Below are 122,826 nucleotides of genomic sequence, written 5' to 3'. Positions count from 1 at the left end.
TGTGAAATTCCCAAAATGTTCATCTTGCTAAGCGCTTTTTCTTGGAATGCTATTCAATCACAGTTCAGGGGCACTGAATGTCTGGGGGGAAATGTGTAAGTGTAAAAACATATCTGTGGGAATTTAAAGATGAAAAAAAAAATGCTTTTATGTCAAAGATATTCTTGAACTGGTGGTCTATAGAGTATAATTGTTATCTTTTCTGCCTGGTCTCTTCATTTAGGTCATTATTTGGACAGGAAGTCCATTTATCCTGTCAAACTGGATCCGAGTGGAAAGGTGGAGGTCCCTTTCTCTGTCCACTTAACTTGTGATGACCTTGGCTGCTGAATGTACTGTAATTGTAATATCGATTACATGTATTTTCCTTGCAGAAATTTCATGATCTTAATGTGCTTGGTGGGAATCTTACATGATCTTACAGTGAGGGAGAATACATAGAATCTCAATCAGCACAGTGGAGTGATGACTATCAGCCATCTTTTGACTGAGTACCTCCAGAGATCAGGTGAGGTGAAGAGAGAGGGGATTCATGAGCCACCTGTACCGGGGGAGGATTAGCTGGACAGAAGGAAAGAGCCAAGCTGGGAATTTGGCAATCAGACCAGAGAAGCTATCTTTGCAATAAGTGGCCACGGGATCTTTCGATATCACACAGACCTCAGTTTGGCATCTCATTTGAAAGACATCTGTTTTAGTACAGTGTCTTGTCATTGCAATGAGCATTGGTTGTTCCACAGGGAAAAGCACATCCTGTTGGCCGCCAACACAAATCTCTGCAGTGTCTCAGTTTTTCCCAGGGAGGGAGGGCTACCATACAAGTGCAAATCCAGCCCTTAACAGCAGCCATCCAGAAAGATAGTCACACCACTGACAGCTGACAGCTGAGAATTTGTTTATCAAAAAACCTAACTCTTAACTCTTACACTTATTTCAGTCAGACAACTCAGGATGAATTAAGCGCTATTTACTGAGGTTTAATGTACTGTAAATGCAAGGCATCAACGCTCTGCCTCTCATCACTCCTTGTTGTCGCCAGCCAAAAGAACAGGGAGTGACTACAAACACCCCCATGGGGATCTTGAGAAGCAGAGCCCACAGGTGGATACTGGGTTTGTGGTGGGAGCACAAAAAAACATCCTGTTTTTGCAGAGAACTAGTGGTTTGCATCTTGCAGTGAAGTACTGCTATGTACTTCTGCAGCCCCAGTGCAATTACTGAGCCACTAGTGCTCTCTTTCTTCTTAATGATGTTCCAATTTGTGTTTATTTTGCTAAGCCTATTGTTTGGCCTAATTTATTTTGGTAAGCCTATTGCCTATGTCTCTGGCAGTTTTTATTTTATTTCTCAGCCTCATAATAGCTTCCTTGGCTGTCATTGGCACAACTCTGGTACTCAATTTGTACCACTGTCCAAATAGGGACTGCACTCTAGGTTGATAAAATGTTCACTAAATCTGAAATAACATAAAATCCCACAAAGTGGATGGACATTTTAGAATCGGTTGTTCCTCTACACTATTGTAAAACCGAATTCTACGTGTGCATACGTTTATCTGGCAAGTGCAGAAGGGCCTCTCTTTCTAAAAAAAAAAAACGTTTTCAGCACATGCATGCAATATGCTGTTATCAATCACTCCTCCAACTAATCAGTCAGCCAATCCACATTGCATGTAGCATGTGTGCATTGAAATGATGACAACCTGTTTCCCGTTTAAAAAAAGTAAGAATACCTGGAGACCAAGAAACAAAAAATGGTTGTAGCTTGGATCGGAAAAAATATAAGAGAAGCTTTGCAATCTTCTTGCTGTGCCTCTCCCTGTTAGCACAGAGGCTCAAAGTACTGTTTTGCTTCCTCAGCTGTCTTTTATCCCTCTTTCTCCCTGTCTATTCTTCTCTTTTCTGCACATGGGCTCAAGGTGTTCCTCTGATCTCCCCCTCCTCTGGATCTCCAAGTCTGCCGCCTGCGTTTTAAACTCCGTTGATAATCCCTCTGATCTGGCTTTTTGCCCTCAGCTCACATTGCACTCCTAAGGTGTGCTCAGGTTATATTCAGTGTCATCATATGCCTGTCTCTCAGTCATCTTCTACTGGTCATCCATCAGCTGGCCTGACTGCAGCGAAACAAGGTGTTCACAAGCATTAGCCTAGAAGCCTCAACATGTTCTACCTGTGTTCAGTGTGCTCAGCCTGTGTTCAGGTCAGGAAAGGACTACAGTCAGTGTGAGGCTAGCTGTTTTCTGGCAGTTAAGTCTATTTGACTTATTTGATGTTTAATGTGGTATGTATGTTTGTAGCATCTGTACGGTAATCATTTACATGACCCATGGTCCTAGCAGTTCCCCCGATTGCAGGATGTAGTGGACATGGTTTTAGGCAAGACATCTGTTTTTCTGTTTCCCAGTAATTTACTGCAGTCACATCTGACATGGCTCCCTGCTTCTGAGCAAGATGGAATCCACTAACTGGATATTTTAAGGACTAAGCTTTGGAAAAATTAAAAGGCATTTGGTGGTATTCTTGCACGTTATTTAAAAAAATGTTTAGGGTTCAAATCCAGTGCCGATAGTTAAGGTAGACAAGGTCATACTGGTGTTATTCCTTCACCCTGTCCCCAGCCCCCTCAGTGGCATGTTCCTAAGGGACTTCACAGACCTCCTCTGTCATCACAGCCTCACAATGTTTCCATAACATCCAGCTGGTCCAGAATGCTGCAGCCCGCCTGATCATCAGTCAGCCCAGGTCGGCTCATGTCACCCCACTTCTCATTGGCCTCCACTGGCTTCCTATTGCCGCACGCATCCGATTCAAGGCCCTAGTGTTGGCATTTCAGGCTGCTAAGGGGACTGCCTCACCTTACATACAATCCTTGATCACTCCCTACTCCCCAGCTAGACCATTCCGGTCTGCCAGCTCTGGTCACCTTATGGTTCCCTCTCTACGTGCACCTAGCGGTCGAGCTGCACGTTCACGCCTGTTTTCCGTTCTGGTTCCTCAGTGGTGGAATGACTTGCCTACTACTGTCAGGACAGCAGAATCACTCGCCCTATTTCGACGCAGACTCAAAACGCACCTTTTCAAACTCTACCTTAGTCCTCCCTCCTGATTTCCCCCGCCCCCCCTTTCTGATATCCCTATCCTCCTTGTCTAACCCAAAAAAAAAAAAAAAAAAATTGCACTTATGATGACGACTATATGTTTACAACAGCATTCCATGTGTATTTTCCTAGTTATGGATGTGATGCTTTGACTTGTGGTAGAGTTGCACTTGTAAGTCGCTTTGGATTAAAAGCGTCTGCCAAATGACAAAAATGTAAATGTAATGTAAACATAATGGGCAGGAACCTCTCATTCACGGTTCATTACAGGAACTGACCAATGGCTCATGTTACCACCAGCCACAAACCCCAAACCCCTCTCCGGTGCCAATAGGCCGACTCTACCCCCTCCCACCCCAACACCCCTTACTCGGCTTCAGTATTTTATAGCACCCTTAACCTCCCCCTCATCCATTTAAACCCAGAGCGGGCTTAACAGGGTGGTACTCCAAGGTTGTAGGTTCAATTCCCAGGTAGTGCACTGCAGTTGTACCCTTGAGCAAGGTTATACAGTAATCTGAATAGCTTCAGTGCATATCCAGCTGTATGAATGGATTCTATGCAAAGAATGTAATCTCTGTAAGTCATTCTGGATAAGAGCATCTGCTAAATGACTAAAATGTCAAATGTAAATGTAAACCAGAGAAATTATGCACAGGCTTTCCCCCCAGCCCAGCCAAAGGCCTCTGTATGGCCTCTGTGTGTTCATATCTATGCAGAGCCGTGCTTCCAGGTTGGCCCTGGCGAGGTCGTTGGTCAGGCTTCTGGCTTTCGTCATTTTCTACATAGTCTTCACAGTCACCTGAGGAAGGCTTACCACCGATTTCCTGTGCAGGGAGCTTCTTTGTCTATAACCATTCTTATTTGTACCTACCCTGATGCACGCAAAGTGACCTCATCTTCAACGGACAGGGTTGCACACCTTGCAGCCATGCTGACGTGTTACCACTGTACATGGTTCTGGTGTGGTGTGCTGGAGACACAAGTGCAACACATGTTAAAAGGGACTGGACTGCAGGTTTATCACCCTCCCCCATCCAGAGCGCATGTGTTCATATTTGTGGGACAGATGGAATGAAGACGGGATGGCAGGGGTGGGGGTTGAATTTTTGGCAGCAGTTCAGGTGTAGTTCCATTAGAGTTCCCTGAGAAGAACACTTGAGGAAAAGCGGTTTGTTTTTTGTGAAGAATCAAGTACACACTCCTGTCTGTAAACTCAGATAAGAGCCCTTTTGGCTGTAAACACACCGCACCTAAAGGAAGCTGCTAGATAAATGCTGTGTAACGACTGTATACCAGGCCAAATTTTTTCATTCTTTGTTCATTTATGTTTCATCCCTTTTGGGAATCAGTTCATCGTTGACCTTAAAACAATGTGGCTGGTGTTAGCCTGGCATGGAACACCATTAAATGGATTGTGTTCATTGTTGTTCATTGTTGTCTGCCACCAATGTAGTGTGCCTCTGTAGCTCCATCTTCACCATCTGCATAGACCTCTGGCAGTCTGATCAGGAGGCAGGTGTAATATAAACAGACTTGAGAACTCTTTTGTCTGGGCTTTATTGCCTCACTATACACAAAACATTTGTCCTTATAGTGAGATTGAGTGTTCATTTGTTGGTGTAATTCAGACCTAGTATTATGCTTGGAAGAGGACAAAGAGTCAAAACACAAAGTAGTCTGCAGCAGAATGTGTTACAGGTTCTAGATGAGCGGTGTAGTAACAATTTTTTAAGTCTTTTTTTTGGTAAGTAGTCATGTGTTACTGATGCAAAGAAACAAAGAAATGTTGAAATGTTGTGTCTGGAATGGGTTTGAAGGGAACTGCTGTACCTAAGCTAATGGCTAATCCTATAGGACTGATTATATCATAATGAAAGAACCCACCAAGTGGACCCTGAGGGCCCACTTCCTTGCAGGTTATGCACTGTACAAACATCTCATACCTGCTTGACCTGGCAGCAAACTACTAAAGAAACCAAATGAACATCTGGCCTTTTAAGAAGGCAATTCAAATAATTTATCCCCTGATGGTTACTAAATGGCACTTACTAATTACCATGTACCATAAACCATTTGGGTTGATTTCCAACAAGATTACTATAAAAGGTTTCCCTTATTGGGGGAAAAAATGGATAGACTGCATTGGGGTAAAAATCATTACCTTTGTTTTTAAATGAGCTCAGTTTTGCATTTCTTTTTTAAATGCCATTTCCTTCAGAGCCATTAAAGCAGCTGGACCATAATAATTTACCACCATGCGGAACAGAGGAAAAGAAATGTGTGAAATCTTCTGGGAAAGTTTAACCATTCCTGATTGAGAATGTAGAGGAATGAGAAGGTAACCGAGGCCAACCGCGTTAAATTGCTGTTCTTCTCTGGAGATCTGTGGGGCGGGGGGGTGAAATGAATCCTGCCACAAAAATCCCTGCGGCTCACCCCAGTGCTGTATTTAGAGTTCCTATGAGGCCAGGGTGGCCTAAGGGTCAGGGATGGCCTCAAAATCACATGCTTTTCTACCAGTTTCCTCTATTGTTTGTTGTTGTTTTTATTGGCTGTTGTTGTATTCTAGCTGCCAACAGTGGTATGCTAGTTTGAATGTTGATTGTACTCTTCAAGGGTTCTGAATTTCTGCATGTTTACACTAGGACTCGGAACTGTACTGTCCTCTCAGGTCTACTTTTGCACTTGTTTTTGTGATTGATTTGCACTTTGTTGTACGTCGCTCTGGATAAGAGCGTCTGCTAAATGCCACGTAATGTAATGTAATGTAATGTACCTGTACATACTACCACTACCTGTGGACCCCATACATACCCGTGAGGCCAGATCGTACCCTGCACACACTTATGGAGCCGATACACCCCATGCTCATATATTACCCTAGACACATGATATGCCTGTCTGTCAAACATCTTTACATACATCTTCTCCTACCGGTCGTGCATCAGCTGGCCTGTCCGCAGCGAAACAAGCTGTTCACAAGCATTAGCCTAGAAGCCTCTATAGCCTGCCCCGCTCCAATCCTATGGGACTGCACATGCTTAGTAGTGCAGGCCTCCAGGTGACCTCACTGCTCTCATCGCCTATTATTGGAAAGAAAATACAGAACGATCCCAGAGTGATCAAATCAGAATCTGCCTCGTAGTGGCTCATGGACGAGGGGGAGAAGAGGGCCTTAGGGTGATGGCTGTCTGTGTTTCTCTCCCTGCAGAGGAGGTTGATCTGCTGGAGAGGCTTTCCTCGCTGGCCCTGAACAGCAGTAACGTCTCTCTGTCTGTTTCTGAGGGGGCTCAGAGGTGCCCCACCCTGCACATCGGCCAGTACTCCACTCTCACCTTGCCCATGGAGGAGACATTTGGACCCAGGTATGCCCACCTCAGCAGGAAACATTAAGAACACTAAGAACTAAGAATAGTTATTCCATGGATCCTTCAAAACTTAAATGACACTTGTTAAATGTGGAATAATTTAGCACAGTTTAAGTATGCAAGGATATTTAATGGGGTTTGTACTACTACTGGTTCAAAGGTTGTATAAAGCTATTTTAATCCATAACTATGCATCTCATATACTAACAAAACTATTCTGAATACAGTTACATTAACTTTGTATGTCCACATCTGTGCCTGTGTCTGTAAATGTATAGTGTGTTCCTTGACCTACTCTAACACTACACTGTGGGACTACCCCCAATCTTGTAACTTGATCTTCTACCACTTCTAGCACTTGCATTACTTTCTAAGGCAATGCTTACTGTGTGAAGTAAACTTGATGTTTGGCTATGAATAACTGGTACTTTATTAGAATTGTACCTTATCTGACCTGCGTTCTGCAGTTGTTCCAACGACCTTTGATATGCACTTATTGGACATCACTTTGGATAAAAGCATGTTGTGTAATATGTACACAATGTAATGTAATGTTGTGTAGATCTCTTAACACATTTAGAGAGTGTGTTCAGGGACAACACATGTTGTGTTGATTTTGACACAGAAAATGTGTTGGCCATTCGTTTGAATTTGTTCAACGACTGTGATTGGGCAACACAAAGGTCTGTCGTTTTTTAAAAGAAAATTATTTTAATTGGAAAATATATTTTTCACGGCGATGGACTGCCCTTCGGCCAATGTATGCTGGGATAGGCTCCAGCCCCCATGCGACCCTGTTCAGGATTAGCAGGTTAGGATTATGAATGAATGAATTAATGAATTAATTAATATATGTTTCATCCACTCAAAGTACACACTAAATGCAAATGCACTTTACTCGCATACTCGCATAGATTTATTTTTAAAAAAAGGATTTTGAGTGGCCAACACGGAAACGTGTCAACTGATTCTAGAGTATTCTTGTTTAACTAAAGTGTTCAGAATTAACATAACCTGTGTCAAACACTCTTGAAACAGGATAAAAAATGACAAGCTCTTCTTAGTGTGCCAAATTGTAATATCAGGTATGGCATTACTTAGTATGTGATGTTTTTTATTCCAACTTGAGATCTAGGCTTTCAGATTAATATGCAGTGGCTTCAGAAAGTATTCAGACCCCTTCACTTTTTGCACACATCAAAAACTGAAATATCTCATTTACATAAGTATTGATGTGGCACTCCAAATTGTGGTCAGGTGCATCCTGTTTCCTTTAGCTATCCTTGAGATATATAAGGTCCCACAATTCACACTGCATGTCAAAACAAAAAATAAGCCAAGAAGTCCAAGGAACTCCAGGATAAAACTGTGAGGCATAGATCAGGACAAGGGTACAAAACCATTTCTAAAGCTTTGGGTTTTCCCAGGAGCACAATTGTCTCAATAATAGTTAAATGCAGCACTCCATCAATCAGGCCTTTATGGTAGAGTGGCTAGAAGGAAACCTCTCTTGAGTAAAAGGCATATGACATGACAGCACGCTTGGAGCTTGGAGCTGCCACATTTAAAGGACTCTTAGAGCATGAGGAGAAAGATTATCTGATCTGACAAGGCAAAAATTTTACTCTTTGAACTCCAAGGACTATGTCTGGCGAACACCAGCCACTGCTCATCACCTGGCTAATACCATCCCTACAGTGAAACATGGTGCTGGCAGCATCATGCTATGGGGGTGCTTCTCAGCAGCAGGGACTGAGTGGACTGGTCAGAATTGAGGGAAGGATGAATGCAGTCAAATACAGAGAGGGCCTTGAAGAAAACCTGCTCCAGAGTCCTGAGTCTGAGTACACGCAACCTCAGACTGGGGCGATGGTTCAACTTTCAGCGTGACAATGACCCGAAGAATACAGCCTTTGGGACAAGTCTCTGACTGCCCTTGAGTGGCCCAGGCAAAGTCAGACTTAAACCTCATCGAACATCTGTGGAGAGACCTGAAGATGGCAGTTCACAGATGCTTCCCATCCAATCTGACAGAGCTTCAGACGATCTGCCAGGAAGAACGGGATAAAGTGCCCAAATCCAGGTGTGCAAAGCTTGTAGAGACCTACCGAAGAAGACTCGGAGCTGTAATTGCTGCCAAAGGGGCTTCTACGAAGTACGGATGTAAATCAGAGATTTCAGGTTTTGATTTTTAATACATCTGCAAAAATTTCTAAAAACATGTTTCCACTTTGTCATGATGGGTTATTGAGTGTAGATTGATGATCGAAAATGGCAATTAAATATACAACACAATAAAGTGTGCAAAAAGTGAAGGGGTCTGAATACTTTTTGAAGCCATTCTATATCCATGTGCACACACACTCACAGTGCCCTCTGAAATTGTAGTCACCCTTGATAAAGATTAAAAAAGTTATGCAAAAAGTAATAACTGTTTATCCATTTGTTTTTGCAATTTAAGAGAAACCTTAATTGAGGTAAATTGCTAAAAGAAATGAATATCACCAAGACATTATCTGTGGTTGGATCTTTCTGCAGGCCAATGATCTGAAGCATTCCTAAAAATTCACAAAGCAGTGGTTTACTGACCACAGAATCAAGCTTTCACCATTTCCACCCTAGTCCCCTGATCTAAACACCATTGAAAACCTGTGGAGAATGGTAGAAGAGGAATGGCCTCAGATCCCTGGCTATGTAATCTCCCTAACCACATTAAACAATATAACAGAAGGCTCAAAACCGTTATCTTAATGTGCTTAGGATGCAGAAATATATATTGTGGCGTTCTAGCTAAAACAAATGCAGCTTTAATAAAACAGCTGGTTGTCAAAAGTAAGGAAATTTTACTTGTTTTCCCTCACAAAACAATCTAGAACAGGAGTGGTACATGCATGCATGAACATCAAAGTAAACCTAGCTCAACTAGCTAACTCTTGCTGATTGTTAAGTCCTCTCTCCTCCCCCATTATTCTTTCATTCCCTTTCACCTCCCTCCTCCACCAAACTCATATTGGTGCGACAACCCCAAAACTTTAAACATTAGTTAACCCCCCCCCCCCAAAGTTCAGCAGCTATTCGTGTGAAATGAGTTCGCTCCACATTGGCCGCTACAATGTTTAATCTCCGGTGGACCCCGTTGCATCTGCGCAGGTTTCCAGACGAGTTCACCCTGCTGATGCAGCTGCGCACCTCTCAGCCAGAGGACTGCAGCCTGCTCACCCTGCAGAACCCCTACAGCCACCTCATGCTGCAGATCCGCGTCAGCCCCTACACCTTCACCTTCATCTCCACCCGCCAGCGGCATTACGAGTGAGTCTGCTGCAGTCCGCCAGCCACGTGTTACAGGTGTAGAGATGCACAGCATTTTCAGCCATTCCAGGTCTTATTAGAAGCAGGTTAGTGCACTCATCAGAATCCACCAGCAGGAAGCTCCAGCAAGGATGCTCTGTATTTCTAGAACCTACTGAACCTCCAGAACTCTGGAATGCCATGCACCCTGTATCATGCACACTTTCAGTGACACAGTACATTTAAAAATATGTTATACTTTTATATGTTCTCTCTACTTTTATTCTGTCAGCCTAGTACATTTGGACATTATTCAGCATTAATGACCTTTGTGATTGTCCACTGTAATAGAATTTATAAATGCAATGGTTATTGATGTCCCAATTTACTTTTCCATTGTGGCTGTGATTGCACACACATGTCTCTCAGCTGAAGTGGAGAGAAGTATTTACACATTCTGAACATTGAACGTTGCCTTTTGTGTGGTTATAACACTCAATCCCAGTCTGACTGAATTTTTTACTTAAAATATTTTTTCTGGCTTTTCCTGTGATGATTGATGAGAAGCAACTATTTCGAAGATTTCTTTCATTGTAAAAAAAAGTTTTGATGCCAATATTAAGTAAAACAATGCAGACCAAATGAAAGCAGTTAATCTGCTTACACTTTCTTATAAAGCAGTCTTTGAAAGCTGAGATTGCCTGAGCAAACCTAAGAGCAGCTAAGTCTGTGCATGAACAAAAAAAAAAAACTCCCCCAAGGTTCACCACCATTACAGATACAAGGCAGACACTGTTTTAAATTCCTCTGTAAATCTACCTTTTTAAAGATAGCAGAAGCACAGGTGAGTGCATGAATGAGTGTGATATGTTCCTCTTCTAAGCAACCTTGTCTTTATCTGTAAGCAGGTCTTTCCCGTTGTATAGTGTTACCTTTTCCAGTCAAAAAGATGAACCCTAACCCTTATCCACAATTATGTTCAGGTTCCCTGTGGGGGTGTTGTCAGACGGGGAGTGGCACAGAGTTTCGGTGGGCGTTTCAGCACACCGGCTGGCCCTGTATGTGGACTGCCGGTTGGTGGAGAGTGTGAACTGGGATAGTCCCAGCTTGGACATCACCACCGACGGGCTGCTGATGGTTGGAGGCATTGTGGAGGGATTTGAGATGCCATTTCAGGTGAGCGTCACCACAGTAGGCTGTTTACCTCAGCCTCAGACAAATTAATTGTATCTGAATGTTTTGTGCTTACATCCACTTTAAAACATGCGCTGTTACAGTTACAGTACTTTTAAACATTTATTTTGTTTCATCCTGACCTGCCCAGGATCTACAAATGAAAATGGTCCTTCAAATTAATGTTTACAAAGCCATAGCTCTATAAATCAATATAATGTAAGTCTATATTGTTAATTGTACAGTACCTGTCAATTTACAAGCTAGTACGAAAGGGCCCTCCTACCTCGAGAATTGTTAGCACCTTAGAGCATGAATGCTCAAATCCGGCCCTCAATTCCAAATCCATTTGGTTTTCTGTTATTTAAGTAACCAAATAATTAATGCTACCCATTGGCCAGACAGTTCACATCTGACTGACATCTTAGGTAAAGAGAGGATGGAAAACCAGCAGTTCTCAGCCCTTGATTAACAGGGCCTTAGAATATGTGCTACCAAGTCTTAGTGGTTCAGTCTAGTGGCTAATATGTCAGCTTCTCCCATTTTTTTCTGGTTTAAATTATTAAACACATTTTTATATCAAAATTTAATTGTTTTTAAGTACTGTCACACCTGTGTTCATATTGTAACAGGTGCAAAAACGTATGGACTAAGCCAAGAATGAGCAGTTCTTTAGCAGAGTTCTGATTAAATTTGGTATCCAAGTGGGATATATTTTAGTGTTTTTAACATGTTTTTTTAAAAGTCTGTTTTTTCATTTGCCCTTTGTTTTCAAAATAGACATAAGAATTTTTTGTGGCAACATATGACTCAAATTTCAGCTCTCAAAATCACTGCCACGAACCGCCAGCTACCTAAATTGACATGACATGATCGATGGCAAGCACATGTTTTCTTTGAAAAATATCATAGCCCTGAGCAAAGGCATGGTATGGAAATCTGTGTGAAAGTACAGGTCAAGTTCAATGCTGCTGTGGCACATTGCCGTTATTTTTTGTTGCATAATCTTTTTTTTCTTTTTTTTTGTGGGGGGGAGGGTCATTTGTTTTCTTTTGATTAACACATGGATATTTTGGGTCTAATTATTGATTTATCATTGAATAACTAATTGTGTGGGAACACTTTGCATTTTAGGGCCATCTCAAATTCCCCACATTCCAGAATAATTCTTTTGAAATGTTTTTTGAATTTGCTCTCAACCTGGTAGAAATGCTTCTGTCAAATCAGACTGGTCAAAGCTGACAGGAAGGTTACAGTAATGCAAATAACCACACATTACAACAGTGGTATGCAGAAGAGCATCTCATGCAGTGCATCATATCTCTAAGTAGATGGGCTACAGCAGTAGAAGTCTAAAAACACAAGAATAAAAATACCTAATAAAGTGCTCAGTGAGTGTATTTCCTATTGAACTGGTTGTCAAACTCTGCAGACAGGTCAGTGGCACATTTACCAAAAGTTTGTCTTTCTCCTTTCACATTGCTTTGGCAGTTCAGTGTATAAATGAAATGAAGGTATGTTTCTACTTACCTGGCCGGAGTAGCATCCGTGTGTGGGAAATGTGATGGATTTTCTAAATATTGCAGCTCATGCTGGTAAAACAGACCTTTGGATCCGTCGCTTTCTAGCTTGAAAGTGGCAAACATTTACATTTAAAAAAATTCAACAGCAAATATAATCCCATGGTTACTCATGAACATCCACAGAGCTTTATGTGTGTGGATGGTTTCATCTCAAACTAATTATTCGAGTGAAGTACACACAAAGTTTCAACCAAACTATGAGTTTTGCCATTTGTAGTCCCAATACCCAGAAGTGAGTTAGGATTTTTTAGCCATGGGTTCCCTCTACGGATTTCCAATGTTTTATTCCCAGAGGGATTTCAATTCATGCAGAAAAATACAGTCTGTATTTTACATAAGACTAAGTAACTTTTATGTTTTCATACAACATAACTTGCACCCATTGTCATATTGAAACTACAGTATGAGGAACATTTTATTTCTGCAACATCACATCCCCAAAACTGGTTTCATATTAATCCACTTGCACCAGAATTTTGTGCGTATATTACAGTTAGCATTGTTTGGGTAGAAGTAGTCAAACAATGAAAAAGTGCACAAATGAAGTTCTGTGAGTGTTTGTGAGTAATCACAGGATTGTCACAGAGAGGTTGTTACGGAATGTTTCGAATATACATTTTTGGTGCTTTGAGGTGAGAAAGTGATGGACAGAAAAGGTTTGTTTTACCCGGGTAAGCTGCAGCAAATATTTGGAAAACGTGTCACGTTTCAGCAAACTATCAGGATGAACTAATACTACTCCGGGTAAGTGGAAACATACATGAATTTAATTTATGGGTTAACTGCCTCCTTATAAAGTGTCTGCATGGGCTGCATTGTTCAGGAAGATCAGCACACAAGGCCAAGGAAAGCCTCTGAAATAAATGCATTCTATTTGACACAAAACCTTAAGACGTCATTCGACTGCCACAGGGGTTTTAGCCAAGACAAGCATACATTCATATGTGGGGAGAATGTGTGGCCTTGGAATGCATCCTAACTCCCATAAACTGTGGGAATGAAGACCTTCTGACCTGGGCTAAGCTAATGATGATGAAACGGGTGCAGGTCTTCCACTGTGCCCTTATCATGACGGCTGAGGCATGCAAACGTCTCCTTACTCATTATGCTATGGTCTGTTAAGACTGCCGAATATAAACACAAAAATTGCTTTTATACCAAATATGTGTTTCTGGTGATGTAGGCCGATGTTCATGTCCATGTACATTACATTATATTATTACATGTAAAATTCTATATGGAGGATGTACTAATGTGGCTTACCACTGGGTGGCAGCAGAGGGAGGAGCATCTTCCATTGATCACCGACTAGAATTGCCAGCGCCAAGAAGTTAAGAACAGTAGCACATTATCTATGCAGTCTGTCAGTGGAAGTACAACATTACGTATAGGTATTATACTATAGAGCGTGCATATTACGTGCATTGAAGATGATGCCATTTATTGCGATCAGTTTAGAATAAAATAAATATAAACATGTAAATCAGTAATACATCTAACTGAATGTGTTAGCCATGTATATCTTGGTTGCTCATAGGTGAATGCACTTCTGTTTCTCATACATTGCAAGTCACTCTAAATCTGTCACTCTGTCACTCCATCTGCTAAATGAATATCACATATTATAGCATAATGTAATGCCTGGAAACAATTTAAAGGAGTAAAGCAGACGTAAACTGAGGTCTGCTGTCTTTTAGCATCATTAAATTTTTGGGGAATTATTTTGTCTTGGAAGCAGAAGAACCTCTACAGCGCAATTGATTTGTAAATTACAGCGTTCTACAGAGTGTGTATTGGATTGTTCTTAATTTTCTGCCAGTGCATTTGTCTGTATTTGTCCTGGGTCTCCCTTACAATCGACAGAGGGTTTAAACCAAGTCCACCGGCACAATTTAAAAGAGAAAAATGGTGTGTTTTAAAGTGGACAGCCTTCTGTCTGGGGTCATAAATCTGGGTCCAGGGCCTTTTCAACTCAGTGTGTGCGACTCGGCCTCTCTAGACCAGGAAAGTAATGGATTCCAGAGCCCCTTGTTCTGAAGAGGGGCATGATGGGTTTGGAGCTGGACAGAGGGATTTCTGTCTGGTTTTCCATCTTGAGCAGGCCCCGCCCCTTACATTCCGCATTGCATGCAGGGAAGGGAAACATGCTGGAATCGTTCCAGTACAGGGTCTACCAATAACACACAGGAATGCCTTTGACAGCATGGCATTCTGGGTGGCTTTTTCCTCTTTTTCTCTTGATTAGAGATTGATGATCAATGTTAATGGAGGACAGTGGACAGGCCTGCCTATGGAAAAGAGGGAGAAAATCCCAGAGCCCATGGGAGACAGCTGCATTGAGCACACCTGAAGGCGCAGTGGGGATTAGCACTATCCCATGATGCTGCTGGAGAGTTGAGCCTGATTGAGGGACGTCTGATTAGCCCTGTGTGCTGACAGCTACGATGTCTGGCTCGGCATGAAATGAAATGTACTCAGTGGCCAGGGACCGTAGAAGGGCTTTGGGAGGGCTGTACAGCTAAAAGCAGGTTGCTTGTTGTACTGTGGGAGGTGGGGGTGAGAGAGAGAGATCATGTGACCTCACAGGTGGGTACTTTCCTCCCTAGGGGGACCTGAGACAGATGACCTTTCTGATGGGCAACCCGGATGCAGCCACAGACCACTGCACCCTCCATATGCCCATGTGTAATGGGATGCCAGTGCCCCCGAAAGCCCCTCGCTCCCCTGGGACATCCCCAACCATGGAGGTACGCAACACGCTCTCTCCAGAGAGAGAAAATAACTAGCACTTTGTTCTCTTCTGAGTATTCTACACAAAGAACATGATGTAAACAAACCTTTGGTACCTCCTTTGATCCTCATGAACAGCTTCTTCCCCCATGGCAGTGGGGCTCACAAACAAAGCCCCCTGACCCCCACCTGGACTCTACACACACGCACACACACACACACACACACACACACACACATACGCACCAGATACACACCCACCATTACTATGTGCAATAAGTTGGGACGTGAATTTATGTACACAGCTCTATTTATTTATGATGTTGTTATTTAATGCGACCAAGACTCAGCTTCCAAGCAGAGGCAACCAAATTTTCTGCCAGGATTCCCTGGTACTTTGTGTTTGCTCTGACTCAGCCCGGTTACATTAATTTTGTGCACAAATGGAGGTGAGATAAATTTTATGTATGTACTGGATCAGTGCGATTTGTCCATGTTGTTTCTGTGAGATTAGGTTCAGTCGATGCATGTCTTGCTTCAGTGTGGTCCTCTATACCCCCCTCAATTTACTTCTGTCTATTCTAGGACCTTCTATCCTCAAACGACTTGGAGAACCTCATGGAAAGCTCCACTGATATGGACGTACCACTAATTGTGAGTATGAGTCAATGTGGAACTAAGTGCAGACCGGGAATTGGTCCACAACCAAATTGGTGCAGGCCAGAACAGCCTGTACAGTACGTACCATGTCTACCAGTTTCTGGCATTTGACACCACTTCCTGTGAGTAAGTCTATCCACTCCCACTCAGCTGATGTAAATGTGAAGCAAGCTAGTGTCTTTCCAGAATTTCCCATAAATGCTTGACTGAGTTCTGAATTTCTCTTAGAGAAGACCATGCATTAAAACACACGCTGTAGGAAGAAATGCTTTCAGACAGGGAAAATGGTCACTGAATACCATTAATTTACCAGTGCAGGGGCGATATTGGCTCAGGCGGTAAGAGCATTAGGAGGGTTGCCAGTTCGATCTGGCCCTGGGTGTGTCAAAGTGTCCCTGAGCAAGATACCCAACCCCCAAATGCTCCTGACGAACTGGTTGGTGCTTTGCATAGCAGCCAATCACCGTTGGTGTGTGAGTGTGTGTATGAATGGGTGAACCAGAAGTGTCAATTGTACAGCCCTTTGGATAAAGGAGCTATATAAACCAACCATTTACCATTTACTATTTAGTTGGTATCAGTAGAAATTGATGCTGATCTTGCCTTCTAAGCTGGCATGTCTGAAGGTGAGTGCAAGTGTGATTACAAATGTGAAACAAATGGGCATTATTGTGAACAGTGCCATTTTGGACGGTGCTGATTCAAAATGTGAACACACTTCACACACATTTATCCTCATGGAGCAGATAATTTGTCTTCAAGACAACAGCGGCCCAAAGCACAGGGGGTTTGAGATGAAAGCAGAGGTCTTTGACAAATTTCTCATCAGGGAGGGGGGTAATCATCCGGTGTGGAAGGTTGAAGACATCTGGCTCAAAAAGTCACTGCCTGCCATTAAAGCATGCTCCAAACTGCCAGATTTACAGGAGTACATGTACAAATGCAAAACATTCTAGAATGCATAACACAACTCCTTCTCTTGTAGGGTCTCACTTAGGTGCTGCTCAGTCGGAGTGTTGAGTGCATGGTGCATGATCAATGTTAAAAGGTGGTCATGTTTAACTAGAGTAATGGGCCACTTCTCTGTGAGGAAATACAAGACATTCCTCTAAGTTTTTCTGAGGAATGTGGATAATACTCTTTCATCCCAGATCTGTCAGGAAAGCACAGCAGGACTTATGCAGTCAGTGTCAGAGAACAAAATTTGATTGATTGGCTTTTAGAAAGTCTGTCACCAGCTCCCAGAAGAGAAACTTGCAAAGTTTTCAATATCTCCACACATCTATAGTGTAGAGAATGGAAAGAGGAATAGAGGATAGAGGAAGCAGAATCCTATTTCAGCTGAAGGATGGCCAAAAAGACACAATGAAAATTGAAATGCAGTTTCTGAAATGCACAGTGGGGCTCAGGTACACAATATGCATTATAAAACAGTTTGGCACTTTGCGGGTGCAGTAAATTGCATGAAATCCCAGTGTGCAGTGATTATACAGTGAAACAGTAAGGTATCGCGAACTGTATCAGTATCACTCTGGCCTTGAGCCGAAGACAAAAAGACACTATTGACCAATCTGTAGCATGAGTCCAAATTGAATTGATTGGAACATAGTTCAGTCACACTACTATATGAGGTCCCACAAATCAGAGTGAATGTCAGGACAATAACCAAGCCATGAAGTCCAAGGAATTCTCTGCAGACTCTCTCATAATTGTGGCGAGGCATAGATCAGGGCATGGGTAAAATACATTTCTAAAGCTTTGAGTATTCCTAGGAGTACTGTGGCTTCAATAATTGTGAAATGGAAGAAGTTTGGAACCACCAGCAGCCTGTTGCACCAGTATAACGTAGGTTTGATCAGTTATGGTGTAAAGTCCACGCTAAATCTCACATTGGAATCCGTTAGTTTAAAACTTAAGTTGTGTCTATGTTTGGTTGCACAATTCATATTTACTCTATATCCTAGCTAAGTTGACCATAAGACAAAACATTGCAGCATACAGTGATGTTTTTTTTTTCAGACCAATCATGCACGTTTAAAAAACAAATCACTATTCACGTCTCGTGCCCTTCTAACGTCAAGTAATATTTAATGTGATGGCTAAATTATTCTACCTCAACGGCTCCCTACAGCATATTGGCTAACTAATCTATTATGGCTGGTGACTCGTTATGGGCTTTTAGTGGATGTATTTGGACTGCCTTAACAGTGTTTTTTTCTTTGATATGTGTTGCTCTCCAACAAATTACTTGGTATGAAATAAAGTATATTTTATTATAACCTCTACGGAGTAATTTATTCCTCTATTCAGAGATAAGGTCGGTTATTTTCTGTATGACTTGCGGAAAAAAAAAGCAGAAGTGCACATCAATCTCATCATAAAAATGTATCTATTGCAGAGAATGTGCTGCTAGCTTATACCACGCTGAATTTCTCCTCTAACAAGTTTCCCAATTTTTCAAATTGATGCGCTATGTCAACGGCTGTTTTAAGAATTTCACTTTTACCAAATTGCATTTAAGGGACTCATACAACATATAATCTGGTCTGATGGCTGCTCTGTGTGAACAAGCCGTATAGGCTGGCAAGATTTCAGAGATCTTTGTAGCATGACACAGTGTATACACTCTGCAAGATTGACTGAGCAGATGAAGAATTTATAGTGAACAGTTGCAGAGGTTTTTGACATATCCCAGAAGCCCTGTCCAGTGAAACTATCCTCTTGAATGGGTGGATCTTTCTGTGGATCTATCAAAGCCACAGTCTCCAGTCTGAGTGCAATCCAGTGAGGTTTTGCATAAGGCTGACCCAGCCTCTGAACAGACCGCAGTTGGGCAGGGCTCCGTCCCTGCTCCCCTCCTCCCTCCTCCTCAATGTGATCCACTCCACAGGAGGCTTTCAACCCGAACTCTGCCTGGCACAGTATGAGATCAGATATCTCCCTAGCGCGTTGTTTGATCAAAACTTATTCCCAAGCAATATTAGATCTGTCTCTCGTCCCCTCACAGTATAAGATTGCAATCTCTCCCCATCCAGGATTAGATCACAATCTCTTGTTGCACAGTCTTACTGTACATCCTCTGCCGATGTTGTCGGAGGAACTGAAAGACGAGTTTCTTCTCCTAAGTAGAAGCAGGTGGGGCAGCGGTGACCTCCCACTCCATTTTAAACATAATATGTATTACAGATTTGGGGGAGGCGTGTCAGGGTTACATATGTGGCGGAAAGCACACATATGTAGAGGGCGACATGTGTGGGGGTTACAGGCAGGAGTCCTGCGGGGTTATGGGTAGGAGGCATGTGGAGGGTACACACTGGAGTCTTTTGGGGGGCATGCAAAGGTTACAGACAGAAAGCGTATCACGATTGGGGGGGGGTTACAGACGAGAGATGTGTAGGAGTTCCCTGTTCCTGTCCCTTTCCCCCTGCAAGTCCTCTGCTAAGATCAATGCTTTTGGTCCCTGAGCACTTGAACTTACAGTATAATCATCCACTCCAGGGCTGTAATTGACTGCAACCGGTTTGAGCTGAATCGTCCGAGACACCGGAATATGCGAAGAGGGGTGGCTTGTGAGTTGTGCAATTGGAGAGGGCAGTGAAAACATAGCTTTCTGTGTCCGCCTTCCATCCTTCAATAAGCTCACTTTCACAGAACCGAAAGGAGGGAATGTTAGTTTTACATGGAAACCACGCTCGATCTGTCAGGGGTATCAAAAGCTGCAGTGCTATTAGAACAAGAGAACAAGGGCTCTGGAAACGATTAGTCAGTGTGAATGACTGAGAGTAACGTTGGGAGTTTATTTGGAAAGGTTTCTTTTATCTCCCTCCTGTTAATTGAAAACCGGAGAAAACCTTTGACTTTTCAAAGGTATCCCTGGTGTTTCATTTTCATGCAGATCAGATTATTTCCATTCAGAACCTGTTTGAAAACTTTGAGCCCTTTCGATTGCCTCATATGCCCATCTGAGCCGTTTTAGGATTCATAAATCCTTTGCGGGTAAATCTGTGCGGTTACTTTGTGTCACTTCATTTGAGGCTGCGGTGGCAGTTCCTTTCTGTAACTCTATTTTAGGCTTGGTGTTTGTTCCATCCACAATATACTGGGGCATTTGCAGCCCCCTTTAGCCCATTTATCCTAAGCCCAGATCAACTCAGGCTGAATGAAATATGCCACTGCTTGTCTTTATATCAGGTGCTTCAGTCATGCTAAAGATCCAGAGGTGGGAGAGCACTTTTACTGGGTGGCGAGCAGTTTTACACTTTTTCTTTGCATGCAGTGATGTTTCATCTGTCCACAGTTATTCAGAATTGGCAGTGGCAGGAGGAACGTTGAACGCTGATGATACAAGAAAGCTTTCTGACCTCAATGCTTCTATGATGTGTAGATGTCGGATTGATGTTTCTTTGGTATTTGTACACATACACATTCTGAGTCAGAAGCTGACTGCCCGGACCTGAAGTGGAGGGGGTACCAGGAGTTGTAAGTACAGTAGCACTGGCCTGGGTGTGAGGAAAGTGGGCTGGGCCACAGGAGTGGGCGAGTCTGTGTGCCTGCTCAATGCGATACAGTGAGGGTGAGCAGATTCTCTGTGTGTGGACTATTGTCACTAAGCAAGGAACGGTAGTGCATGTACGCTTCAGCCATGCACGGCTCTATGTGGGTGTTCACCTTTCTATTAGTGAATGCGCTGGGTCCATGTGTGGAAAGTCAAAGGACAGGCAGATGGAAGGTAGGGTGACATCCAACTCATGGGGGTGTGTGTGGGGGGTGGGGGGGTGGGTTTCAGTTTGCTGGTCTCATATTGACTTATGGATAGGTAGTGGATAGTAGATAGATTCATATTTTTAGAATTGCTGCTTGTATTGTAGCTGTCATTATACCATAATTTGTACTATGTTGTATCATATTATATTGCATCATACTATATTCAGTGATATTTTATATTTGTGAAGTATATGTCCGAATTACTGTCATCACTGACTGGTTACCTTGAAGGGGGTAGGCTAATATCAGGGTATTTGAAAGTTAATCATTTATAGCATGAATATACACATCAAGGAACTCCAAAGCAGCTTGCACAGTGATTTTTTGCCACCAGAAATTGTACTTACCCACAAGACTGAACTCTATATGCTATATGGTGTACATGGGTTGGAAGAGTTTCCTATAGCACATGCTATGCTTCCTATTGCACCTCCGTACTCGAGGAAAGTACTAACACAATATTGAACTATAAAATATGTTTGTTATGGTGTTTTAAAACTCCAGAAAATGAATTATCCCTCTAACTTCACTACACACTTTTACTTTGGAATTTCTAATAAATCGGACTACTGCTGCAGGAGTGTCATCATGTTTGATGATGCATGGTTGCCACTTTAATATAATAAAATTGCTTCATGTTGCATTTCATAATACAGTGAACCTTCATGTATTCAATAAAGCCATATGTTAGCTTGCGGTGCCAAGCCACATTCTGATAGTGTACTTAACCACCTCTCATTTTGTTGACCAGAATAATTTAGGGTGTCTTCCATCCAGAAAGTCACTGTCAATGTAACTTAACAGAAAAAGCAAGCAAGATGCTTTATTGTATATTAAATTAGGTTGTCTTGACCTGGCTGTCTTCATGTCTTAATTTGTGATGGAACAGGTGGAATGGTTGCAATTTACATTTTCTTTTGCACGCTACACAATAATATTTCGTGATTCTGATTTAAGGGACTAACTCTAGTTTGTCAGTTTTGGTTTTGGACGTGTTGATGTCTCTGCTTTGCCAGAGGGATTAGGTTTCTACAGAGGCCTTGTTGACCTTTCCAGCTGGTACTCCATCCTCTCTGCATTCTCACCCTCTGTCACTGCTGCTGAGGCTAACATTTACCAGGCTAGAATTAAGAATCCATCATCTGTCCTTCAAAAGTGTGAACTACTTCCTCCTCAGTTGTCAGCACTCACTGCTAATGACTAATTACCACCTTCTTCAATAGGAGGGCTGCCAACATCCACAACTCCAAGATGGCATCCAGTCCTCCAGTCTAGTCAGTTAATCCTCTCCTGACCCAACCCTCCTAATTTTCCCACTCAGCCTTTCTGAGAATGATCAGTTCCCCAACCCCCACACAGGTCACAGCATGCACCTGAGCTTGCCCTCATGAAATTTTAAGCTTAATGGCAAACCATCCAGCTCAACTGGGAAAAAACTGAGATTTTATACTTCCCAGCCCAGTCCTGCCCCCTCATGGCTGATTGTGAGGAGTGCAGATTCTTCCTGCAAAATGCAGAGAAATTTACCGTTCTTCACCACCTACACAACCAAGGCTTTAGTCCAGACACTGGTCATCTCCTATCTGTACTGCTGTAATTCCCTCCTTGCTAAGTCTCCCTGCCTCTACCATCAGGCCTATGAAGCTCACCTGGAGTGCTGCTGTTCACCTGGTCCTCAACCTCTCCAGGCTAAGCCTGGTCAACCTGCTTCTTACCTAGAGTACCTAGAGTTAGAACCAAACAGGCTGAAGCAGCATTTAACTATTATGTTACTCACAACTCCCAGAAGATATTACATCTGGCCAAGCTTGGCCGCTTTTAAATCTAAGTGAATGAGTGTCCTTTTTTGCCATGCCTTCAATTGATTTCTTTGTCTGCATTATTTGTTTAAAACAAAACATGCATAAAGTAGCATGCTGATTCATTATTATTTTGATTTAATGGAATCAACCAAAGTCTCTTAACATTTTCAAATAAACCATTTATTTCCCCAAGAAACAGGTTCCAAAATGACCCAATACTTTGTGAAAATTCCCCTTTTCCTATATTTGTGATAAGGTTAGAGAACACATTTGGTGGGATTCCTCCATGCACAATCCTTGGAATATTCCCCTCTTGAGTTCAGACCACAGGTCTTTCATGGGATTTAAGAGGCTGAGATGGCCATTGCAGAACATGGTTGTTTTTTGTGTGTGGATTTTCATGTATACTGTCCTGCTGGACAATCTACATATGACCAAGACTCAGTTTCCTAGCTGAGACAACCAGATTTTCTGCCTATATGTCCTTGTAATTTGTTGAATTAATTTTGCCATTGATCTTAAATAGTGCCCCTGGACCAATGGCAGCAAAATATCTCCAAAAACTCAATGACCCACTGCCATTAGGTGTGAGTTGCTCCTCCTTGTATGCATTCCATTTTGCCGCCAAACATGTCAATGGTATGTAAGGCCAAAGCATTAAATTTGATGTCTCATCTCACCATAGCACTCTCTTCCAGTCATAATTCCAACGAGGCTTGGCAAACTCAAGATGCTTGGTTTTGTTTATTGTGCTCAGTAAGGGCTGTCTTCATGCCTCCCTTCCAAAGAGTTGGTCTGGAGGTACTATTGTATTTTTTTTTTAGACTAGGTGACCCCAAGACACAAGCAATCTCTGCAATTATTAAACTGCAATCTTTCGGTGACTCATGGCCTCCCTCACCATCTTCCTTACTGTCCGTGGGGGAAAAAATGCACTTCCCATACTTGTATTATTGCACTTACAGTGCTAAGTGGTATGTTTAACCATGTATGTATCTTTTTCTACCCTTTACCTGACCTGAATCTGAATTGACAGTTGTATTGCCAATTTCAGTTTGTTTGGTTTTATTTTCAATAATTGTTACGGGTGCCAATAATTTTGGTACCAGTGGTTTTCAGAAAAAATGAGATTACTAAATTTTAAAAAACATTGAAACATGAGAGTGAATGTATTGAAATGCAGATAATATAGATCATTATCAATTTTGTTTATTATATGCAGCCTTTTTTCTCCATTTTTATTGGCCCAGTGTTATTAAAGAGAAAAAGTTTAAAAGACAATGCACCACACGGTAGCATTCGATAATTATCTTTGTTACAATGACCAGCACTACATTAGACTGCATTAATATCAGTATGGTTTTATAAACGCAAATTAGTTGTATTTACTTTCGTTTATGATACCAAGTGTGTGTCATTCAGTCGTTGTTTAGTATCTGTAACGTGGGTCATTCAGTCCGAGGTTCATCTCTGGTTTTCACGAGGTCTTGGCTTGTGGAATCATCACTGGTTCATGTGTAGACATGGGAAATGCTCTCCTCAAAGGGACTGTCCAACACTCATAAACTCAGAAAATTGCCATCTGCTATTTTGACAATCCACCCTCTGTTTTCCCCAGAGCCAAAAATATAGATGTTATGATTATGTGCATTATGACTCACGGTCATAGAGCAGACTGTGAACCTAATAACATAATATTATGTTTGTGTTGGCAGTGAGAGGATCAAGCATTTACTGGCTCTGTGACTGTCCATAATAGAACATGAATCCAGTGTTATGTTACTCATGTGAAAAGGAGGTTTCACTCTCCACTGACCAATAGACAATATATTGCCATTTACAATATCGGAGTCACAGCAGAAATGAAACAATAGCCTCCTGTTCTGTACATTATTTCATACACTTATGTCTTGGAAAGAAATGTCCAAAAAAATAATTAAAATAAACTAAATGGAACTGATTAACTGCATTACTTCAGCTTCTCTCCCATTGAGAGACTGGGCCAACTTGTGTTACCTGCCCCTCCACTGTGATTTACAGCCCTGTCCTCACCATCACCCGCGGTCCGGCCGGCCAGCTTTGTGCTGCATATTCCACCCAGAGGGCCCATACCAGCGCTTTTGACACCACGCTTAATTATATCTGAGCTGGTGTGACAGGGCTTAGTTTACACATTCGTCTCAGTATAATGAAGCAGTTTTCTCCAGAAGTTCAATCGTCTGGTCAAGAAAAATTTTATATGTTCCTTAACACAACAGGACAGCTTTCACTTGAAGCATCAACCGGCATTGAAAAGTTTATTTTGGGCTTTCCCAAACACTGAAATTGTGGGCAAATAAAAAACATTTTTTCGAATCGGGTGGTGGCTGTTTTGGTGTAGTTTCCATTTTCCTGCTGGGAGGTTTGATGTGGAGTGGGTCATAATTACTTCAGTCAGATTTATTCAATTCCCAATTTTTAATGCATACATTGTGAGATGCATGTAAAATTTCCAGGAAACCTTTATTTGAGGCTGGCTAAAATACATTTACCACACTTCCTTGTTGTCATGCTAAATATAATTGGTGATAGGTTATCAAATAACACTCCATTGGGCATGCATGGTACCAATTGTGTAGTTACGGTACATTAGCACCTTTAAGTCAAAAACAAAGTCACAGGCAAATACCCCATCCCAGCCCATGCTCGATTATACCGGGTGTGTAGATAGTCTTGCTGTTTCAGACGACGGCATCATCTGGCACCATTTAAAAAGTTGGCGACTGTGTGTGTTGGCTAGCTTCCGAGTGCCAGCCCCATTTCAGTCACCTCAGAGAGGAGTAGATTTCAGATCTATTTATTTTGAACAGAAATAGATAAACACATGGCTAGTTTTTTATACTGTGCTCTTTCCCTGTGTCCCAGTCTTATCATAGCAATGTTAAACATACAGTTTGAATTAATTGAAATAGTTTTTTAAAAATCGCGGTGGAGATGAACAAAGAGACTTGCGTTTCTCTTCAGCAGAGCTCTGTGACTGACCCTTGGTGCACTTGACCCATTGTAAACGTTCATAGCCCTCCCAGCAGGACTGCAGTGCAGGCACTTGCCTTGGTCCATGACTGATTTAGGCACATTGTGTAGTTGCTGATGTACTGATGAATGTTTTGGAACACTGTGTTCCTTATCCGAACGTATAGAGCTGTGATTACGTACTTCTCTGGAGTGAAACAGATGTTTTATTTTCTTCAGGACTCCTTTCCTGGTGTGGGCCACCTTGGGCAGGAGGACATGATCGTGGTAGAGGAAGCCATCCCAGTTCTCCGAATCGGCCACTATGGCAGCCTACCCGCCATCCACACCCGGCCGGCTGGGATCCATGACGACAAGCCTAACTCTGGGACCAAGGCCCTGGATGAAAACTTCACCACAGAGAAAAGAGCGGATGGGAGCCTGCATACAGCCCAACGCAATTTTCCTGGAAAGCCCTCTGACAACATCATTGACTTGGACTCCGCCTCTTCCCTTACTCTGAAGAAATCCTCCATTGGCTTCTCAGGTGGAAAAATCCCAGCAGAGATGCCCCATGACCCCCATGACCTCGCCTTACTGGCTGAACAGGGCCTGCTGCCTTCCATAGAGTCCTCCACCACCTCAGTGTCCCACCGGGATGTTCAACAGGGGCTGAGCACCAGTGCTGTGCACACAGAACATGGTCAAGGTTGGTCCAAAGATGTGAAAGCAGCCAGAGGCAGCCATGCGAGTAACAGTGTGGCCCAGGAAGGAGACGTGATCCCAGGGCTTGACGGCAGGCTGTACCGCCTGAAAAAAGGTCCGCCTGGAGCAATGGGACGCCCAGGAAAGAGAGTGAGTCATTGCTGCCTTTTTGCCTGCCAACTAACAACTAATGTTCCACTTTTGGGAAAGACCTGTTGTCTTTCCATTTTTATCCCCTTTCACAGTTTCACCGTATAAAATAAGAGACTGTTTTTGCTAAAGCACTGGCATCTTAAAATAGGTTGCACAGTTGGAACTGTGAGTTTTAACACTTTCAAAAGGTGTATCCTGTTACCTGTTAGTGATTGAAAATTGCACAGTGAAAAAAAGGAATGGATGAAAAAACCCACACCAACCCAACTCGAGACTGAAGGGGTTAACTATGCCCACCATTTCAATTAAGTGCATCGCATTAGCCGGAAAGTGCATACTCCTTAATTTCACTACTACCCCCCTCTAGTCCGTGCACATAAAACAAGCATGACTCGGCAGCTACCATTATTTCAGTAGCCTATATAAACATGCATAGATGAATTTATTCAACCAACCATTTCAAAATGACATATTTATTACCAATGAATTTGTTACTCATGTTACAGTGTGAACACACTGAATAATGGAAAATGTCACTCACATATGAAGCGCCATATAGGTTAGGCTGCGTTTCACTAATCTACAAAAATGTTTCTGAATTAGCGTATGTGACATGTAACTGACAATAGCCAAGAACATAAACTGTTACAGTACAAGGGATTCAGATCCGACACATTGGGATTCTGGGATTACAGTAAATAGTTATGTTTGTTTTGATTTTCACTTTGGTCCAATGTTGCTGGTTACATATATTAATTAGTGTCTCGAGGCGAACCGCAATGTTAAGTTTGTGTCTTCACAGGCTACTGTATCCTACTTTGGAACTTGTGCTTGAAACTTACAATTTTGTAGCTTTAAATGGCCTGACCATGTGTAAGATCTGTAATTGGCTATGAGCATTTGTGTGGGCTCCGGAAAAAAAATTACAATGACAATAGGGCTATTTCTTTAACACAGTACGTTGACTTTGTTGATGGCGAAGCCGAAAAGCTTGTCCCGAATTTCTTCACTTCCCCTGGTTCGTTCCTTTCTCCATTCGTTAACTCCACTCCTTTGCTCCACATACTTCTGCTGGAGTGGGGGAGTGGTAGTGGGAAAGTGGAGTAAAGGAGGATGGAGTAAAAGATAATGGGAGGCAGCTAGGTTTGTCACAGAGCATCCGCCATTACACCTACCAAATTAGCCACCATTTTCTCAACCCATGAAATACTATAAACTGCGTGAACCGTCTCTTTAAGACATAAAAACGACTTGTCACAGTCACTTATTTGTTATTTGACGTAGAAAAAAATATCAAGGTCTTAGAACAAATAACAGAACAGGTTGGATAAGGTACAATTCACATCTGATCTATTGTAAAGCCATGAACATGAGACTAGTACACAAGGTCGATAGGCCAAATTTGTAACTACCATACCGAGATGTCTACAACTTCAGAAATACAAAATACAAATTCAAAAGTCCTAGTTCAGGTAGGCTACAAATCCCAGGTGGAGAGCTGTATGCTGTTGTACACCTTGGACAAAGCATTTGATTTGAATGATGTCTGATGCACATGCACACCAGCTGTGTATATTGATAAAATGTCAGCTGCATATTGCTCTTTAACTGCTACCACTAAACTAGTACATGACACCTGTTTCAGTCATTTTATTTAGTTTAACAGTGTAGGTGATTAGTGATCAGCTAACGCCATTTTGTAGCTTTGAAAAATGAATGTTTACCATCAGAGTTTTTCATTCAGATTGTCATCGGCCAGGAAGGGCATGTCATCTGACTTGTCTGAGTATATTAGATTGAATGCTGAGTTGGCTCCAAAGATATACCTTTATCTACATCCTTTACTCACAAATTGTGTTCCAAGTGGCAATTAACTATTAAATTGACCTCTCTGCAAAAAAATAATGATAAATAATACTAGCATGGTTGACACTGCCTTTTACTGAGAAACACGTTTTGACGCCTATATTTAACTTCAGGTGAAACAGGCAAGCTAGACAATTGTTGCCCTGTGCATTCTCTTCTGTCATGTCTCCAACAAGTGGCCATTCATAGGGGTTGTTCTGTGTGTTATGTGAAGAATTTGTGCTGTCTTTGTGCAATAAATTGCTATGATTTCCATGTCAATCACTAGATTGTATGCATTACATTTTCAGGTAGAGTGGATCTGCTGCAGTCAGTCTCGTAGCGTGTTTGTTAAACATGCAGACATCTGTTGTGGGCCTTGGCCATTTCTTACTGCAATCCTGTAATTACATAAAATTTTGATATTATATATAATATATAATTTAGTATATTTTTATTCCCTTATAAATTATTCATTATTTTTATCACAGGAATAGTTTTAAATATCCTTGACAACATATTTTGGTTATCTATTTTAATGCCTAAAACCCAAATGTTATTTGGACAGTCTCATTATTTTGATTATTTTTTTGGACCAGAGCTTACAAATGTGGGTTTCAAATGTATCAACTTCATGTTTTGTCCTGAGGTTGAATGAAACCAAGATGAAGATAAATATACACATGTTCTATAAAAATTAAAGACCAGAAGGCCTTTAAGAAGCTGTAGCATTTATGAGATCCCAGTGCAGAAGAGACTGACATTTGTGGTGACAGTGGCATGTTTGTCAGACCAACGCATTTTAGACTTACACTGTGATGCATTGAGAGTCCTACTGCGGTGGTCCCAGCCTTCAGCTCATACTACACTGATTGGACTCTAGCCTGTTGGGTAGACCACAGTGTTGAAATAAAGAGAGAATGTCTTCAGGCCCTTGGTGTTGAACTTCTTCCATCTATGAGCTATGAGTCAGAGTTTGCCTAGTTTGTTCTAAATTCAGTGAGTATGCTCAAGCTACATGTGTTTGAGTCTTTGGCAACCATCCTTTTTATTGAATTTGTTTCACTGAGTATCTTTTTGTCCACTGCTTGTGCTCCATACCGTCAGCTTTATGGTAGATGATCATGTTGTTTACTGATGTTGGGACATGGTCTTGACCTATTCTGCTCCTTCTTTCACCATCTCTCTTAATCCCACGCAGCAGGTGCATATTTCTTTGAGAAAGGACGTACAAGGATGAATAGAGGTCAAATCAAGATTATATGAAGCATTGAATCAACAGCTCAGGCAAAAAAGATGGGCTTTGTGAATATAATTTTTGCCTTCTGTCTCCTCAGGGCTGTGCTGGTAGAAGAGGATATGCTGGTTTTAAGGGCAACAAGGTGAGAGAATCTTTATCTGAGGGTGTGTGTGTGTGGTGTGTGCTCACACTTAGTATAGGTTATGCATTCATTCCAAAACGGATGGTGATGAAGACCATATTAAAGCAGTACTCGCCTTCTGGCTGTAGCTCATCGCATAGGTCTTGCTGTAGAAAATTATCAGATGGTCTGCTCGAAATAGCCGAAGCGGAAGTGTCTTCATAGAAGGTGTTCAGACACTGTGCAAATGGGGAAATACTGTTTGCTGTGCTGGACTGCATTGGAGAAATGTGATTCACAGGGAGTGATGGGACCAGAGGGGCGCGAGGGGCGTAAAGGCGAGCAGGGATTGCCAGGTCCACCGGGACTGCCTGCCCTATACCTCTGGAGGAACACAGAGGAGGACTGGGAAGCTTTCAGAGTGAGTCCAAATGTCTGTGAGCCAAAGCAATAAATCACTGAAATCTGTTTATCATCTATATGCTTTAAATAATGATGTCATGTCATGAATTATGTAATTCTGCAATAGTGAGAATGAAGCTGTAGGATTCGCCACATTGGGTGGATCTACTATGTGCATGAGAAACCCTGACGTGTGTCACCCAACCAAAAGACACGCTACCCTAAGACGAAGTATGGATTCAATTCCAACAGTAATTAATCGCACATGATAGTGCCTCTCATTTTGGTGGCGGCGTTCATGGCGCCTCACTCTCCTTACAACTCAGTTGGGGATCATTACGTCACAGTTTCTACAGATCACAGTTTGGCTCATTTTATCTGGTCTTAGGCAAACTTGACCATGAGAATCTGCACTGATATAAATGGCTGTTTATTGCCACAGTAATTAAGTAACCTGGCAGCTCCAGCACTGTCATTTGTCTTTTTTGGGGGGTAAAACTTGTGAAATGGACGGTCTCAATTACTAAACAGCGAAGCTCTTCCCGGTGAATTGTGGGAACACTGGCCAGAACCGCCTCTTGGATCAGAGCCCGGAAAGGGCTGCAAAGGGACACAACCGTTTATAGCTCCCGAGGGACACAGGCAGACCCTGGACAACATGCCTCATGGGTAGCCGACACCCACCGCTCTGGCCAGCGGTGCGGCTCGGTTATCTCTGTGTCCTCATCGCACTGGGCCTGCTTCTATTTCTGACTGCAAATTTCAGCTTTCTTTAAGACCGCAGTCTCATGAACTCCAGCTGCTGCGGCCGCTTCTGCTGCAGGGTCTGGAAGCAGTTGCAGAGATGAATCAGTGATTGATCTGTGCAGCTTATATGTTGTGAGACAACTGTTTTATCGGCTGAATTGAAGTCTGCTGAGTCCGATATTTTTATAATGGGAGCAGAGTACTGCGGGGTGATGAGTGGCCACAGTATCTCATTGCAGGATATTGTCTGAATAATGTTTGTAAAAGCAGATCAACACCGTAATCATTTTCATGGGTGCCCTCCTTCCCTTCTAGTTTTATTGGCCAGAGAGTCTTGGTGATTGAACTTGCCCATAGCTGGGAACTAGGAGGCAAGCTATAGTTCAGAGGAACTTGCCTTTTTCTTGCAATTGTTATTTCCTTTAATTTTGTACACAGTCCACCACTGGCTGGATTTAATCTGGTCCTCAGCAGTCTTGCTGAGTGCAGATGGATAGCAACCTGTGATAGCAGTTTCAAAGCTGAACTACTGTACCTTTCTACTACCCACCAACAAAGCACAACCTAAATTGCTTTGCCACAAAGTAACATCCAGCTGTAGAAATGGATGCTAAATAATCAAATCAACAGGTTCTTGATTTGGATTTCTTCAACAAAAATGTGTGAAATAGTATGTAAAAAGGATAGTTAATTGTAGCACAAACCAACAAGACTGGTAGCAGTCCTCCAATTTTGTTTCACACAGATTTTCAGCTTGATTTGCCATCGCCTACCATGACATGTTCTGTTCAGTATGAAACAATGCTTTGTCCATAGATCCTCTGTATCATGTGCTGTAAATGTGCTGAGGAAGGGATTCTGAAATATGAGGACAAGTTTGGGTTTAAGAGGGAATGTGGTATTACTCAGGCAACTGGAAGTGTTCAAGCCCAAAGCATTGCTGCACATTACAACCTGACACAGGGAAGGAGCGTGAGGCATCTGGACACGGTTTATCAGTTCGATCTTATCTCCTCTTCCTTAACCGCACAGCATTACAGGCAAAGGCATTGTATATCTTTTATACATCAAGCATTTTCTGTGATTGCTGCAGTCAAGTTTTCACGTGGCAGAAAACACAGAAACAGCTGTCACATCTCGAGAGCACTAGTGTGTGTATATTTGTGTGTCTCTCTTACTTACATTTGTGTCCCTTTATGCATCTGTATGAAAGTGCTTGTGTACGTATACATATGTATCTGTGTGCTTGTGCCAGTGTGTATGCCCAAGATGTACAAGATACTTTACAATAATGGTAGGCTATACCGAAATATAACATAAGTGTGTGGACAGTGGTACAATGTCTGTTCTTTTGACTCTGTGCTCCAGCAAATTGGATTTGAAATGAATGATGAGCTTAAATTACAGGCTGTGATCTTTAATTTGAGGGTATTTACATCCATATAAAGTCTATTGTTTGGCCTATGTTTTCAGCCTCATAATGGCTTCCTTGATTTTAATTCAACTCTGGTTCTCATGTTGACAAACGGCAGTAACAATCAAACAGAGCAATCAAAAGCCTAGAATCAAGACTGGATACTGAAAGCTTTATTATACCTTCACTAAGGAAGCGATTCAATCGCTCTAGTCAGCAATGCGTCAATGCGGAGCCTTCCGAGGGGGAAGGCAAACCAGCATCTGCCGTTGTTCTGAATAGGGAGCCATCATAGGTAATTGCTATTTTAGTATCTTGACAAATAATTATATCAGCAAATGGCAATCAATCATTATATTTAAAGACCAGAGGTATTTTGGAAAAAATAAATCAAAGGACTCAAGTGCTGTTCTTATGCAGTTACAGAGTGAACAGATGATCCAACTCAATCGCCTGAGGCTTTCACTCCCTGACGTCTTTTCTATCTCATTAAATCCCATGTCAGCTGCATTTATGATCCATAACCACCAGACTACCTAGCTGATCGTAATCGTTCGGGTTCACATTTAACATCATGTTGCAGAAGCAGTGTACACAATTTAATTTCATAGGCTATAATGTGGTGTTAGTTGTTAGCCACGGGCTTCTTGGCAATTATATAAAAGTGCAAATGCAGGATTTAAAGGGTTGTTTTCTGTGCGGTAAGCCACACAGCCGCTTTCTTTAGCTCAATATATGACTACATTTTGTGCTCATTTAAAGACTTGTAACTGAGCACTTTGTTCATTTCCTATGGAAACTCCGCCAAACTTTCCCCCTCGGTAGTTGGGCCCGGAGAGATTGTGACGTTTTTGTGGGCGTGTCCACTCTTGCCAACTGGATCTATACACATGACTAATCAAAAACAACTAAGAAGCCATAGTCCCTTAAAATGGGGGGAAATGGGATGTCATTCATTACATTACTGGTATTTGGCAGACGCTCTTAACCAAAGTGACATACAGTTGATTAGACTAAGCAGGAGACAATCCTCCCCTGGAGCAATGCAGGGTTAAGGGCCTTGCTCAAGGGCCCAATGACTGTGCGGATCTTATTGTGGCTACACTTCGATTCGAACCACTGACCTTGCCTGTCCCAGTCATTTACCTTAACCACTACGCTACAGGCCACCTCAATTCCTGCACTTGAGAGTCTGCACTTTAACCTCATATACATTGCTTAATTTCCAATCCAATGACCTGGAGTACAGAGGCAAAAGAACAGAATTTATACTGTACCACTATCCAAATACTTATTGACTGCAAGTGGTTGCTGTGGATTGGTTTTAGGCATACTGCACATTTGTTTATGCAAATAATTTGTAGGCCTGCTGCATTTCTGATGCAAATATATGTACATGGTTAGTTGCATTTGAAGCAGAGCATCAGTATAAGTGATACATTTTAAGGGCTTTACTGAAGTTAGTGACATCTTGACATCCATATATGCTGTATGTTTGTGTGTGCAACATTTCAAGTCCTCCACGGGTCAAGTCCTCTCTCAACTCAGAAATTACAAGTGTAATTAAGGGTGATTTAGCACCCAGATATGGTAAACATACTTGCACAGATTAGAACAAGAGGCGAATCCATTCCATTACATTACATTACAGGCATTTAGCAGACCCTCTTATCCAGAGCGATGATCAACGAGTCCTGGTGTGACCATATAGACACAATTTGAACCCTTGAAGAATACATCAACTTACCGACTAGCATACCACGGTTGTTGACACAATGAACACCCAGGGTATGGAGCAAGCACAGTAAGACTAGTTCAGTAAGTCCTGGAACAGCTCAACCTACTATGCACTGAGAATGTGACTTCGGTCTTTGATGCATGTTGCTGATGCATTTTGCCTCAGCAGACCTTTGTTTCCAGAAATCTTTTGCAGTACTGTAGCTCTGTGAGCCTGATTCTGCCTTTTCTGCTTTCATTTCCAGCAATCCTCCTACTTCCAGCTGTTGTGGGTAGGCTGGCCTGTAAGTATAGCTCACATGTGGGCACTAGTGGTCATAGTAAATCACACTTTATTGCCCTTTTTACTTTAAGAAAACCTTTTTCCTTTCTTTTTTTTTCACCTGCAAAATTATTTTGACCTTTGCCTACAGATTTGTCACACTTATAGGCCAAAGTCCTGTGATGTGTTTCAAATGTTTTTTTGTTTTGTTGCTACAGGCCCAAGATCCTATGGTCAACATGGCTGTTGAATGTGTCCTTTACATGTTTAAGAGAATTCATTCATCTGACAATTTGCTGATATATATGTATGCATGCTGTTTGACACTCAATATACATTTTGGATTGCATTAATGTATACAAACACTATGGCCTTGTGATGGACACCCTTTCACCCCTGTTTCTGTGTGATTGTGGGAGGGGGGGCTGATGAATGGAACTGCCCCCCCTCTCTAATGGAAGTCTCCTCTTTCTGAGTTTGCAGAGGGAACAGGGTCTTCCTGGATTCATGGGGGAGATGGGAAAGCCAGGCCGACCAGTAAGTACAACTCCAATACTGTGCCAGGCCCAGCAAACTAAGCGTTAAAAGTATACATTTTAGGTAGCATAGTGATCTAGGAGTGCTGCCATTAGAGCTCATTGACCTACTGACTCTTTTATGTCTTTCTATTCATTGTGAAATATTTAATACAATTTCTGATGTTACATTTTTCTTTTCTTTTTTTGTCTTACTTGCTTTCTTTTGGCTGCTCAGTGGACTGTAGTCTCTGAGTCAAGTGTCTTCTTATCATAGCCAATTGCTTTTACATAAACACAGCAGTTTTCAACTGGTTCTTTTATATGGTTTTCCTGTCGACCATGAGTGTGTGTTCACAAAAAGCAAGGTGTTCAGGCTCCTGTAGCCATGCAAACCACTATGGGTGTTTGCATATTGTCATAAAGTTTGGGTTTTCAAACTGGGTTCCCACGAAGGTACTGTAGGGGGTCCGCAATACTGTCATATAGTATTATGACCACAAAGATTAATTTAAATTGAGTGCAAACTGACCACAGCATACTGTATGCTCAATTGTGTATCCTATGTACAGCTCATGATTGTTTTTTTGTTCCTCAGTATGGTCAATGTGCATTATGTTAGGTATCTATAATTACTTTCATGTTATGGTGATCTGTTCTAATTTTCCGATTGATTAACCTGTGAGGAGGTGATATTGTGGGCTTGTGGCAGACTGACAGGCAGTACTCTTCTCTGTCTCGTTGTGTAGGGGATACCTGGAGATCCTGGAGAGAGAGGACTCCCAGGGTACAGGGGGGACATGGTAACGCCCTAACCCATTCACAGCACTTCACACCCAGTTCACTTAGGAAGGGATTCACAAAACTGCACCACAAAACAAATGCAGCGCTTTATAATTTAAGAGGAAATGTCATCAAATTGATTTGTGAACAAATTTAAGTTAGTGTGTGAACCACTCTTTCAGTCATGGTTTCAATCACAGGTTTTACATACATTTTACTACTAATGAACTAGTACAACTAGAATGGTATTGAGTGTTGTGACTTACAGTATACATATGAGGAAGACATTGTGCATTTGGAAATGATTCATGGGAAACATCTGGAAAGCACAGGGAAAATTGAATCAGCTTCAAATTAATTTGTGAAGAAAGTCAAATGTGTTGTTTAGCCCTCTTTGACGTTGCATGCAGACAGAAAATTCCATTGGTCTCAGGCTTCAGCTTTGATTCATTTATGCGTAGAGACACAGACTGGCCACATGTTGTTCTCTTGCATCTCCTGTAGTGTTTGTGATTTCTGCTGGAGCTTTGTGGTCTTACCGTGTCTGTGAGTGACATTTGTGAGTGTCTCCATTTTCAGACAATTTACATTTTAAAATGAGACTACTGAAGGTGAGTGCACTGGTATGGTTTCTGCCTGTACCTGAATGTGATTTGTTTAATTCATCAAAAGTATTTTTGTGGAGGACAAAAACGTGATTGTTCACAGGCCACGGGACACCACTCCTCCCTACTGGCGTTGGTTTGACTCATTGCCATCCTTGTTGCAAATTGATGTGCTTTCAGTGTTTTCCCCACATATCCAAATGAACCAAGAACTTCTGTTATAACAAAATGGGCAAGTCTTTGCCCTGCCCTGAATGGCAAGAGAGCTTGCTTCCTGGTTTACGGCTGCAGATACATAATCAGTTAGAACCAATTAAATTAATTTCAGGTCATTTATTTAGGGGAAAAAAGATTTTAATCGATACGTGCACCATAAAAAAGGGTATTTTATGCTAAAATACAGGCAGTCTTTGTGAAAACTTAAATAACGGTAAAACATAAATAATGGTAACAAAATGTTGTGTACAGTGACAGGCTGTATATTTAACCAAATGTATTATTCTGTTTCACTGTAAATAATTCAATTATTTACATTGCAGATGATTACAATTTCATACCTACACTATTTTATAGTGTCATAAACTTCACAGACATTTTTTACAATGTGGCATTCTCTTCTTTTTATGGGGTTGTGATTTATATGGTACAGTAGAAATGCCGTACTATACAGTTTTCTTTTTTCTTTTAATCTGCTGAACTGTTTTTGGTCCACGTCTATAATTATGCTTCTATCATCTTTTCCGAAGATGAAAGACACAGAATCTCCAGTTCCACATTAAATCAGAAACTTTTAATTAGCGAAATCCTCGCTAAACCTCACGATTCAAAACTATGCGTCTATCCTCAAAGGTTTTTTTGTTCAGCTCGTTCTTGTATCACAAACCTGGTCTTTGAACCGTATTTAGAGTGTGGGTTTTGACAGCTCCACAGATATGTCACTCACACATTTTCTCCCCCTGCACTTCAGAGCCGCAATCAAATGATATTAGCTGTAATTATGCCCTCAGAATCCAATGCCTTTCAAGCCTCCGCTGCACATAAACCCATGCTGACTCTGCAGAAAAACAAAGAATCAGTCAATCTTCTCCAGCATTTTAGTCTTATACATGCCTCATCTGAGCGTGTGTTCGCTCTGTGCCCTACAGGCTGCATTTCCTCCCATGATGCAGTGGGAAATATATGCAGTTTTGAGGGCTGGCGTGGCATTGGGAGCTATGTTTGTGACCTGCTGAGTGGTTTGATTAGGAATATTTGCTGTTTTTCTGCCAAACTAGTGAAAACCAAGGAGAGAAACGTTAGAAGCAGTGAAATTCAGTCTGTACTGAGGAATTGCTCTGGACTAAACTGAATTTATTGTGTTTGTGGCTTGCAGGGCTATCCTGGGCCTAAGGGGATGCCTGGCAAGCCAGGGCACAAGGGAAGGGATGGACACAATGGTGCAGATGGACAGCCAGGCCCATCAGGAAGACCTGGGATGCATGTGAGGGCAAAGGGCACCACTGACTTCCTGCTACTGCGTGTGTGTGTGTGTGTGTGTGTGTGTGTGTGTGTGTGTGTGTCTGTGTATGCGTGCACATTATATATTTATGTATACACTTAGATCATGGAAATAATGTGTTAAGAGTGTGAGTTTTGCATGTGATATTTATGAGGTACGTAATGGCAGTAGCATGTTTCTGTAAATATTGTTTCTGTGTTTTGGTTCCAGGGTCCACGAGGGTACAACGGGGAGCCAGCGCCCCGAGGGGAGAAAGGAGATGAGGTGAGGAGGGCGTTCTGTCTGTCAAATATGGGCAGAATTAATATCAACATGCACATACTATTTGAATATTAGAACAGTCCAACAGCAGCTACATTATATGTGAGTGTGTGTGTGTGTGTGTGTGTGGAGGGGGGGGGGGGGTCAAGTATGTTTTGGGGGTTGTAAGTACAGACATCTGTGGAAATATATTTAAAATAAATGTGCTGATGTGATCAATATTTGCTAGATTTAGTAAGCAAAGCAGCAATACCAGTTTGTATATTTGTGTGAGAGGTGCAATAGAATGAACTAGACATTTTGTAATCAGAGTCTTTGTAGAGCAAAATTCTGCTTGAATGTGCCATCACTTGGCATTTCAAGGGTTTGAAATCCAATTTCAAACCCGGGTCAGCACTCATTTTTGGTAAGGCTTCATTTTAGAGCCCGTTAATTACCTAGTATTGAGTGGGTAAGCGCACAGTTACTTATAATTATTAGGTAACTACTTTGACTTCAGTGGTAGGTACTATGAAACAGTCAGTAAGTACCATATGTAAGTACTATGTAAATACATTCTGCAGCCTGTTTCATACCTGAAATCAAAATTATTTCCTAATAAGTACCCAGTATTTACACATTAAATATTAGGTAATGAACAGCTTGTAAAATACCTAATTTTCTTGTATTTTACCAAGAATATTGTTAGAATCTTACAGTACACAGAGCTGGTGCTGTGGAGAGCTGTCTTTGTGAGGTCAATTGGTATTTCTCATTTAAGTGTATACATGCCTGCATCATCTTAATCTTAAACTGATGCCATGGAAGAAGGCTAGTTAGGATTGTCACATTGACTTGAAGTCAGAACTTGAATTAAGCCTAAATGTATCAAATTTATCATATAGTTTAAAGAATAGTCTACCTCCCTATTCTTTACCAGACACTCTTCATTTGCACACTGAACAGGCTTGTTCAGTAAAGGTTATGAAGTCTGATAACTTCCTTCTGTACAGAGCTGGCAACACTAGTCAGGAGTATACAGTGCATAGCTGAGCCACCAACTGCTGTCAGAAATCCAGAAATCAGCAGTACTGCAGGGGTCTGCTGACAGAACGAATATATGTAAAATATGGCATATGCCAAATCCTGGCTTCCCTTAAGTTTATCCAAACCTTCAATGCCTTGCCTTGCCTGTGCAGTTGTGGGCCACTGTGGTGCCAAAATATCTCCAGAATACTGGCAGACTAATGGTGGGTCACTAGTGTGCTTCTGTTATACTTTCTAGATTGGTAACTACTGTATCTTCCAGGTCTCATGTGTTTGTGTGAATTTACTCTCAATTTGGAACAAAAATCCAAACAGGCTTTATTTGTTAGATGTCAGTGGAGCATTAATGTTCAGTTGGTTATTTAGCCAGTCTGTGTTGGAAAGAAATGCACAGACTTAAAACCATAGTGTTTGTAGTTGTTTTTTTTCGGTTTGGTGCCAGGCAAATATGTGAAACAAGTGACAAGCTTTTCTATGTTGCTGGTGCATAACTGGCTTGCTTTGGGCCTATGAAATTTAGAAATGAAATGGAACAGATGGTATTAGTCGAGACAGGAAGTGACATGCCAAAAGATCCAGATCTTTGGTGTAAAACCCATTCTTCTGGAAGTAGTATCTGAATGTTTGAGCCCTGCAATATGACTTGTGAACTGTTATGCAACAGAAGGTGTGTGTGTGTGTGTGTGTGTGAGTGCGTGTGTAACATAGTTGAAAATCACACAGAATGAACACATAAGGCTACTTCTGCCTTGTCTTTCCATTACAGGGTTTTGGTGGAGAAACTGGCCTTTGTGGGGAGAGGGGAGGGAAAGGAGCGAAGGTAAGGCCAAGCTTTTCACAGCAGATTACTTACAGCATGCCTCAATTACAGGCTTCCATTTAATTAATTTGTTCTTTCAAACGTTTGTTATTGCTGCACAATTGTAGGTTTGTGTTTGTGTTCTTTTGTCCTCTTGGGCATGTTGCGTGGTGGTTGAGGTCACCTGCTTTACAGTGTTCTCGGGATTCCCACATCTAGATTTAATTGCGGTGGACTAAGACAAAAACGCATATTATCCCATTTCCAGCTGAGTAAAGGATACTTGTTCTCTAGAGAAGGGCTGTGTTGAGTTTTGAGTTTTCTTTTTCTTTTGGACACAGGGAAAAAAGTTTTTACAGTTATTTAAAAGTTATTGGATGTTGTTGCCCTCTAGTGGTAGAATAGGCACTATGTAATGAGGTTTGTTGTGTAGTTTTTGCTTTAGCCTTGATTTCACTTTAAGGGCCTGATTTACTGAGACCTTTAGCACATGCAAAACCATTTACTACAAGCAAAACATGGTATTTATTTTGCACCAATCATTGGCTGTGCTATTAATTTTGCACGTGCTGAAAGGTACCATCTGTTTTTTGTCAACATGCTTCGTTAAAAATTCTTCGTTTGCAGGAGTCTTTCCACATTTGAATGGCATGTAAAGAGTTATGAGTTTAATCTTTGTGCCTGGCCTCCAGGGCTCCACCGGAGAACCAGGGCTCTCAGGCCCCATCGGCCCCTCTGTGAGTGTCCACTGACTGGGGACTGTCAGCATGTGTGCTCCCTCAACATTCACTACCCTTCTGTGTGCTTCAGCCCAAAATCTCAGACATTTCTCATACATAGTGCTATACCTATGAGACAATACTGGTTTTATGTCAGTGCTGAACCGGATCTGAAAAATGTGCTAATTGTTTCTGCTAACATACTTTTACACTTTCTGTCATTACAATATTACATTACATGGCATTTAGCAGACGCTCTTATCCAGAGTGGCGTACAACGAAGTGCAGATCAAACACAAGTATAAGTGCGAAGAGGACCTGAGAGGACAGTACAGTTCCGAGAACCATACAGATAAAATCGGAACCCTTGGAGAATACATCAACTTCCATACTAGCATACCACAGTTGGCAGCTAGAATACCCCGAGAACAGCAATACAATAACTAATACAAAAAACAACATCGATACAACTATATAAGTGCCATTCCAGTCTATGGCATATATAAGGCTAATCATGGTGGTGAGTTAGGGAGGGAAAGGTGTAGCCTGAAGAGATGAGTCTTCAGTCTGCGCTTGAAAGCTGTCAACTGACTTCACAGTAATTTCAACATACAGTAATGTGCAAAAAAAAAAAAGCTGGCTGGTTGTTCCAAACTCATTGCCTCTGGCTCTCCAGGTATTCCCAGACAGCCTCAATCAAGTTATCATGTGAAAATGGTCTATTACTTAAATTATTTTATTTAACAAAATGTCTAATTTGCTCCTTCAAATCAAATCCTTCAAATCTACCGTCCTGCAAGGTTCAGCCCAAATTTGGTACACCTGACTCTACTAATTAGCAGCTCAAGGAGTTCTCTCTGTTGAATGAGGTGTGAATTGTGAGGGTTGGAGTGAAAACCTATAGGATGGTACTAATCCTGTGATACAGAAATAAACTGAGAACATGTCTATAATTTGTAGTTTGAAATGTTTGATGAAGACACCATTCTATTTGGTCCATCTACCGAAGTCTTAGTTTTGCCAATTTCACACACAGTAAATACACTTTTTTTAAGTGCAATTTATGTACCGCTTAATTTTTATTGTGAACTGACAATTTCCCCTTCTGCACTGATCCCAGGGGCCACCAGGTATCCGAGGGGTCCAAGGCCTGCCGGGGCTTCCAGGGGGGCAGGTAAGGCATCACAATAGGGTGGTAAGGGCTATAAGAGCTGCTGGTCTAACTGGTCTAGCTGTTTCAAAACCTAGCTAGAGCTTTTTTCAGCAGGATAGATATGGTATTTTCATGACAGTGCTATGGTTTGTTTTCCAAGGGGGAAGATGGCCCCAGTGGAGAACCTGGACCAACAGGGCCATTGGTGAGTATATTTAGACTTAAATTATTACTTCTATTCCTTTTTTGCTGAATAAGACAAAAAAATGTCCAATGTGGTGAGTGGGTTTTACTCATTGCCAATGGGATGAGAAAATATCACTCGTCAAGCAAACAGTAAATTAAAAGAAGAAAATATTTCATACATTAGAAAAAAAAAGGTTTTTACTCTTGTTGCTAGACTAAAGCACTTGAAATGTTGTCGCGTTGTATCTGTGTGTTGGACATCAGTGATGTTGTGAGTGATCACAGGGCTACTTCCTCAATAGTCAAATTTGATGTTGGAGAAGCAAATAAGCTGTTTCAGTTGTCTTCACACTTCATTGTTCTCTCCTTTCCTGAGGAGTGAAAAGAATTGAGATGCACTCACTGTGTAATGGAATGGTGTGCAATACCTAATTATCCACTGGAGGTCACTAGAGAACAAGAAGGCACATTTCCGTTATTATCATTATTGTACCAAAGACGGCAAAAAGTTTGGTAATACTTTGGAACACCTCGCCATAAGGCTGACACAGTAACACTGTCATACACATCTGTCACAAGATGGCAGATAATAGATGATGTCAGGCTATGACAGTAACATCAGTCATAACATTTACCGATAAAAGTATGACTGTTTTATGTCATTTGACAAAACCTGACATCATCGTGTGACAGATGTTATGTAATGTATATACCAGTGTTACATTAGCCTTATGGCAATAAGTTCAAGTAAGGTGTTACCAAAATATGATTTCTTTGGTGATGTGCACGCGCAACCATAGATTGTATGCATGTGTTTGTGTGTATGTTTGTTGTTGTATAGGGAGCTGCAGGTTTAACAGGCCAGGTCGGAGTTCAGGGGGTGAATGGCTCGGAGGTAATATCACATCTTGTATTTTTTTTGGGGGGGGAAATGCATCACCTGTGGTCTCCCATGGTCTAAGCTACAAGTGTGCACCCTGCAGGATGGTCACCACAGCGCTGAACTGAGTTACTGCACGGAGGGAATTTTTGGTTACACTGCAAAATTGGCTAGTATTTGGCCTTTAACCGGAATTTACTAGTTCAAGCTGCAGATTTCAAATCCCAACATGAGCAAGGTGCTATTTCACACAGCTATTATCCAGCTGCCTTAAGCAGTACATTTTTAGGATGTGCAACATTTAAATCACCAAGGATCATGGTATATTACATGAATGCTATGTGCAGTATATAATACGACAGTGTGCTAGGCTAACTGTCTGCTTCCTCTGGTCCCTGCAGGGAGATGTAGGACCAGCTGGTCCAGCAGGTCGAAGAGGCCCCCAGGTTTGTGCTGTCTGTGCATGACTTGACAATTTGACCTGCGTTCGTGTTTGGTTATCACTGTTCGTCTTTACGGCATGTTTGTCTGTTCCAGGGGCCTCAAGGGCTTGTGGGTGCAAGGGGGTCTCCAGGGCCACCGGGGCCTCAGGTGAGCCTGCAAAGCACCAATTAGCAGAAACAGAAAGGTCAAATGAATAGGTATTAAACCCAACACAGCATAAGTAGTTAGTCCAAACAGTATCCTCAAGATTGCTGATGCAAACAAGTCCAGTTATCCATTGATAAGAATAAATACTATCAAAATAAGACACAGTGATGCCTGTGTCCTGTTGTGGCAATGTTGTGGTTGTGAACAGAGCAGAACTATGTTGCAACGTCATCAGAGGCTAAAGATAGCAGCGTCACTGAAAAGCAGACATCATTTGCATAGCTGACAAAATAATGAATGTTCTCGCAAGCTCCTGAGCACTACTGAATTGATCATTGGTAATCAATATATGCTAAGGATTACAGTTTCAAAATGAGAGTGGCTTATTAAATACACTAGGAACTCAGTGTGCATAGTGAAAAGAGCTAGAAACATGGGCTTCAGAGGACTAGACAGAGAGGACATTGCAATAATGAGACAAACCAATCAATACAATCATACTGCATATTCCAAAACTGGACAAATAACTGTGCATAATGTGAATTCAGTATGAGGTGTTGTTTGCAGTGTTTGGGGTGTTTTCATTCCTTGTTATTGGAAATACAGGGGTTCAAATGCTGTATGTACAGTAACACACAAGTCTGTGTCTTGCTGTGTTTTGCCAGGGACCCCAAGGGAAGGACGGCGCACCGGGCTGTAAAGGCGACACTGTGAGTCTCCCTTTCCTCTGTCTGGAAAGGAGTGGCGTCCATTATATAACACAGATGAGGCTGGCATCAGTCCTGTCCATATATAAAAACACAATCTAACATGACTTGTCAGTATACACTAGGGGCCAGATTTCCTAAAGGACTGTGACTGCTTTTCAGATGTAAATACAGCCACAATAAGGTTGTAATATCTACATGGGATTTAGTAAATGGTCACAATGTAGAATTAGGATGTCATTTGTGTGTAATCCATGCATATGTATAACTGGAGCATAGGTGCGAAAAAACTGGGTGGATATTATTTCAATGATGCAAATTAATTTGTATTGTATTAGTATTCTGTCTGATTTACTAAAGCATGCATTCACTGCGACTCGCTTCTTTTAACAACTGTTCTGCATGCACGTTCGTTAGGGTACAACAATAATGAATTGGGAATACAGTAAGGATTTAAGTTAGTTCTCCTTTGAATCCAGAAGTTTGTTGAATTATGCTGTGCTGACCGCTCTCTCTCTCTCAATTCAATTCAAAATGCTTATCATTGGCATGAAATACATACAGTAAATATCTCTCTCTCCCTCTCTCTTCTTCTCTCTCCCTCTCCCTCACTCTCTCTGTCTCTCCCTCTATATATCGCTGTCTCTTATTGATTTGCTCTGCAGGGTACCATGGGGGTGATGGGGGTCAAGGGAGAGCAAGGCTTTGAAGGGTCAAAGGTCAGTGCAAGGTGGCCTGTGCTGAACCACAATTTCACCCTCATCTCTCAAACATTATCAGACCAGTAAACCTGCTCTATTTGTATGTAACTCCATTTTCCACTGTTGAAATGGCCATGAGAAAATTTGAATGTGTACGGCATGCATTTGGTATACCACATGAATACTTTTCCAGTTATTTGAGACCTAGTTCACTACACCCAGACCCTGCTCTGACAGCCTGTTCAACAAATAGAACACAGCATATGTATTTATGTATTATCTTTTGTTGAGGAGCATTAGGTCATGACAATGAAAGGGTAATCTTCATAGTTTGACAGACGGCTGCATTGCAGGTCAAATGTTTTAATAATGCTTAAAAATGCAACAAACAACCAGATTATAAAAATCCATGAGGTTTGAATATGAGCACCATTCACATCACTCAGAGAAGGATTCAAAGCATATTTTGGAAAATGGCTACTTGATGGCAGTCTTGTGACATTCATGTGCCAGCCCTGAAGTACTGGCTTTATTGGTCTTTGCTGACTGCACACAATTGATGATGTTCTGAAGAGAGAAGGAGAAGGAGAGTCACCTAGGCTTACCCTTTGTGATTTTTGCAGTAGTTATGCTGTGAATGAGCTCTCCTGTAGTAATAAGTAGGTGGGAATGTCTAGCAGTGGAGGTCTCATATGGAATATACAGCATTTTAGTCAAAGCTAGGTTGGACTTAAGATGAAAGGCTACACTCCAGCTTGATCCAGGGAAGCTGAGATTTGTAATGAGACCTGATTATCAGATGGAGGAAAAGAGAGGAAAAGCCATGTATCCATATGGAAAGGGTGTGAGAATACATGGGTAGAGATGACAGACGCAAGAGATCACATGGAAGATGAAATGAGGATGAGGCCAATGCAGAGTCTTGGGGGACACCTGTAGGAAGGTCATGGAGATGATACAAGCCACCATTCCAGCAAAACCCTGAAGGACCATCCACACATGTACATAGGACTTGGGGAGGAATGATGGTACAGAAGCAGGCTGATCAGTATGAATGGCAGAAGGATCTTGGGCTGATGTCAAATTGTGCTCTAGACATTTTTGGGTTTTCTACACCCATCAAGTAGTTATTTATTTGCAGAACAAGTACAAATGGTTTTAAATGAACGTGATACCTGAAAATAACTGAATAACTTTTCTGATATGACAGCCTTGTATTTCTCTATTTTTTTTCTCCCAGGGTATCGTGGGAGGTCCTGGTCTGCCCGGGATCCCAGGTAGCAGAGTAAGATCTGTACTCTTCTCTTTTCCCTGCTATGTGTTGAGTTTCGACTGATTGTTGTATCAGAGGGCCTGGTGTCGGTCTGTCCCTGGATTTTCTGACCACTGCTTCCCCTACAGGGCAGTACAGGGATGGATGGAGACAAGGGGGACATGGGGTTAAAGGGCAACAAGGTGAGTACCTCAGCTGTTAAATTCAACCCCATTTGGCCATCATGCTTTTCTTCTCCTCATTGGTCTTCCATTTTGGCTCCATCTTTTACATTGTCACCTTCTTCTGGTCTGTTAGGGTGTCCAAGGTCATCTAGGAATCATCGGCCCACAGGGTGAGAGGGGTCCAAGTGGATTACTAGGCTTCCCTGGGGTCAAAGGTCAACCTGGCCCTCAAGGAATCCAGGTACATGACAACCTGTCATTCCTTTCCTCCTGGTAATCCTTTCTTATTTGCATCTTGCTTTTCCCAGCCACACTATCTCTATTCTCTGTCTTCATAACATGCCATGAAAATGGGTAGGGAGAAGCATCAGCCTGTCAAGTCAAATATATTTTGTTTGTAATATCATTCACCCTCTCCACTGTTCTGATGTACTTTCCCATGAGTGAGTGGCTTATTTTCATTCTACATGCCACACAGTTACACAAACCACTGTATTCAAGAACAGGGCAGAGAGGTAACTCTGGTACATTAATCAGAAGAGCTAAACTGACCCCTTCCATATCTGCATGTAGGTAATATTCCAGTCATTATCAGCTGATGATATATTGGCTCAGCTAGGGGGAGCCATATAATGACCATTGATAAACTTTAAATAGTGCAGTATTTATTTATGTATTTATGCATTGTCTATTGACAATACTTGTTTAATTATTATGGTGCTAATTTACAGCATGCTGTGTTACTTGAGTTATTGTGGGGAATGTGTGCTGTTAATTATACTTCACGGCATATAATAAACCACATTAATCTTTCAATGACGGATGATAAAGACTATAATTTGAAAGTAACCAAACCCTAATCCCCTCATAAAGAGTGCCTTCACCGGATGAGCCAACTGAGATCCCAAGCATTTTGTTATTAGGTACCCGATGGGATGTAGCTACAAAACTGCATGGGGCTTTGACCCTGAGCAGAAGGTCAGTGTTCAGCCTCTTTTCATTTTGCAGGGGAGAGGAGGAGAGGATGGCGTCCAGGGAAATGGCGGCATTGAGGGGCCAAAGGTCAGATAAATATTTTGTGATCTTAGGGAAGATTTACGGTAAACCTGACAGAGGTCACATTGCACTACATCCATTTTGTGTACTGTTGTGATCAACCAAAAAATGTATATGAGCTAATGCAGAGTGGACCATATTCAAACGATAGTGATTACATTTCATGAATCTTAGCCTAGTGGCTAAGGTACATGACTGGGACCTGGAAGGTTGGTGGTTCAAGCCCTGGTGTAGCCATGATATGATCTGCACAGCTGTTGCCCTCGAACAAGGCCCTTAACCCCACATTGCTCCGGGGGGGATTGTCCTGTGCTTAGTTTAAGTCGCTTTGGATAAAAGTGTCAGCTAAATAACTATTATTACTGTATATGGCAAAATAATTACAGAAGCATTTAAAGTTAAGCACCGGGAATAAAAGTATTGATCTGGAAACTTGGAAACCTGGCAACAGTTAAGCTACACTACTGCTGAAAGTGTTTGGGCTTGATGTGCAGTAATAATATCACCATATCTAAATGTTGCAACATACTTTCTTCAATTTATTTGTACCTTTTTTGTGTGATTGCATCAACCTGAAAGAGATGCATGCAGATGTTGACATCTGAGTTGTTTTGTATATTAGCCACAGCCATTCTCCTAATACCAGCCTCAGCGTTACTGTTTTTCTATATGTATCTGGCATATTCATGTAGCATTGTAGAGCATAATATCACATCCACTGTGTTTTGAGGAGTTGTCGTGATTGTATTTGTTTCTCTGTTGTGCTGAAGGGGAACAAAGGGCCTCTCGGTCGCATCGGGAAGGCTGGACTCAAAGGAACCAGGGTGAGAAAATCGCTTTGTCTCTGTTTCTCTCTCTGTCATTCTCAATCAATCTTTCCAGCTATATCCCTTTGTCATGTGTATCTCTTTCTATCGCTCTTGTTCATGCCATCTCTCTCTATCTCTCTCTCTCTGTTCCTTCATTCGTGTTCTGGTAAATCCTTTGTTTTTCCCATGCTTCAAATAAGTTACATTCTTACATTTCGATTGGAATTTACTTGCTAAATAATTAACCTTATGCATAAGCCGGTGCTTTCCGGTTATCTCATTTAAACCCATACTCAACATATTTGTGCTTGTTAGTGTTCTTATGATTCTCTCTCCTCATCTCAGTCGCTTTGCCATAGCCTCTGAGAGTTGTTTTCTTTGTTTCATTGTGTTTTTTTCATCTTTGCCTGTAAATGTCCAGATTTGGAAACTAACAGTGGTTGTGATTGCAGTCATTGTGTTGCAGTACTCATGTGTCTTGCTCCTTGTATTCAGGGTCTTCCAGGACAGGAGGGTCTTGTTGGTATACCTGGAGTACCGGTAAGAAGGAAAAACGGGACTTTATCAGATCAGTTGCATTTCACTTAAGAAACACTGAATGAATGCATGCAAATGCTGAATTCCTGTATATGTGTGTATGTCTGTGTGTGTGTGTGTGTGTGTGTGTGTGTGTGTGTGTGTTTGTGTGCTTGTGTGTGTGTGTGCTTTTGTTGCAGGGTTTGAAAGGGCCACCTGGAACAGAAGGGGCAGAAGGAAAGCCTGGTACACAGGTTCCCATTCTACACCTTTTCATCTCATTGGTTCTTTTACTGTCACATGACCACATCTGACCCAGTCACATCGCAAGGGGGTGTATCACTCCACCTTGCCGTGTTTAGAAAGTGGATGTCGAAAATAATGTAAAATTAGGAATATGAAGGTAGCCCTCTTGTCCACTAGTATTCATATGTGTGTTTTAAGGTGGCATTAAATTCAAACTGGGGGTATTGTTGTAAATGAAGAATACCTCATCACCACCATTGTAAACATAGGCATGTGATTTATGTCTGTGTTTTTGTACATATTCCTTGATGAAAATAGCATTTTAAGTAACTTTATCCCTACCTTGTCTCCCAATTTGGAATGCCCAGGTGTATTAGTCTGCTTGTCCCATCAATACCAATTCTGGGGAGCTAAACTAGTATTCAATGAAATGCATATAGCCAGCCTGAGCTCTCTCACTGAATGTAGTTTGCTGCTTAATGTGCAGTTGGACTGCAATTTTTGTACAGCTGGTGTAGGCAAAAGCTTGGTCAACCACAACAGTCACTCCTGCACAATGAGGTGGGGAAAGGTGACATTGTAGTCAGTTTTTCTTGCTTTGCTATGTTGCTAGCCACCATTAACAGTGGAATATGTGTCTGATTGTGTGTGTGCATGCATGTGTGTGTGCATTGCTGACACCTGATCTGTTGTAACAGGGCACCGAAGGTTCAATCGGAAGCCTTGGCAATAAAGGTCCCAGAGTGGGTATCAACTTTATTTTATGCCGAATACCCTTTTTTTCCTGTCTCTTTTCATGAAATGCCCTGTCAACACAAGATCACAAAAGTATTTCACGGGCTTCACAGACTCAGTCTATCCAATCCAGCACTGATTTTGGTTAACCCTCATAAATCTGAATATTATATGGCCACCTTTATGCCATTAAATTAAATTGACCCCAACAGTTTGAATTGACACAATTATTATAATAGAAGCATTTTGACACTTTGTGTCCCCTTCTTATTTTCTCCCAAATTACTAGCCTTTTATCCATGAAATAAAAATTAAAATGGTTGTATATTTTATTTTATTTCATACAGCTACACTGAATAATCTCCTCCCCTCTCTCTCCAGGGATTACCAGGGCTTGTGGGAGAGCCAGGTGTTGGTGGAGCCCCAGGCACTTTGGTATGTTCTCTTTGTCGCGGTCCTTACCCGTTTCATTTCCTGTTTATCTTTCTCTGATTCTACTGATCATTCGTGGTGTGTGCACAGGGTCCCTCAGGACGAGTAGGGCAAGACGGCAGCCCTGGGCCAACTGGGAAAAGGGTGAGTCATCGATATTTTGTTCGTACACATACTTGTTTGTGCATGTGCCCCCTCGCATGTGTTTACTGTTTGCCACATGTGGCCATGTACTTATTACCTCAACGAAAATATATTCAGTATGAAAAAGCCAAGTTACTCGTACACAAACTGTATACTCTCTACAGGATCTGTACTGTATCTGTTAAAACAACTATGATGCCACTGATGGTGGCTAGTTGAAAAAACACAGGATCACATTACTTGAACAACAATTAGCGTTGTTTTGGGGTATAGTCTAGTTTCTGTGGAACATATTGATGAAAGCTTAGTTGTAACCCAGAATCATTTTGATATCAATAATTTGGTGTGCATTCAAATCTTAAGGAATAATTCATTTTAAACAGGCATCGGGAGTGTATGCTTTGTGTATGTGAGTAACTTATTTTCATTTCATCTCTCAATTCCCAGGGGTTCATGGGAAAGCCAGGCATGGTGGGCCCACAGGGCCCAGTAGGCATGTATGTAAGTGTTACCTGTACAGGTTTTACAGCCTGATCTCTCTCTAGCACACACACTTACACTGAAAAACATACACACGAACAGCATTAAGAAACTGGGAGTATCAAATTAAAACAGTTTGGAACGTCTTGAAAAAGAACAGAACCACTGGTGGACTCTGTACAGGTCAGCCAAGGGAGACAATCATGAGCTGTTAAAAAAAAACATAAAACAATGGCCAGCAGTCTCCCGAGAGCAGGGGTGAAAATAACACAAGCCACCATGCGCATAACACTTTGAGAACAGAATAATAGAGGTTACGCTGCAACATGCAAACCTCTGCAAGAATCAAAAGGCCAAATTAAAAATACAAGCAAACCAGAAGAGTTCTGGAACAAAGTTTTTGGGCATATGAGAGCAAAATAAACCTTTTTTACAGATACTATGGAAATTTGTATATGCGTGACATACACATGTGTGTATGTGTGTGGCTGTGTGTATGTATGTTCACACTCATTGAGACCAGCATATACATGCATACACACAATCACCTGTGTGTGCAAGCGTGAGTGTGTTTGTTCCCTGGTCTGATGTGTGTTTTGTCTTCCCAGGGCTATCCAGGAGCAGTGGGTATGCGTGGGAAGCCAGGGCACATGGGGCAAATGGTGAGGTGATTCTTTCATTCATCCTCTCTCATTCAATATTCATCTTTAATACCCTCTGCTGTCACTGAACATTCCATAGCTATTTCATAATTTAAAGGCCCACATGCATATTTTTTGTGTTTTTGAGCTTTTCGTATCATCCTGGAGCTTTCAATTTCTTTTCTATACTGATTCAAGTAAAACTATTTCTGTAGAAGTATTATTATAGTAAAACATCCCCTCCCCCACATGACATGATGGATGTTTTTGCATAATTATTGGATGGTGTTGCTAAATGTTCACACAGGGAGCTGACCACCTGAGGCAGAGGCAGAGGGGGAAGGAGTATTGGGCTCTGGGGGCAGGGTTCAGGACTTTTCATAAAGCTTACATCCTTGCTCTTTGTGAACGTTTTGTGGTCATTTCAGATACTAAAACCTGGAAGAGAACACTGATACATGTGGGCCTTTAATAGCAGACATGTTGGCTCTTGCCTGGGAGTGAGTTATCATATGGAGGTGGGTGGTGTCTATTAATGCAGTGTGATGCTCTGCCTGTAGGGAGAGCCAGGTGTGAGGGGCCTGCCTGGGCCCACAGGGAAATCTGGGGTACCAGTAAGTAACGTCACTGTTTTGCTTGTGTGCTCATATTCTCTTTACCAGTAATTTTCTTTAGTTGCAAATATTTTTCAAGGCTGCGTGTGTGTGTGTGTGTGTGTGTGTGTGTGGCATGTGTGAAATGTGCTTGTGTGTCCGTGTATGTGCATGTGTTATGTATTGCAATTAACCGTGTGCATGGAATTTTGGCTGTCACCATCTTTACAGTATGAGTAAGGGCTGTGTAATGTTTAAGTAGTGAACTTTCAGTTGTGTTGCAGGGTGCACAGGGGCCTCCAGGGGAAGGAGGCTTGTCTGGACCTCAGGTGAGAAGAGCAATTGCCCTCTGTGCAGTCAGACATACAGTAGCTCCATATTTTTCATGTACATCAAATATAAATTGTGTGATTTGAATGCCGGCTGAGTGCTGTTTACAAGACAAGTGACAGATGCAAAAGGACTGTAAATAGACTGTAGTGTTATGCTGTAACCTTGACAGAAATAGTGATCTAGCTAGCTAATTAAAATCCTTGCTGTTACCTTCAGTAATACATTCTTGGCAGAAGTTATTACTGTACATTGTGTACGGTGGGACAGAGTAATGAGGTGTCCCAGATTTCCTCTGTGCTCCAGCCCTTATTTAGCTCGCCTGCACTATTGACCTTCATGCCTTCTCTCCGCTAAAACCAACAAATAAGTTGGCCTCAACAAGTATTTTAGTCTTATATTCAGACTTAAAATCTTATTTCTATTACTTTTTTTAGCAAAAAAAAAATTTAATCGATCCTCATATAGCCACGATAAGGGCCGTACAGCTGTTTTGCCCTTGAGCAAGGCCCTTAACCCCACATTACTCCAGGGGGATTGTCTCCTGCTTAGTCTAATCAACTGTAAGTCACTTTGGATAAAACTGTCAGCTAAATAACTGTAATGTAATAATGTTCCATTTTAGGGTCGACAGGGACCACCAGGGGATAAAGGGATGCAAGGACCCAATGTGAGTATCAGAAATATACCCCCACGTAAGGCTGGTCAATAAAACAATCTCAGTATCGATCGTGAAAAAATGTGGCCCCCACATTGCATACGGTCATTATCTTGTGTCCAATTGTATCAATGCTTTCACGCAGAGAAGAACAATATCGGCCGCCAATCATGCTGCAGAATTAAGCCAGCATACACATACACAACCACACTTGTTGAGCAAGAAAATACACCTAGATGGAGGACAGTGTAGCCTCCATGGGTGAGGGAATTGTTGAAGCAGGTGCTGCATGATGAAGTAGAAATCACCCTACACAGTTGTGCACAATAAAGCTTTTTAATTGGTTTCTCAGCACATCGACAGAGACATGAATTTAAAATTGTTAGTTTTAAGACGATATTTTGTGTCAGATTTTAAATCTCCTGGCCTGATTCCTTCCACACTGTACCCAATTAGTTTCTTGTTCAGCTCCTCCGCGACATTAATCCAACTTTGAATTCAAAGTTGTCTACCCAATCACATGGTAATCAACTACGTGGTAGATGTCCATTGTTCTCGTTAATCTCATTGGCCATCTATCCTACAGAACCCAACTACAGTTCCATATATACGTATGAGTAAGATACATTTATGCTAAGAATGGACTGCCGATCTGCCCAGGGTGTATTCTTGCATTTTTGCCCAATGTATGCTGGGATAGGCTCCAGCCCCCCTGCGACCCTGTTAAGCGGGTTATGATAATGGATGGATGGATCTGAAAATGTTCTTGCATTAGGCCCAATGCTTTTTTGGGGCAACGCTTCATTGCAGGGTTCCCCAGGTCTCCCAGGTCCAATCGGTGGGATGGGGAAGCCGGGCCCTCCAGGCAGTCACGGGCCCCCAGGGCCACAGGGTCCAGACGGGACCCCAGGATTTCCAGTGAGTGTCTGTTTATTTTAATCTGCTGTACTCCCACTGCTTGTTCTGCCCTGCCTGTGAGACAAGCCCAGGAATACAACTGACACAGTGCAGGTGATGTATTTTTAGCTGAGGCACTTTACGCACTGAGCTTTCTTTGGCTCTCATTTTTAGCTGATTGTGAACGGTTTCCATGGTGATTCATCTCCAGACATGTAGTCAAAACGGCAGGCAGAGAGCTTAAAAAGAGAGCAAAAAAGATCATTTTAAACTATGTGCTAAAAATGTACCTCTCTTTAATCAAGAATTGTCTGGATTTCATGATTATGGGTGAGCACAAGGAATGGAAGCAACACTGTCAACACTGAGAAAGCCAAGTTGCTTATGCAAAGCAAACACTCTAATATTAACATCACAATTCCTTCTAAATCTGCCAAATTATTGAGATTGAAATGATGCCAGGCTACAACTAAACTTTAAAATTTCCAACTATAGTTTCTCAAAAAGTAAACAAGTCACATTCCAAAGCATTCCTGAATTAATTCAAGTAGCTTGCAGATCTGGGTTGAAATAGAATTGTTTTGGATTAGGCTTGCCTGGTGGATTTGAACAAATCACATGGTGATTTCATGTGGCTGTTATAAATAGGTCTGCATCCAGGGATTTGTACATCGCTTTTTATACATTTGTGAACTGTTGCCTAAAATGGGAGCCATCAGTGGAATTGACAGCTAGATAAAGTGACTGTCACTGGTAATTACCTAATGTGTTTTTTCTTACATAATCTTAATTTGCATTCACTGGCCATCTGAAGCAAGGACACAGAGGATGTATTATGCACTGTACTATCTGGATAGGTATGACAGCTACAGACATCAATTAGTCCAGATCATATAGCTTTAATGTGTTGTAGCACTATTACAGAAGGTGTTCTTTACTTACTGAGAATGTATTTGGTGATTCTATACCATGTCTTATAGTATATTTGCATTGTATATGAGGTTAATTCAGTCAATGACATTTGCTATTTCATAAACTATTGTAGGAAGAGGAAGGCATCCTTCCTTCTCCAGCTCACAATGTCTGTACCAAGCTAACTGTCATGATGAGTTAGGCAAATATCTTTGTGAAATGTCATATATTTTGCAGGGCAAACTGGGGATGGATGGATCCATGGGCCCAACTGGTGAGAAGGGTGACAAGGTGAGAGTGTGCAGGGTTGCCACAGGCGCAAGTTATGGGGATTTTAAAGTAAGCACAAACCTGAACGTAGTTGGTAAGATGCTGTGTATGTCAGATGTGGGTACATTCATATGTATTAATAAGAGTATGTTAAGTGTCATTAATTGTCTCTTATGTACTAATGTTCTCCAGGGAATGCTTGGACCTCCAGGAGATCACGGCCCCCCTGGGCTGGATGGTGAGCAGGTCAGTTGGGTTTCTTAAAGGGCACTCAAGAAACAATCCTCTGCATTCACGGTGTTCATAGAAAGTAGAACCTAATGTCTCTCATGACACTAGGTTCTACTTTCTATGAACAACTTCTACCATATCTTTAAATTATGAGCATACTGTGGGGTTGAATGGTCTTATTCCCTTGTCTGCCACCAGGAACACCATTAATTGAATGACATTTTTATTTTGTCCTCATAATTAATCTCCTTCACACCATTATATTTCTTAAGGCAAGTGATACCTTTTGATTGGTGATGTCACATGACCGACAACAATGGTATGCTGTTCAGAGTGGAACCGTCCACTCCAGAGTGTTTGAATTCCCCTGGATCATTTGTCGGCTAGTGATGGTAGTCAGCGTGGGTGTGTCTCGCCCTCTCCTCACGCTTCAGTGACTTCATCTGGCAGCTAGATGCCTGTGGTAGCTGGCTTTGCTAGCATTGGAGGAAGCTAGTGCTTAGTCTTCACCGTCAGGAATTGCTATGCTGTTTGGAGATGAGAAGGAGTCAGATTAGGATTGGCGATTGTCAGTGACAGCGCAGTAAGCTGCCACTCATAGGCTTTTGTTCTGGTAGTTTTCCAGCTGCTCTTTTGAATTGAATGTGTCGTACCTTCATGTCTTTGTGAAAAGCACAGACTGAAGTTCCTGGTAAAATGTAAATACACAATTTAAAATCTTATATGTGACATTGTTTGATATATTGTCCTTTTGTTTTTCCAGGGTCTTCCAGGTCTAGCTGGCATTGAGGGGCCAGCAGGGGATAAGGGAGAACTGGTAGGTTTAGGGGACAATGTGGGAATGATGGTATTCCATTTGATTATGTGAAGTCTAGTGGAGTGAACTCAGTCAGTTTGCTTGTGGTGTGTGAAAAAGTGAAAGTTTATGTTCCAGCAATGCGTATTCTGGTGGAATTAAACTAAGTTTATGGCCTGGATTCAGTTTCTTCACAAACATATTTTCAATCAGGACAGCAATCATGATAATTCTATTAACTCACCAAAGTGTGTTTGTGAAGAAAATGAAAATATTTGCATTGAATGTTAACTTAAGGACCCCGACTCTCTGTATTGCATGGCAGGGAGCCACAGGCCTCAGAGGCGACCTGGGACCCCAGGGGCCACCAGGAGAATTGGGGCCAGTGGGTGCCAAAGGGCTGCAGGGTGACCAAGGGCAGCAGGGCAAGGAGGTGAGAACTCCAACTCTTCCCATCAACTGGGCCACTGCTTTTGTGTCCTTGATCTTGATACTTAACCATGAATTACTTCAGTAATTATGTTCAGCTGAATAAATGGATTGCATAAACTGTTTAGTTTATTTATTTTATTTATATCTTTCTTTCCAGTATGTATATGCTGCTAAAAACTAAAATATCTCTGCAAGTCGCTCTGGATAAGTCTTTGCTAAATGGAGTAATGTAGTTTAATACTGAGAACCAACATGGATCTGTGGGTAACTGCATTCATCCTGTTTGACAAACAATATTTTTGTTGTAGGGTGACATAGGAGTTATTGGTGAAACTGGTGACCCAGGGCCAAAGGGGCAAAAGGTAAAAGACAAAGAGTTGCATGTATTAAGTATCTTAGCTTTACTCTAATGTGGGACCACCTCAGTTACAGACTTACTGTTCAACTGTTCAACTGAATGGCTATGAAATCGGTATCTGATGCAGGCACACTATCAAAGTTTTGAAAACCTTTTGTTTCAAACTACTACTGTGCAGACTTCTTCTCATTTTACACACTCCCAATTCTGTGCGTTCAACAACCATTTGATTGGGGGACATTTCAGGAACAAAGTTTGAATTCCAAATGAGGTATGACCCTATATGGCTATGGTTACTACACTTCTGCTCTGACTATAGACAAATATCTGTCTTGTCATGGAAATACATGTGGTGGTTGTGCATTGGGGTTGTTCGCAGGGGAATGTTGGCCCTCGTGGATTTCAGGGGCCTCCAGGGCCTTCGGGGGCCCTTGGGGAGAATGGCGGGAGAGGACCCAAAGGAGAGAACGGATATCTGGGAATGCTAGTGAGTATCTTATCTGTGTCACAACTGTGTCTTGTATGACATCATATTGTTAAGTAATTCAGTCATTTTGATCCATTTATGAGTGTAGTGCACTTACAGTGAGATAATGCATTTGGTTGGAATTTTGAAATTTGAAATATTGTTATTTTTGTAAATAACTGCTTTGACAAAACACACTGAAAATATTGTTCTCAATTCTCTACTGTACATTGTTGTGAGATATTAATGTTACTTTATAGAGCTGCATGAATGTTGGCTTGACTTTGTGGTACTAACGCAGGGGCTGTGAATGAAATGCCTCTGAATATCTGTGTTATGGTTATTTTTTGCCAGGGGCAGGTGGGATTATTGGGGAGAACTGGACCATCAGGCCTGCCAGGACTGGAGGTGGGTGTGCTTACATTTAGGCTAAGAGTACCCATAGTTTTCATAATGCATAAACTGGATTTTAGAGAGGAAGGGAATGGCATAAAAGAGAAGATGTGTGACTATGAAGGGGGAGGGAGAAAGTGACTATTAATAACAAATAATGAAGTCATTTTATTCTACTCCATTACCTCTGCCATTAAAGGAGATCTCACTGCAAACATGCATATCAATGATAAACTAATTTCGAGCTTATGTAAGACAGGGAAATCGTGGAAGAGATAGACATGATCATTTTCGCCCCGACATACAATATTTTATTATTTTTGATGTGCAGACTAGCTTATCAGGATTCATAATTGCAAATTAATTCCCTTTGGATTTGCAAGATCACACTTGACAGAGCACACAGGCAGAATGACGGGAGAGAGCCTTGAAGTCATTTTTGGAGCTCAAGGGCACAGGCAAGAACCCTTTTCACTCATGCATTTTTAGTCATTTATTAATTCATTCATTTATTGTTTTTCATTCAGGGTCTTCCTGGCCCCCCAGGACCACCTGGGCAAGATGGACCTCAGGGACAGAAGGTACAATACTAACTGAGAGACAGCCATCTCTGTCTGCCTTTCTTTTAAGGGCTGTTCTTTTTCTGTCTTATGAAAGAATATAATGCACAAAAGTTAGCCCTGATTCTGCTCAAGAAGTGAGTCATTTACAATGTCAAAAAGCCTTCATGGCAGCATCACAGAGTAATTGGTTCAAAACCAATGTAAACATTGTGCATGCCATCTTTTGTGCTTGTCCACAAAACAGATGACCCTTTGTGAAAATTGAACATGGTTCAAAATAGAAATCTTTCATTTGATATATTATTACATCATTGAGTCTGACACCACAAATAGCGTGACAATTCATCTATGTAACCAAAACATTAAGCTATTTGTTGTGTCAGACCCTATTATTTAATAATATATCAAATAAATGTTTTTCAAAGATTATTTTGGAGCACATCCAGCAGTCTTCTTATTCAGGAAATAAATCATCAGTTTAGGAAAACTATCAGTCCAGCATACAGATTTGTGTATCCAAGCACAATTTATTGGTTGTGCACGGCTGAAAGAGTAAACACTTTGTCTTCTTCAGGTTTGGTCAGCTGTCAAAGACCTTTAAAGGTTATTTTTTCTGTGCTATCAATGAATGCACTTTGGAGTAGTACTGAACTAAATAAATAAACAGGGTGATATTATTTGTTCCAGTTTGTTCTAATGGACTCATATTGAAAGTAAATACATTACTGGCCATTAGTTAGTTACAAAAACTCACAAACTGAGTTTTTTTATTTATTTTTTATGTAGGTTGTAAATGGATTACAAGATTTCTATTTCATTAATTTGTGCACCAAGAATTATCTGTACAGTAGTACATTACCAAAGTAAAATATTATTATTGTGTATGGCATTACAAAGCAAGCTCTTTTGCAGGGCATAGTTAATCATTAATAATAGTGTGGCTTGAACCTCCCGTTCTTCCTTGAACTCCAGTCATCGCTTCTGAGTGTTACCGTGGTACTGAGACATGCTGTTCTGTGTCCTAGGGGGAGGGAGGGCCCAGTGGTATGATTGGACAGTCTGGATCTCCAGGGCCTAAGGTATTGGTTCTCTCCAAGCCTGTCCCTGTCAGTCATTATACTGTTACTGGGGTAAAAATTATTATTGATCCATCACAATTAAGAAGAAATAGAACTGAACTGTCAAGCTGTAAACCATTTCATACTGAATGTGAAACTGTAAATGTTTGTCTGTAATTATGCTTGACACTAAAATGCAATCACTAAAATTAACCAAGTTATTGTCCTGAAACCATTTTTGAATGATCAGATAAATATTAGTCCATTTTTGTACATGTGTGAACTGTATTTATTGGCGTTATGTAAAGAATAAATATGTTCTGGGTTTTCATTATTCAGAGTTGATTAACCATCTGGTTAGGTAAGGACAGTGGATTATGTTCCATTGATGATTTACAGTCAATCCTCCCTCAGTAGGGTGCAGTACTTTAGGCTTAAAGGTCTACAAACACTGCTATTTTTGGCAAATTTAGGGAGCGGTTTTCTTGGCTCACTTTAAGTTCTGCTGTTATTTGTATATGACAGGGAGAGGCCGGGAAACAGGGACTCAAAGGCGACTCTGGGATATCAGGATCTTCTGTGAGTGCTTGTCCTGCTGTGTTACTGTGATCTGATTTATTTGTCCCACCAGTGGCTCTTCAGACCCCTTAGCCTACATCACTAATGGGATTCAGAGCACAATGAACCCCATGTACTGAATACATAAAGGACACTTAATTCACATGTAGAATACCAACTCACTTACATAAATAGTTGATTATTACTTGTATTATTACAGTGTTACTGTAGGTTCATGAAGTAATATGAAAATGTGTAGGCTACTTGTACCACCCAAACAAATGTGCTTAACTGCTGCTGTTACCATGCAGTATCTGTGTAACTTGTAATTTGTTATTACACACTCATGCATTTCGTTAATACAATATTGTAGAGCTGATGTAAGGCCAGCTTAATATAAAGTTTCATACATACCTGTTTTTAAATATGTAATAAAGATATTATAGGTGTTGGGAGTTTTTAAGAGTATGTACCGTCCTGCTCCAGGGCTCAGTTGGGCAAGATGGGCGCCAGGGAGTTGATGGCCCCAAGGGGTTCCGAGGGCTGGAGGGGTCAAAGGGTGACCCAGGAGAGAGTGGGGAGCCAGGAGTGGAGGTAGGTCTCTGTAGAACATCAGCATTGGCATCCCCACAGATGCAGGATACTCTGAATGGGCATATTCATCTCCAGTCCTGGAGGGCTACATTCTCTGCTGGTTTTTGGCATTCAGAACATAGGCTTGCTAAGTCATTTTGTTAAGGTTACATATTATTTTTTCACTTTGTGTTAAATAGGCTCGGCTTATGTGTTCTTGACAATATTGTGATAACTGTAATTATTAAATATCCTCGTCGTACGAAATAGGTACATGCCAGCATGTAATGACTGCATATACATACTTCTTCTATGTTAGCTGAGTCAGTTGGTAGTTGGTTTTGGACAACCATTTTACAGAGATGGGAGCTCTCAGTAACAGATCAGTCATTTTCGGGGCCTGGAGGTGAACATTTTTGGAAATCCCTCCTATAACCGTGGTGTCTCCTCCAGGGGCTAGATGGTCTGCCAGGAATCAAGGGGCCTCCAGGAATACCTGGATTAGAGGTAACTTCACCACACCTTCACCTGGCCAATCGCAACAACTGTGGCAAGGATTTGTACCACCAAACCACTATACCCCCAGAGCAGCTGTTCCTAATATCCAATGTTCCCTTCTTCTCCTGAGAGACCTTGGTGATCTTGGGCTCTGAAGTGGACACCTGCAGAAATCACATAAACTTTGCCATCTGTATTCCACATCCTTGTGCAGTAGTCTGTTGGCCTTGGCATGAGTTCTACAGGGCTTTCCAATTTGTTAAACAAGCAAGCACATTCATTGTTTTCCCAAGGGGAAATAAAAAAACATTTGTCTACTTGTCAGATGCACCCTTGGAGACTGTTTGTGTGGGCTAAACCAGCAGCAGGGGACTGATCACTGTTCTCTCTCCTTCATCAGCGCCCTGTGTGTTAGTTTAAATGCAGACACATCACATTTTCACCTTTTTGCCAGTCAAGCCCCTGTGTAAAAGCACCCTTGGGAGTCTGCCAATAAAATCTGTTCTACAAGCTCAAGCAGGAGCAGCTAATCATTATGCATTAGAGTGTTGTTAATGGGTGCAAAACAAAAACCTGATGATGGAAGTTCATAAAGGAAGGGGATAGAGCGAGGCCCTGAACTGTGAGCAGTTCAGTTGGAAACTTATGAGACACTCCCTGAGCAGAACATGTGTGGGCACATCTGAAATATTAACATTTTTATCATATATTAGTCAATGGCAGACTTGAGGTTTGCTTTACGGTTACATTAAAATTGCTCAATATAGTGATGTTAACTAAAGATAGTTGGCCAGCAGTATAATACTGGTTGTATTTTAACCAATTAGGTATTGGTTATTTTCCAGCAATCTATTCATCTAGCGAGCTTGACTAGCTATTTAGCTAACAGATGTTAAAAGCAAGCGAACAGATAGCCAGCAAAACTATGACTGAACAGGATTTACAATGTACTACTTATCTATCATGAACGTTCACCTATATATTTTTTATAATATTTGAACTACAATTTAGCCACTATATACAGCCACTATATTAAACTAGTAAGGAAATAATAATGTACCATGTCATACAAAAATCCCACAGTACATACTAAAGGAAGACACAACCCAAGTTGCCGGGCTAGCTTTAGCTAATGTTATCCAGCCACACATTTGTCAATGAAAAAACATCATACCTTACTATGCACATTCATACCTTTCCCCACAATTCACAGGGACCCCCAGGCGAGATAGGAGTGCAGGGCACTTCAGGACCACCAGGACCCCAGGTCAGTACTCAAGCAGTCTGATGCTCCCTACAGTTGTCATTGCAAACATTTGTTCTTTGTTTATTTCTTATATTTTTGAATGTGTGCTGCAAGGTGAAATGAAAGTCTGTGTATTGCCCATCAGCTTGCTAATGCTGTTTTCTAATATGCAAATGCTGTAATATTACATAAATAGAGAGTCTGTGCTCTGTAGGCCTGCTTTGCATTGGGTTTAGCAGTGGGTTAATATTTTTTCTGAAACAAGTCTGCTCATGTTTCACTGTGTGTCTGTGTGCATACATGTGTGGGCATACAGTTTGCTTCTGTGTGTATCTGTGTGTAATGGATGGTATCACTGTGACAGGGACCCAAAGGTCACCTAGGGTCTGAGGGGAGACAGGGGCTGAACGGTGAGAAGGTAAGAGCAAGCTTCAGGTATGACCTTAACAGCACAATTCATTCATCATTTCTCACTTTTTTCACTTCCTATAATGTCCTTCCTATAATGTTCTTGCATGTTCAGGGGGTCGATGGCAAGAGCGGTCAGCCAGGGAAAACAGGACGTGCTGGAAGGAAGGTAAGATCCCACCTCCCAAGGTGCCTTTTTTACAGTCAGCTCTGAAAGTACAGTACACCCCTCTCATGACGGAGACAGCAGGCCACTGTCTGCTGGGTCTCACCTGTTTCTCTTCTCACAGGGAAAACGAGGGAAAGCTGGAGGAAGGGGCTTAAGAGGACACAGAGGAGAAAAGGTCAGAGGTTAATAACGAAGTCAAAATTTTCCATGGGCATTCCGTTTCGGCTTTGTCTCACCTACATCTTTACTCACCTGAAATCCTTTGGTATCAGAGTCAGCCGTTAGCAAAATGGAGCACGTGCCACTGCTCCATTGTAGCTGGAATGTTGCATGTAAAAATTTTCAGACCTGTGTCATGAATTCACAATCACACTTAATCATTGTGGGTAAATCCAAATACAAAAGGAGCAAAATAATCTGTTCATAGTTAAACAAAATCTTCTGGAGGTCGGTAACAGAAGATGGGAAAGTTTTAGTCACAGCTAACCATGGGAACATATTACTAAATGTTCATGAAGGAGAGACCATAGGCTGTGGTACTATTATACACCACCAAGCATCAGAAATGAACACTGAGACATTGATTCAACCGTTATACATATGGATAGTCAACAGAGGAATATGTAAGTTGGAACTGAAAAACAATTACTGTACTTACACTATCGCTACAATCTCAGACCAAATATATTTATGTTACATCTTAAAAATGATTGTCGCTCTGTCTTTGGTGTTGTTAAATCTCTGTTTCTGTTCTGATGTTTGTACAGGGACAGAGGGGAGAGAAAGGAAATCAGGGCCGCCCAGGAAGGATAGGACCTTATGTGAGTTATGATTCATATGAATCCTCCCCACCAACCTTTACCACTTAAGCAACTGCAGGAGCAACAGTTTCAACTTGTCATGCTACCATTTTTGTTTTGAGAAATGTTTTGAGAAACTATATAGAACAGCATCAACTATTAATTTCATTAAGCTAAAGCATCTTTCCTTCTCTGTCACTCTGAATTCAATTGTATTCAAGGGGTGGTACATTAAACAGACATCATATCCACAATTGATTTGATTTTTATTTGCACTCTGACAGGGGAAGCGTGGCCATCGAGGTGAAAAGGGGGAGAATGGAGAGAGCGGTGTGAAGGTACTGTGTCATTTAGACTCTGATTGTTACTGAACTAAGGCAATGGCTAGTACCATTACAAGGGTGGTGGTGTTAGCGGAGGACACCAGCCAAAAAGACACGAGTGAAGGTTCGGTTACAGTTTATTGTGAAAATGGTACTAGGCATGAAATAAGATGAATAAGTAGCAGGAAACAAAGTCAATGACTTCATCTCAGCAGTGTATGAAGACATTACATTATACAGGCCTTCCTCAGGCCTGACTGTAATCTGTGTGTACAAGCCATGTGATATGGAAAGAATGGTCTGTCTGTTCTGGTGTTCTGTTTAATCCTTGTGTCTGTTTTGAAAGAAATCCTTCTCTGTAACCTCTGCCTCTCTCTCTCTCAACAGGGAGAAAATGGGCAGCCCGGGGCCCTGGGCCCATCTGGGGTAGCTGGGCCAAAGGTAATCTCACTCATCAAAACCCCCATTGAACAGCTACAGTTATGGACCAGTGCGCCACTCTGGCCTGCATTCAGTGAACATTGGTCCTTAACATTGACTTACAAACAGCTGTTAATCAAATCCAGGCTTTTATCCAGTACTAACTCCTCTTGAATGCAGTACCCATTTGAAAAATTTGATTATTTTTATTACAACAGTTTAATTGATGCGAAGTACTACTCTTACGTAGCTCCTCTTTGTGGGAAATCTTCAGCCTACTGAGTGAGTGACTGAGTGAGTGAGTAGAGTGAGTGAGTGAATGAGTGAGTGAGTGAGTGAGTGAGTGAGTGAGTGAGTGAGTGAGTGGAGTGAGTATAGATAGATAGATGTGAAAGAAAGAGGAAATGCTGAGGCAGATGTGATTAAACCCTCTCCCTGTAGTGAGTGCAGACATATACAGAGACCCTAATCTACTACGCATGCTCCAGGTACCTGCTTTACTATGGACTACAATGGGGCAGGTGTTTACAGTCTATGGGCATCAGATGATGGCAGTCACTGGTTTCTGGTTCTACTGAAAACCAATGGAGAGGCTGGGTTTTACTACTTGCCTGAAAAGCATTACTCTACTCACAAACAAGCAAGCCACTTAATCTAGGTTTATGGCATTCAGTTTACTTTCGTGCTTAAGTTTTTCAACAGAAAAAAAGCCACCCCGTGGTAGGGTTGCAAGGGCTTAATGCTGGTGAAGGAAGAATCTATTTTTACCAGGTACCGCAAGATGAGGGTGACTGCAACACCCTCTGCCGTTACAGTTCTTGCCCACACACGTGCAAGTGAGCACATATCCCATGTACTGAAAAACCTCCACTGGCTTCCAGTGTCATCAAGGATAGAGTTCAAGGTCATTTTACTGCCCTACAAGACTTATCTGGTCTTGCACTCCATCACCTCACTGAGCTCCTGAATCCCTATACTCCCAGTCGCCCTCTTCCCTCCTCCAGTTCTGGTACACTTGCTGTACCTTTCACCAAACTCCATTTTATGGGTGACAGGGCTTTTAGTGCTGTACCCTTCACCAAACTCCATTTTATGGGTGACAGGGCTTTAGTGCTGTACCCCCCACCACACTCCATTCTATGGGTGACAGGGCCTTTAGCTGCCCCAGGCTCTGGAATGACCTTCCTGAGTGCATTTGGACTTCTAACTCCATCCAGTCTTTTAACACACAGTTCAAATTCTGTTTAGGAAAGCCTATGACACTAATCATCACAATGCATGTTACTATCCTCCCTTCAGGTTCCTTGTAACCATTGTTTTTATTGCTTGCTCTGTTTATTTTTTGCTATTTGTGTTTTGCTTCTTGTATTTTTCTAAATGTACTTATTTACTTGTTTAATGGTTGTACTGTGCAGTGCTTTGAGCTTGGGAAAAGCGCTTCACAAATAAAAATGTTTTTTATTTTTGTTATTATTCTTATTATTAACAACAGCTGATTGCAATTGGAGATGTTAAATATCCTCCAGATACACAGCTAAATGTTCAGGTTTCTAACAGGACTTTTTCCCCACATTTTGTGGAGACGAGATTACTGAACATCTGTTGGCTCGGTCAACGTCCTCTTTTCCTAGTATGACAGGTTGAGAGGAAGTATCTCCAAATTCAAATTACCTGTGTACATCTTTGGCCAGTAGCAAAGAGAGACTTTCGTTTTAATTGTTCAATTTTCAACACCTGTTAAATCAGCTTAATGTTGTTTTGTGGTGGAATTTCCCTTTAAGACAGTAAGACAGTGACGGTCCTTAGCATCTTGAGAGTTTCTGTGTGTTTCAGGGGAATCAGGGGCCTGTGGGAGAGAAGGGAAGAGACGGACTAAAAGGAGAGCAGGTAATACAACACTGTCCATCAGTCCATCATCATATGTTAGAATTAAGGTTAGGGATAGAATTAGCGTTTGGTTTTGGGTTATGGCTAGAATTGGGGTTAGGTTTAGAGTTAAAATTATGATTATGGTTTGGAAAAAGGTAAGCTTTAGGGCCATGGTAAGCTTCTTGTTATGTTTGAGTGAGGGAAAAAGTTAAGCCATGAGTTAGTCCTTGACTTGGAAGCCCAAAATGTTTTTTGTTTTTTTTGCTATTGCGGCCTAACCAAATAGCCAAAGGTTAAAGTCTCTTCACCGTGGTTACAGTATGCACCTGCTGAAACCACACACATTCGCTTTCACTTCTGCAGTGTATAAAAGGAGACAGCTGTATATAGAGCTGATAGTGCCTAACCAAATCATCTGTATTTTCCAAACTGATTATAAGTTTGCATAATTGCATAATTCAATAGTTATCTGTCAAATATTTTTTGGTTAAAATTTTAATTTTATGTTGTCATTTAAACTGGATTTGTGTGTGTGCATGCGTGTATATACATATATAGTACGTACATATGTATTTGCATACATGTTTGTACATTTGCGTTTTTTTATGCTTGTGTGCGTTGTGTGTATGTATCACAATATTTCCACATGTGTGTGAATGTAAGTATATACATATGTACTTACCTACATGTTTATGCATGTGCATTTCTGTGTGTCTGTGTGTTGGTGTCGCTGTGTGATTATCTGTGTTTGTCTTTTTGTGTGCATCCTCAGGGAAAGATTGGTCCTCCAGGACCAATGGGGGCTGCAGGCCTGCCAGGATTGCATGTAAGTTCTTCCTGCAACCCCCTTCTTTTCTGAAATTCAATTATCTGTTTCTGTATTGAAGCTGGGATTTCATGAAATCCTTTAGCAAAGAGAGAATTACTCCCCCCCCCCCCCCAGGTACAAGTGGGTCAGAGTATGTAGGTGGCATGAAAATAAATTAACATGAGAGTCTGGGTCAAAGACCTGGGTCAAAGACCTGTTGAAATCTTGACCTGCAAAATTGTAATTTATTTTTCTTTTTTTTGCACAGGGGCTGTTTGGAGAGAAGGTAGGCTGCCCAGTCTTTCAGTGAATAATACTGAACAGCATGGAGAAGCCTCTTATATGCAGTAGCTCTAATTCAACATCAAACAACAATGCATGTTGCTTTTGGTATACTGCAAAAAGATGAAGTGCTGCGAAAAAAGACAGACCAATACAGGCTAAATGTAGGCCAGTTGCTAAGCAGCTAAGTCAACCACAGCCTAGGAAGTTAGTTGAAGCAGGGACACATCTATTTAGTCCATTAATGTGCTCTGCAGAGCTCGTCTAGCTGGGGAGAAGGTCACCTGATTAAATTAGCACATAAAATAGGACAGGAAAGGGGAAGTGGATGCATATTCCCACTTAACTAAGATGACCTTTGAAACCTGAAGACAACAAAATAATTAATGAAAAACTTGATTCATTTGACCCATGATTCTAAAAAATGCTTAATCAGTCCTAAAATCTGCAACTTGCCATTGTCTTAATATTAGAACTATTCAAGCAGCAATAGGATACATGCAGTATATGGTACAATAGATTGTTATTCCATATTAATAGCCTGCTTTATGCTTTTGTCTGTTTTGAATTCATATTCAGGATGGTGATTCATGTGTGTCTAGGGGAGAGTGTGGGATTAATTCTGGAGGAATTATGTAAATATATCTGACTCACAGGGGTTGATGGGATTTGCTGGACTTCCAGGACCTCCCGGAGCGAAAGGCTTGCCCGTGAGTAAATATGACCTTAATCACACTGAACTGCTTCGGAAATGGCTATGCAGAATGGCTTTGCTGTCCTGTCACTGATATATCAAAAGTCCCATCTCGCCCCATCTCTCTATGAAATATCATTAATGTACCTGTTTCAGACACATTTTAGTAGGTGATTTACATGCTTTTCACTGTCCTGCATAATTTATATCAACTGTATTTTGTATTTAATATGAAAAGGGGGTGGACTCTCCATGATTTGCGATAGTTCTGAAGATTCTGTTTTATTTTCATTTTAATATGATATTTATAATATGAATTTTATAATAGGATCTAGATCTGGTCTGAAAGACAGCTTTGAGTGCAGTGGTTCTCAAGCAAGTGCATGACTCACTTAGCATGAACAAATTATCAAATACATGTTGTCAAAACATCTGCTTTTTCTCTACAATGCATTGTATTATTAAGGCTAACTGAACTGGAATGAAGGTTCATGGAAAGATATATTCTAAGTTTCAAATGCATCTCCTATCCCAGGTCAACTGCTGTCGTACCAACAGTTTGGAACTACTGTTCTGAAGAAAACCAATTTCAGACAGTGGAACAGTAGATAACAAAATGTGGGGAAATACAGTAAAAACAACCGATAATTAATTTGATTTATTCCATCGCAGTCTGCAGACTCATCTCTTCACGCTGTACCTTAAATGGTAAATGGTTGGCATTTATATAGCGCCTTTATCCAAAGTGCTGTACAATTGATGCTTCTCATTCATCCATTCATACTCACATTCACGGCGATTGGCTGCCATGCAAGGCACCGACCAGCTCGTCAGGAGCAATTGGGGGTTCGGTGTCTTGCTCAGGGACACTTCGACACAGCCCGGACGGGGGTTTGAACCAGCAACCCTCCGACGGCCAGACGACTGCTCTTACTGCCTGAGCCATGTCGCCCCATAACTCCTTTGCGGGAGTCCCATAATCTAGCGTCACTTGTTTTTCTCCAATTTTTAGCCCCTTATATTTTTTTACTTTAATCTCGGTCTATAAATTGTATTTGCTGTGGTACTGTAGTTCCTCAAGTTGTAGTTGTCTTGGTATGGTAGTTCCAGACTTGGCCTATCTGCCTTGTATACCTGGCATATGTTCATGGCCTTACAAACAATCATATATGAATTGCACCTTTTTTGTATGACCTTGCTGTGCACTGTTTTGTACGTCGCTTTGGATAAAAGCATTTGCTAAATGTCATGTCATTTTGCTGGACTCACTGAATTCATGAGAAGTACGCACCTCTAGTATGAGAGGCTGCATTTTGTGCATTTCCAATCCTGTATTTAAACCCTTCTATAGCTTTTTGTGGGTGGACAGTTCATCTCGTGGGATCATCTGTATGAAAGAGAGAAGGGCTCTCATTTCAAAATGGAGCACAAAGAGAAAGAGCTGGTGTGGATAGGATGTTGTCTGCGGTAGGCAGGGAGCACAGGGACAGATGATAGATTGAGGATTAAATATGTGGGTGAAGAACAGAGCGGGGAAATGTTGTGTGATCAACACAACCCCCCTGGAGTTTCATTTCATATGCTGTTTGTTCATTTCAGGGGCCACCCGGACCCCCGGGACCACCAGGGATCTCTTTGAACCTCACCCTGACGCAATTGAAGGCAAGCCATTCCTCTCCTCTCAAATGGAAATCTTGATATTTGTATTGATATATTGATATTTATACTTCTAAATAATACTTGGTCTAAACATATTTATTGAATAATTATATGTTGAGAAGTCTTCTCTGTGCTCCAATAATGTATAAATATAGCAAAAAATTGTTTATGTTCAAACATATTTTTATTGTTCTAGTTTTCATGACATATGAGAGTATTGTTGGTACAACGTTAATCACTCCATCTTGCTAATGACATTGAGGGAATGTGCAGTATTTTCAGACCAGTATTTCAGGATAAAGTAAAGGGGAGGGGATGATTCAACCAGCACCAATATGTTACACTCCCCTGGTGAAACGAATTAGCGCCCCAATGTAACTTCAAGCAGGCTATAATATGTATTCTGTGGCCTGCCTCTCCTTTCCCAGGACCTGATTTATGTGTCGGACAAGCCCAATTATGTCCTGATCCAGACTGTGCTAGACTCCCTCCACCAGGACCTGAGGCTGTTTCTGGATCCTCCCGACGGCACCAAGGAGCACCCAGCTACAACCTGCCTGGAGCTCTGGCTCTGCCAGCCAAACTTCACCAGCGGTCAGAAGCACACTAATCACACCAGTGCTCTCTCTTTTCGGGCAATACTCTAGAGACAATACACAGGCAGCTTCAGAGGCTGTGCAAACTCTGCAGATGTCGAGCGAGCCACTAGTTGATTGGCTTGGCTTATTCTCATTGTTTAATTGGCCTTACATTCTGAAATATCCCCAATGCGTACATTTTTCAAGTCAAATGTGCTTCACCATTTAACTTTAACCCTTTTGAGGGGCCAGAGAATTTAGTTTGCAGACTTGCCAACATTTTCTCAATGAGTGTTTTTATTTTCTTCCTGAAAATGTCAGCAGCAAAATATAGTTTGACAACCTGATTATGAAAGACATCATACATAAGAACCTTGATTGAACCAGCGAGAATAAAGAGAATAGAATATGTTCTCGCTCAGGGAATAAGCTGTCAGGTAGTATGAGGTTGAATTTTCTGTAGATGGATGACTGGTTGTGTTGTTCCAGGGTTCTATTACATCGACCCTAACCAGGGCAGTCCAGCCGATGCTCTCCTGGCCTATTGTGACTTCACTGCTGGTGGGCGGACATGTCTGTCTCCCAGTCTGGCCCAGGTATCCTCCTTTCGCCTCTGCATGCCTTCCTACCATCTCACTGGAACTACACTAATGGAAAAATATGGTGCCCAGATTAGCCTATGCCTCCTGTTTTCTGAAAGTTGTATTTGAAAACTTATATCTTGTCGTGATTGTGTCCAGTTTTTGCAGTTTATTACGTAAAGAACAAGTTAATAAAAAAGTCAGTGCTGGTTGCGACGTTGTCCCTATCCTCACTTCCCACAGGTGCCAATTAAAGCATGGATGAAGGATTCTGGGACAGGAAACTCATTCCACTGGCTGAGCACTCTGGACGGGGGCTTTCAGGTGGGCCAGAAAGCGGCCTGAATGTCTCGGCTTTGCTTCTCACTCTGAATACTTTTTTGTAAAGCTCTCTCCTCTCTTACACCTCCTAGCTGCCCCAGTTTGAGTACCTAGGAGCCAGTGTGGTCCAGCTCAGGTTTCTGCGGCTTAGCAGCAGCTTTGTCACCCAGAACGTAACATACTCCTGCGCCTATGGTCACCAGCAAGGCCAGAGGGAGAGAGAAGTCAAATTTCTGGCAGACACACGAAGACAGAGTTACCTGGGTACATTGAAAGACTGTGTAGTAAGTTTTCTGACTTTTTTTTTTTCTCATTTTCAAAACTAAAGTGTATTGTCTTATGACAAAAATGTATTTATGTGTGTTCAACTCATTTACTAATTGCTAAAAATAAGCAGTAATTTAAATACCGTTAATAAAGATAATATTTAGATTAGGTTTAGATTAGAATTTAGCATAGAGAGAATAGATAATTACCTAAGATAAATTGATGAACTTTCCGTTTGAGTAATAAAATAATCTTACAGTAATTATGTCTGTGAGATGACTTCGTGATCACAAATACTTTTTCATTCATGGTTTAGCTGTTTGAGGCAGCAGTGCCTTCTGGGGCGCGGGAGTCCGTGTTCCAGTTTGAAAGCAAGGAGCTGGACCTGCTCCCTCTCAGAGACCTGGCAGTGTTCGGCAGCAGAGACCTCACGCAGGAGTTCGGTTTCACCGTGGGACCAGTCTGTTTCAGTTAGAAGGGGCCCCTGCTCTCAGGACGCTCAAGGGGAGCCAAACCATACAGAGCACTTTCCAGTGGGGGCCCTCCCTCAAAAAAAGAGGACAATGGGAACTTCTCATCTTTCATAATCTTTTGTTGTTTCTGTTAGTCACTGAGAGAGAGGCAGCAGCATCAACGAGACAAGGAATCTCTTTTTGCTATTGAGCAGACTTGCCAGCAGAGGACAGCTCCATTTCCTTTAATTTATGAGACTCAACGAGAGAGATGACATTTCCATTTCTACAGGACTATCTTTTAATATTGTTTACAGAGACTTGTGTTGAAAAGGTGCTAATTTATATGTGTTGTTTTTTATATAATGGTACTTTATCCGTATCCAGGTTTTATAACAGTTGTAGATGCTGTAAATTATGTTTTTGCTGACATATAAACATGTAAACTTCAGGTATGTTCAAGACCAAGAGAACTGTGGTGTGTATGGTACACTTTATGTGCACAGCTTTAACAATGTGTTCCAAATTGGGGATGCAGCTAATGTTCTCTAAAAATGTGCTTACTAAGCACTGTCTTATTACCTCTGAACATCTTTGAGAAACCCATTTCCCAGGTGTGTTTAGTTCCCCAACCCATCTCTGTGTGGAAACTGACTTTTACCCCTGAGCGCAGCTGTTCAAACAGATCCGCAATACTCTTAAGTATAGGGATGGACTGTATGCATGCATAATCCCTCCCTACATCTGATAACTATCATCCAAACTATACTGCTTAAGTCATGGAATGAAAAGTCCTCATTGACCACATTAATATTTCTGTATCAGACTTGCCAAGCATTGGAGCTGACACATGTGCACATGCTCTGTGTTTCAGCATTGCTGCACAATCCTTTTACACTTATCTTAAAAAAAACTAGTATCCAAACTTGCTCAGAAAAAATAGTATAAATTTGTTGAAAAAGTAACCCTTATCGCATAAACACAAGATGCCATTACCTTCCCCAATAGAGAAATAGAAAATATCTGTACTTGAACTGTGGAGAGCTTTGTGGTAAAATATTTCTCATGCATACAGTACCTCCATGTACCTACTGACATATTTGTGATTTAAAGGTTCACAGTACAGGTCAGAATGAATTGCTGTCTTTGTGCCATTAAGTGCACACCATATCCATACAGAATCACCATCAGGTTTAAGGGAAGAAAACGTCATATTCCATGAATGGGCTCCTCTATCAAACATGGAGATCATCTGGCCATTACAATAAGTGGTGATTGTCATTTTTTGTTTTCCTCAAATACCAAATGCTGGCAAACTGTTTCTTGCAAGATGAGAGATCTTATTATTTGATGCATGCAGCTTGCCTTAAAGAATGAAGGTAATTTAAGTGTGGTTGCCTTAGCTGGCTGAGACAAATCAGTGGTGCTCTTCATAAAGCAAACCTTGTTTTTTTGTTTATTTTTTGTTGAATTTGCATCAGTGTGGTTGTAATGTTGTAAATTATGTTTAAATGATATGCTGGCCATTTTAAGTCTATAATATGAGAGTTGTATCTTGGATTCAAAACAGTTGAATAGTTCAATAAACAACAATATAATCTGGATTTATTCTATACTGGTAACAATGTCACATTCTAATTCACACTATCCATAGTTCAGTACTATTCATCAGTGTATGTGGAAAAATCACCTGTCATAGACAGTTTAGCTGCCAAAATATAAATGTATTAAACAAAGCACCCACTCTCAAAACAAAAACCAGATTGCCAAAACCAAACATGGGAGCAAGGTCTGTTAGATCATATGGAAACATCTACCAAAATGAAAGATCTTCCTTAACTCGCTTAAAAGAGGTGCGTTTTCCATGACACTTGCTTCCGGCCTAGGCTAGTTTAAAGGTGCATCCTGTCCCATTAATTACATTACATTAATGGCATTTGGCAGACGCTCTTATCCAGAGCAACGTACAACAAAATGCAAAGTGCATACCCATACCAGGGATAAGTACGCTGAAAGACCCTAGAGGGAAGTACAATTTCAACTGTCCCAAAACAATTTGTATCAAAATACAGGCAAAAACGTGGTTGGGAAAAAGGAAAAACTACAAAGGGAGATACAGTAGGCATTGCAGCTAGTGGCATACATCAGAGCTGAAAGCAGCAACACTGTCATTTTACACTGGCATGATAAAGGGCCTGCTACAGGGGCCACCAATCTTTATTAATCAGCGCTCTGCTCCAATAGAAAGAACACACATACAGTACATATAAGATTAAAAACTCACAGTGGAGTTTTATCAGTGGAGTAGACAGAGTAGAAAACCTGTACAAATCCTTTTTAGAAACCAACCATTCCAGGAAAATGATCAAATTGGGAATGGGAAAAATGATAGCTTCAATCTCTGCACTGCGTACAGGTTTATCCTATACCCACAATATTGCCAAGATGGGTGACGGTAGTCTTACCAAACTGACTTTGCTATGCTCATTGTAAGATTTGCTGAAGATGAATGGGAAAAGAGCTCAGTGTTCCAATCCAGGGAAGAGCTGGTTAAACAGTCGCAGGAAGGTGGTCGGTGCATTCTTCATCCCTAAAGTTATAACTTTATACTGTAGGAAACCCTGGCATTACAAATGCACAATGAAATATACAAAAAATTAGGCCTATAAATTGGCAGCAAAAACTGCCGTTTTTCTTCATCTATACTTTAAGCAGAACTAGGATGCTGCACGCATCCTCACTGACCGCGCTTTCATTGGCACAGAAAGAACTCGCGCTTCTCGACTGTCACGTAAACAGCTGAGTTCCTCCACAAGTGATGGTGTGGCAGTACGGCAGCACTTTCCAGGCGTAAAAGAGGAGTCTCGAAAAAGAAGATACTGTATCTCGCTACATACTTCAAATACATGATAACATTTGTTTCCTCTTTTTCTTTCGACTGACTGTAATCCAAGGTAAGAAACTCCAAAACGCAGCTGATCAAGATTTAGTTCGCTAGCTGGTTGTAGTAGCCAACGTGAAAAGTGAGGTATAGGCTATAGCTAGTCTAGCGACATTGTTGCTTAACAGTTTGCGTTCTGTCGGTCTGCAGCTACCTAACGTTAGTCCGCTAGATCAACCTCAAACTAGCGGGATACATTACAGTTACATGAAACATCCGAGCAGATAACGGTATTGAAGCAAACTTTGTAAACCATTTATACTAGCTAGTGAACACTACGAATAATTTAAATTTATGGTAGCTGGCTCACACGAAGAATTTGCATTGTTCGCTTGCAGTTAACGTTAACTTGCATTTAGCTTGATAACGTTAGCCTTTAATTTGAATATAGCAGGCTGACATTTTCCCAACATTTTCCTTAACATGTTGGAACAGGCTGTCAGTGGCATGTCATTTTGGAGTAATGGCTTAATCTGGAAGGTAGCTGTTTTCTTGGTTATCCATGGTAGGCCTCTTGTGATGCCTCGGTCTGCAGTCACAAATTTAGTGGGTTCAGTCCACCTCTGGCCAGATCGAAGAGACCTGACGTTAAAATCGTAATGCACAAGCAAATTGTGGATGGCAAACGCTTGATATTCATGCTTTATGTTACGATGCATTCATTAGTCTGGTGACTAACCAGATGTCTTGTGTTTATGTAGGCACACACTGACATGATCTATGCCTTCTAACTCTTGATAATTCGACAGCCAAGCCAGGATGTTGAGCACTGACACATTGCTTCTCCGTTGTTGGTCCTGTTGCATTTGCAATGTTAAAGCAGGAAACAGTACTGTAAATTCTGCCTTGCTAAGTTTGACTGTGACCAAGCACGATTTGGAATCGCGTAGTTTTTCGCTTTTTTCCCCAACAGGTTTAGCTAGATTTTCTTCAACGTTAATTTAGCTGCTCTTTTCTGGTAGTCAGTTGGTGTATGGGGCAGCCCCGAGGCTAGTTTTGTTTGGTGGAGCGTTATACTAGTTACTTGGCCTCCCACTTTCTAATCTTGTTTACTTGATCGTGATAAATTACGGAATAATAATTGCACTTGTTGCTATTATTTATCTTGCCTAATTTACCTAGCTCATGTCAATTGCCTGTGTTTTGGTTCATCTTGGATTTTCTCAGCACTAGCTGTAATCTTCTGACACAATCGTACATCGGTTGTACATAATGTAACCCACTTAGTTACCTAGTTATCAGATGGCTACTGAAATTATGCTGAGATAAAGAATGCATGAATTGAACGCTGAGCGACCGTCCATCGACGCCAATATAAGTATACCCCAAAGCTATACTATCTCTTTGATAGATTTTTCTCGTTTTTAAATTCTAACCTAGCCAGTGCCTAAAGCCCGGAAATAAGGCGGTGGATTGCGAATCATGGGTGTAGCTGAAAGGGAAATAATGGAGGTTACTTTGGTCTTTTGAAATGTGCCTTAATACTTTAAAATGTTCAGTGAAAACCACACGACCTCAAGCAGCTGTCAAGTTTGAATGTTAGCCGCTTCCCGTATGTCAATATGTGCGAAAACGGACCGTGTGATGAGGAACTGTCATTTGTATTTCGAAGTCGAGGGCTATGTGTTTAGCTTTTCGGACATTACTGCAAACAAAACATTTTGCGTATGCTAGTTATTTAATCGATCTGAGTCCGTGGGAGTAACAACAGCTCCTGCTTGGTTTTATAGGTAGGCTAATATAAACGCAGTGATAGTGTTCTTGATAAGTAGGCTTTTCCCTATACTGTGTGCTCCTAACTAAAATGTGCACAGTCCTCATCCTCATCCACATCTCCACATTAGTCTGTCCTCTGTGACTTGTAACCCATCAGATGTGACCACTGGTTCTCTCTTTTCTGTCTCTCTCTTCTGCCCCCCCCCCCCCCCACAGCACTGTGTCTATGACCTCCCTGGCAGGCCGGCTGGAGAAATGTACCCCCCCACAAGAAAGGATTTTGTGTCTTTAACCCTGCCTGAGCGGGACCCCCGCACCTACAATAACGGGAAGCAGTGGCGCAGGCAGTCCTGCTGGAGGGTGAGTCTTCCTCTTTTTTATTTTCAAAATAAATGTTTTTGTTTGTAATTGTTTGGTATTACTAGGTATTTACATAATCCAGAGAGTTTACCTGGCAAGTGTACCTGGAATCTCCTAATTGAACCCGCAGTTGGGATTTATTTAATCCACCGACTCGCCAATCCAAGGCATGCGCATGTCTATGATTGGGGCAGCCACTGAGAAAATCTTCTATATTTCAATGCAGTTCCATTTTCTGATTTTTGTATTCAAAACTCTGATACAGCATTTTCTCAGTTTCACAGTTTTTTGGGCTGGGGGTGGTGGTGGTGAGAAGCTTTTATTTATTTATTTTTTATTTATTTTTTTCAAAGCTGATGATGCAGCCTGGTTTTGCTGTAATTTAAAAAGACTTGCTGATACAGGGGTACCACTGCTTCAGTGAACTACAGGTCCAAGGCAACAGTATCTGTATTTTAAATGGAGAGAACAGAGGCCTGCACTTGCAGCATGTGAAAGGCTGATTCAACATAATTGATATTTAAGGACCTTGATGACACATTTAAGGGACTCTAAATGGCAAATAACATCTTAACTGTAATTTTATTTTACACCATATTCAGTTAAATGGCAAATGGCAGGCATTTATATAGCGCCTTTATCCAAAGCGCTGTACAATTGATGCTTCTCCATTCACCCATTCATACACACACTCACACACCGACGGCGATTGGCTGCCACGCAAGGCCCCGACCAGCTCATCAGGAGCATTTGGGGGTTAGGTGTCTTGCTCAGGGACACTTCGACACAGCCCGGGCGGGGGATCGAACCGGCAACCCTCCGACTGCCAGACAACTGCTCTTACTGCCTGAGCCATGTCGCAGTTCAGCTTCAGAGTGAACGATTCCACTGAAACTGCAACCTGCTATCTCCTAGAGGAAATAAAATGTAAGCTTGATAAAGGTGGGGTGGTAGGTGCTGTGTTTTTAGATTTACATAAAGCGTTTGACACAGACAATGTTTTGATCTCCAAGCTGTCGGTTAGTAACATTTTTCCCCTGGTGCACTGAAATTGATGATCTCATATTTATCAAATAGGACGAAGTGTATGAAAATCAATAATGTGCTTTCATCATCTGGCAAATGTGTTATGGGAGTGCCACAAGGATCAGTCCTGGGCCCTTTGTTATGTAGCCTCTATGTAGATTACCTTCCCCAGTGTCATGGGATAAATGTTCAAATGTATGCTGATGACACCGCTGTGGATGTACATGCTAAAATCTGCCAGCTGCCTCTATATTAAATGAACGGCCTTGGCACAGGTGTCATGTCTTAGCCTAAATGCCAGCAAAACTGCAGGTATGTTTTTTATTATAAATCAAAGACACCTAGTTTGTGCTGACATTTTCATTCAAGTGGAAAAAATAGTCACCAAATTCAAATATCTTGGAATTATCCTGGATACTAACCTTACTTTTAAGAAACGCATCAAGAAAATGGTAAACACAATCAAATCCAACTCGAACTTCAGGCTTATATGAAACTATAAACACGCTCTAAAAAATCTGGATAAAAAGCCCACCCAATATCATCATTGTAACATACTTTGAGAAGTATAATTTATTAAATTAAAAGTGTCTTATTGCCTATTTGTGTCATGACATGCTGTTCATTTGTATTTGTATTGTTAATGCGGATTGTGTAGCTTATACAGTCTATGTATTAACTGTAACCTGCAGCTAAATCTGGCACAATACATCAAATGGCCACATTTTATGTTTAATATTGTACATAGTCCCTTACAAATAAATAAAATAAATCTCCTAGCCTGTATCACAGCCAACTGTTTATTCTCTCTCTCTGGCGGAGGCAAACAAACAGGAAGAGCTCCTATGTCAGCACCACTGTTTGCACTTTGTTGTTTTTGTCCTATTACTGTGCATGCATTATTAAGTACAGTCGGCCAGCAAGGAGGACACTGCACCTTGTCAGAGCTGATCTAGCTCGCTGTGCAGAGTCAGGCCTCCTGAGTCATTCCACTGCTGGTGTGGGGCAGGCCTTCTCCCCGAGGCCTGGGGAAAGCCAGGGAGCAGATGGCTCACGAGCTGTAGTCTGCAGAAAGCACACACCTGAATGCACAGGTAGCACTGCTGACGTTCATCATATGCATGAACGTCAATGTCGAATACAGTGGGCTCCAGAATCATGGGAACCCTAAACAAAAAACAAAAATAAATTTAAAAAAAATTATTGACATAAGCTTCATTTTCCAACATGTGTAAAGTAGTGCACTTTATTAATGATTCTATTAAGTTAAGTCTTGTATATTTCAAAGAAAAAATGTATTTCCCAAAAACATACCCCTGGTTTAATACCTGTGGCAATGATGACAGCCAGTTTTTTCCAGTGAATTAATTGTTAGGGGTGCCAATAATTTTGGCACATGTGGTTTTCAGAAAAAAATAGATTAATAATAAAAAAACATTGAAACATAAGAAACATAAAAAAGGAAATGTATTGAAATAAACCTATATAGTTTTTCTGTATGTTTGAACATGAAATATAGATCATTATCCTTTTTGTTTATTATATTCAGCCTTTTTCTCAATTTTTATTAAGGGTGTACTAAAGTACAATGTTCAAAATAACTAACTTACAATACCTGATATGTTTACATGGCAGATAAGTGTCACGATTGCTTGAGGTAACATGCCTGCATTTGACAGTTCAATATCGTACTCTCACTCAGAATCTGATTAAATTCTGAATGTATTTTTTTGGTTGAGAAGTTTAAATTAGGCCATGATTAAACTGTGCCAGTGTTCAGTATCAATGTCAATGTGAACAGTTGCTCACGGTTGTACCCTCGTACATAGACCAGTAATGTGCAAGGCTGGAGCTAAGGGCTATAACATGGAAAGCGCTAGCAGCTCCAGGTTCTCCCACCACCACCGCCAATCTGCGATCATAACCTGGGTACCCGGCCCACCTTGACTAGCAAAAAGAACTGGGACTGTGTATGAGGGCCTCACTACCTATTGCTACCTTCTATTTATTTGCACCACACGCACAACAACAATGAAGAAAAACAGCTGGTGATTTTATATATATCTGTAAATCTGTCTGTCTGTTTGCATAGGTTTGTGTATATATATATATATGTGTAAGATATATATCTTTATTTATTTATGAAGACAATATCATTCATACACATATATATATATATATATATATATATATATTTACACAAACCTATGCAAACAGACGGACAGATTTACATACAAATTTTCAGGGAAGCAAGAATTAATTAAAAAGATTAATTTAAAACAGCAATTCTTGAATCATGCAGTTTTAACCGTCAACACCCTTGTTTAAATGTCCAGCACTCCGAAAAATAAATAATAATATAGAACATTTATTACGTGCTTTTCATTTAGTGAACAATCTCAAAGAGCTAAAATACTGAACGCAACAGTGTCAACAGTTAAAACGGCTCACTTAGCCAACATTTTAAATGTATTTACTTGATTTAATTTGGTAATTATTAGATATATCAATTATCAATTAAATTGCCAAATTCTTCTTGTTCTCTCACTTTCTTATCTCTAGACCAGGCCTGGTCTTTGGAAGTTCCCTATGGCCCAATGGTGAATTAGGAATCAGTTCCCACTTCAGAAAAATATCAAAAGCAAGCCGTGTACATGGAAACAGAATGACATTTAATTGTGTAGATGGAATTATAATCAAAGTCTCTCTTAAAAGCTTTTTCAGGAAGAAAGAGAAGGAGTAATTTGCAAGGTGTAGGTGAGAATTCACGAGCATGATGCCTCTATATTTGAAAGAGAAATTACCTATATTTGTGTGGCACAGAGGAAAGTGTAAATGATTGTCTAGTTGAAAATTGAGACCAAAAATTTGTACTAAACCAGTATTATAAAAAATATTTTATATTTTATTTATTTACATTAAAATACCCATTACTCCATTGAAATTTAGTTTAAGAAACCTTCGTAATTCATTAGATTTTTGCTAAAACAATGAAATTAGATTACTTTATGTTTAAAGACAGCTTGTTAGATGAAACCATTTAGAATATGGTTACTGTTCACTGCATACTGATCCTTTCTGCGCTCTGTAACCGCTCTAAGATCAGATCATTTCTGCTCTCTAACCGCCCTAGGAGCAGATCCTTTCTGCTCTCTGTAACCGTTCTAAGAGCAGATCCTTTCTGCTCTCTCTAACCGCTCTAAGAGCAGATCCTTTCTGCTCTCTCTAACCGCTCTAAGAGCAGATCCTTTCTGCTCTCTGTAACCGCTCTAAGAGCAGATCCTTTCTGCTCTCTGTAACCGCTCTAAGAGCAGATCCTTTCTGCTCTCTCTAACCGCTCTAAGAGCAGATCCTTTCTGCCCTCTGTAACCGCTCTAAGAGCAGATCCTTTCTGCTTTTCTGCTCTCTCTAACCGCTCTAAGAGCAGATCCTTTCTGCTCTCTGTAACCGCTCTAAGAGCAGATCCTTTCTGCTCTCTGTAACCGCTCTAAGAGCAGATCCTTTCTGCTCTCTGTAACCGCTCTAAGAGCAGATCCTTTCTGCTCTCTGTAACCGCTCTAAGAGCAGATCCTTTCTGCTCTCTCTAACCGCTCTAAGAGCAGATCCTTTCTGCTCTCTGTAACCGCTCTAAGGACAGACCTTTCCTCCCTCCTGTCTCACTGTAGAAATGGAAGCAGCTGTCCCGGTTGCAGCGCAGTCTGGTCCTGGTGGCACTGCCGCTCTTGGTGATGTGTCTGGTCCTGGTGTATCCCAGACTGGCCGGACGCTGGAGAGGTACGGATGTCCCAGCGCTTTGGGGTGGGGGGGGGGCGGGGGTGAGGGTACCGTTTTCCGGGGTTGAGCTCACTGCAATTTTCAGATCCGTTGGGTCACGTGACCTCCGTGTGTCTCCAGGCTTCGTCGATGGAGGGGCCAAGGAGGAGCCGGAGAAGCAGCATGACCACGGCCTGAAGCCCGTCATCCCAGGAGTGGTGCCAGGGGTCATACCTGAGCCCCCCAAACAGAACATACCCGTGCTGCCTGAAGCTCCTCCAGTGGTCAGTGCAACAGTGTGTGTGCATTCAGTGCAGTCATGTGATGGCACACATCTGCTGAAGGGGCTTTCTGTGTCAGTTTAGAACAATATTTCATTCTGACAATCTTTATAAAGACGTTTTCTTTATACTGACACCTTAGTAGCATTATAATCCTACAGTTAAATGTTTTAAATTGTAAATTTTCTTGTCATTTTCTATAGTGATTTATTTAGAGAAAATCTCCATTTTGAAGTTTGCTTGCTTTTCTGTAGCTTATAAGTACATAAGCTTATATGGTAATGCTTGGCTTGTATTTGGAGAAGTTTTCTGCTGGAATCTGGTGGGTTTTCAAAGGGGGGCACTCTTCTCTAAATCAAATGCAGAGATTCCAGCAAGAGCAGGGGAGGTAACCCCAGTGTCCTGGAAAAGAATTCCACACAGAAAAGGGTCTACACTACAAAAATTTGCATGGCCTGTCCACTGTAGCCTGTAAATGAGCTGAGCCCTCCGTTGACCAACCCTCTTAAATAATAATAAAGTGAAATGAATCGGCGCCCATTTTGATTGCTTGTGGGCTATTTAAGTGTCAGTGTGCCCCAAACCCCAAACACCAGATAACAGCTACAGTATGTACTGTAGCATTGGGAGGAAGCCATCTCCACCTGTGACTCCTCTCCCCCATTTCTCCACCCCGAGCAGAAGAAGCCATTCCCTAAGCGTGGACCCCCAGTCTTACAGAACCGCGCACAGAAGAGAGGGAATGTGTCAGACTCGCAGGTAGAGGAGGAGATGCCAGTGGTGAAAAGCAGAGAGCAGGGAGACGGAGAGAAGCCACTGGTCAGGTGAGACTTGTAGTCGGGTTCCTCCTTTATTTATTTATTTATCTATTCATATCTATAGCAGGGACAGCGGACAGCTACTTGGCTGTCCCAGAGTTAGCTATCCAGCTAAATTTCCTTTGAGTGAGGAGTACAGTGCTGGTCTTAGTTTATATCCTCATCTGGAACGGGGTAAAACCTTGGCTTTCATACAAAGAAACATACAGGAATGCATTACAACTTGATCTTGATGTTGAGGTCATAATTAGGTGAAAGTTAACCACGTTTTCTCTCTTTTTTTGTCGTGTGTGTGTGTATTTGCATGCATTTGCGTGTGTGGTCAGTTGGAGAGGGGCCATCATTGAGGCAGATCAGACCACTGACCCTCAGCCGTCTGTGCAGGAGAAGGTTGCAGTGCCTGGGGATCCTGCAGAGGGTGCCACACCAAAGCCTGGTGGGTATACCTTCCCCTTCTCTAATGCCTTACAGACTGAGTCTCCTGTAGTCTGGGCCTTAACGCACACATCTGTGTGCTTCGGGCAGACTATGAATGGACCCATATGGAGGGCAGGCTGCTATATAACCACAGAGCTGGCGTTGCATTTTTAATGCTTTATGTAGCATTCAGTTAACAGTACACTAATTAGTGTTGGGCCTCCAAGAGTGTTCTGCAACCTAAAACCATGTGCTAGTTTTATTTCCTAAAAAACTTTGTTGAACTGCAGCACAGTGAAGCTCATTTGCTTGTGTGTGTGTCTGTTTGCCAACACCTATAATTAGTTGACTCGGCAACAAGGCTGGAGGCAGTGAAGGAGGCTTTCAGACACGCCTGGAAGGGTTACAAGCAGTTTGCCTGGGGTCATGATGAGCTGAAGCCCATTTCCAAGTCTTACGGAGAGTGGTTCAACCTGGGACTGACCCTCATCGATGCTCTGGACACCATGTGGATCATGGGCCTGAAGGAAGGTACCGGAACCTTGACCCCTAAGTTAAGCCTGTAACAGCACTCCTACAGCACAGGCTCAGAGAGCATAGCAACAGCTGTGTTTTTCCCTTCACTCTGGGCAGAGTTCAGTGAGGCCAGGGCTTGGGTGGCCACAGAGCTGTCCTTCTCCAAGAACATCGACGTCAACCTGTTCGAGAGCACCATCCGCATCCTGGGAGGCCTCCTGAGCACTTACCACCTGACCGGGGATGCTCTGTTCCTGGACAAGGCTGTGAGTCAGGGGGCCCTGCCCTGCCCTGCCTTTTCCTCTTGCCTTCTTAGAAAGCCTGTAGCTGGGCCTGTGACGCTTCAGGTTTGGACGTTGGTTTCCATATGTTTATCGAATGCAATGCCAATTATTGTCACCATGTGGTGTATTGTCTTTCTTTTCATAATTTTCCTCTTGAACTATACCTGATTTGGTAGTAAACATTCATACTTCAGGGGCTGTTTGAAATGCTTCTGCAGAGAAAACATCACCAGTTATCTTTTATATCACTGGGTGCTGATAAGACGAAGGCAATGCATTGCGATGATTGATATTACCTTTTTATTCATTAGCTGACAAGGTGTTCAGAAAGGCAGGACACAATTGGCTTTGTCCCATCAGGGTTATGGTGGGTCAGTCAGCCAGGGTTACTCGGGTTGCTGCTGCTCTAGCTCCCCCTAGTTGCCCACAGGCTGAGGTTGATGGTCATACAGCAGGGTGGCATTCTTGAATCTCTCATCAGATTAATCGTTAATCCTCTTCGAACTAGATCACTTGCACTTGCCATGGGAGGAGCATTGTCTTTTTTGAAGCCCATGTTTTTGAGAAGGTCTCTTTGTGTTGTCTTATTTCCCACTCTCCACAGAAAGATATAGGGTCCAGACTGATGCCCGCCTTCAACACGCCCTCCAAAATCCCGTACTCGGACGTGAACATCGGGAAGGGCACGGCCCACTCCCCCCGCTGGACGTCGGACAGCACCGTGGCAGAAGTGACCAGCATCCAGCTGGAGTTCCGTCAGCTGAGCCACCTCACTGAAGACCCGCGCTATAGGGTGAGCCCTCAGAGGCTCACACCAACCAGGGGCCCGTATTCGGCCCGTAGGGGCCAGTCTTACCACACTTAGTCCTAGAGCAGTGGTTCCCAAGACTCCCCTTGGGTACCTCCAGCCAGATCCAGGTATTTGATGTTCCACTTCAAACTCACCTGATGCAAGTAATCAATTCCTTGTGTCAGGTGTGGTTGAAGGATTGTTTCTAATATAGGTAAGCTTCTTAGCCCTGGTTAGACCTCCCAAAACACAGGAAAAGCCGTGTCTGACTAACAGAATTCAAAAGGAAGGTCTTTGCCAAGTATGGAGCTTATGTGAGCAACATATATTCACTGCTCGCGTCATGGTCACCACTGCAAGTGGCCCGAAATGATTTGATGCAAGTGCCCCTCGGTGGTAATATTTTTCACCACTTTGCTCTTTGCAGTGACGGAAGGATATGCAAGTGTCAGATCAAGAAGAATGTCATTGAAAGGGGGGGCAACTACACCATAGGTACTAACAACTATTCTGATACTATTAGAGGAGCCCATTGTTCTTCCCATAAGAGCAAAAGGGTTCAGGTTCCTGCAAAGAATTGAAAGTTGATATTCTCTGTTCCTCCAAGACAGGTCCCCGTACCTGCTCCTGGCGAGACACGGTGTGCTTGGCTTTTCTGGCACTCCAGTACTTAACAAATCTCTTCACGGTTTTATGTCTGAAATGGTTGCAGACCAACCGTTAGACTCTGTTGCTGTCCATGAGGGACTATGATCCCTGTCTGAATCAAGACACTCCCACAGTGCACTGTCCATCCCTCTGTAACCTCACCATGTCCCTCTGGCTTCACCCCCAGGATGCCGTGGATGAAGTGATGAGATTGGTGCACAAACTGGATGGGAAACACGACGGCCTGGTGCCCATGTTCATCAACACCAACAGCGGCCAGTTCACCCACCTGGGAGTGTATACGCTGGGGGCGCGAGCCGACAGCTACTATGAGTACCTGCTGAAGCAGTGGGTCCAGGGAGGGAAGAAGGAGACTGAGTGAGTCACTTCTCCATCCTCCATCTTTGATTTTACTCTTTTTACTTTCCTGTGAAAACAGTCATTAAGCGCAAGCTGTTCAGTGTCAGCAAACATATTTAACACAAAATTACACTTCCACAACTATGTACTATAGCATATACTTTAAGTATTTAGTGTGTTCACCCTTTGCCTTTATTACAGCTTCCATTCTTTTCAGGAGAGTTGCTTTGAGTTTTTCAAAGAAATCTGCAGGCATATTTTTCCATGTTTCCTGTAAACCCCTCCAAAGTTTAGCCTTAGGCGTTGGCTGCATTTTCTGCTTCTTGGCCCAAGTAATCCCAAACGCATTCAATGATGTTAAAGTCTGGACTGGCCAGGCCATTGTTCTGAGAAAACAAGCTGCTTTATTGTGTTGCCAGTGTGCTTCCTTCTGATTTAATTTGCTTCCAATCAAAAGTTGTCCAAGGGGTATTGCACGATATGTGACGATTTGTTTGTATTTATCCATGCCTGCCTCCCGAATAGTGTTTCTGTCAGACTGGTGTTTGGGGGTTATTCTTCATTATGGCCATAATTCTTCTTCTGGTGATTATTATTATTATTATACATTTTTTTGTACACCTCTCAGCTTTGCTGAGGACCATGGCAACCAGTAACTGACATCAGTAGCCTTAGGACAGAAGATAATTAGTTAACAACCTGCTACTTGAATTTCACCTGGAATATTGCCCTTGTGAAGTCAGAGCGAGAAGCAAACGGCAGTAAAACCATATAGATAAGAAACCGAGTGACATCACCGATAATGCAGGGCAAATATGACTGTAAAGGACCCCCCATAAAAAAACTAAAGCAGAACTGGTTCAGTGCCTTCCATTGTGCTTTTTACATCTAGCTTACTGTCTGCCTTTTGATCATCTGCAAGCAAGAGATTAAACTGAGTGGGTCCCCCAGCGGGAAGTCGGCAAGCTTTGCTCTGAAAAATTAATCATCCCATCAGGCAGAGGCGGTTTAACTCCATCCACGGTTGCCCTCAAGGCAAGGGGCTTGAATTATTAATGCCCTACGATATGACTCCACTGCCCTCTTCAGGATCGTAGTGGCACAAAAGGCTTGAAGTTTTACGAGTGAACGCGCTTCAGTAAAGCAAAAGTCCTCTCAGGAGAGCACCAGAGCCAGTAGAGAAGAGCAGGGGTGTCACGCACAAGCACCAAAGGTCTGCCGTGTCTGAAGGTTTTTATAGGTTGCGATAGTCAATTGCCAATTTAGGCGTTGGAAACAAGGTGTTTGGACTCTTTATGCAATCACTTTTATGTGATTTAATATTAATCATAAAAGTGTTGGAATGCACCAAAGACTAGCACTGCAGCATTCAGAGACTGATGTATGTTTCGGATGTAGTTAGTCTAACGGCTCTGCACTAATGCCAAGTGTCAGGCTGCGATTTGTCATTCCGTTTTCCCACCTTGTTCCACTAGGGGGCAGCACTTCAATGCTATAAGAGCACTGACTGGATATAGATTTGAGTGTAACCATTAATCAAAAATTTGATATGCTGTTATATGCCTTATCTAAATGTAATTCCCTACAATTCCCAGAAGGGGGGCAGGGAAAGCAATGCATTCTTAAATTTGTATGAGGGTTAGATGACCTCAAGTAGATTGAGAAACCACAAAGGAATTGCAAGAATGCACTTCAAAGTCATCATAAAACTACCTTGGAGCATTTTAATGCAGATTTCTCCTTTAGTAAAGATAAGAATACATTTAATGATTAAGTTATGTTTGGCCTATTCAACTATTTTCAAACTATTACCACGTTCAGCATTACAAAAAAGGAACTCTACATTACATTACATTAATGGCAGACGCTTTTATCCAGAGCGACGTACAGTTGATTAGACTAAGCAGGAGACAATCCCCCCTGGAGCAATGCAGAGTTAAGGGCCTTGCTCAAGGGCGCAACAGCTGTGTGGATCTTACTGTAGCTACACCGGGGATCGAACCACCAACCTTCCGGGTCCCAGTCATGTACCTTAACCACTAAGCTGCAGGACGCACTGTGGACTGTAAGTGTAGCTCAATGAACAGTAGTCTTGTAGTTGTTCACCCATTTCTTATGCATATGCCCCCATCCCCATGACACTCATTTTGTACAATGTGTGAGGGACTGAGTTTCAGTTATTCTTCATAAATGTGAAATGAATGTCCCATGTAAGCATTCTGTTCACTCACTGTGTGTGTGTGTGTGTGTGTGTGTGTGTGTGTGTGTGTGTGTGTTTTCTTCAGGCTGCTGGAGGACTACCTGAAGTCCATGGAGGGGGTGAAGAACAATCTGCTGAAGAAGTCTTCTCCCAGTGGACTCACCTTTGTGGGGGAGCTGTCCCACGGGCACTTCAGCCCAAAAATGGTCCGTCCCCTCTACCTGCCTACCAAAACGCAATACTATACCCAACACATTCCATACTCTCAGAGAACTGCAGATTCCAGCTGTTGAACTGAAAAATAAGTTTACTTAATAAGTCTACTTGCAACAACAAGGAAGTGTGAGAGTTGCTTAAGAGTGAGGAGAGTCCTCAGTCGTGACACCTTAGTTTTGGATATTAGGCGTCCAGTCATCCACTCACTGTCGTGCCCCCCTCCCCCTCAGGACCACCTGGTGTGCTTCCTGCCAGGCACGCTGGCACTGGGCGCCCACAACGGGCTGCCCGGGGACCACATGGAGCTGGCCAAGCAGCTGATGGAGACCTGCTACCAGATGTACGTGCAGATGGAGACTGGCTTGAGCCCCGAAATTGTGCACTTCAACATGCAGGCCGGGGAGGGCCGTGACGTGGATGTCAAGGTGGGTCACATCACAGGGCGGGAGTGTTGTTAATTCATTGGGGGGGGGGGGGGGGGTGATATTGTTTCAGAACTGGACTCTCATTCCTACAATAGACTCTCATTCCTACAATATAAGGCCAGACTCCCCTCTCTCTCAGTACTATCAACTAGATTCACTTCTCTGTCCTAGCACTATCAAGCTGTTCTTTTTCTTCAGTAGTGTGCTGGATGCACATTATGGTGGCTTGTTTCCAAGAAGACCCATGGCAAACCATCTCAGTGCAGTTCTTGCAGTAGTTCAGTGCAGTAGTAATGGCTTGCCATGTCTCTCTCTCTCACTGTGTCCAGCTCGCCGATAGACACAATCTCTTGCGGCCGGAGACGGTGGAGAGCCTGTTCTATCTGTACAGGTTCACCCAAGACCGGAAGTACCAGGACTGGGGCTGGGAGATCTTCAAGAACTTCAACAAGTACACCAGGGTGAGGGACCTTGAACTCTTATCTATCAGTCTCTCTCATTGTCCCACTCTCTCTCACACATGCACATAAACGCACACAGGTTTAAATGAATAGTTAGGAATGCTTAGTGGGAAATGTAACTGGGATTTGATCAAGACTGACACTGTGCTGTGAGAGGTAACATCTCTGTGTCCCCAGGTGCCCTCCGGCGGGTACACCTCCATCAACAACGTCCGGGACACAGAGTACCCTAACCCCCGGGACAAGATGGAGAGCTTCTTCCTGGGGGAGACGCTCAAATACTTCTTCCTGCTGTTTTCTGACGACCCTGAGCTGATAAATCTCGACAAGTACGTCTTCAACACAGAGGCCCACCCCTTGCCCATATGGCCCAATCAGCCCCCGGCTGAAGTTTGACCGGGGTCATGAAACGTAGCACACGTAGTTACTCATCTCAGGGCATAGGAGGAAACAGAGATTTATTTTTTCTCTTGGACCCCTTCACCCCCCTGCCTGCCTGCGGGCTGGACTGCTGTGGAAACATGCCTTACTGGATGCATCTACTGCAGGGCAGAGGTTTTTAATCCATTACAGTTGGCCTTAAACATGCAGGTGCTTTGTTTTTTTCATTTCCCCCTTGATACCCTTTGGGTATGAGTCTGGGTTTTTTCCCTTCCTCTCCTCATTGAAAACTCTGGGACCATGACTGAGGTGATGGAGCTGGTTACTCCAGAAGACGTAGAGTGGACTACCCTGCCTCAGACCCCTGAAACATCTCTTCCTCCAACCTTCCTTTTCCAGACTGAAATCTGAGCCAAAACTGCCACCCTCCTGAGGCCCTTGCATTCCTTGGTGGCCTTCACTACACCCCTTCCCACCTCACCTGAACTTTAGTGTGCAAGATGGACTCCTGGTGATGAACAACAGTCTTGCACTTTCTGCCAGCCAGTTTTTATTTGAGCCTCTCCCCTTGTTTTTTGGTGACAAATTTGAGTCAGTCATGAGCTGCTATTTTTTTTCTTCTTCTTCAGTGGCTGATTTCAAAGTAAATTCGATTAGATTTATTCATGTCCATAAGCAAGGGCATTCTTTCCACAGCTCTTATGGAAACTAAGAAGTGCTGGCTCTGTTATTGGGGCCACCACGAATTGTGAACACGACACTTCTTTATCCACTTCTTGGTAGGTAAAAAAAAAAATAGATTACATTTTGGATTGATTTTTTTTTTCCCTCTTTTTCTATTAATGTATATTGTGTTGTGTCTGTGAAATCTGACAACATGCCGATTTTTCTATATTTTTCCGAGATGTTGGGAGTGCATTATGAGAGATGTAGTGACTTGCATATTGCTGTGTGGTCTCTTCCACTATAAAGGCATTGAAAAGTATTTTCCGATGTAAATGCTATAAAGAATTTCAAGGGTCGGGTTTCTCCCAGTCAAAATATGTCGCTGTCAGACCTGGAAGCCGAATGCTAGTCTTAAACCTGCCTTCAGCTTCGTCTGTGATTGCCAGTACAAGTCTATCCAGGAGAATACTCAAAAGAACTATGAGACTGCATTCATTCCTGTAAATAACATTTTAAGTCACACAACTCACATTTTCAATTTTGGACTACCTGTCATCTATTCTGCAACTACGTTATTTGTAGTGTCAGAGGTTTTGCAAAGAACATGGCGTGTGCACAGAAATACTGTATTTGACAGACTGTGACATGCCTGTTAGATAAGGTATATTGTGTTTTCAGGTTGGCTTTAGAGTAGCGGTATTATATTTTACAGTTAACGTCATAAAGGAATAATAGCACATCACCTATGCAGTAAGCATAACGGACCTTTTTAAAAGCATTTTCTAAAATCTATTCACAGTGTAATCCTTTAGGTTCTGCCTGTTTGAAGTTTGTTTTGCATTCCATTGTTCATTTAAGCTGTGACTTCTTGGGTTTAATGGCATTTTGCAATCAGGTGTTCTCAAATTTCACATTGATATCTACTGTATGAAACACTGGGGTATCTAACTAATTAATCAGCGATGTGCCGTTTACCTATTCATTTATAATCATATCAGACACAGGGCATATATTAAACAAAATGCTTCAATGCATCATTTGCCAAAATGAAGGCAAAATCTACTTGGGAATACTTAAAAGTAGCAACAAGTGAGCACCAACCTATCACTGCAGGTGATGTCACCCCTTAAAGCCAGAATGTGGAGAGTTGGTTATTTGTGGGGAAATCTCTGAGCGTGACTTGCACAGGGTGACGGATGATTCAGGGAATGCCCCTATTAACTACATCAGGAACTAAAGCCCACTGTGTGTGCCCCAACGTAGAGGCGAGTTTGACCCATGGTGACGTACTGGAGCATTGGATAAAGGAGCATCTCACATTGCTTAGATCTGGGGAACGGGAGCGACGGTGCTCTCTGCATCAGGCTTTGTGTTCAGCGCACAAATCCTTCGCCACCCGTGTAGACTCCAGCAGTATCCTTACACCCTTATGCACGGGCTGAAAATGGACCACACTCTCGCGCAGCTGCAAGCCGGCTGCATTCCTGCCTGGTGTCCGCGGCTCGTCTTTGCCAACCACGACGATGCTTGCTTTCAAAACGTGCCTTCGGAGTTTAGCTGAGCAAAGACACCGTTGTAGAATTGTCTTTTCTCCATTCCATCCATGTTCTGCGATTCCTCGTTCACTGTGGTAAATATTGATTTCCCCATTTTGTATTTTTTAATGTTTACATTTTTCTTGTGGATGTATTTAGAAACAGAGAGCTATATTTTTTATTAATTTATAATATAAATTTCCTTGGCACGGGGAGGTTTCTAATCAAGAATATTCTGTTGGTTTTTGTGCATGGTTCAGGTGAATACCAGTTCAGGCCTGAAGTCTAATTATGTACATTTGTCAATAGTGCCGTGAGTCTGCTTCAAAGGCCAGGGATTTTATATGGAATAAGAACTTTACATGCTGAACATTAAGTAGACATCTCAATAATAAGTAATTATTGTTGGGGATCTGTATTCTCACCCTTACTGATTCCTTCTTGTTACAATGGGTTAAAAGGCAGCGTTGCTCTTATCTATTTTGGGCTATAGCTGGATTGTGTAGCATTTTCACACAGCCGTTTCTCCCATTAGGGACTCTGTTGTATGTTTAAAGCCTTTGGCCTATTGATGTCACATGATCCAAGTGACATAATTCAACCTTCTTACACATTATCACAGAAAAACTATTTGCCAGTTATTCAAGCACATTTTTAAAATGTTTAATGGATCGCTTTTAAAAAAGAAAAAAAAAAAAAAAACACCAAAGACATGGTTGATCCTCCCCAAAGACTCTTAGTCAGGATTTCCCCCGTATTGTGGGTGCCACTTTGGCTGTGTCATGCAGAATCTGTTGCACACACGCCAAAATGGAGCAGTAGCAACATGGATGCCTGACAGCCATCTACAAGCTTTGTATGAAGAAAGATGTTTTGTACATGTCATCTGGGCTACATTAAAATTTTGAAATAATAATTGGTTTGAGTTTTGTTCTGTTGAAAAATGCCTGCATTTAAAACATGTTAAATTATTTTAGAACAGCCTGACTTGATTGCACACTTACAACTTTGTTGTGAAGTTTGAATTTCCCCACAAATGTGCAGTTGTGTTCAAAATAATAGCAGTGTGTTTAAAAAAAAAACGTGAGTAAAGCTCAAAATCCTTATATCCTTAAATCCTTTTTATTTCGATGCATTGGGAACACTGCACATTATATCCTAAATCAAAACATGAAGAAAAATGTGTCAATTTTTTAATGAAGAAAAATTAATATTGGGCTGTTCAAAAAAATAGCAGTGTGGATTTTTCTTTACAAACTCAAATATTTACTGTATAAACTGAAAAATCTTCAGGATTTAGCATTCCTGTGAATCACTAAACTAATATTTAGTTGTATAACCACGGTTTCTGAGAACTGCTTCACATCTGTGTTGCATGGAATCGACCAACTTCTGGCACCTATGAACAGGTATTTCAGCCCAGGATGATGACAACATTCCACAATTCCTCTGCATTTCTTGGTTTTGCCTCAGAAACAGCATTTTTGATGTCACCCCACAAGTTTTCAATCGGATTAAGGTCCGGGGATTGGGCTGGCCACTCCATAACTTTAATTTTGTTGGTCTGGAACCAAGATGCTGCTCGCTTACTGGTGTGTTTGGGGTCGTCGTCTTGTTGAAACACCCATTTCAAGGGCATTTCCTCTTCGGCATAAGGCAACATGACCTCTTCAAGTATTTTGATATAGGCAAACTGATCCATGATCCCTTGTATGCGATAAATAGGCCCGACACCATAGTAAGAGAAACATCCCCATATCATGATGCTTGCACCACCATGCTTCACTGTCTTCAGAGTGTACTGTGGCTTGAATTCAGTGTTTGGTGGTCGTCTGACAAACTGCCCGCGTCCCTTGGACCCAAAAAGAACAATCTTACTTTCATCAGTCCACAAAATGTTTCTCCATTTCTCTTTAGGCCAGTTGATGTGTTCTTTGGCAAACAGTGGGACTTTGCGGGAGCTTCACACAGGCGTCTTCTAATTGTCACAGTACTCACCGGTAACTTCAGACTGTCTTTGATCACCCTGGAGCTGATCATTGGCTGAGTCCATTTGCTTTCCATTTTAAAGCATTGGAAATCATTTTAGCCGAGCAGCCTATTATTTTCTGCACTTCTTTATACATCCCTCTCCAATCAACGTTTTAATCAAAGTACGCTGTTCTTTTGAACAATGTCTGGAACGACCCATTTTTCTCTGGCTTCATCCTTAAATAAGGGCCACCTGATTCACACCTGTTTGTTCACAGAATGAATGACCTCACTAATTGAACTCCACACTGCTATTATATTGAACACGCCTCTTTCAATTAATTATTCAATTACACAGACTCAGGAGCATGTGTATCATGAATGTTGGGTCTGTTGGTTTTCTATGACTCTACTACACCTACTGGTAAATTATTTGCCATGTAGTAATATATTTTCTACCAAAAACAGTGATTGATCTGGTAAGTTATGTTGGACTGCTATTATTTTGAACACAACTGTATCATCCCTTATGGTTTTACGTTTCACGTGAAGCTCTCAGAGTGACTTCCTCCTCTCCATCGCCACCCATTGGGCGATAATTCCAGACTCCATCCAGCGGGCCAGAATCACCGATGGAGGGTCTGCCTCATTCGAGCCCCTGGAGGAGTTATACATGACATTACTCGGCAAGTTAATAACACATTGCTGTAATTCATTTGCTTAACCACTGCTACCATCAGGAACTTACACAACATACTTCTTCCACATACCCATTTATACAGCTGGATATTTAATTCAGAAATTGGAATAAGCACATTGTTCAAAGCGGCGGCTGCTTAAAATAAGAAGTATGTTACCAGGACTTTAAGGTGAGCTGTTCACACATTCCCTCACCTCAAGTCCAGGTGATGTGCTCCAGCAGCAATGTTGATTGCGATTAACGAAGGGCTCAAGGTCTTTCGTACCTATGGCACAAAGTGATAGTTGAAGCACAAATGGGCTCTTGTAGTATTGAGGGCATCAACAAAACATTGAAACATTTGATATCTCTCACCCCTCCGTTAGCCCATGGGTCGAGATCCCCATTGGAGAAAATTATGTTGCTAGCTGTTGAGAGAGCTGAGTAGAAGGACAACACAAATGGATCAGCTGTTACTGGACAGCCTGCACAAAACGTAACTTCAAAAGTATATCTAGCTTGTCAGAGTGGCCAGTCCCCCAGCTTAACTGATCCTGGAACAGTTTAGCCTCACCCAAAATATTACATAAAAAAATATAAACAAACCAGACCAGTGACTCGTGGACAGAATAACTGCCCAAATGAGACATTGATGGTTACAGTTAAACCATACTTTTACACATCCATAAATGTACAGTATAAGCACTTGATACAAGTCCATGAGTCATCCCGTTTCAAATAATCAAATACTTGGTTCTCATCCCATATGTGAAAATGAGACTCACCATCTCCCCAGAACTGAGTTTTCAGCCAGCCTGGACGGGGCACCACACCCCATTTCTGGGTGCAGTATCGTTCACGGTCTTGTTCCGTGAACGGGAGGGACGGGAACATGTCGCTGACATTGTTGCTCTCGTAGCACAACTCAATCTCTGTGCAGGCCTTCAGGAAGAGAAATAAAACTCAAACCTCAGACACCCATTCAGTTTTCAGCAGATGATTTATGTTCATGATATTTATTTATATTAATAGTTATACAACTATCTATTATTAATTATATAATATAGTTATATAATTTTGTATACTGCATGCTGCTGTATATAATACATTTATGAGGACTGGGTAAGGTAACCTGTAAGATGTTTCTTACAGAAATAATGATTGTTCTACTGCAGCAAATCAGATAAAGTTCCTCACTCATGGGTAATATTGTAGTGTCCCACTCAGGATCCTTCAGGTTTCAATTTGAGGTCCATAGCCACAGCTCTTTCCAGCTCTTTCTCACAGTCTTTCCAGATTAGGCAAGATAGCAAAGCACCTTGTTAAGAACTTACCTGATAGTCCCATGCAAGACTGTCTAGGCCAAGTCCACAGCCTGTGGGATCAGCACACTCAACATACAGTTTGTAGAGGTCAAAGCAGGTCAGGTCCCCGGTGGAATTGTAGAAGATTCCTGCGAAACAAACGGAACTGACAGTTACTTGAGCCAAAGTTACTGTGGGGGGGGGGGTGAACATACCCAGTCACATATTTTACCTGTATATTACCTGTTCAGCGAGTCTCCAAGGTAACTGATCCCACATTTATCAGGAATGAGCAGTCGGTGAGGAAAGGGCACTTGTCCAGACATGTTGAAGATGAATAGTAAAGCTAATGAAAGGCTAAATGTTTCTGTGTACGCTATGTGGGCGTGTGTGTGTGTGGGTATGTAATCGGTGTTCTTTCAACACATCCCTTGACAACCACGGCCCAGAAACAATTTGTTTGTGGGATTACGACATTGATAAGAGCCTGGACACAGCAAACAGTGGGTACAGCACACAGTTCCTTCTCATAGGTGCCTGAGCAACTGCAGCACACATAGAACAGCAGAAGCAAAGAACAACCGCAGTATTCGACTTCACTGGGAGAAGTTACTGAAAACCTGAGAAAAGCAACCTTCCTCTCCCAACATCATCATTATCTTGACTCAGATCATTTACTTTGTTCAGGAGACTAAACTGCATGTTTCTGGATGGACCTCTTCCGCCAGCAACTTCACTGAAAACGTAGCACGGACTGGAACAGGCGAATCAGAGGACTGAGAGCAAGGTGGAGGCCTATCTGATGGACGCGGAGCCGGAAGCAGCGGAACAGCATCGAGAACAGGTAGAAGATGGCATGCGGCTGGATTCGGACACCCACGCCCGGCGCCTCCTGAACGGGACGGGGTCTCTGTGGCAAGAGGGAGCGCTGTGCGATGTCAGTCTGGAGGCGGAAGGGGTGCAATTTGCAGCTCACAAGGTGATCCTGGCATCGGTCAGCAGCTATTGTCGCCTTCTCTTCATTGGAAGCCCATCTCTGTTTCTCTCAGGAGGGCTGGTGAGGCTTCAGGGGGTCAGTGCCCGTGGGTTGGAACGGGTGCTGGGATTGGTCTATCGTGGTTACATGAACTTGAGCCTGGATGTAGTGGAGGAGACTCTGCAAGCGGCAAAGACCCTGCTGATCAGGGATGCGATCAAGTTGTGTCTGCACTTCCTGGATATCAGTCTAACCCCCAAGAATTGCCCTCGAATACTGGGTGTGGCTCATCGGCTGGGCCCCTCCCAGTTCCACAACAGGGTTTTGGGATACCTGGGAGCCCATTGTAAGAGCTTGCTGAGGTACCCAGAGACCCTGTTGGACCTGGACCCCAAGGCCCTGCTTCAGCTGCTGGGTCAAGATGACCTAGGGGACATCAGCGAGACCGACCTGCTCCACGGGGCCCTCCGTTGGCTGCAGCACCACCCTGACCACACAGCTCACGCGCAGGCGGTCCTCTACAAGTTGCGGCTCCCCCTGGTTCCCCCAGAGGCTCTGCTAGATGAGCTGGGGCACCGGCCCTTGGTGTGTGCCGACCCCCGTTGCCTCCAGCTGCTGCAGAAGGCATTGGCTTACCACGCCCGGCCTCATCTCCAGCCCGCCCTCCAGGGCCCTTCCACCAGCGTGCGGGGAGCAGCACCATGCCTGGTGGTGCTGGGTGGCAGGACCACAGGGAATCAGGTGAGCCGGGAGGTTTGGGCGACGGAGGAGGGTGACGTGGACTGGAGGAGGCTGGGAGAGTTGGAAGCCCCCTTGTACAATCACTGTTGCGTCGTGCTCAACAACTTCCTTTTCGTCCTGGGTGGGCAGCACCTGTTTGATCCATGCGGGAAACAGCCAACCAATGAGGCAAGTCTTCTACTTTCTGGGTGAGAAATTGCAGTTGGCAGTATGCCATAATGATGTCCCTGTCACTCAAACCTGCATGGACCTATGTGGCATTTTTTGTATAATTGTAAAAAAAAAAATAAAGAGATACATTTTACAAAAACGTATAAAATTGATTCTGTTAAGTTCAACACTTGAAAGCCCTTTAGATCATACACATTACTTAAGAAGTCAGTTCTCTGACACTGTATCGCAAATTAAAAATAAAAATGTGGAAATGTGAATAAGAGAAGCTGGCAATAGCTGGAGTGTCTGAGAGCGCTGGCCAATTAGAGCCTTCCATTCTTGCGAATGTGCTTCCGTCCTGTTTGTTCAGGTGCATAGGTACGACCCCAGAACTGAAACCTGGCTACAGGTGCCTGGGATGCTTGAGAAAAGGACACGCTTCCATGCTGACGTGTTGTCGGGGGGGCTGGTTGCCGTGGCTGGGGGCACGTTGGAGGGGAAACTGACAGCGAGCACAGAGAGGTACAGCCTCGGAGAAGACTGCTGGGAGCCGGCTGCCCCCCTCCCTGTGGCTGTGGTGGACCATGCTGGAGCCACGCACAAAGGGATCCTCTACATCTCAGGTAACACGCACACACATACCGATGACTACAGAAGGCATAATCCAGTCCAGGTTATCGCCAATACTGTTAAACCTATTCAGACTTTTAGGAAGTTAAAGAAATTCAAGGTCAATCAATTTCAATTTCCCATGACCTTGACGATTCCTTCAATGCAGTCATGCATTTTGCCAACCCAAGTCTTGAAAGGAGGTCCTGTCTCCTCATTGGCCAGGAGGATTCTCTGGCGGAAATACTCTGTCCGACCTCTACAGCTACCTGCCCCGTCTGAAGCGCTGGGTACTGAACCGCCCCTCAGCCTTCTCACGCTGCGACCATGGCATGGCCACTCTCGGGGATACCATCTACTGTGTGGGAGGGAGGACACTCAGCAAGGTACCACCGAACACAGGGCCCAAAGGCTGCCTATTATTCATATCCATCCTCGTTATCAAGGCTCTCTGGAGTCATGGGACACAAGTGGGACGGGGGATATTTTCAGCCCATATAATTAAAAGAAATATATATTTTTAAAGTACATACCTTGTTAAAGAAATGTTCCAGAAATGTTCCAGAATTACTTGCATGCTATTAATTTGTACAGAATACATTTTACTGAACTGTTTGCTAAAGGATAAAACTGCAATGCCTCAATTCAGGACAAATGCAACTTTGAGTTACAAGTCCAGGTCATGAAGGTTAGGGGCATGAAGGTTAGGGGCATTCAGGTTTGCAGTGCATTACATGGGTGACCATCTCAGGTCCTCGATTTGGGGGGCTGGTTTTGATAATCGTTCTTGTTCCGGATCCACTCGCATCTCCATCCCTGATTATTTGTTGAGTGCTGTTCCTGTTGCAGGAGAATGAGTGGGTCCACGTGACCGAGATGGAGTTCTACTGCCCGGCGGTCGACCAGTGGACCACAGTGACGGTGTCCCCGCTGGGGTGCACCCAGTTCAGCCTGATAGTCAGCAGCCCCCAGCTCTACATGAGTGGTGGTGGGTCACTGCACAACAAGAGCAAGACCACAGGGGTCTTCACGTACGCCAGGGGGGGCAGGAAGTGGGAACGCGCAGGCACGCTGCCTGTAGCCCTAGCGGACCACTGTGCTTGCATCCTCTCCATCTCAGCACAGACACTCAGGAGAATCAAATCCCAGAATCCCCCACACCAGGGAGATGGGCTGGGAGCTGTTGTTCCGTAGTAATCAGTGAATGAAAGGGAAAGGCTTCATGAACTCTGTAACAGACCTGGGTCAAATACATAATTGTTTTGGATTCAAATACTTATCTGTGCTCGATTGGTCTTGCCTGGTTCAATTCAGCCAACCAAGAGGACCAGAAAGGGGCATTAGCACTTCTTGGGAGTATTTCATAGGTTCCAATACAGCAGATACACTCACTAAAGTGTAGAAAAGTATTTTAATCAATTATATATTTGACCAAGCTCAGCCCTATGTAGAGGTTTCAGCAATGATATGGGCTACATACACAGTTGGATATCCCAATTTAAAGGATAAGGAGAGAAGAGTAGACCAAAAAAACAAAATGGAGAAACCAAAAGGACAAAGGAGTGGGTCTGAAACACTGACAAATCAGGTTCCTTGCTTTCCCGAGCAAGAACACTGGCTGTAAAAAGCAGTGATTTATTCTTACAGTAGCACACCATTGGTTCCAACTTCTAAGCAGTTAATGAAGCTTAATCTACACTCATGGCTATGAAAGTTCTGAGCATAGCTTACCCACAGTGTCTCTTAGGGCGGGCAGTAGATCAGCCCCACTCATCATGGTGTCGCACGCCACCTACAGGAACATAGTGGGAGGTGCACTTACTCCTTTATTGCAAGCTACCTACCTACCATGTTCATCCCTGAAAGGCTTGCAGGAAATATGTAGAGTAACAATTCGTTTTTATATTCTTGGGGACAGAAAAGTGTGAACAATAATTATACTGTATTTTATATGGTAGGCATGTCATGTGACAAGCTACGGGTTGGTGAGGCCACAGTAATCTACACTTGCATCTATTGAAAAGCCTATTCTTTCTCAATATTGTAAGTGGTTTCCCAAAGAAACCCACAGATAAGAGGCTATTGTAACCAACTTGCTAGCTAGGTTTTTTTAATTAACTAACTAGCTGTACAGCTCAAGTAACCAGTGTTAATAAAATGCTTCCTCACAGATACAAGTGTCACCCCAGTACATTGAAACCTTCTGGCAATATCTGTAACCATTCAACCATATCATTCAGGGGTCATAAAAGCACTTCCAATGCAGCATGTTTGGGACACTCCAGTTCTTACTCTATGTAGATTAGCATACCACCAGCAGCAATCCCAGAATACTCATCTGCTTATTTTAAGACCCAACAAGAGCCTCAAACGGTTAAGCATGTGCTGTTGCCTTGGCAACAAGCTGCATCTGGACAGGTGTACTGTGCGCTACATTCGAGCGAGTCATGCAGGGCATGGTGACCTGCCCAGCAGCTGGGCTCTCCCTGGGGGTGAGCAGTACCTTGACGGGATTGGCTGGCATGCTGCCCATGAAGTGGGTGCTGTAGGGGTAGTCCATCATCGCCATCATGGTGAAGGCATTCCGCAGAAATCCCTTCAGCTGATGAATGTCGGCACCACTGGCCGGGGCTTTGCACAGGGAGAAACTTGACTGGATAGCGCCATAATCTGCAAAAGAACACTGATTATTAGCCAATTAAGACACTTAACAGAAAAGACGGGCCCCATTGTAGTCCTTGTTATCTCCTTGTTTCCCGATAAAACGGCGCAGTGGTTCCCAAAAACTCTCCTCGGTGACCCCCAGCCAGACCCAGGGGACTTGAGGACTCCAGATGCACTTAGTCCAGGGCTTGATTAGTTCCGTCAGGTGTGCTTGAGGAGGAAGAAATCGCATGCCTGGATCTGGCAGGCAGAACCTGCAGAGAGATCTGGGAACCACTGCTGTAGCCAGATAGGCCTTTATAAATCCCAAACTCTTTCATTTCACCATAAATCCTAGTTAAGTGCTAGAAACCCTGTAGTAAGGAAGTATAATGACAAGCCTGAAACGCTTAATTCAATGTATTTGCAAACTATAAATGCATTCACATGCCTACTCAAATTAACCTTACCAATCCAAAATCCATCTTATTACTGTAAATCCTTCAGCTTGCTTATATGGAGAGTATAGAGATTAATTGTCTTGAGTCACTCTTGAGAGATGGTCTGTTAAAGAACTTAAAACTCAAAAACAACAATAATGTTAAACAGAGTAAAAATAAACATGCCAGACAGTATTCTGAGAAGATTAAATGGAATAACTAATGAGTTCACTGGTTGAGAGGTATTTGCCCTCTTGGCCGGGAAACCATACCTTCACGCTGTGCCAGGTTTTCCAGCTGTATGAAGGCTCCCTGCACTGCATCTCTACAAGCAGGACTGCATTGCTCAAAATCCTATAGATGAACAAATAGATATTACATTACAGTATCCTTCGGCTTTGACAAGTGCAGTACTGCTGTATTCTTTTTGGGGAAAAACGGTCTGAGCTTACCGAAGTCACGTCCTGAAAAAACTGCGTCGATGCCCCCATTCCAGCAGTAGACAGGATGGGAGCGCTTGCAGCCAGAGCCCCTGCGACAATGTTGGGATACCTCAGTCTCATATAGACACTGAGCATCCCTCCATAACTGTCACAGAGAGAAAAACATCATCTACCTTCCATTTTGGAAACCTGACATGGTTCTAATCTTCTTTAATCTATTTGAGCCTGTTTGGTACATCCTTAATCCTACTTCTATTCTTTCTCTCCCTAAATGGGCAAATCTCATTAGGCAAAGATTTGGGAATGAATGGCAATGGATAAAAAGGCCCGGAAATTAGCCTAATACACAGTCAGCATAATTTGTTCAAATTGTGCTTGTAATTATAGTGCCCTCTTGTGGACTTCTCTAAAGTTTACTTTTTAATCTGCCATCACATACAGTATCTCCCAATCACATTACTTATGATGCATAATCAGAGCGTAATCAATGACAAAAGCACATTTAACAAGGTTGTCTTGGCACTGTAATGGGGAAAACTACAATATGTCATTGATCTACAGTCTATTAATTGCTTACATTTCACAATTAAATTAAACTGGAGGTAGACGTTAATGTATGCATCGGTGTGGAACTGTGGTTGATTTCACTTCGCTGAAAGTAATTGAAACAGCAATGAATAAAACTTAATTGGAAATTATGAAAAAAATAATTTGGGTTCTACTTAAATGAATATTAAAGGGTGGCAGTCACAGGTGTGCCCTTACCTGCCCCCAAACACAATGACAGGACAGTCCGTAGCTCCCAGCTGCCGTTTCAGCTCTGTAATCATTACAGCATAGTCTGCAAGGGCCTGCTCCACCGTCAGCAGTCCCACCTCTGGGTTCTTGAAGGAGTCTTTTTTGCCAAACGGTAGTGAGTTTCCATAGTATCTCTGAGAGGTTGAAAGAGGATGACGTAACACTATGATTTTATGTTTTGGTTTCGTGTGTCAAAACAATACAGAAATGCAAGCCATATTATATTCTATGAAGGTATCGGCTATCACCTGTGCAGACTTGAAATACCAGTTACAAATAAAATTTAACACAGTGCTGCACAGTGGTAGTGCCTCCACTCACTGCGTACACAGAAGTTGTACTGCAGTTTAATATGGATGTGAAGGTCTTCACCCACTCTGAGAATAAAGTGTGATTGGCTCTCAATATGATGTATAATCATTAAAAACTGTTTCGTTTTTTTTTTTTTTTTTCTACTTCTCCTTCCAAGTCATGTCACTTATGCAATCAGTCACATGGGGACATATTCTCACATGCTCAGCAAATATGACCAGTGCGCCTTGCTCTGCAGCCAGCTCTGTGATAAAGCCAGAGTTCACTGCAAACTCTGTGATGTCCCCCTCATTTCCGGTGTAGAAAAATATAGGGCCGTGACCATTCTTCCAGTATTGATCTAAATGGGATGATGCACACATAACGGACACATTGTAAATATTATGCTATGGGTGATGTGTTGAAATATTGAAATATGAAATATTGGTGAATTCAGATCAGACCAATTTCAGACTGGTGAATTATTGAATTCAGATTGGTGATTTATTATCAGTAACCCGGACTTTAAATCAATATTTTAAATGGTTTGTTACTGATGAAGTCCTCTGTTTCTCCTCTTTATAGCTTAAATCCATTAAGTAACTGTACACATAACAGCTCAAAGGCAAGGCTGTACGTCAGTCACTCACCTGTGATTAAATACCTTTGTTCATAAGTTCCATTGAACTGGCTGTTAAAATTGAAGTGGTCTAGCACTTGTGTGAAATACTTCTCTATAAACTTGGGTTCGGGGCCAGCGTTGGTGAAAGGCACTGCTTGGTTCTTTGAGGTCGCCTGACAATACAAAATATGTTTTATAGTAAGCTATGACTGACAATTATCTTTCATTTATTCATAGAAAGTTTAAAAGAAACAAGTCAGAAATACACATATATTTACAGTGGTAAAAGACAGAATTTTAAAAGAATAAGATACACAGGTCTACAGTATATGATGTTGCTATAATTCTGATTGCAAGTCTGATTGCTGGAGGTCTTGGCAGAGGGTATAGAGAGAGCTGAGCTGGTCCTCTTATTCTACCACTGCTTTTTATTCTGATTTGAGGAAGTAGGTCATGCAATTGGTGGGAAGAGTTCAGGATAGTTTTAAGTAAAGAGATCACAGCCACAGGGGGGGGGGGGGGGGGGTGGTGGTGCCCAGTTTAGAAATAATCTTAAATGCACTGCACTCATTCCAACTGTTTTGTCCTGCCTTTGGAGCATCCAGCAAGTACAACATGCCTATACTGCTGCACCGATCTGATGAGGGTCCATGCTATGTCAGAAAGGATCTGAAATGAACTCACAAAAGCTCAGAATCATTGTTTCATGATTAACTCTATCAACGTCCTTGCTCATACCTGCTGTTAATATCCGGATTACTGTAATATCTTGAGTCCAAGCAAGGACTGGCATGCTTTTGATAATGGCAATTGTGGTTGTAATTCTGGTACACTTTTCTGTAAGATTTGCTGTAGTACATGTTAAAAGAAAGTGGTCTAATCTGGTTTGGCTGGTTTCCTCCTGGTTTTGTGGGTATGGGCACCACATTTGCATTTTTCCAGATAATTGGAAGCATGCCCTCTGATAATGACTCATTAAAGAGGTGAGTTATGACAGGAGCTAGATCATGAGTATGTTATTTTAAAAACTAAAAAGGAATTTCAGCCTGCCATTTTCCTAATTTTAATGTATTTAGTGAGGAAAGTTCAAGCATGCACTGCCAGAGTACTTTATAACTGGCCAAATACACAATGCCTGGTCTGCTAAATAGGCTAGGGCATGTGATGTTATTGGGTATGGATTGGGTATGGATGTTACTATATGACAATTAAATATGTTTCTCATATCACCCTTTAATGATTCCTTTTTTTCTGATGCTAACTTTACCAGAATCCTTTTGTCTGAAATTAAATTAATCTCGTGAGTAGAACAGAATAGCGTCAGAAAATGTACTTACGAAAAACTGCCGGCTAGGAAACCCACTTGTCTCTCCATATAAATAAAACAAAAGCGTACAGATTAAAATAAACATTGCCATCTTCAAGATTAGAGCATGTTAATAGCTAGTTAGCTAGCTGAAGAGTGCAATGATTAAAACGTAGTGTGAAGCTAGTTGCATGCCCACTTAACCACATTTCGTGGAGCAGTCACATGATTCCAAAGTTCCGCTGTCACGTGAACCTTTCCTCACGTGACAGTGACGTACAACCGTGGCGTTGCCAGATTGTATCTGAATACGGACTGTGGAGATTACTTTTTGAGTGAAATGCAAAAAACGACGGTCGAGAGAAATGGAAAGAAATATCTTGGCGGAATTACATTTTCACGAACCTCGGTTATCGGAGTGATTTGTATTTTCCCACTACAGCGCCATTGTATGTACAACGTCCTCACATCTGTCAATTTTTTAGCTACCCCTCTAACGGAAATTTGTTTGCCGCACGTAAAACAAATAAAACCATTAATATCAAAGAATATCACAAAGTACATGGCAGACACGTACAAACAAGATTATTAATGGGAAAGACGTGACAATCAAAACTCTGCAACACTAGGTTATAAAGTGATTGTTAAATGATGCATGATGACGATATACTGACTAATAAAACTTATTGAATTTAATTGCATTGTCCGTCACTTTCATGATGGAAATATTACATACATACAGTTAGCTCCATCATATAATTTTGAGATAAACTCGAAATATGACAAAAAGTGTACTTTATTAATGTCAGTGTTTAAAAAATTATTGGCACCCCTGGTTTAGTGCATCCACACTTTGCAAGGATAATAGCATGGAGTCTTTTCCTGTAATGTTTGAAAATGATCATATTTGGATGGCTTTTGGACCATTCCTATATGCAGATCCTTGCAAGATCCTTCACATTCTTGGGTTTGCATTTATCAACTGCCCTCTTCAGGTCAGCCCACCGGTTTTTGATGAGATTGAGGTCCGGCACCTGAGATGGTCATTGCAGAACATACATTTTGTTAATATAAAATTAGGAGCCTTGTGCTCTAGCCATCCTGAGTTTGAAGACCTGACCCTGCTCAGATAGAAGCAGTTCAAATGCTGTGATTAGAATATGGGATGGTGTCCTCTAAGATGGAGTGAACTTTAAGCAGGGGGCACCCTGTAGCCTAGCGGCTATGGTAATCAACTGTAGCCAAAATCACTTTGAATAAAATTGTTGACTAAATAACCAATTATTATTAAACAGAATATGTTTCTGGTACAGACTCAAGAGGGTTAATTGGGTTGTCACAATTATTTTATTACAAATGCTGACAACTATTCTATTGTTTTTTGTATTTTAAGTTAAGATTTAGAAATTCATCATTCATTCATTCATTATCCTAACCCGCTTATCCTCAACAGGGTCGCAGGGGGGCTGGAGCCTATCCCAGCATACATTGGGTGAAAGGCAGGAATACACCTTGGACAGTTCGCCAGTCCATCACAGGGCACACACACCATTCACTCACACATTCATACCTATGGGCAACTTAGACTCTCCAATCAGCCTAACCTGCATGTCTTTGGACTGTGGAAGGAAACCGGAGTACCCGGAGGAAACCCACACAAACACGGGGAGAACATGCAAACTCCACACAGAGAGGCCTCGGCCGACAGGGATTCTAACCCAGGATCCTCCTTGCTGTGAGGTGGCAGTGCTACCCACTGCACCATCCGTGCCGCTGATTTCAAAATTAACTGGCCTTTAAAAAAGTCAAAACGGATTAATGGATGAGCAATGGCTAAAACTTTTTTGCCCTGTTCTTTTTCTTGAAGAATTTTCAAAATTCCCTAACCCTAAGCTGTTTTAATATCATACGGATGGATTTTCCGCATTATAAACTGCTCCATCCTGTATCTGCTTCATTCCCCCCCCCACTCCCCCCACCCCAAAGCATCCTGAGCATGTTCAGAACAGGTAAGGAACTCCTCCCAGGGTGAACAAACAGGGAATTTACAGACAATCCCAGAAATAAAGGTACAAAAAGTGCCTAAAAACCTTGTCCAAATGCTTGTCGCTGGGGCCTTAACCTATAGGCCCATAAAATTGTACCCTAGTCTAATTTATACATTTTTTGCTTGGAAAATGTACTCATTTGTACCAAAAGAGAGCATTACTGTTTAAAGGTTTAGGGTTCCCCATCATTTTGTCCTGTGTTTTTAAGGCTTTAGTAGGAAAGAATGCAAGTTACACCAAGTTTGAGAACCATTCATAATACAAGTGCAATAAAAATATATAGTGTCACACTCATCTGAATGTTTGGATACACCAAACAGAAGAGCATGGATAATATTTTGCTCTCTGGCATCTTTAATTTGAATTAGCCTATAGTCAGTTGTGTTATTATGAATTATTTTCCTGTTTCTTTTCTTTTTCTGTTGTAATGGGCATATTTAGTATATAGTAAGACAGTCAAGGGTCAGCTTGGTGTAAGCTGCAAACATTTCCTGATAGTGATTTCCTTGCTGAAATGTGTTCTTTGGACAGGGTTTCATGTGTGACGTGATTATGTGAACTGATTATGTTGAATCATTCTTTCTCTCTTTCTCACTCACATACACACAAACACACACACACACGCACACTTACACACACGCATGCACGTACACACTGTGTATGTCATTATTATTCCTGACAGCAGGTACAATTCCAGTCTGGCCTGTCCCTGCTCCCGCCTCTCTGAACTTCCTGGTTGCTCATTGTGCGGCAGTCACCACCTCAGTGAGAGAATCACTTCCCTGTACACAGACTACCTTCATTCCATTCTGAGGATCACCCAGTACACCTGAAGGACCTGCCAACCTCTACACTACTTACAGCTGTCCGCAGGACTTCTCTTTTCGCCCACACCGTTTCATTAATCCTTGGGCTTGGCACTTCTGTAAGTACCAGTTATTATATTTACGGGGGTGGATACAGGTGTACAGACTTGTCTTATGAAGAGACAATTAACATATCTACTGTATCAGCGAAAATACCGAATTATTTCATAATGTTGTAGCATTGTTGCGGAATTCCGTACTTGCAATCCCAAGGATTATATTAGCCTTGTTTAATGATTAGTTTTGTAAATGCGTGTGTGTGTGCATGTGTATGTTGGAGGGGGCTTGTTGTGTTGCCAGTGGTGTAAACCATGTTTACAAGCTCTGTGAATCTTTTGCACTCGGTCTGTGATTTGCCATAACTTTCCACCTAAAGTTTATCTTCTGTGTCTTGAGGGGCTCACATTTTGTGTTTCTTGTTTGATGTTTCTTGGGTTGTTTTGTTATTTTTATTACATTTTTTGTATTTTAATTTAAAATGTGTATGCTGGTGTCTCCGTGGCGCAGCCTGTAGAGCACTGACCGCATGCTCATTGCGAGCCGCGACGTCGGCGGTTCGAATCCGACCGTCCGACATTTGTCGCATGTCTTCCCCTCTCTCTCGCTCCCATTCTTCCTGTCTCTCTATACTATATACTGTCCAATAAAGCTGAAAAAAGGCCTAAAAAATATATATATATATATCTTAAAATGTATAAGCTAAATAATGAATTGACAAAGATGTTTCATTAAATGGGTATCAAAGTCAAAGTCCTCTGCTCCCCCCAGATACCCTCCCTCCTCACTCCACACCCCCAGGCTCCCCACTGACTCCAGACCCCGACTGCCTCCCCCTCTCCCCCTCTCCCCCTCTCCTCAGAGCCATGCTGTACACGGAGCGGATCCGTCTGTGGCACGAGGCGGTGCAGGCGGTGGACTCGCGGGACTGGCAGGGCGCCCTGTCCAAACTGAGCCAGATCACAGAGCCCACGTCCCGCACGCTGTTTGTGTACGCCTCCGTCTACCTGGCCCTGGGTCAGCTGGAGCCCGCAATCCGTGTATGTAAAGTACCAGTTAATGTGGTTCAGCATTAGAGGGAGGGCGTGGCTGGGTGTGACAGATGTTTCCTTTGTTTTCTGTTTTCTTCTTCTATTTGTCTTTATTGCCTAATCCTTGATTGTGTGTGTGTGTGCATACATGCATGCGTGCACACATCTGTGTGTTTGCATGTGTCTGTCTCTGTATGTGTGCATGTTTGCTTGCTTGTGTGTGTTTGCATTTGTGTGTATGTGCCAGTGTCTCTGTATGTATATATTCAGTCTGTCAGTCTATGTGTCCATCTCTATCTATGTCTGTGTTTGCGGGTATAAAGTTGCTGGTCAAGCTGTACTAGCTAGTCAACCAGCTAGTGTTGGTAGCTTGTCTGAGCTGGTAGCTGGTCAATCAGCTTCTAGCTGTTTCAAAGCATAGCTTGAGCTGGTCAAACCATGTGAAGGTGGGGGCTGGTCTGAATCGATGAATCAGCTAACCCGCATCGAGCTCGGAGCTGGTCTGAACTGGTCAACTAGCTACCAGCTATTTCAAAACCTAGCTTGAGTTGTTTTTTTCAGGAGGTTGTCCCTCTCTCTGTTGAGTCCCATTGTTGGCCCTTCTTCAGGCTCTGGACCAGACCATCGCCAAAGATGAACGTCTGGCTGTGGGGTTCTTCCAGAGAGCTGCTGTACACTTGATGGTGGGCAGGTAAGGCTCATTTAATACTTACAGATTTAAGAATCCATGCGGGGCATTGTGAGCCCTTGTCATTTATGCTTCCTTTCTTTCTCTGTAGGCTGGAGGAGGCTATGAGTGACTGTATCTGGGCACAGAAGCATATGAGAGGCAACCCTGTCATTGACTACAAGCAGCTGGGCTTGCGCTTCAAACTTAACAGCTGGCAGGTTTGTCTTTGACCCAGACAGTTTACAGACTGACCAAACGGTCAATTCTTATCATTGAAGTTCTGCGGCTTGGAATCTGAACCCGGCAATTGTTACACATCTATCCATATATTTTCTCATCCTGGTCAGGGTTGTGGGCATACAGTACATTGGGGGAAAGGCGCAAATACACCCTGGATAGGTCACCAATCCATTGCAGTGCCCCCCGACCATTCACTCACACATTCATACACCAAGGGAAATTTCCACTCTCCAATTAACCTAACCTGCATGTCTTGGGACTGTGGGAGGAATCCGGAGTACCCGAAGACTTAACACGGAAAGGCCCTTGGTTGGGATTCAAAATTGGTACCTTTTTGCTTAGGCGACAGCGCTGCTCACTGCATCATTATGCTACCCACAAATTTGAAGGACATCTTCCTATGGACACTCATGAAGGGGTTTGCACAAGAAGGATATTGGTGCTAATGCACATCCTGTCCTTGGAATAAACTGCAAAATAGCAAGGGTGACTCCTGTTACCAACTAGAGCCTTGAGTCAGGAAGTACATGCTAACAAATGACAAGCTGACTTTGTGGTTGCCATTAAGATTCTACTGCAATATTAAAGTCCACAATCTGTCTCGGGGTTGGGGGAATGGACATGATCCATGATTGAACCAGGTAGATATCTGAATGTGGACACTACCTTTGCGTTTTTTATTTAGTTAAAGCAGAACATTTGTTCTCCTTGTAAATATAGCTATGTGCACAGGAGTCACGTACATGTTGAGTTTTCCTGCATAACAGCACCCTGCATAGCGAAAATAATTATGTTCTGATCTTAGTTATGATCTACAGTATGGATGGTGATTGCTTGGTTTTTGTGAGTGACATTGTAACTGAACTCCTCAAAATGAAAATTCTTCTGGGATGAATCTGTGCACAATGGCTCATTGAGAAGGACTAGAAGCCAGCTCTCTCTGTTACACAACCTCTGTTTGTGTCACAAAGCAGATAAGACATAGCAAACATTCCTTGTGCTCATTTCAATCTTTCCTGCATTGTAGAAGCACAGACAGGTGAATTTACTAACTGGTTGTGTGTGTATACGATTTTGCCTTAGTTTCTGTGTTCAGTCAAAAGTTTGAACACACCTTGCGCTTTTCTGCCTTTTATGATTGACAACAAACGGAGGAAATAAATCATCAAACAATTCACATGTGGTCAAAGTGCATCAGCTTTTATTAAAGCATGTTTCTATTACTAAATGGTTTAACTTTTTATAAATAGCCCCCCCCATTTCAATGTTTGAGACAAATTAACATAATGTCAAGTAAATAGTTTTGTACTGGGTTGCATATCGTATGCATGCCATGACTTCCTGAAGTCTGTGACCTATAAACATTATCAGAGTCTGGATATCTTGTTTTCAGGTTGTCTTACAAGCGATAATAAAACTTCTTTGTAAATTACTCTGATACAGTATGGAGCACATTTGTTGTCTAAATGATTTTAAGTCACCAAGGGTCCAAGGTATCAAAGGAACATTAAACCCCTGTGCTGTTGCCAGATGTGCAGTAAATACGACAAGGGTTGTTGCTCCTGACTAATATTCATGTTGAGCGCAATAAAAAAAGCTCAATAGAGCTCAAAAGTTCTAAAGTGACCCCAAGCCTGATGCATTATTATGAAGAGGTGTGGACATGTAGATGTGTTTGTATGGTGTACAGTACATATTAATGTGTGTCCACGTGTAAGTATGCTGTGTGTGCCCTTACACTAAATGGGCATAATGTTTTCCAACAGAGGATGTTTTCAACAATCACAGATCTTGTAAAGACTTGTTTCCTGATGACTCACAGATAGGAAAATCAACATTATCATGCTTATGGCTATTGTGTGTCATCAATCAGCAGTCATTGGCCTGGAGCCCAGTTCTTTATCTAGCTTTATCTTTATCTAGAGAATATATAATCTATCCTGCACAATTAACTATTCATAATACATCAGATAGATAGCTAGATAAGTAGACTGACAGACAGAGAGACAGACAGACAGACAGACAGATAGACAGATGATAGATAGATAGATAGATAGATATATAGATAGATAGATAGATAGATGGCTGCCATTTTGCAGCAGAATGCTCACCACACGTCAGTTGAAGTGGAGAGGGAATCATTTGATAATCTACCGTAAACTTATTGGCAGTGTTTATCTCCCTGCGGTGCATAGGTGATATATAACGCAGCTGCTGTACAATGCAGAATGGGCCTATGGGACAAAGCGTGGGAAATGCTGCTCACCATGTCCCAGGAGAAAGGAGGACGTGGAGGGCAGTTAGACACGGCTCTGGAGAGTATTGCTGTAAGTACCATGGAGATAGTGTTGTGCAACCCAGCTCCTGCCTGCTCTACTTTCTCTGTCTAAGGTTCCCCTCTGTCCTGCCTCCTTTCTTCTCTCTCCTTTCTCAATCGCTCCTATTGTTTCCCTTTCTTTCTTTTCCTCAGAGGAGGGAGTTCTTGACCCCTCTCTTGGTACCTGAGGGGGAGGTGTTTCGGCCAAGGAAACAGGATGTGGAACAGCTACCAGAGAGGGACTTCTTGGGCAAAGCCAAGGTATCTCTCACAGATATTTTTACAGAACGGCACCGCTGTTTGTCATTACCAGAATCCTAGTTCATGTATGTTGTGACTGGCATGTATAAGAGTAACCAGTCTTCGGGTCAGCATTCTGCTCTCTTATAGCAATAGACCAATGTATGTGTGCATATTCTGAGTTGCCAGAGATTTATAGTCAAAACTCAAGGTTCACCTATACCTACATGCTTGTACAAATGTACTTCTTGGGCAAGGAAAGCTGAAGAGCTGACACCCCATTTCACTAACACCTGTACATTCATGTGTGTCCTGAGCGCTGCTCTGCTAACCCTGCTGGAAAAATCAGCTCAAGCTAGGTTTTGAAACAGCTGGTAGATACCTGGCCAGTTTAGACCAGCTCCACGCTCAACATGATTTTACCACTTGAGTTTTGGAACAGCTGGTAGCTAGTAATATCAAGCTGGTCATAGCGGAATGTTTTAGTTTTGTTTAACAGACGAGTAAATACAAGAAATATTAAGCTTTCTCTCCGGGTACACTCCCAGGTAATTTCCTCCATAATCCCCAATGATGACTTTGGAGGCTTTGAACCCCTCAGGTTGCAGGTAAGGAGAACATCTGTCAGCTAATATCCCTTTAATGTCATGTTGTCCTGAGCTCTGAGACCTCATCCTATCTCACACTCTGACTGCATTTGTCTGTGGCTCCATACATGCATTTCATTTTGCCAAAGCATGTTCATGTAACATTGAAGCATAATAGAGTATCAGACAAGGGCAAATTGGTTAGGCTCTTTCACTCACTCTCTCTCTCTCTTACTTATACACACACACACACACACACACACACGTATGCACAGACGCGCACACCCTCCTCTCTGACTCTTTCTCTGCCTCTCTCTACTGTACAGGCATGTCTGAAAATGTAATGAAATTTCTCTCACTGTGTCTCACTATCTCCCTACAGAAACCAGGGTACTATGAGCCCAAGGGAGAGGGCGAACAGTAAGTGATGTTCTTTGTTAGCATGTTTTTACAAAATCAAAATCAACATTGCACTGTTATAAGCATCACATCAGATGGCCAATGATTTAAGATCATTTTCAGCTTTTTATTCAATAAAAATATGAGAAATATTAAAAATGAAACTTTCTGCTTCTTTAAGTCACATTTCTTGCCACATATTATTTTGTTTTATTTTATTGTAGCTTTGCTTTTGAATTCCTTGTCTTCTTCCATCCTAAACCTTACCTCATGAGGTCATGAAATTGAGGTTTAAAATAAAGTCATTTATCAGGAGCTATATTCAAGAATTCTATTAGCGCTTCAAAATGATTCACAAGAGAGTTAACTTTTCCATTCAAAACCAACTCTTTAAAATACCCAAGAGTCTGCACTTTTTAAATGTGATGGTTTTATGTCGAAGTTTCAATGACCCTGTTCGATATCCAAGGATAATGTGTTTTCAAAAAATGGATTTAAATTTCAATTCAGTCTCATCACCCTCCACTAAATTTGTTGCCTTTCAGGAACTTTGAGACACCTATGATGCTCTTTACAAAGAGGCTGTCTTATGTAATGTATTATGGGTTCAAAGAACAGGCTCCAGGAAATACAGAAATCCTCATTGCCAGTCATGTTTGTGTTGATAGTGACGGTATCGGAAGTGTCAGATTACTGTTTTGTGGGGGTCCCGCAGGGAGTCGCGGTACATGCGTCTTCGTAGCACTTACATAGCCCAGGATCCTGCGGAGCTGACCGTACCTGGTGGGGGACTTGTGTTCATGTTCAGCGATGGGGGAATGGAGGGTCGTGCCACGGTCTTCTACGATGGAAAGGTATTTGTCTTCATGACAGGAGAGGCTCAACCCTGATGTGGTTTGGTGTCTAGATTTAAATTTATTATTATTTCATTTTTGTTATTATTATTTTCTTATGTATTTATTTTGTTAAATTATTACTATATTTGTTGTGTGCGTTGCTTTGGCTCTTTTTCACTTTTGTGATGAAATGAAAGTTGCAAACAATTTGCTGGTTCTCCATCTCTCCCCAGAGAGGCCTGGTCCCCATATCCATGCTGGAATCTGTGGATGTCACCAAATTCAAAAAGAAAAAGGAACTTAGGGTAAATACGCTCTCACCTCCCACCACCCTCATATTTCACAATAATGTCCAGCTCAGGTTTCCACTGTCACGTCATACTATAGAGACCCTACACCAGGAGAGTTGTGTCTCTCGCTGATGGCTAAGGGTTACCTGACTCATGACTGGGAAGGACTGATGCAGTGTTATCACAGGAACTTAAGTCAACTTTAGCCTATCCTGCCCCTAGTGGGATGCAAACACTTAGGTTTGACCTTGGAGGAATTTTGACCTGATATACAGTACACAATTGCCATGATACCACCCTTGTAAAATGTATTGACACTTTGAGCAGGAGAAATTTTGGTCAGCCTGTTGTATTTGCAATTCACTGATGTACAAGTTGCATCATCCACTTAATACAGAGATGAAGACTGCAAACTGCATTAAGAGTGTGTAAACCTTGTTTCCATACAGCATGCATTTATAAAATGCTTGTTTTTCCCCCCCAGTCTTCTGATTCAGGCTTTGATTGGAGAGATTAAAAATGCTATGTATCGACAGCTTTTTATTTTAATTCCTTCCAGTAGGTTTGTAGAAACAAAAAAGTATGTAAATTAGTTTCCACATCCTCCCATCTTGTGATTAACCAGGATGATAAGTCTCTTAAGATATTTTTCATCTAGTTTTTCCCCTTTCGGATACTTGCTCTTCAACAGTGGTGCTCTGGAACTGTTTTGTTATGTTAATGTATTTTTGTTGTCCGTAGAGTGTCCCCAATGGGATCCCACTGCCACCGGGCCTAAAGCCACCCACTCGCCCAGAGACACGGCCCAGAGCCCCTTCACCACAGCTGGGTATGCTCATCCAAACTGACTGGCACCAAGAGTGGGAAGGGTGGATATTGAAAGAACCACTGTGCAAATTATACAGCTGGTCATTCTTTTTTTACTTGCATCATAATTATAGCAATTAGCAGTAGTTATTATTAATATGTACTAAATATTTAAAGTACCTGAATTTTTAATTTAAAGTACCAGTACTTATACAATTGTTTCCTTCTTGATGAATATGTAATGTTTAATCTTTAATGTATAAAGGCATCTTACTTGTGAAATGAGTTGATGAATATTAATTTGATGGTATGAGAAATGATTGGTGTCATTCACAAGTCGTGAGTGAGATACCTGTCTATGAATTGTACTCCTTTTCAATGTTTTTCCGCTTTCATACATTTTTATCTTTTAAATGGCAGTGACGATGATTATCTTTCAAATCATGATCATGAGGACTTAAAATCTTATAATCAATCTTATTTTTTAAGTACAAAATATTAGTTTTAAGTTACTGTGTACTTGACAAGTTGTCTCATATTTTTGTTGTGCGCAAGTCTAAATATAAGACTAAAGTACTTGTGAGACTGACTTATTTATTTTTGCAGTGTGATGATGATGATTCTTCTGCTTTGTCCACAGCAACATCTGGTCACCTTGGGTCTCCACCTACCCCACCACCCCAGTACTCATCTGTTGTTGACAGTCCTACTGAACGGGTGAGTCACAAATAAGACATTAGGAGAAAATCACCTGATCAAAGATAAGAAAAAAAGTGTGGGGGGACCTTCTCTGCATTTTGGAAATCCATATACTACAAAATAAGGTCATGTCAGTGTCTTTTTCATGACAAGGGTCCAGCAAACCAAATGCATAATAATGCAATTCTAAAAAGATAGAATGACAATAGAATGTCCATTGTTTACTTAGAATTTCTCTGGAGGAATTATCATTGTTGTCCATTTTGCCACTGCCTACAAAAGTACTTGTACATATGAATGCTATTACCAACATTTTGTATAGGCTCTTTGGAACAAGAAGAGTCCATGTACAAACTTCTCTGACCAGTAACAGTAATCCTGTTGCACAGTAACGAACCAGAACCAGCTAGTGGTATGGTATTGAAGTAACGACTGAGTGGCGTTTTAGCTAATTACATGATGTTTCCAATGGTGTATCGTTTGTTAGGCTTTCATAAAACAACACAGCATTTTTTGCCTGCTTAACGTAGACAAGGGCAGTCCATACGTGAGATGTTACAATGATTTCATGGGTTAACCTGGCAGCTCTTTTCCAGTAATATCAATTCAGAATTTTTTAAGAATATGGATAGAGAAAGAATGGAGGCAAATTTCAAATATTTGTGAACATTGCAAATGGGTATCTTCACTGGAAATGTTGATGATATTTTAATGTTTTTTAATGTTTTTTCATATTTTCTTTATGTGATGTGTTACAGAGGCCCAGCCCATCACCAATAGAGGAGGGAGGGTCAGTAGTGGTGAAGGTGCACTACAAATACACTTTGGCTTTGAATGTCCCAGTGGGGACACCATACAGTCAACTGCAAGAGACAATTGCTCGTAAAGTGGGGCATCCGGCCACAAACCTGCGCCTCAGGTATGCCAGCTGGCCCACACACAGATCTCCCTTGCCGCTGTTCTGTTGTCTGCTACCAACCAGATACACAATGGGTGTGAATATTTATCTAGGCTAAACCCCTTTCTATCACTTCCTTTCTGTCACTTGTCCATCCCATCCTCTCTTTGCCTGTATATAGTATACGTATATATATATATATATATATATATATATATATATATATATATACTGACATACACTCTATATACAGTGATTAACAGCTTATTATAAAAACAGCTTTTTATAATTAAGCATACACATTTTAAAGCAAGAATGCTTTTTCAGCTGGCTGATATTACAGTTTGAACCCATGCCCCCCCCCCCCCCCCCCCTTCCATATGACAACTGTGCTTTCTTGCTATTATTGAAAAGTAGAGCATATTTTAAAAATGCTGTCTTTTTGCGATATCTCTGCCCTATAGACAGAGACAGCATGACTCCAGGGTCCTGAAGCCCCTGGATGGCGATGCTGGGCTCCGTGCAGTGTTGGAGGAAGCTACTGAGTCTGGCCGGGCTATCCTGTGGTGTCAGGTACCATGCGACCTATCAGGCTGACTGTGTGCAGATCTGTGAGTTCAATGTGGGGGCAGTGGTGGGGCACAGGCCTGCTACAGGTCTTGAACTGTAAGGTTCACCAGTCACACCACAAAAGAGATTTGCTAACCATTTTACGTTTTTGTCTTTACATAGTTTTAGGTTAATTAAGCAAATCATCCAAATGAATGTGCTCACACTGGGAAGAAAATAAGTACTTTTGTTTAATTATGGGTTAAGGGGATTCTAAGTAAAGTGGAAAATATAGCCCTGTGTTAATTGAGCAGATTTATCAACTGAATTTCTTCCCATCTCTGTACTGTCAAATATGTAATTTCACATCAGACATTGATGCACAAAGCACCATTCAGATAAACACCAGCTTAGTTTAAGGCTTAGTTTAAGGCAAACTACAGCATAATACCCAAAATCGCATAATGGATGCTTCAATTTCTTGGTCTTCCTTCCCCCATTATTTCTGTGTTTTGCTCTGCCAGCCTGAAAACCCCCTCCAAGGAAGGACTATCCTCTACCAGCTGGTAGCTCAGTATGATTATTCTGCCCAAGGACCAGAGGACTTGGAGTTCAATGAAGGAGACACCATAGACATCCTGTCAGAAGGTAGAGCATGTTTTTGGAGCTGTGATCTTTGGGACAGTTGGAATCAGGGCAGATGCACACCATCAATTGATACTGTATGTTCTGTATGTTCTTTCTCTATGTTGCAAAGCAAGTTCACGCCCAGTCAAGTGCTTCGCGAATTCATTAAAAGCTCATTCAGAATGACTGGTAGAACAGGAATTGTCACAGCACTGTATCTCAACAACACTAGGACACAACTCTGTTTTACTGCATTTGTCAGTGCTGTTTTAATCACACCAACTTCATTTCCACCCGTTAACTGCATACTGTGGTTAAGTGTACAGTCATACATGTCCGTAGCCTATTTAATTTCCTGGTATCCACAGGGAAGAGGAAGAATAAGAAACAATTTATTCCTCTTCTCCACTGTAGAGTTATGCCCTTTTCCCACTTGTAGAGCTGAAACCAAGCCAGGTCCTTACACCCTTTGTTCACCGTAGAGCTGGAATCAGCCTGGCTGATTAATGGCCGAATGTAAAGAGGTTGAGGTTGTGTTACTACAGTAGAAAGGCAGTATTATTTGTGGTTTTGTGGTTCTGGGTCTAGTTCTACAATGAAAAAGCAGCATTATTACCTTTCCTGGTTCTAACTGTACAGCATGAAAGCAGTATTTGCAATGTTGCATATATTCTCGCTCTGCGCTGTAAAAGTAGTACTATTACTTGGTTTTGTGGTTCCATCACATTTAGAAAAAAGAAATTCTGGATACAATTTGCATTATGTTTCCTGGTTCTAGGTGCACAGTCGTAAAAGCGTTGCAAGAAATGGATCAGGATCGCATGTCTCTTGTGTGATCTCAAATTGACATGATTAATTACTTTTTTGAGGCCTGCATTTCACTGTCAAACCATCATCCTCCTGTGGGATCGTTACTCATCTTTTATTCATGATCTCAAGCGCTTTCTGGAGTTATCATTTCTTCACAGTTTGTAATTATGTAAAATAATGTTCAGTTTTATGCCCAGCTTAGATCTGGAGAGCTTGAGAGATGGGCCTCGGAAGTGCAGGAGTAGCCCTTGCCAGGAAGAAAAGGAGAGAAAAGCGATGAATAAAGGGAATGAGTGGGCTGAAACATGTAGGATGGAGCCATCTTGAGAGAATGAGAGCTTGGGGACAGTGCTGAGCTGCTATTTGGTGACATGGAGTGACGAGCTACGAGCTCGCTATGCAGAGCTGTGTGGTCCACAGAGAATGACCTGATTTCTGCAGCTGTAGAGGTTTGAGTCAAAACCCTGGAGAGGACTTCATTACCCACAATTCATCTCCTCGTTGCTAGCAGAGAGCCAACAATTTTTTGTGCCTATCCCAATTGTAGGCCTGTCTTCCACAAATTCACAATGTCTGTTATTCTGAGAATTTTTCTTATTCTTATTCTATTAATGTCTCTCAGTATTAAGTGCTGAGAAGCCCTGTATTCCCTGTATACCCTGCAGCACTCCGAGGTCAGCAGTGAATAACACTTATTTTTACCAATGAAACTGCATGTGGTACATAAACACTGAATAAAATAAACATCTCTCTCTCTCTCTCTCTCTCTCTCTCTCACACACACTCTCATTCTCTCTCTCACTCTCTCATATTCAGTCAATGACGAGTGGCTAGAGGGCCATACCGCTGGGAATATCGGGATCTTCCCCAGATGTTTTGCTAGCCATGATGACACGGACCAGGACACAGAGGGGGCTGGGGCACTTGGAACCCAGCTATAGGAAACGCCCGTGGTGGAGAATCCCTGTGATGTGATGCTGTACCCCCTAAACTCTGCCACCTTATAAAAACCTTTCCTGTCCATCAGTTCCGCTATTGACAATGCCTGTTCTGTTCAACATTTTACTTCAGATGTTCTGTTCAACATTTCTGTTCAACATCTTCTGCTCTATCCTGTTCGTCATTTTTTTATTTTATTTTTTTATGTTCAATTACGAAACTGCTTCTATGAACTGTGCATGTAGATGTAATGTAATGTGCATTCAACAGTGGCCACTTCTTTGACATACAGTACTGTGCAAAATAATAAATGCAAAAATCCATAAAGCAAAAAATGGTTCGGAAAGCTCTTGAATGTTTGCTCTTTTCTATTGACACACAACTGCAGAAAACAAGAAATAAAAACAAAAATATGTAAGACTTTTGCACAGTACTGTAAATGCATAAATATAATCATAATGGTGGAGACATAGGCTCCTGGTCAAAAAGCATAAATCATACACGCAAAGCACGCATACAAGATTATTTTTACGAGATTGTCTGTCTGTTACTCGCTAATTCTGTCATGCCGAGCATCATATGACAATAAAGAGCATATACGTTATGTATTTGTTATCTTTGTGAACTGCAGAGTTTGGGGTTGCTCAGGCTACTCCCTTTGGTGGATTCGAGGGTAGGTTTGAACCACCTGTAACCTCGGGATGCATGATAGAGTGCTGTATACAACCAAACCTCAGAAAGCTGCTGCACTCTCAGAAATAAAGTGACATATGTTATTCAAGGATCAAATTTCCCAAATGTACCCTGGAAGTACAGTAATATTCCCTTTGGGTACAAATTAGTACTTTTTGCCAGCAAAAAACGGTACAAATGAATTATATATTGCTGGGTATAATGTTATGCCATAAGGTACTGCATTTCTACCTTTTTAGACAATTTACCTACACTTGTACTTTTAATTCTGACAGTGTGTTATGTGGTGTGGTGTTGCTTAAAATACTAACTTATTATCTTCCACAATGTGAGGTTGGCAGGCATACTAATTGTGTCTGGGGGGACAGTTAGAGAGTTCTTTCCAGAGGTTTGCTACATCATGTAACTCCTGGCTGAATATCATATTAGGGAAGAATTTATTTTACTTTAGCTCACTGATGTTCTGTTCATATTGTTGCCTGACTTGCATGTTGCTTTACCCCACCTCCCAACATGCCTGCACACATGCATATACATAGAAATGCTCTTTCACACCCACACATGAGCACAGTGCCCATACTCACATATACTCAGTAACCATTTTATTTGGTATTAGGCTTATTTATTATATATTATTATATTAGACTTACAGTATTGGTCTTCTGCTGCTGTAGTCCATCTGTGTTATGTGTTCAGTGATGCTCTTCAGCATACCCCTGTAGTCATTGAAGTTACTGTCGCCTTCCTGTCAGTTGTGTCTGTTGTGTGTGAAAATCCCAGGATATCAGCGGTTTCTGTCATACTCTAATCAAACCATCCATCAGTCAAAGTCACATTTATTTCCCATTCTGATGTTTGGTCTGAACAACAACTGGACCTCTTGTTTTAATGCATTGAGTCACTGCCACATGATTGGCTGATTAGGTATTTGTATTAATGAGCTGGAACATAGGTCTACCTAACAAAGTGGTCACTGAGTGTATGTGCACCCTGATACAAATCAATCCATGGACTTGCGCTTTTAACACCGTGGCAATAGCTCATAATTTATAAGCATTACTTTTCTATCATAGGTCATGGGCAATGAGGAGGAATTAATGAGCACGGTGTAATTAAAGAGTAATGCCTTCACATGTTTTATGGGCTTTGTTGTGACTTCACAGCAAAGTCATTTATTGACTTAAATGACCTGTAACAGTGAGTTCGTACCTAGGCAGTGCATGGAACTAGAAGAATGGCATTAGACACTGCACACATTTTCATCTGAACAGACAGTATGCTGACAGTATGCTTTCACAGACTCTCTTGTCTCTTGTTCCACATTTGTAAAAACCTGAGCTTGGGTATCAGCCTGAGTGCTGAATGTTTGTGATGCACATGTGTGAATGGCTTTGTGTATGCATGTGTGTGCATGCATGTGTGTGTATTAGTATGGTTGCATGTGTAGGAGGATGTGTGTGTGTGTGTGGGGGGGGTTGTATTCATCTTGCGATTCAAAGGTTGTGATTCAGTCATTTTAATGCAATTACTCCTTGGCAGAGTATTGTGTGACTCACATTCTCTACTTACATTAAGCTCTCTTGTATTAATCAGAACTTGTTTCTTTCCCCTGGGGGTCACGATAAATGTATTCTGTGGCAATCAAACCACCATCAGATTCAAATCACAGCTACAAAGCAGATGGAACTAAAAGTACAGTACAAAGCACAGTAATGCAGAGCATGCATTCAGTGTCAAATGGTTTGACATGCATTAAAGTGTAAAATTTGTACTTTTTTGTATATGGACCTGGCTGGGAGGACATGTTAAGTATCTCATTCAGGTTAAGAATGCAAGATTAGAACAACATTATTGCTTGCATTGAACAAGAGACGGGGTTGCGTGGTGTGAGTGTGCATTGTGAATCAATTCTGTATGCTTTATTGCTGTAAAAAACATCTTGTAAACTTGTAAAAACATGTAAAGCGATATTAAATGCAGCCCTTTTAGTCTCCCCAATTTTAGAGGAGCAAACGTAATTTGACAAATTAACATAATCTGATATCATGTTCTGTACTTGGTTGTGGACTTGCTTAGCTGTCGATGACTGGCTGAAGTCAGTGACCCACAGACATGACCTAATGCTGGTATGTTCCCTGCAGTTGATCGGCCTGGCCTGTATCTTCAGCGGTTTCACTTGTTTCATACACTTTGCATGTCCAGGGTGAGGGAGGATTCCCCTGCAGTGCTCCGTTCCTCTCTTCACCACAGTCTGTCCATCTGGGACAGGATAATGCACATTTCTAAACTTCACTTCTACCTGGAGTGCAGATTGCTGATTTGTGGGAGATTTCTGCCAACGCATAGATATCAAGGAGCAGGCGACAAATTCCAGGAGACTCCCAGACCTTCATGGAGAAGCGGGATGGGCCAGGCTTGGCCTGTAGTGTAGTGGTTAAGGCACATGACTTGGACCTGCAAGGTCGGTGGTTCAATCCCCGGGCCCTTAACCCTGCCTTGCTCCAGGGGAGGATTGGCTCCTGCTTAGTCTAAATGAACTGTAAGTCACTTTTGGCATTTGCCAAATGACATGTAATGTAAGAAAATAAAATAATGGATGCCTGATATCGAAATTCACGATTATTAGAATAAATTCTCTCTTTCTTTTTCTGTCCCTCTCTTGGTCTCTTTCTGAAACAAATTTAAATTCTGTCCTGCATGTTTTTTGGCTTTTTTTGTAAAAGCATGTAATTAGGAATGCAAAAATACATATATTTCTCCAGTGGTATTCACGGTTGTCCTGGGGGAGCCACAGACAGCTGGTTTTTATTTTACTTTTGAAACGGCACCTAATTCAGATCCAAGAAACCGACTGAGATGAGTTAGCTGTATAATCCGCTGCTTTAATTCATTAGTTAAATGCTGAACAGCAATTGAAAGTGCTACCATGCCGCGTTCCAAGGGCTGCTGTCCTGGGGGTGTTGTCCTTTCTTTCCTTGGCTGCTGTCGAGAGATCTGTGCTGCCCTCTAGTGCCAGTGAGTCAACAACATTTGCGCTACAATCTC

General features: G+C 42.0%; 5 protein-coding genes across 6 annotated transcripts; 4 read left to right on the top strand and 1 right to left on the bottom strand.

The window, feature by feature from the left end:
- The first annotated feature begins 4,970 nt into the window (after positions 1-4,970).
- LOC133139954 (collagen alpha-1(V) chain-like) lies at positions 4,971-45,866 on the top strand. The gene is made up of 23 exons (XM_061259444.1): positions 4,971-5,016; positions 6,312-6,465; positions 9,619-9,777; positions 10,740-10,932; positions 15,119-15,259; positions 15,828-15,896; positions 25,700-26,314; positions 29,500-29,544; positions 29,825-29,944; positions 34,069-34,107; positions 34,569-34,622; positions 35,350-35,403; positions 37,361-37,468; positions 37,697-37,750; positions 40,265-40,309; positions 41,412-41,465; positions 41,605-41,649; positions 42,472-42,525; positions 42,912-42,956; positions 43,048-43,101; positions 43,767-43,811; positions 44,474-44,527; positions 45,750-45,866. Exons 1-23 carry the CDS (start codon positions 4,971-4,973, stop codon positions 45,843-45,845), a joined length of 2,343 nt encoding a protein of 780 aa, XP_061115428.1. The 3' UTR covers positions 45,846-45,866.
- Positions 45,867-49,299: 3,433 nt separating this feature from the next.
- On the top strand, positions 49,300-73,048 carry LOC133140752 (collagen alpha-1(III) chain-like). Its single transcript, XM_061260928.1, has 38 exons — positions 49,300-49,316; positions 49,690-49,743; positions 49,831-49,884; positions 50,332-50,385; positions 50,973-51,026; positions 51,566-51,619; positions 51,883-51,927; positions 52,554-52,598; positions 53,397-53,504; positions 54,633-54,686; positions 54,858-54,911; positions 55,660-55,713; positions 56,018-56,125; positions 56,433-56,486; positions 56,862-56,969; positions 57,303-57,356; positions 57,869-57,922; positions 58,930-58,983; positions 59,488-59,541; positions 60,007-60,114; positions 60,547-60,600; positions 61,805-61,858; positions 62,202-62,255; positions 62,361-62,414; positions 62,536-62,589; positions 63,182-63,235; positions 63,499-63,552; positions 63,925-63,978; positions 65,791-65,844; positions 66,599-66,652; positions 66,903-66,920; positions 67,573-67,626; positions 69,210-69,272; positions 69,698-69,863; positions 70,337-70,443; positions 70,672-70,752; positions 70,842-71,033; positions 71,333-73,048. Exons 4-38 carry the CDS (start codon positions 50,338-50,340, stop codon positions 71,489-71,491), a joined length of 2,490 nt encoding a protein of 829 aa, XP_061116912.1. The 5' UTR covers positions 49,300-49,316; positions 49,690-49,743; positions 49,831-49,884; positions 50,332-50,337; the 3' UTR covers positions 71,492-73,048.
- A 1,193-nt stretch (positions 73,049-74,241) lies between these two features.
- Positions 74,242-92,178, top strand: man1b1b (mannosidase, alpha, class 1B, member 1b). The gene is made up of 14 exons (XM_061259856.1): positions 74,242-74,422; positions 76,342-76,485; positions 81,177-81,285; positions 81,406-81,548; positions 82,227-82,369; positions 82,690-82,799; positions 83,126-83,311; positions 83,414-83,562; positions 84,185-84,373; positions 85,206-85,396; positions 87,664-87,784; positions 88,025-88,219; positions 88,549-88,680; positions 88,858-92,178. Exons 2-14 carry the CDS (start codon positions 76,381-76,383, stop codon positions 89,074-89,076), a joined length of 1,992 nt encoding a protein of 663 aa, XP_061115840.1. The 5' UTR covers positions 74,242-74,422; positions 76,342-76,380; the 3' UTR covers positions 89,077-92,178.
- Positions 91,901-104,462, bottom strand: dpp7 (dipeptidyl-peptidase 7). Its single transcript, XM_061259857.1, has 13 exons — positions 104,270-104,462; positions 102,961-103,105; positions 102,532-102,671; positions 101,987-102,153; positions 101,231-101,366; positions 101,051-101,132; positions 100,199-100,365; positions 99,427-99,487; positions 95,247-95,365; positions 94,698-94,854; positions 94,288-94,352; positions 94,128-94,198; positions 91,901-93,891 (listed from the first exon to the last, which is right to left on the bottom strand). The coding sequence occupies exons 1-13, from the start codon at positions 104,348-104,350 to the stop codon at positions 93,789-93,791; spliced, it is 1,494 nt and encodes a 497-aa protein (XP_061115841.1). The 5' UTR covers positions 104,351-104,462; the 3' UTR covers positions 91,901-93,788.
- A 2,585-nt stretch (positions 104,463-107,047) lies between these two features.
- noxa1 (NADPH oxidase activator 1) lies at positions 107,048-119,692 on the top strand. Of its 2 annotated transcripts, none has more exons than XM_061260646.1 (16): positions 107,048-107,211; positions 108,012-108,189; positions 108,789-108,871; positions 108,960-109,068; positions 111,286-111,417; positions 111,561-111,668; positions 112,196-112,255; positions 112,617-112,654; positions 113,349-113,487; positions 113,703-113,774; positions 114,501-114,588; positions 115,207-115,283; positions 116,024-116,184; positions 116,628-116,736; positions 117,237-117,360; positions 118,966-119,692. In XM_061260646.1, the coding sequence occupies exons 2-16, from the start codon at positions 108,016-108,018 to the stop codon at positions 119,088-119,090; spliced, it is 1,599 nt and encodes a 532-aa protein (XP_061116630.1). In that variant the 5' UTR covers positions 107,048-107,211; positions 108,012-108,015; the 3' UTR covers positions 119,091-119,692. The 2 variants fall into 2 exon arrangements, with proteins under 2 accessions (XP_061116630.1, XP_061116631.1); XM_061260647.1 differs by having other exon boundaries at positions 118,347-119,692.
- Positions 119,693-122,826: the final 3,134 nt, after the last annotated feature.

The sequence above is a fragment of the Conger conger genome, chromosome 11, assembly GCF_963514075.1.
Source record: "Conger conger chromosome 11, fConCon1.1, whole genome shotgun sequence".
NCBI classification, from domain to species: domain Eukaryota; kingdom Metazoa; phylum Chordata; class Actinopteri; order Anguilliformes; family Congridae; genus Conger; species Conger conger.
Note: the sequence above shows the minus strand (reverse complement) of the source record. Positions and strands in the feature narration are given on the sequence as shown.

Coding starts and splice junctions, on each gene's coding strand:
- LOC133139954 (XM_061259444.1), top strand. CDS start 4,971: ATGAAAGAACCCACCAAGTGGACCCTGAGGGCCCACTTCCTTGCAG. Junction 10,933..15,118: donor GATTTGAGATGCCATTTCAG/GTGAGCGTCACC, acceptor TTTCCTCCCTAG/GGGGACCTGAGACAGATGAC. Junction 41,650..42,471: donor CTGGACCAACAGGGCCATTG/GTGAGTATATTT, acceptor GTTGTTGTATAG/GGAGCTGCAGGTTTAACAGG.
- LOC133140752 (XM_061260928.1), top strand. CDS start 50,338: ATGGGAAAGCCAGGCATGGTGGGCCCACAGGGCCCAGTAGGCATGTAT. Junction 56,970..57,302: donor ACGGATATCTGGGAATGCTA/GTGAGTATCTTA, acceptor ATTTTTTGCCAG/GGGCAGGTGGGATTATTGGG. Junction 70,444..70,671: donor TGTCTCCCAGTCTGGCCCAG/GTATCCTCCTTT, acceptor CACTTCCCACAG/GTGCCAATTAAAGCATGGAT.
- man1b1b (XM_061259856.1), top strand. CDS start 76,381: ATGTACCCCCCCACAAGAAAGGATTTTGTGTCTTTAACCCTGCCTGAG. Junction 82,800..83,125: donor GGGTGCCACACCAAAGCCTG/GTGGGTATACCT, acceptor ACCTATAATTAG/TTGACTCGGCAACAAGGCTG. Junction 83,312..83,413: donor GATCATGGGCCTGAAGGAAG/GTACCGGAACCT, acceptor CACTCTGGGCAG/AGTTCAGTGAGGCCAGGGCT.
- dpp7 (XM_061259857.1), bottom strand. CDS start 104,350: ATGGCAATGTTTATTTTAATCTGTACGCTTTTGTTTTATTTATATGGA. Junction 94,353..94,697: donor AACTCAGTTCTGGGGAGATG/GTGAGTCTCATT, acceptor CCTTCTACTCAG/CTCTCTCAACAGCTAGCAAC. Junction 94,199..94,287: donor ACCCATGGGCTAACGGAGGG/GTGAGAGATATC, acceptor TTTGTGCCATAG/GTACGAAAGACCTTGAGCCC.
- noxa1 (XM_061260646.1), top strand. CDS start 108,016: ATGCTGTACACGGAGCGGATCCGTCTGTGGCACGAGGCGGTGCAGGCG. Junction 112,655..113,348: donor CCCAAGGGAGAGGGCGAACA/GTAAGTGATGTT, acceptor GGGGTCCCGCAG/GGAGTCGCGGTACATGCGTC. Junction 115,284..116,023: donor TTGACAGTCCTACTGAACGG/GTGAGTCACAAA, acceptor GATGTGTTACAG/AGGCCCAGCCCATCACCAAT.